Source organism: Leguminivora glycinivorella, chromosome Z (assembly GCF_023078275.1).
Source record: "Leguminivora glycinivorella isolate SPB_JAAS2020 chromosome Z, LegGlyc_1.1, whole genome shotgun sequence".
Lineage (NCBI taxonomy): Eukaryota > Metazoa > Arthropoda > Insecta > Lepidoptera > Tortricidae > Leguminivora > Leguminivora glycinivorella.
The window spans coordinates 12,206,083-12,327,431 of NC_062998.1; the positions used below are offsets into that span (position 1 = coordinate 12,206,083).

The 121,349-nt window shown below is 36.4% G+C and overlaps 3 protein-coding genes and 1 long non-coding RNA gene across 4 annotated transcripts; 2 read left to right on the forward strand and 2 right to left on the reverse strand.

Annotated features, from left to right (window-relative positions):
* Nucleotides 1-11,360: 11,360 nt before the first annotated feature.
* LOC125241936 lies at nucleotides 11,361-13,632 on the reverse strand. The gene is made up of 5 exons (XR_007178798.1): nucleotides 13,501-13,632; nucleotides 13,313-13,393; nucleotides 12,819-13,083; nucleotides 11,931-12,133; nucleotides 11,361-11,626 (listed from the first exon to the last, which is right to left on the reverse strand). It is a non-coding gene; the product is annotated as an uncharacterized LOC125241936 (long non-coding RNA).
* Nucleotides 13,633-36,323: 22,691 nt separating this feature from the next.
* LOC125240530 (cytochrome P450 6k1-like) lies at nucleotides 36,324-69,206 on the forward strand. The gene is made up of 8 exons (XM_048148422.1): nucleotides 36,324-36,785; nucleotides 37,534-37,689; nucleotides 38,147-38,331; nucleotides 39,555-39,715; nucleotides 40,437-40,555; nucleotides 61,457-61,562; nucleotides 62,725-62,973; nucleotides 68,154-69,206. Exons 1-8 carry the CDS (start codon nucleotides 36,423-36,425, stop codon nucleotides 68,312-68,314), a joined length of 1,500 nt encoding a protein of 499 aa, XP_048004379.1. The 5' UTR covers nucleotides 36,324-36,422; the 3' UTR covers nucleotides 68,315-69,206.
* LOC125240531 lies at nucleotides 50,527-57,265 on the reverse strand. The gene is made up of 5 exons (XM_048148423.1): nucleotides 56,863-57,265; nucleotides 56,674-56,775; nucleotides 56,269-56,394; nucleotides 56,005-56,159; nucleotides 50,527-50,991 (listed from the first exon to the last, which is right to left on the reverse strand). Coding segments are annotated over exons 1-5 (810 nt in total). The 5' UTR covers nucleotides 56,865-57,265; the 3' UTR covers nucleotides 50,527-50,566.
* Nucleotides 69,207-76,185: 6,979 nt separating the features above from the next.
* On the forward strand, nucleotides 76,186-118,523 carry LOC125241516. The gene is made up of 5 exons (XM_048150038.1): nucleotides 76,186-76,364; nucleotides 84,856-85,017; nucleotides 98,933-99,038; nucleotides 114,957-115,140; nucleotides 117,330-118,523. Exons 2-5 carry the CDS (start codon nucleotides 84,870-84,872, stop codon nucleotides 117,426-117,428), a joined length of 537 nt encoding a protein of 178 aa, XP_048005995.1. The 5' UTR covers nucleotides 76,186-76,364; nucleotides 84,856-84,869; the 3' UTR covers nucleotides 117,429-118,523.
* The last annotated feature ends 2,826 nt before the right edge of the window (nucleotides 118,524-121,349 follow it).

The window sequence follows — 121,349 nt, forward strand, 5'->3', positions numbered from 1 at the left end:
TGCTTTCAGATGACTTCTTTCGGTGCTACTTCGACTAGCACTGATAGAAATGAATTTGAATATGTATTTTCAATTCAAGGTCAAATTTATCATAAAATAGGATCGTTACTACCAATGCCTAGCGATGACTATAAATTTCTGCAAGTTTATTTTATCGGAAATGAAGAACAAGAAATTGATCAACGATGCACAAATTTTAATGGATTGAGACGTGAAATAATCCAAGATGTACAGAGGATCTTACACAAATACAATCAACTGATTTACATATTCAAAACAACATTAGACCGCATGGTTTCTGATGACTATAAAATTGTTATTCGAGCCGATAAAAGACCACGTGGAGAACACGAACGGAGATTTAATGCACCTCAGATAGATGAAGTCGCCATCGTAATTGTGGACAATGAAAATACAAGCCGCGACATAATTGTACAACGAAGAAGAAAAGGACTACAACGCATTGCAGAGACACACCGTTCATATGATGCTCTTCAATATCCCTTAATATTTCTGCATGGAGAAGACGGATATCATTTCAATATAAAACAAATTCATCCTGAAACAGGCTTGGAAACAAACAAAAAAGTCACTTCCAAGGAGTTCTATGCTTATCGCTTAATGATCAGAGACAATGAAAAATACAATCACATACTCAACACTCGCCGTTTATTTCAACAATTTCTGGTAGATATGTACGCAAAAATAGAATCAGAACGGATGCTTTACATAAGACTGAATCAAAAGAAACTACGCACAGAAGAATACATCCACCTTCGAGACGCGATCATAAATGACGGTAATATTGATGATATTGGAACAATGGTAATCTTACCCTCATCATACATAGGAAGTCCAAGACATATGCATGAATATACTCAAGATGCCATGACCTACGTAAGAAAATATGGACGACCTGATCTCTTCATAACATTTACATGCAACTCATCATGGCCAGACATAAAAGAACAACTTAAATACGGACAAACATCCATGGATCGACACGACATAATAGCCCGAGTTTTTCGACAAAAACAAATAAGATTTATTGAAGTCATCACAAAATACCACATCTTTGGAACCGTTAGATGCTGGATGTATACTATAGAGTGGCAAAAACGAGGATTACCTCATTTACACAATCTCATATGGCTACAAGATAAAATTTATCCCACGGATATCGACAAAATCATTCAAGCTGAATTTCCCAATCCACAAAATGATCCAGAACTATACAACATAGTAGTGAAAAACATGATTCACGGACCATGTGGACCATTAAACTTGAATGCGCCATGCATGAGTGATGGAAAATGTACAAAAAAATATCCAAAACCATACTTGGATGATACAAAAACTGAAGATGACGGTTATCCCAAATATAGAAGACGATCACCGAAAAACGGTGGATTCACAGCAAAAATACGAATACAAGGCAGAGACGAACTGGAAATAGATAATCAATGGGTAGTACCATATAACCCACTCCTTTCTAAAATGTTCCAAGCACACATAAACGTTGAATACTGCAATTCAGTAAAATCTATTAAATATATATGTAAATACGTAAACAAAGGTAGTGATATGGCAGTATTTCAAATAGTCCAAAATAGTGAACAAAATGATAAAAATGATGAGATCCTCATGTACCAAATGGGAAGATACATCAACAGTAACGAAGCAGCGTGGAGGATTTTTAGTTTTCCCATACATGAACGCGAACCAGCTGTGCAACATCTAGCAGTACATTTGGAGAATGGACAGAGAGTTTATTTCACAAAAGACTCGGCTAGAAAAATTGCAAGCGAACCACCTCAGAACACAACATTAACAGCTTTTTTCCAACTGTGCCAAACGGATCCATTCGCAAAGACATTACTGTATGCCGACGTCCCTATTTATTATACGTGGGACAAAACAAAGAAAATTTTTCAACGGAGAAAACAAGGAATCTCAGAGGAGGGCCATCCAGAAATCATGAAAACTAACGCAATAGGTCGAGTATACACCGTACATCCAAACAATGCCGAATGTTTCTATCTCCGGATGTTGTTACACGAAATACGGGGACCAACAAGTTTCAAAGATCTCAGGACCATTAACGGCTACTTATGCCAGACGTACAGAGAAGCATGTCAACGCTTAGGATTATTGGAAAACGATAACCACTGGGAATTAACACTACAAGAAGCCACACTCACAGCTTCAGCTGAACAAATTCGAGAGTTATTCGCCATAATTCTAACAACAAACCCAAACAAACCCATCAAACCCAAAACAGCTATGGGACTCTTTCAAAAGGAGTATGAGTGATGATATATTGTACCAAATCCGACAAGCTAATCCAGAACTGACTATAGAATTCAATGACGACATATTCAATGAAACACTCATTCGTTTAGAAGATAAATGTTTAGCAATAAATAACCAAGCCTTAGTAGAACTTGGAATGCCAACACCACAAAGAAATGCTTTCAATGTGCTAAACTACGAAATTACAAAGGAAAAAAGCTATAACGTCAATGAACTACTTGAGTACATTGCTCACAACAAACCACTTCTCAATGACAATCAAAAAAATGTTTACAACGTTATAATGAACCAAAAATCAAAAAAATAAAAAAAAAATCAAAATAATTTATTCAGCAAATAGGCCACAGGGGCACTTTTACACGTCACATGTACATAGGTATTTAAAAAAATATTTAAAATTGAGTTGAAATTACAATTGATACTATTATATACTAATTCTAAGTTCTAACTAAAGTTAACTCTATACAATTAATTAGAGATGTAGAAGGTCTCTAAATGTCGAATTACAACCAAGAACTACACTAAATTTTAATATAAAAAGTACAAATACAAAAAAAAAAAGTCTAAAATTACTTTAGAGGTGCAAATGACTCTAAATGTCACAACTAAAAATAAAATGTATATCTACTTAATCTAATTCTCCTTAGAGATGTATATGGTCTCCATGAGTCAAAATCATATATTTAAAATATTCACTAAAAGAAAGGAAACAAACGACAACCGAACAAAGTGTCCTAATTTAATAAAAATTATAATTAAAGTTACTAAGTTATAACAGCCCCAGTAAGCTTAAACAGACCGGTCTTCACAGACGGCACCCGTTCACGAGTATGACGCGTATCTCAGCCATCGCCTCCCTCAACCTTTATTCGGGAAGGTGGCGACCCGATCAACGACGCCACCGCAGCAAAGACTTTTAAGTGTGCATGACATGTTCAAGCTGCCAGGCTAAATTAAATATTCAAATAATAAAACATAGCTGTAAGACACTATATTCTGTGCTCGTATGTTACAAAGGAAGGAAATATAGATTTATACAATAAAATTAAAGTAAGATAAACATTAAACATTAAACACATAATCTTGGAGATGTATAAGGTCTCCAAGTGTCCACAACTAAACTTAAATAAAAATAATATAATCAGACGAGAATATGTTCTCATACGTCAATTGAACACTAGTATGCTTAATTACACAATGCAGAGAAAATGAAAAAATATATACGACTTCATTCATCTATTGACAAGCAACCACCTTAAAGGCATCCCTATCATCTATAAAATCCTTCACAGTGTAGTACGCCTTACATAACAACAAACGCTTAATGCGTGCCTTAAATTTGTCAAATGGCAAATCCACTATATCGGTTGGTACTTTGTTATAAAAACGTGTACAGTTCCCGACGAAAGACGTACCAACCTTACGGAGACGGTGGGCGGTCACAGCAAGTTTATGTTTGTTCCTTGTGTTATAGTTATGGATGTCACTGTTAAGCTTGAATTCGTGGATATTTTTCCGAACCGAATAAATAATAACAGTGGTGGAATTATTTACTTGGACGCACCAGGAGGCACCGGTAAAACGTTTCTATTAAATCTACTATTGGCGGAAATACGTGCTACAAAACACATCGCACTGGCACTAGCATCATCCGGCATTGCATCCACTCTTATGGAAGGAGGACGAACTGCCCATTCTGCCTTACAACTACCGTTGAATATAGCCGAACAACAATTCCCGGTATGTAAAATCTCAGGAAAATCTGGACGAGGTCAACTTCTAAAACAAGCTAAAATTATCATCTGGGATGAATGCACCATGGCCCATAAAAAATCACTTACACTGCCTTCGTCTGAAAGTTGGATCTCCAATCATACTACTCAGAAATCTAAACTCCCCAAAACTATGTAATGGAACGAGGATGATCGTAAAACAGTTATCGAATAATATCATTGAAGCTGAACTTATTTCTGGAAAGTGCAAAGGACACACAGTATTTATACCTAGAATACCACTGATCTCTTCTGAATTGCCATTTCAATTTAAAAGATTGCAGTTTCCAATTAAATTAGCCTTCAGTTTCACGATTAACAAAGCGCAAGGGCAAACTTTAAAATATTGTGGCATCAACCTCAAAGAATCCTGCTTTTCACACGGTCAGCTATATGTAGCTTGCTCAAGAGTAGGAAATTCGAATTTTTTTTATATATATACCCCGGATAATAAAATAAAAAATGTTGTTTATAAACAAGTAGTGTAAATGATGAGAAAACGTTTTCAATAAATTTTTTTACCGTTTACGTCATAGTTTATTTTTTTATTTAAACTACCACGTAATCTCATATCAACTCCCGAGCGAAGCCGGGTATCATAGCTAGTTTTATGAATAAAATGCATTCTGACATGTTACCTGTCACAATAATCAACACCTTGATAACTGATAAGACACCTACAACTGACGTCATGTCATGAGTTCACAATTAGTAACCACAGTTTAAGAATTGGATTTATTTATTTTGTTAGAAAATTTGCAGAATTTAATTACGTAAGTAGAATTTTAAAACCTGGATACGTGCATTATATTCTTCGTCGTTAATAGAGCCGGAATCACTTATTTTGTATTACGTTATCTTATACTTTTAAACGAGCAATTCTTGTATATTTATTTATTTATTTATTTATTTATTTATTTATTTATATATACTGACGATCTCGGAAACCGCTCTAACGATTTCGCAGAAATTTGTTATGTGGGGGTTTTTGGGGGTGAAAAATCGGTCTAACTTATCCTTAGGTCCCGGAAAAAACGAATTTTCGAGTTTTCATGAGTTTTTCTTCGCGCGCCATCTCGTGTGCAGTAGTTGTACTGTTAAGACATAATTCTTTCGGTTGATGTAAGTACTATTTATTGCAAACACTAGATGGCGACACAGGTCAAGGCTAAAACGAATAGAAAAATACACTATTTAAATTTTTGTGGCGAAATGCGCGCCATCTCGTGTGGAGTAGTTGTGTTGTTAAGGCTGAGAATTCTTTCGCTCGATGTAGGTACTATTCATTTTTGAACTAGATGGCGACACATGTCAAGGATACGAAACAGAACCGAGCGAAGCTCGGTTGCCCAGATATTTTTGTATTAAACACTCTGTATAATGAAACTCCTCATTCAAGTTCAAAATAATTATTCTTTAAAATTAAAAGCTCGTACTTATTAGGCGGCCAGTTTATTAATTACGCTTCGACCCAATTGTAAACACAATCCCACTGATTGTGGGCACGTGGATGCTTTTGTGGCTTTGATGCGGGTTCATATCATTTGGATTAAGTATGAGCAGTAACAGACATGTATGTTAATTTTTATAAGCTATGAAAATAAGCAGGTACGTTTTTTGCTAATACATATAGTATAGTTTCAATTCAGTGTTTTAGATAAATTTAAGTATTTATTTCCGCACACAAGAAAAAAACAGTCACAAAAACAATACACTCTGCCTGCAGAATGGTGTTGGTGCCCGATACGCTGGCGCCGTTATTTCGGTGTACCGCCAAGGCGATACATTGTGAGAAATACGCGCCAGCCCTTTGGTCTCCCGTGATATCGACAACCGAGCCAACAGAGCCCGCATGAAGGCCTCCATATCACTAGTTTCTGGTTTTTACGAGTAGTCTCTCGACATTGTGAGAGCCACCAGCACTAAGTAGATCGAATTGGTCACGACAGAGTCAGCGCTGAAAAACCGCGTCTGAAAATACAAATTTAATACATCTATAATCGAGTACGCATAACGAAAATTATTTATTGTAACCTTGACCCCTAAAATTACGTTTGTCCATTTTTTGTCAGCATGCAAAGCAAAAAATAAAAATGGAATATACAAATTGTATTCCATTTGGGGTTATAATAAAGTAAACACGGTTTTGCTCTGAGAGCTCGGTGGGTTCTATTTCTGCGGCCGAAATTTTAGTGTAATTAGCAAGATTAATGGCACCCTTAAAGTTGAGGGCTCTTGAGTTTAAGCGAATATTTTTCTCATTTTCTCTCGACAGTCATAAAAGCTAAACGAGGTTCAGGTAATAGAATGAATAATACGTCAATTTAACTCCTTGTATCGGATTAAGATTAATGATATACTAATTTTTTTTTATTAGACGGTTCTAGAATCTAGTTGTAGGTACTGACTTTTGTATGTGGTAGGTATAGAATATTCCAGCCCAGATAACTTTTACACTATTGTAATTAAGTACGCTATATACCTATGATTTACCTATGTTTTAGTAACGATATTCAAAGCTGGTCAAAACATGGTCAAAACCTCATCATTGTGAACTATGGTTATGATTCTTGTCTACTTACTTACAGAGCAATATTAGAAGCAAAGATGTGGTTTCATTTGACTAAGTAGGCACAACCAAACAACAAGTTTGGGTAGCTAATTTCGCCGAGAAGAGCTAATTTCGCAATGTGTAGTGTACCCTCTCCAACTTCAAAGGACTCATGAGTAACTTAGTAAGGGACATGGCGTATATAAGGTTTATTAAGTACTAGCTAGAACGGAGCCTACATTGATTGCAGATAGATAGAGATATTCAGACATTTTAGACATGCATTATGATTTTTATGATGAATCAGAAATCTAATGAAATCTGTTTATAAATAAATATATATAATTAGGACATTCATAAACAGATTACCTGTCCCACGGCACGGTAAGTTCAAAAAGACTTGTATTGTGGGTACTCAGACAAATACATATATACCTATACAATAGGTAATAGACAAATATTGTAACGAACCACACAGTCCTCGGTTCAAATCATAAGATATATCTATAATAATTATGCTTAGAAACAAATGCATACAGAGATAAAAACTTAAAAATTGCAAATAAATAAAACGAAAACAACTTACATACGAAATGGAATTCCAACAAATTAAAAATAGAAATTCTCGGAATTAAAACCGGCACAATAGGCGTTTTAGGCACAATAGGCGAAATCGGCACAATAGGCGTTTTAGGCACAATAGGCAAGTCCGGCACAATAGGCGTTTTAGGCACATCTGGCGAAATCAGACATTGTTAGCCATAAAACAACACAGCGCATGCGTTAAAATCGGGACAATAAAACTCAGAGCGCAGCGCCAGAGAGGGCATTCGGCGAGGGAACGTTGAGGTGTTCACATCTGAGGGTTAGGTAGGCATTCGACTAGGAATCGTTGAAGGAACACATCAGGAGTTTAAGTAGGAAGCGGATTTGAGATACAAGATTGAGAGGTTGGAGACTGGCGAGAAGGTATCTTGGTAAAGTAGACTTGAAGACTACAAGTAAGTGTCCAAATTGTTTATTTTGAATGTGTTTATATTTGTAATTTTAGATTAGTGCTATTTTCTGAAGGTGATAATTTTAAATAGTGGTACTTATTCATTTCATATGAACAAGATATTCATGAATGTTATATTTATGTGGTAATTATTTAAAGTCGTTCAAATTTCAATTTATTTATTACATACAATTAACACTAACAGTTAATTTGGAATATTATTAATTAAAATTCGGATCTGAGTATCTCTAATATGACTACTATATGTAACAAAATAGATACATAAAATATTACACATATTTACTTTATGTACATACACATTCTATTAGCTAGAATCTCTTTGGGTGATTAGAAGGATTTTCATACTATTGTCTCATCCTTAAGTAAGATAATTTTGCTATATCAATGAAGTAGGATTAATAACTTTATTTATTGTTCATAACATGTAAACTTTATTAGAGTTAAAGGATAACTTGTGGGAATTAATACTAATACTAAATACTAGGGAGGCATAGGACATCTATGGATGTTAGGATCCTGTCGCTATCAAGGAGAATCATTGATATAAAAATAAGATTGTTCACAAAAGTTGAATCATTGACACTGGCCTCGAGATTGGCAGACTTTGGAATCATCATTCCATTTTCATAATATGGTTAACGATAACGTTGTCTGGGAGACCAAACAATTCTAGCATTGACTAGTGAAACACGATGTCAAGCAATGGACCACTATACTCGGAACGTGGGAAATTGCACGCATATAGAATTTATATTTTGTGATCTTGGACAACCTTCGATGGCTATGGCCGAACCAAAATATATATATGGGATGGCGTGTGAGTCTGGGGTTTTGTCGTTCGAAAGGCTAGATCAATGAAGTATTTGTCTTAGTATCAAAAGAAGGTCAATGAATAGGCCCAATAAAGGGTATCAAAATAGATATTCTGTTTCCTTGATAGACCAGGGGTAGGCAGAGCAGTTTCTATCCTGACGTTAGAGGACTTGGTTGCAGAAACATCCCAAAACATATAAAATTATACCGGGATTAAAGGATCCTTGATTAAATATTTGATATCTACTATTATGGTAGTACATTTTTAAGTAGAGCAAAGACACTTTACATCAGTTTACTTTTGTTCTAAGGATCCCATTTGTTCAATGTTTGATAAAGCATAAATTGAACCAGCAACCTAGTTTGTACATATGCTCGAGCGAGGTCCTTATAATAGGCTATATTATATTATACACCTATTATTCCTACGTATAAGGGACTCGTGGGTCGGAAACAATTAACCCCATTTTAAATAATGTCTTGTATTTATTTTTAATATATTTCCTGTATTTATATTCCTTACACAATTTTACCATTCTCACACACTTTTATCTCAACGCACTAAATTCTTTCACAAATGACGTTCTCTCAGCTTATTATACCTCAAGTGAATATATTACTGCCTTAGTTTTATCAACTTAAATTTACCCCTAATAGCAAGTTCCTAAAGGTAAAAAGAATCTGGATTGCTACGCACAACTACGGGGTCCTACCACTTACTAGACGATCACAGTATTTGTTTTAATGGCCAATTTTTAATAGTGTATTGTTTTAATTAGGGCTAACAATTTGGACTTAAGTTAGGTAATTTAGGGTGTAATTAATTAAGGGGTACCGGGGTGTTATAAAGTGGTGCCGTGACCAGGATGTAATAGACCCTAAATATGTCCAATTGTTAGCATATTCAAGTGACATGTTGTCACAAAGTGTTGCTGTGAATGAGATATCCTTTTTGGGAACTTGCTATCCTTCATGCTGAAACTTTATGTTAATTTTGTATCATTCGTCTATTCTTATTAACCACTGCGTAATAGTCTAAGGGGCAATCAAGCTATTGATAGTTTTCTAAGATACGTTTCATCTTGAAGTAAGTTTTGTAAGTTTAAGGTCACTAACCTGGATTTTTAAACAAAGTTATAATCCGATATTGAAACAGAAACATTGCACTTTGCACAACACATTTCACTCACTTTAGACATAGCTGTGTAATTTTAAAACCATTGTAGGCTTATCACTTATCTAATTAGATTTTATTTCACTTTAATTCACTATTCAAAGAACTAATGACAGTTTGCGCTTCTAGCATAAACTAAACTTATAAACGTTACCCGTTACGAACTTAGGACGCGGCTTTATACGATAATTGGAATCGCGTGTGCACATGGTTTAGTATATAAACAATAACACAAATCGATCAACAACGTGCGTACAGACTGATAAGAGATAACACGTGCAGAAAACTGTCATCGACTAGGGACACCGGGGATAGAAGAAAGTATTTGAGGCTATTGTAAAAATGTCAAACCAGCTGTCAATGAAACAATTCAATTGGAATGGCAAATTTAGAAAAGTTATTCGTTCTCTAGCTAATAATTATTCTGTTGCGATAATGAAGAGATTATAGCAAAAATAAAACCTCAATGGTATCGGTTATATTTATCTACTGGGAAAGTTTTGTACTAAAACAAATTAGTCGTTACTGAAAGCAATTACGCACAGATCGACTGTCTTGTGGTAATTTTGTGTCGAGGGTTCTTTAAAACGATATCATGGAAGATTATAAATACTTAGATACATCAAAATAATTTAATATTAAAACGTTGTACATGTTTTATGTTAAGGAAACTTTTACTGTTTAGTGAATCAAGATTTTCCGTTCTGTTGGTTATAATATATCTGCCAGTCTCACTAAATAAGGTAGAAATAAGCAAGGAAATACTGCTAGTATTTTAGGTACTTTGCTCTGTGGGCCTCTGTAGGAATTGATTTCTAACTAGATTTGGCATGTAGTATGTATGTATGTCATGTACAAGTTGCTAGTATTGGCATGTTCTTTTAAGAAACAGAATAAGCTAAATTAATGACAGTATGCGATACACAGACTTGATTAAGTACATTTTGTCAAAATCTATTCTTCATGTGTCAACAGTGTCGCATATCATGGTAGATGTCACTTTGACAGCAAGACAATATCATGTTCACTCTTACCTCACTATCTTCTCGCCCCTTTTCCGTGTTATCAACTGATTAGTGATAAGCTGTTATCAGCTAGAGAAGAACTAGGAAATAAAATGATGATTGATCTAGACAAGCGTTAAGCTGTGAAATATTTATTTTAGCTGTGATTATACTGACAATAATCTTATGTTGTCAACAGGGCGACTCATTGATTTGATTTTGATTTATTTTTAAATAAAATTAACAATAGAATAAGTAATGGTATTCATAATCATAGGGAAACGAGTAGCAATTAGCACGTCTCATACTTACTAACAACTAAGGATTAGTTGTCTTCCACTGAAGTGTGAACAAATTATAATTACTTGAAAGAGACAAACATTCAAGTAGCTTATTGACAAGAATGTCAAGAACATACAATCTAGAATTTAAGCATAGTTCTTAAGTACTCAATTAAGGAGTTAGGCACACCATTCATTAATCTCAGGCAAGCTTATAGCTAGGAATATTTTTATTGACAGTCAGTCTGAGTCATTATATAAGATAGTATTCAGAGCTGTGTTAACATGAAATGATTCCCATCAGTGAACAGATTGCAGTAGCTATTGCATTTAATAATTAGGGATATGGTGAATCACACACTAGCAAAATTATGAAGGAAGGTGGTAAATGAAACACCCACAAAATGCTTTATTAGTAATATTGGAAAGCACAAAAAAAAAAAAACCCAGAGCATATATGTTCATTTCGTTTCCATTAGACGGAAAAGCGCCACTCCATGCAGGAAAAATAGAATAGAGAAATAACTTTTAGTTAGGATTATTCAGGCAATAATGAAAAAAAATATTGTTCCACTTCTTGATGACTTTTGAAAAGTATCTTGATGTGAGACACGTTGAGTGATGATCATATTTGGTGTAGTCAGTGTAGGCGTTGAAAGTGATTGTACATGGAGAAGAATTTTCACTCTTTCATTGAAACCTGGAACAAAAATGAAGGGTAAATACATTTCAGTTAAAACATTTAGAATGCAATTCCACTATTGGATGTGCATTCCTTTTTTATACATACAGGTCAACAAGTCATATAATGAATTGCATTGTTTGTCAGACATCTTCATGAAGTCGGCTTTTAATGTATTGTCATCCCACTTAATGAGCTTATAAAATTTCAGTTCAATAGGTGTAATAGACTTGCTATTATTAGAATCAGGAATAAGGGCAAACAATATTATTTACCCTAGAGTAACCCAAAGAATAATAAATAAATAAATAAAACATTTTACCATTGTGGATGTAGATCAGACATACAGGAACTGAGCCAGGTCAGCCTGGGAGTCATTCTGTTACAAGTGAATGTGTTTCGAGCACACACACATACACAAGTTGCTCAGTCAAAGGGGCATGCCAATGGAGTTCCAATTTGTGCGCAGCCGGGGAAGGGGCAGGACGTTGTTCCTAGTATAATGGCAGCATTGTTCAGCATACTCTGGAAAATTTAAGAAAATATTTATTAATTAAGTAGGAAATAAGCCTAGTTATAAGCATAAGTTATAAGGATAAGATTGGTAGAGGTTTTATAACTAAATAGGTATATGATCATTTTATTAATTAGGGTCTATTTTAATTACGGCATAAATTTCAAATTTTATCATACTAAACTATTATCGAAATAAAGTTTAGTCAAACCAAAGAGAAATAATTGACTTAACAACATAAAAGGTAAATAAATAAATAAAAATTGAAGGGGCATTTTTGTACCGGCCTACTTGATTACAAACTAAGCATGATTCTTATTATTGACATTCGGTAATGCTTACATTCTTCATTTATACACTTTTACTTAAAACCAACACTGCTTGGTCATACTTTATTATTCCAGCATTTGCCACGGCTCATGGAAGCATGGAGTCTGTCTGACAGCTAATTCCAGGATTTGGTGTAGGCACTAATTTTCAATAGATCTTATTGAAATTAGTCTGGTTTCCTCACGATGATTTCCTTTACTCAAAAGCAACTGGCAAATATCAGATGACAGTTCTCAAGTATTTATCGGTATGATTCGCGGTTCGAACCCGTACCTTATAATTCAAGGCATACAAATAATTTTATTAACACTAGGTGAGATTAATTAACAGATTACAGGATCATTAGACATTAAAAGTGTAACTTACATATTACATAGCAGTACAGGTGATGCAAGCCGTGATCGTTGGTGCCTTGTCTACTCATGGAAGCGGTCCGTCGAAAATGAGATGCGAGTTCCCAGGTTTGAGCTGGTGGAGCGAGATCACGAGGGTTGTTGAAGATAGGAAGGCGTGGCGTGAGCTTGTGAAGGCCCTATGCATCTCTGGGGTGCCTTAGGACACCCACACATAACTGGTAAGGTAGTATAGTGGCACTGGGGCTTGACTCCAAGGGGCATCTAGCACCCAATACCTGAAACATGTCAATAGGCGGACATAAGAAATAGAAAGTTGTAGGCTTACTGACATTTCCCATCTCTAAGACCAGAATTAGAATGTTATTGTAGTATGCTATAGGAATTAGACAATCTCTCTATTGAAGGCCATTTCATTAATGTAATATGTCAAGGTTTTAACCAAACTATATACTGCTTTGTGATGGACAAGTTAAATTTCGAATAGTTAAATAGGTTATTAATTACGGCGAAAACTTGGCTCAATTCCATTGAGGTATCATCAAATCATCATGAAAGAAAACCACGTAGTTCCATTGGCGTCACAGGCTAAAAGCAAACAATCATTTATTTATTACATTCGTTATACACATTTTGTGTTGTAGTTATCACGTTACTAACAACATATATCATTACTTAGTTAATGTATTACTCACTTTTTTATGATTTATAACAAATACAAGCCAGCAGGTCGATAAATTACGTAATTTTCAGTTCCAAATGATGCGTACATGTACGTCCGAACGGCATCCATTTTTCTTTTATTTCTGTCTGACTGACAGTAATGTCAGTAATGACGTGGCAATGACGTCAGCATAGCAAATGTTGCCATAGGAAAAGCAAAAGGGCTCTATAGATCATAACACATTTGACGGACCGGATGCGACTAAAATTTATCCAGTATGAATGGGGCTCTGCAGACTATGTGGAACGAATTGTAGAATAATAAAATAGAGACAGTGATTTGACGTTTACATTCAATCTTAATGTTTTTTTTATATAAATATGAAATAAATAAATAAATATTGGGGACATCTTACACGGTTCAACTTAGCCCCAAACCTATCAAGTTTTGTGCTATGGGTGCTAAGCGACGATATGCCTATTTGAATGGATAAAAACATGCTTGTATACAAGGGAAATATCCATGACTCATATAAATATATTCTGTAGAGTTTCATTGAGGAGAAAAATATTATTATAGTAAAATTTTGTTTAGACTGCTAGTATACTATGACAAATTAAAAGGTCAGTTGAAGAACACCAAATTTCAAACTTTCTATGTTTTGCTGAATAACGGACTGTCGAACCATATGATAGATATAAAACAAGATAAATAGGTAATGCGTAGTAGTACAGGATTTACTAGCTTTTGCCCGCGGTTTCGCTCGCATACTGTTCGAAACGTAATTCTTGTTCAATCGTTTACAAAACAAAGTAAGATTTCAGTTGGATCTGTAGATTTCGATGTACGGTACGGTAGCCATACTACCATCGTTGTGTAACAATGCAACAATCGTTGCAATCATTTATTTAGAAAAATAGTCCGTACAATATTATGTGCAACCAAGTCTCATATTTCGTCATGTTTGGAAACTTTCACACATGTGACTTTCCATCTTTTTTTATATACTACGTCGGTGGCAAACAAGCATATGGCCCGCCTGATGTAAAGCGGTTACCGTAACCTATGGACGCCTGCAACTCAAACAGTGTCACATGCGCGTTCGATAGGTTTATTAAACTAATGATAGTTCAGTATGTTGGTATGTGTGTATGTTTGTAACGATAATTCTAGAAGATAGTTATGTCATAGAGTTAGAAGATGTTATCAGAGCAGCTAGGCGTAACAAGTTACTTGTATTATTTTTCCTACTTACAAAAGGAGAATTCATACCGGTATTTCGTAAAATCTTCCATAATTCAACTTTGTGTCTTGAACTATAGGTTGAAAGGATGTAATTAAAACTTAACGGTAATTGGTGTCACATACAATATTTTGGAGTTTTGCGTACAATTTTGCGTACGTTTGTATAAGGGTTAATGCGAAAGTTAAATGTAAGACGTGATAAAGTAAAGAATAACATAGTACCTATACTTATGATATAAGTATGTATATTATTTTAAATTTCTGATCAATTTGAAAAAAAATCGAAATAACAGCAGGGAAAAGAGAGAGCTTATTATTTATGATATTATACATTATTTTTACTGTCATTATCTAAGTGGACTTGCAGGTATGACAGAAACAGTAAAATTGAGTGTATGAGGAAGGATGAAATCTGAACGAGTATATTAAATGAGAGTGGCATAATAGAAAGAAGAGAGGTTTTAGCTAGATGAATGAATGAAGTAGGTAGTATTGTCTGAGAATGGGAAGGGTTCCTCGTGTTTGCAAGTCTGAGAATAGTGACGGCAGTTATTGGAATTTCGAAATGGGGAAAGGGTTACACAAACTTGATACCAAAAGAGTTAGGTGTTAGGATAAATAATTTATACCTTTTACAGGTACATTCTTTTGGTAACAACATACTCTACATGCCGCTAACAAACGAACTAAACACACACCCTGTGTCTTTATGGGATAAATCAGATAATTTTGTTTGACATATATAAAAAAAAAATGTGACTTAACATGGAATCATAATTATAAAATTGTTGATTTGATTAAAACATTGATTGTCTGATTACTCTTATAATTATACATAGGACATTATGCCGAGAAAGGAGGAAAATTATTGATTAGTATTGAGTTGTGGACTGGTTCCTTGAACTATGGGGAGAACAGTTGTCAGTGGCTACCTGAGAATAGAAAGGCTTTTTCTTTCTAGTGAAGAGATCTTTGTAAGTTCATAATATCTGGACAATGGAGATAGCGGGTTACCTGTCGGACAATGTGACTAACTACCCATATGAGGATGCAAGGATTTTACCATTAGGGTACATTTGATTCACAACCAAATGCTTTTACTGGAATGAAAATTCTGGCTGGTGACAATTTGACTCATGTGTCTGGGTAACTATTAAGTTCATAATTCGTGCTGGATCAGTGAGGTTCTTTTGAGTATTGGTCACTTTTATTCACCACAACTATGAAAATGGGAAATTGAAAATTTCAATAACTGAATTATTTTATTGGTTATTTTCGTTTAACACAAAATGTTATTTTGAATCAAACGAAAATAAAAGGGGCAGATGTAACGGACCACACAGTCCTCGGTTCAAATCATAAGATATATCTATAATAATTATGCTTAGAAACAAATGCATACAGAGATAAAAACTTAAAAATTGCAAATAAATAAAACGAAAACAACTTACATACGAAATGGAATTCCAACAAATTAAAAATAGAAATTCTCGGAATTAAAACCGGCACAATAGGCGTTTTAGGCACAATAGGCGAAATCGGCACAATAGGCGTTTTAGGCACAATAGGCAAGTCCGGCACAATAGGCGTTTTAGGCACATCTGGCGAAATCAGACATTGTTAGCCATAAAACAACACAGCGCATGCGTTAAAATCGGGACAATAAAACTCAGAGCGCAGCGCCAGAGAGGGCATTCGGCGAGGGAACGTTGAGGTGTTCACATCTGAGGGTTAGGTAGGCATTCGACTAGGAATCGTTGAAGGAACACATCAGGAGTTTAAGTAGGAAGCGGATTTGAGATACAAGATTGAGAGGTTGGAGACTGGCGAGAAGGTATCTTGGTAAAGTAGACTTGAAGACTACAAGTAAGTGTCCAAATTGTTTATTTTGAATGTGTTTATATTTGTAATTTTAGATTAGTGCTATTTTCTGAAGGTGATAATTTTAAATAGTGGTACTTATTCATTTCATATGAACAAGATATTCATGAATGTTATATTTATGTGGTAATTATTTAAAGTCGTTCAAATTTCAATTTATTTATTACATACAATTAACACTAACAGATAATTTGGAATATTATTAATTAAAATTCGGATCTGAGTATCTCTAATATGACTACTATATGTAACAAAATAGATACATAAAATATTACACATATTTACTTTATGTACATACACATTCTATTAGCTAGAATCTCTTTGGGTGATTAGAAGGATTTTCATACTATTGTCTCATCCTTAAGTAAGATAATTTTGCTATATCAATGAAGTAGGATTAATAACTTTATTTATTGTTCATAACATGTAAACTTTATTAGAGTTAAAGGATAACTTGTGGGAATTAATACTAATACTAAATACTAGGGAGGCATAGGACATCTATGGATGTTAGGATCCTGTCGCTATCAAGGAGAATCATTGATATAAAAATAAGATTGTTCACAAAAGTTGAATCATTGACACTGGCCTCGAGATTGGCAGACTTTGGAATCATCATTCCATTTTCATAATATGGTTAACGATAACGTTGTCTGGGAGACCAAACAATTCTAGCATTGACTAGTGAAACACGATGTCAAGCAATGGACCACTATACTCGGAACGTGGGAAATTGCACGCATATAGAATTTATATTTTGTGATCTTGGACAACCTTCGATGGCTATGGCCGAACCAAAATATATATATGGGATGGCGTGTGAGTCTGGGGTTTTGTCGTTCGAAAGGCTAGATCAATGAAGTATTTGTCTTAGTATCAAAAGAAGGTCAATGAATAGGCCCAATAAAGGGTATCAAAATAGATATTCTGTTTCCTTGATAGACCAGGGGTAGGCAGAGCAGTTTCTATCCTGACGTTAGAGGACTTGGTTGCAGAAACATCCCAAAACATATAAAATTATACCGGGATTAAAAGATCCTTGATTAAATATTTGATATCTACTATTATGGTAGTACATTTTTAAGTAGAGCAAAGACACTTTACATCAGTTTACTTTTGTTCTAAGGATCCCATTTGTTCAATGTTTGATAAAGCATAAATTGAACCAGCAACCTAGTTTGTACATATGCTCGAGCGAGGTCCTTATAATAGGCTATATTATATTATACACCTATTTGTTTTAATGGCCAATTTTTAATAGTGTATTGTTTTAATTAGGGCTAACAATTTGGACTTAAGTTAGGTAATTTAGGGTGTAATTAATTAAGGGGTACCGGGGTGTTATAATATTTAAATATGTATCAGAAATATTCCATGATAATTGTATAACATATTGGAAAACTATTAAGAATTCGTAAAACGACATCATTTTATCTGAGTAAATATAGCTGTATCCATGTTTTATTTGTTACAAGCTTTATATTCAATAGCTGAAATGTGGCCTGCCCAACAATCGTCAAATAGATTAGGTAGAGTTACATATACTTATTACAGCTTTGCGTGTTAATAGCAAATGTTGAATGACGCCAAATAAATATCCATTGCAGTCAGCAGCAACAGGGAAAGGCATACTTGAAACACATTTTTAGAAAGAAGTCTCTTCTGTGGGGAAAACAACAAAAGTTACGACCCGGGTTATAATAAAAGAAAGTATATTACGTGTTTTCTTATTTAAACCTCAAGTATCACCAGCATAAATATAAAATATAATAATAATATAATCCAGTTCTTCCCTGCTAGCGATGTGCCGTTCCCGTTTTCCCGAGAATAGAAAAATCTGTCCGAAACGTTATCGCAACGAAAACTTTCTCGGGGAGTTAAAACATTTTTCCGCGAACTCGAAGAATACTTATGTGTACCAGTGTACCTACGTAGTATGTGTAATCGCATAGTAAAACAAATAAGACAAATACTCGTACCATAGAAACTTGAACTCAATAATTTGTAATTTTCATGGTGACACTGACAGTAAATAGATAACTAGTTTGATTTAAGACCTGTACTTACCTACCTAAATTCAACAAACACTAAACTAAAGGAAAAAAAATCACTTAAAAGATAAGACAATATAATGCATTAATTTTTGCTAGTCAGAGAGAACGTTCTCGAGAAAGTCGGAAATTTTCTGGAAATTTCTTCGGAAAGGAATCGTCAGAAACGAGAACTTCTCATAGGCACGTCACTCCACACGCTCGTTATGCTGTTGTTGCTCAATCCCTTTTTTATTATTTACGCCGTTCTTTTTATGTAAACGTGTTTATGTGCGATATAAGCAAATGTTATAAATGTAAGAGCACCATTCTAATAACTTCGATGTTTACAGGAAAACTCGTGCTATAACACTGAATTCAAATAATATAATAACGTCTGAAACCCCTGGGTCTTTAGGTCAGATACAATTAATTTATCTAAGAAATTAGTGTCGTAATGTTACTGTTAATGAGTTATTAAAAAAATATCACGACCTTTATTACTTCTTAATATCATTTAAGTATTTTAACCGCCTTCCAAATCTCAAAGGAAGGGGTTATCAAGTCGTCTGTATGTTTTTTTTTTTAATGTTTGTTCCTCGATATCTCCGTCGTTACTAGACCGATTTTGAAATTTTTTTTTGATTGAATGTATATGCATACAGATTGGTCCCATTTTTCTCAGAACCCAGTTCTGATGATGGGATCCTGGAGAAATCGAGGGAACTCCTCAAATCTGAAAGGCATACATATGGTGATTTTTGTGTTTTTAAAGGAACAGCATGCATTTACGTACGAAACAGTGACATTTGGTGCAGTGGAACTCCTGATGATGGTCAGAATGGAACTCCTCAAATCTGAACGGCACACTTATAGTGACTTTGGTATTTTTATAAGAACAGCATGCACTTACGTCCAGAACAGTGATATTTGGTGCAGTGGAATTGCTGATGATGGTCAGAACGGAACTCCTCAAATCTGAACGGCACACTTATAGTGACTTTGGTATTTTTATAAGAACAGCATGCACTTACGTCCAGAAGAGTGACATTTGGTGCAGTGGAACTGCTGATGAAGAGTGAGCCGACCCTGGTTAGAGTTCCGTTCTGATAATCATTCTCATCTGTAAGTACTTCAGAATCATCCAGATTTCAAAATTGGTTCAGAAATGACGGAGATATCGAATAACAAACATTAAAAAATATACAGACGAATTGATAACATAATCCAACATTTGAAAGTATTTATCACCAGAACCCCAAAGGAAGGCGGTTTTTTTTTCTTAAAAATTATGATACGTGCCGTCATATACCTTATTTATTCTTACACTTATCTATGAATTGATTGTTTACCGTTTTTTTTATATTAACAAAACGCGTGTGACCAGCACTGTCTGTCGGTGATATGTCAGTCGGTGGAAATTAATTACTGATTCGGAATATTTTATGTGGTTTATTTTAATTCATAAACACTGTTAGTTCAATTATCGCGAGTGGAGTTAGTCATTTGTTATTTCATTACTTACCAATTGATTATTGTTTTCCTACGATTACTACTGTGAGGAGGAAAATAAAAATTATGAGTTACATGAAGAATTTTATTGCTGTTTGCCTGAATACTATCCTAAGTTTGCGACTTCTACAAGCGATATAACAGCTAGGTAGATTCTGTTAATGAGCCTAACATTGTGTCGAAGTTAACGGAATCAATAGTGACTGTACAAGTCGACCTTCATATTTTTCCTAGTCATCGATATTGATTTGTGAAGGTTGAAGACATTTAGCACATCTCTAGGTCTTATACGTACCTAATTGTCCATTAAGGATTTTGATAACAAGATCCTTGAATTGAGTGTGATTTATTTAGATATAGGTACAGTCGCGGGTTTTAATTGTTGAGCCACTTTTAGCTCATTTTATACTGGAACGTCATAGCTTAACTACGCTAACTATGAGAGAAGTGGATCAACAATGAATATCCGTGAAGGTACCTGAATATATGCATATATCGTACGGTTTGTAGTAGTGTTCTTTTAACTCTATAATAACATTATATCCTTCCTATTTGTAAGTACAATCTTAAGTAGGTACCTCCTACTTTTGTTTATTTATTTTTGTGGAATCTATCCATTAAAACAGGTAATAGGTAGTTAGGTAGGTACATCACGTAAAAGCCCGTGTAAGAAAATTTCTAACCAATTTCAGTGAAATGTTTTGCAAATATTATTAATACACCCTTAAAGGCATAACAACGACCATAAAACCTTACAAAGGTCAAGGTTCGTTTCATATGAATGTCGAAATTATTCAAATGCATATTATACGTGTAAAGGCCCAAAATGGACGGCGAAACTTAATTAAACTCACTTGATATACGTATATTAAGCTCCAAAACGACTATCAGCGATTACTTAAATATGCTAATCGGTTCACTGTCAAAAGAGTTTCAAAGCATCTCTAATCTTCTTGAGAAAACTAACTTAATCCTACTACTTTGATCTTGTAAACTGTCCTAATATATATTTGAAAGCCACATTACTAACGTACTACGTGAGCGGAGTTCGATACTGTTCGATATATGTACATCTGAGTAAAGGTGTTATTTATTCAGCGGGGTAGGTACATGTACAGATTGTATAGCATGTAAGTAAATTGAGGTAACTTGAGCTAAGTACCGTTATCTGTAGTTAAGATACTCTAGGTGAGAACGGTTCACGGGTACATTACGACGGTAAATAACAATTTAGCCTACGGCAATAGCGTCCTTAGTACCGCTTTTTTATGTTACTTATAATATTAGATTAGGTGAACACAAGACTGTTTGTCGTTGTAACTAAAGTTTATTATAAGTGCTATATCAGTGCCTGGATAAAAATAGTACCCAGCTGAAGATGAACTTATTTCTTATAATGTTTTTAAGCATTTCAAATATAAAGTCTGACATAATTATTATTATATACAGGATGAAATAAAAAGGACCGTTCAAACTTTACAAAGTGCCTTTTTTGAAGTCATAATGAACAACTTTTATTATGGGACCAATGCTGATATCGTGAAAAAAAATTGAAATTGAAATGAACAATCGAAATTTATGAAACAGCCAAATATTTTTTCACCACACCAACTGATAAAGGCTTTCTTTGCTATTCGAAAACAGATAGCAAAATTGCATTTTATCCACAAGAGTGCAAAGTAATTTCATACAAATTTTAACTTGATGTCTAAATAGTGTGGGAATTCATAAATGATGATTTTGAATCATAAACGTTAAATAAATTGAAGTTTTTTATTTATTTTGAATTTTGATGTTTTATACAGTTCATATTTTCACAGTGTTGGTGTGGTGCAAAATTTTGTGTTTCACTCAGTGGCAAAGTTTGTTTAACCTTCGGGCCTTGATACCCTCGCAACGCTCAAGATTCCACATTCTGAACCTCTCGCTACGCTCGCGGTTCAATATTGGAATCTTTCGCTTGCTCGGGTATCAATATTGGCACGTGCGGTTAAACAACAACTTTGCCCCCTTGTAAAACAAATAAACTATTGTGCGATTTCAGCATTGGTCTCATAATAAATCTTGTTCATTATGACTTCAAAAGTCACTATGCGAAGTTTGAAAGGGCCTTTTTATTTTACCGTGTATTTTAAATACACTCAATATACTCAACGTAACGCGCCTTTATAAACCGACACGGATACAAGCTTGCGTATAAAAGAAAACGTCCAATCAAGAAACAATTTACGCTTTTATGAAAATTTCTGAGAGGGATATTGTTTCGCGAGGAAATAATTTTAGACGAGCGCATTATCGAGAGAAAAGCTTTCGTTAGTAGATGCCGGTGGTAGCTGGCGGTAACTATGGATTTAGTTAGTTTTGCATTCATACTCTGCGAGCGATATAGGGAATTTTCAAAAAATTGGGTTAATTTTTGTTAACGACTTACGCTAATTTTGGGTCCCAAATTCTGAAAATGCCCTATACAACGTGTTTCCGGTAACACTCAAAACCTCAGACACCCCAACTGATTTTTATTTTTTTAAACTCATCTAGAGTAGGTATTCATCCTTTAATCTGATGGTTACTTTTTTTAAATTGAATTTTTAATTTTCTGTACAGCTCTACTTGACTTTTAGCTCTACACTCAATAAAATAATTGCTAACTTCCACCATAAACCATAAAACTATTTATTTGTGTACGTTACTGCAACGACATAAGGTTTACCAATAGACAGCTAAGATGTCACTGTAAAACACTTTCAATCTTTATCACAGTAAACTTCAAATTGGACAGGTAATCGCAGTAAGCAAATTTAAACCCAATATTCAAAATGACAAGGTTGTAATTAGATACGAGTTCAATTTGTTATGACTTATGATAAACATTAAGATAAAACTGACAAACAACGTCAAACTCGTAGCGGAAAAAATAATCGTCCAAGTAACCAGCCAGTATTAATACCCCTAAATACTGAAAAAGGTAATCAACCTCTAGCAATGCGATATACACAATGTTGTCTTACGAGTACAATAGAATAGGCACGTTAAAAATAACTAATAATACAAATTTAAATAAAAATATTACCCCCATCAAGATATAGCTCAATCGATTCTACTCTCGATTCTGAATAAACTGTTTTCAGGTTTTTAGTGTTAAGTGAAACACGGTGTATAAATAATTAAGTAGTATTTTTTTCCGCATAGACTTATACTTTCTGAACCCGATTATCATATTATCAGCCATGGTATTTTACAAAGGTGTTTAGAGGCAAGTGAATGTTTAATTAGGACGTAATCAGTTAACAATATTTACTAAATGAATATGGGCTTTGGTACTTACATGTTCAGGGTGGCTATTATTTAATAAGTACATTTCCCTCGCCAGAGATCTTTTTGGGCTCAGAATAGGCCCCCTGGGTGTTTTTTTTTTCAATCGCTTCAAGTATTGGAAGGGTCGAAAAAAATTCGTAATTAGGTAAGGTCACTGACCGCGCGTAAAATTTAATTCATGATTTTAGTTTAGAGTGAATTTCGTTTCCGAATCTCTGATCCTTCACTTACAAATAGGTAAAGTCAACCAATTGGAACCCTAGACCACTGTAGAACTATGTCATAGTGACGTTATAAATCAGATTGTAAAAAATCTCTTACTGCTTGTCATTTTGACATGGTTGTAGAGTGGCCTAGGGTTCCAAATGGTTGACTGTACATAAGGAAATAACAAGAATAACAGTTTTAAACAAACATGTTCGACGCGAAACAGAAACTTCTTACTTTCGTTGAACGGTATCAAGCTTTTGTCCCATTTTGGCGAGATTATGGTCCAATGGGAGTGTTCGTAACTTTTCCCTTTCAATACTTCTTGCAGCTCGCTGAGTAGAACGTCGGACGAACGTGAACTTTGAGAAAATGCCAAACAGCAACGAAAAATGTAATATTGAAAACCATTCAAGAAATGTGTCCATGCAGGTACATAGGGTTAGTAGCTAATATTACTTGTTAAAGTAGCGTATTTGTTAAACCTATTCTTTAACTGGATTAAGCATTCTCTTCATACAGTTTTATGATAAAGAAGGCACCTATACACGGTGTTTCCGGTATCACTCAAAACCTCAGACACCCCAACTGATTTTTATTTTTTTAAACTCATCTAGAGTATTCATCTTTTAATCTGATCGTTACTTTTTTTTAAATTGAAATTTTAATTTTCTGTACAGCTCTACTTGACTTTTAGCTCTACACTCAATAAAATAATTGCTAACTACCATCATAAACCATAAGACTATTTATTTGTGTACGTTACTGCAACGACATAAGGTTTACCAATAGACAGCTAAGATGTCACTGTAAAACACTTTAAAGCTTTGTCACAGTAAACTTCAAGTTGGACAGGTAATCGCAGTAAGCAAATAAACTCAATATTCAAAATGACAAGGTTGTAATTAGGTACGAGTTCAATTTGTTATGACTTATGATAAACATTAAGATTAAACTGACAAACAACGTCAAACTAGTAGCGGAAAAAATAATCGTCCATGTAACCAGCCAGTATTAATACCCCTAAATACTGAAAAAAGGTAAACAACCTCTAGCAATGCGATATACACAATGTTGTATTACGAGTACAATAGAATGGGCACGTAAAAAATAACTAATAATACTAATTTAAATAAAAATATTACCCCCATCAAGATATAGCTCAATCGATTCTACTCTCGATTCTGAACAAACTGTTTTCAGGTTTTTAGTGTTAAGTGAAACACGGTGTATAACTTCAGCATTCAGCATGAATATTTTTTAATTATTAATGATTCCAAGTTAAAGTTAAATTATTTATGCTTGAACTTGGCTTGACACGCTACCGCATATCTAGATGAAGATTATTAATTATTTTTCTCATCCATTGAGAATTTACAATGTACTTAGATTAAAAAAAAACGCAAGTAGATATATATTTTTCTGTCATATGCATAGACGTATAGGTATAGTATGCATAGACGGAAGCTAATTTATTTCAATGCCGGATAACTAATCACTCTAATCAGTACAAGATACTTATTTCAGATACATATTTCACGTATCACGTATTACAAATAATTATAAAACTTTCAAATCTTATTCGAACAAATTATTCGTGTAGTACTAGTAATTTACCTAGTGGAAGGTCTAGCCCTGTCCTCAATGCATGTACACTCCTAAAACCATTTTAAAAGTAATAAATTATGAATCGCCCGTGAGTAAAACTAACAGAGCAGCAATCAGCGAGAATGATCCGCGTCATTTCTAACCCCCAACGCAAAAACGACGGGTGTTCGAAACGTCGGGCCTAATATAAATGTAAGTGTTTACGCGATTAAGTCCCGTTTTGTTCTAAAATTATGGGTGTTATGAGTTTGACGTGTCTGTCTGTCTGTCTGTGGCACCGTAGCTCCAGAACGGATGAACCGATTTAGATTTAGTTTTTTTTTGTTCGAAAGCTGAAATAATCCGGAGTGTTCTTAGCCATGTTTCATGAAAATCGGTTCACTTGTCGGAGGGTTTTTGAAAATTTTAGTTTTGTAGTTAGGTTATCATGAAAGCATTTTCGTCCACGTTCAAAGTTTGGAGTAAATTTCTCTCGGTGGCCAGCATCTCCAGTCAGTCTCGGAATCGCTCAGAATGCTCAATGTGTACTCGGTTCACGCCTGAATACTACATACCTACCACAACTCTCCGCCTGTAAGCAAGTCACTGTAAATATCCCGCTTAACATACTCTCTCGGTAGATATAGGGACGTTGCTTTGATCGGCAATTTAAGAGAAGATACATAGTTTTAGAAAATTCAGATCTTCGAGCTCGGTGTGTACAATTATGTATGCTTACAAATATTTGATACCTTTATCCTTTATCTCTAAGTTGGCAAACCTTCGATTAGGAATTGATCGAAATTTTATCTCCCAGATCGAAAAACCAGTTACGGTTATTTTCATTTAAAGTCTTTGCCCACTAGACCGTGCCATACCATGACCGTGCTAGGAGCATATCCGGAGCGTTAGGGACCTCTTTATTCCTTTATTTCTAACCGTTGGATGTAGAAAATTGTATTTTTGGTCTTGGGTATCAATTTCTAATGTGCCAAATTTATTTTCCTTAATTATGAAATAATATATCTCACTTGTGTGATCTTTTTTATTGAAAAATTAAGACTTATTTGGATAAAGGACATTTATACACTTGTAAAATAAAATAAAATGTACATTGCACTTTATTTCATAAGTATACCTATATATTTTATTGTAGGCGAGAGGCTGGCAACCTGTCACTGCAATGCCACACTTTTGTTTTCTTTCAACCCCTTATTTGCCAAGAGTGGCACTGAAGCTTTAGTAGTTTCATGTGCTCTGCCTACCTGCTCTGTAATTTACTGTCGAACACAATAAAATATACATACATACATACAATAAAATATACATACATACATACATACATACAATATTGTATGTATGTATGTATATTTTATTGTGTTCGACAGTAAATTCTATATTATTGTAAATTTATATTCTTCCAAAACATGCAAACGCAGGTAATTAATCATAACCTATAAATTACTAACAAACCACACACCCCGATCTAATCTAGCTACCAACTACCTGAATGTAAACTAACGAATAACTAAAATTACGGAATTGGAACAGAATAAACCAAATTTCATCTGTAATATATCACGATCGGTGAACAAAAACTCTGTCGCGTCCATAACACAAACGCGAGTCGCGTCCCTCTCAAGAAAATTCAATTACCCGAGAATTTTTCGATAAATTGATTTCGTAGGGAAAATTTATGACTCTCGTTAGGCTCTCAAACCTAACAAACAGTAAAGTCAACAACGATGGCACAGATTTTAGCGGATCGCTTTCAAACTATTAGTTACAAAGTTACATTTACTAAGTAGTAGACTAAATAAGCTGGTTAAGTGATATCGCAACAAGTGCCTACATAATCTATTTATTGTGCCTAAATATTATTATTTACTCTTATATAATGTAATAAAAAACATATATTTGAAAGTAAATCAGTTAAAAAATTACAACACATGCCTAAGATAACTTTTACCCCACATATTGAGAACAAAATCATTTTTAAGCCCATGTTTTCAAAGGGATTCAACCACACGAAACACAGCATCTGAAACGATAGTACGTACAGATTACCCGTCGTTATTTTCCAAGTGATACAAGGTCTTTATTACTGGGTATTTTAATTACGATCTTGTCCCTAAATCACAGAAAAAAAAATCTCTTTTTATAAAATGCATAAATACATTGTATATTCCGGAGTCTTAAAACGTGGACCTTACATATTACACGCTTAAGGTTTCAGTTTAAAATAATGGTTTGTAAAAGATACGGGCTTGATAAAGTAAGCAGTATATCTCTCCCCACAAACACGTCGTTTCTCGGAGTCACGGTCGTTTTCTTTACAACTTTTGTTTTACTAAACGCGTCAAACGCGGCAATTTTATCGTCTAGAATTTGAATTTCTCAATGTAAGTACCTACCACTGTATGGAATATTAAAACTAAGTTATTTACTCTAATACAATATTAAATCACTGTTACCTTAAATGTGAGCCATTGCAACCAGGAAATTTTGGTACTCCCTCTTTATGCGGGCAAAATTTCACGAAAATCGGTTGAGAATTGCGACCTGTAAAGGAGAACCCCTGGACACAGTGAACATATAAAATGGAGATGTAGTTAAACCGTAGACCAACGCTGTCATACTTTGTCGCTCCGGCATCGATCTAAACTACCTGAAGTTTAAATCGATGCGCTCCGGTCAATAAATAGGTATGTACGCTGTAGTATCTCATAATCGAAAATAAATTATAGACTACGTTTTAGTATCTCACTAATGAAAGTCGGCGTATGGGGAGCACAGAGGGTCGGTTAAGAATTTGCCGTGTCAGTGCGCGGCAAGTGGTGTTCTTTATCGGGAGCTCGCAGCCACGTAAATACACGGATCTTAAATATCTCTCTGGTGACACGTATTGCTGGAATCAGTGGAATGAAAATAATCGCCTGTTTTCTGTGGTACGGTTTGTATCGGTAGGTGTACGATATCATACCGTTTTATTTTTTCGGTTTTAATCAGAATAAATTGCGGCTCCGCTACTCAAAGTGTATAATACCAAAGCAAGTTTCTTTGGTGTTTGCGTGCAGAGTGATGCTGACATACTTAGTTTATAAATAGTGAAATGTTATTAAAAAACAAATATTTAAATGTATATACATAATAGACAAAAGGTTGAGTCTAAATACTAGCTTGTGCTTTGATTTTTGATTTAAGCAATTTTGATATATTATTATATTAAAGCCACATGGCAATCTAATAATTTAAACATACATTATGTAAATAAGAAATTTCGTATTATTTACCAATCACAATCCCACTTGTACGTGTGAACTCAATTTAATAGTGAGATCTCAAACCGAATTTATTTGTTGTGTCAACAATCAGTTTTCCTTTCGTTTCAGTCCCGTCACGACTGTCTTTTAGAGTTAAAACACATCTCTCAAATTATCACATATTTTCGGGTTGGTGACATCCTGCGGGTTGAACGTACCCCCGACAATGCGATGACAATTCAAAAGTGGTGTTAACATAAGGCACAACAGCCTAGTCGAATGACAATCGTTGACGCTACGTGGCGATCGAAGCGCAACTGCCTCTGTCTAGCTAATACGGAAGAGCGATAGAAGAGCTAAATACGAAAACGATATTGACGTAAGGGAACTTATTTTATCTTAAATCTGCGGGGGCCCTTAGTGCGTTTTCACATTATCCGATCCGAAATCGGACGTCGGACCGATATCCCATACATTACAGGCGCCATTTTGGATTTTTTCTATTGAAATCCTTCCGACATCCGATATCGGATCGGATAATGTGAAAACGGCCTTACGGATACAGTTCGACCCATCGGGATCTTTTTTGCAATTACCCCCTACGATCCTAAAATCCTTCAGCTATTCAGGAGCTTCTCGACCATCTCCACGTATCGGATGATGAGGCTCATAGGTAGCTCTCTGAAGTCCTTTGGTACCAGGTAGCCTGCTCGGCTGCTCCAAAGTTCTCCATTCTTTGTCTGGCGAGGGCGTGTCGTTGACGTAAGGAATAGTATCATTGGCTAGGTACCCAGTTTGTTGGGCAATAACATCAGGCGGCACGTCCGTCCGTTCGTGGCAGCCGACCGTAAAATGAGCTTGCTTCTTTCAGTTTCGATATTTCATTGTCTTGCCTGAGCTGAATCCAAGTCACTTTGGCTGGTAGACTTTGTATTTTAACAAAATCTTTGACCTGCACTTTGGGAAATTCTCTTCCGAGGAGTGAATACAATATTTATTTTCACCCTTTTCTTACTAAAGGCTCAGTTAGTTAAAATTACGCTTAAATTATTCATGTACGTTCTCTCTAATGCATAATAATTAAGTTCTTAAAGGAATGAAAATTTAGAGCAAAGACAAGTAAATATAATTTAGGTAATATACCGCAAGTAACCAAATTACTTGAAACATTTCCAATAACGTTTAATTCTTAACTGACTCTCTTGATTCAAAGTTATAAATGTGTAATTATGTCTGTTTGTTACTTTTATGCAAAATGTATGTAACTCAAATTGTGTAGTTATTGAAAATAAACTAGGCGAAATCCAGAAAAGTTTATAAGTATGACATTTTAGTCTTAAAATGGGATCAGGAATATGCTGTTAAAATCTCTCGCGATGCTCGTGAGCACCGTGTATAATACACAACGCATATAAAACATGACTCAGGAACAAATATCTGTGCTCTTTATACAAATAAATGCCCCATTCGAAACACGAACCGCGGCTTAGCAGGCAGAGTCACTATGCGCTACACCAGACCGGTCGTCTTGAGGCGTAAATCCCAAGAAAGGATTTCAAATAATTCAAATAGTTGTTTCAGGAATTCAGGTGCTGTATATGTTACATTACATACATACATATAATCACGCCTGTAAACCATAAAGGGGTAGGCAGAGCACATTAACTACTCAAGTGTCACTGCCACTCTTGGCAAAAAGGGGTTGAAAGAAATCCAAATTGTGACATTGCATCAGCAATCGCCCACGCCACAATTTAACCCATATCCCACAGTCAACTTCAACGACACCCACGAGGAGAAAAGGGATGGTGAAATTCTTAACCCGTCGTCACCACGAATAGGTATATGTTGGATATGAAAATATTTATTTTACGAAGACAAAGTCGGCAGCAGAAGGTAATACGTACTATGTATAGTATAAATGTAAAGTTGTGCAACGACAAGCGTCTACCCACAACTTACGAAAGTTATGAAGCTTTTATGAATGCAAAACTTAAATCACATTTTTATGTAAAGTGCTTCGCTTAAAATACATTGTATAAATACATAGCTTGAATATTTGTGACACGTCCGAGCACGCAACTGCCAAGTAAATTGAATCGACGGCGGGAAATTAAAGTTCCGATGCCGGTGACAATTTTATTTTTACGTGAGTTTCGAGTGATGTTCTCGCTTTCGGAGATACGTTTTAACACGGTATCAAGTCGGGCTAACACAATTCTGCATTTGGAATGCAAAAGGGTGGCAATTATTGATGTCAATATCAAAAGTAGGTATATAATTATATGAAAATTTAACTGTAAACTATAAAATGTATCTGGTCGATGCAAATATTTATTAAATTTTCCACAATAAATAATTTGCATCTTTGTCAAAAGAAGTGTTGAATTAATATAAATGAACTCTACTATAATCTAAATAGCAATCTGACTATATTAGTCCTAAACTTCGTGGCCCCCCAGGATAAGTAAGGCGTCACGACTCACGACCCACACCTTGAGAAACATTTAATTGGCGTAATGTATGGTTCAAAATACAAATAGATAAACGTAAATACCCAATAGTAATAAATAATTAAATTAATTAATTAAGTGTATTTGATGTTCCACAAACTAAAAGAACTCGTGTAAACCTAATTAATATGGTAAAGAGTTAGCGGATATATCTACTTCAAACAAAATAAACTCTGCGGAAACATCAAACAAGTTCGCAAAACTTGGCGAGTGGGTTTTATGGTTAGGGACTGGCAGTTAAAAGGCAGCGAACTGCGAGATTCATTGTACCTACAAGGAGTTGAATTAGTCTGTATCGAGGCCCATTGTACGCCTACAGTCACTAGACAGAGCTAGACTGTGTTTCGATCGGCGTCTAGCGTTAACGATTGTCATTTAGTACTTATATCTTGGTTACAATGAATGGCAACGCTCATTCATAGATAGAGACGATAAAAAACTAGTTTTAAAGTTTTTTGAAGTGAAACTTCTAATGCGACTTCCAACTGACAGCGCGTAACACTCAGTCATTGTTGCGTTGCGTGAAATGCCGACTCACTCAGCGCGTAATATTCTGTCAGTGTCGTTGCACTGAACGCCACTCACTCATTTCATTCATTTATTCACAGTCAGTGACAGAAAAGAATGCCCAGAATGGTGGAATGGTAGTTAGTTGGAATGAAATGAGTTTGTTTGTTTTATTTTCTTAATAATTTCAGCAAATAGCAATGTAAATATTTAAAACAGTAAAAAGATAGACGTAAGAGGGTGCGCCCACGGGCGACTTTTCGAAGCGACTTTTTTGTCGCGACCATGGCATAGTATGAAAGTGCGTTCACGAAGCGACGCAACTTTTCATACAAATACGTAAGTCGCCGAGCAACTTTGTTGCCCGTGGGCGCGCACCTAACTAAACGCAAAAATGTGATGGTCACTTGACAAAATGTTTTTGAGGTTATGTTAGGAAGTTTCACTTCTTCCGCGGGGAGGGACTCCACGCACTGTTTTTCTTTGTTCGATTAGATATACCTTGTTGAAATACTCTATCAGATACTGTTCCTACCTAACCTAAACCTACCTCAATAATAGCAGGAAAACCAATTGCATAGTTTTTTATATTCAATACGAAGTCTGTCCTAGTCACGCATGACACGTTTACAAAGAGCGTGTGGTCACTAGACTATAAAATCACTGATAACTAAAATACCACGATTTGGGCAGCGCAATTGAATAGCATCTTACACCATTACACAGTACAGTATTAACAGCACAGGTGCCGTAGCCGAAGGGCATTTCTGCGACGCGAAACGGAAACGAAACGCCGCGAAAGGTAGTCGGGCTCTGTCACGCCAATACGCAAGACCGATAGAGGTAAGCGTTTGTGCCATTCGGCTACGTACCCAGGTTCTTCTATCTACCCTACAACTACTTTTTTATAAATATTCCAAAATTGCACGCGTGCTGTTTGTAAACGTCGACACAACAGTAATTCCAGCGGTTGCGTTCCCATACTAAATTACTACGGGAGATGATAAGTATCATAACATAAGCACACATAAGTGTGACCGGTCTGTCCACTAGACTAGTAGTTGAGGTGCTCTGTGGTCCTAGACAGGCAAGTGCATTCCACAGTAGCGGGCAGTATGTCCTCAAACATTCTCGTCCGGTGAAGCATGGAATGCACAACACATCACCAAGTACTAGCCAATTATGGGATTTGCGTTCATATTTCCCTATTTTATCTTTAATGTGGGTTATTTTAGTGTTTAATTATTATTTAAACGTACCTTTATAATTGTTATAAGTAAAGGGAATGTTACATTTGGATTGCAAATCGGATTACTATAACATTATTGCAACGAAAATGGTTAGTAAAACGTTAAATTGTAGGCACATTGTAGGTCTCTTACATATCTAAATAACATACCTGTTTGCATAGATAAATACATACTTATACAGATATATACTTAAGAACGGTGCAGCTTTGTAAAAAATGAGCGCTGTCTCGCCAACAAACTGCATGAGCAGCTTGGCGAGGAACTTACAATATATGTAAAATGTTTAAAAAAAAAAAAGATAAATACATACTTATACAGATAGAAAATATCCATGACTCAGGAACAAATATCCGTGTTCATTACACAAATAAATGACCTTATCGGGATTCGAACCCAGGACCATCGGTCCAGTTTTAATCTGTGTCGAGAGATAAGAGTAAATGCACTCTGACTATAACATTTATTTTTCTTTATATGACACTAGCTTTTGCCCGCGGCTTCGCTCGCGTTAGAAAGAGACAAAAAGTAGCCTATGTCACTCTCCATCCCTTCAGCTATCTCCACATAAAAAATCACTCGTCAATTTGTCCCTCCGTTTTGCCGTGAAAGACGGACAAACAAACAGACACACAGACTTTCCCATTTATAATATTAATATCCTGGAAGTATGGATTTACCTATTAAGCTATGTTCATCAGTTGCCTGATTTCACTTTCCAATGTGCACGGCACAGACATATAGTTTCCTAAGACGTTACCCAAAGAATCCAAAGCTAACCAACTATGCAAGTTGCTCGTGTACTCAGCCACCACTCCAGATTGCTTAGACATAGACCCTCTACTCTAGCCAATGTACAATCGTTGATACCGTCACGAACGAAACACGACTGGCTTTGTCGCACCAATACCGAAGACTGATAGAGAAAGATCTACGATACGGTACCTACGCTACGGAGCGTCAACGAGTAGGTACGGTCAGCTTCATAAATATATACACACCTTTTTAATAATAAAACTACCGTGAGACAATGACACATTAAACATGTAAAATCGGGTAACTCACGTAAAATTGTCGAAGGTATAGTCTGCGTCGGGATACCATCGGCATCGCGCGTGCTCATTGAACATGCTCCTCGTTACGAAGCGAAACATGTTGAGCGACCTTCGGCAATTTTACGTGAGTTACCCGATTTTACATGTTTAATATGTACACACCTGTTTTCAATGTTGAACATTCTACCCCAGTAATAAGTTTCGATAAGATATTTTCCCCTCACTAGCTCGGAAACACGTGTTTTGTCCTTTAATACCAGCGGGTAAAAACGCATTTTATCCACTAGTGAGTAAAGTAATTTGACCTTGAATAAAATCAAATTAACTGCTTCAAAATTAATAAAAGTAGGTGAATCTAGTAATAAAGATGATTTACCACCTGTGGAACTACTGGAAGCAGTGATAAACGCATTTTTTGCGTTGTAGTTTCCTCGCCATAGTGAGGGGAAAAGTTTTGTGTTACACTCGGGTGCAAATGTATTTTACTTCTCGTGTGTTAAAAAACTCGCAAGTTCAGGATTCTATTCTCGAACCACTCGCTTCGATCGTGGTTCAACTATAGAATCCTTTCACTTGCTCGTTTTTCAATTCCACACTCAGCGTTAAAATACAACTTTGCCCCCTTGTATAACAAATAACTATTATAGACGTGAACTGTACCAGCAAAGTGACAATCGTTGACACTACGTGCAAGCGCGGATCCAGCTTCGTGCCCAGGGGGAGGGTCACGTGGTCTATTTGTATGGCCAGCTTAGGGTCATGACCCCCATGACCCCCCCCCCCCCTGGATCCGCGCATGACTACGTGGCGATAGAAATTCAGTCTGTCTCTGTCGCGCCACTATAGAGCGATATGGTACCTAGCTACGATACGCTTAAGAATCGTAAACGATTGTGACGATAGCTAGGTATCCTGTGCTATTCTCTTGGCTAGAGGGCTCAGGTGAACCCCCCGCTATCAAACCGCTTACCCCCCACCACTGTCCTCAGAATATAACATTCTAGTACCTTGCACGACCCGACTGGACATAGACACATAGATGTAACATAGGACTTTAAACTTCTTACAAATGTTTAAAAATAAGTATAAACTATAAGTAACTGGATATTTTATGCACAAAGTAAAATAATGAGCACCCATTATCTACATGTTTTCCTGTCCCGCAAACTTGTTGTTTTGTACAGAACGAAAGGGAACGACCGCCGAGAACCGGTCTTCGTACAAATGGTAGGCCTCGTTATCTTCTCTGGGCCCGTTGCCGAACGGCATTTCTGCGACGCGAAACGCCACCGAAACGCCGCAGAAATGTAGTCTGGCTCTGTCGTGCCAATACGCAAGAGCGATAGAGATAGATAGCTACCAAAGAGATATTATCGTGAGCGTTTGTGCATTCGGCTACGCACACTGGATCTTGACAGCATCGGAGATAATCTTACACAATTTATTACATCCTAATCATAAACCTGCTTATAATTTCCATTCCATGTCTTGATTATTTAAAAAAAAATTAGCAAAAAACTAATTACAAACAAATCTTCGAATGATTCTTAATCTCATAACTCTTAATAATTGACACGAAACGTATAGTTATAATTATGATTAAAATGCATCAAACTGTGTATAAATGCCCCCTAAATGTCAGTATCGAGAGAGGAAAATGAGGACAAAGTTTGTATGGTGCACCGACAGTCCCCTGTCCTCTTAATTAACGGCACAGCACGCCAACGCCAACTACGAGGAAGATGCAAGTTATTAATTTTCCTCGTTATGCTTGTCCGAGCTATGGAAATACCCGTACATTATTCTCAGTTTTAAGGAAATCTGTTTTTATACCGTTGAGGCTTTACCATCATTATCATAATATCAGCCCTTTATCGCCTACGCCTCTATTCCAGTACGCCTGGTCCTAGTCATGCCGGCGTATCATGCTTCCAATTTTATCACTTATCCACGTGGATAAAGCATCCGTCACGCTTTAGCAAGTATGTCAGTGTGAGAGTGACAGATGTCTTATCCACGTGGATAAGTGATAAAATTGGCAGCATGATACGCCGGCTGAGTCTCATCCCAGGCGTGACCCGCAATCTTCCGAATGTCATCCACCCCAATTGCCAATGGATGCTACATCCGAATGCAACACATGGGCACAGCCGGTATATCTTTACTTCGGCTCTAAAAAGAGGACGCCCATAGCGTTGTAAATGTCATCTCGCTTTGTGTGCAAAGGCTATGGAGACTGCTTACCAACTGGCAGGCTCGTATGTTTGTTTGCCACGGATGCAGTATAAATTGACATTTATACATTCCAATGAGATTTTGCGTCCAATGTGCAAACCGTTTAATTTATCTTCTCTAACCAACTATCTCACATTCTGAATTGTACAAACTTATCTAATCGTATTATGTAAAAAATAGTTTATACCTATAAATACAATACATGGTCGTCATTGATAAATATCCGACCTGATATGGACGCTTAATGTCAAGACCGACAAGACTTTATTAGTTGCAAAGTCTTTCCTTAAGTCGTCAAGTACTCGTAAGAACCGGCATTATACCTCGATCTGCGGACCAACATACACGTTTTCAAAATGAGTGCAACGCAATATCTATTAGCGGCAGCTGTCACCGCGTTCATCGCCCTGTGCTGGGTTCTGAGGGACCGATATGATTACTGGAAGAAACGTGGTATACCCTACGTGAAGCCCATCTATTTGATAGGGAATCTCAGTTTTGTTATGAGGAAATCAGTGTTTGATTTCTTTCTCGAGTTGAGTAAGAAGTATCCTACAGATTGTGTGGGGATGTTTCTGGGACTGACGCCGACACTCGTGGTGCAAACCCCGGAGCTTGCACGCAAAGTTCTCGTCAAGGATTACGGCAATTTCGAGGACAGGTTCCTGTATTCCGGTCACGCCGACCCGCTTGGATCGCTGAATCTCTTCACAGTAAAGGTAAGCCAATTAATATAAGTACCTACTATAAACTATTCATTATTTGCTTCACGAATGTTGAGTTTAAAAATAACAAACAAATACCTAATACATGTTATAACTGTAATTAAGTAGGCCAATTACGTCGGTAGTAGAAAATAATAAGTATTTAGGTACCTACGTTCGGTTCTCTGAACATTACGAGTAAATTATTTCTTGGAGTTATTTTTCATTACAAAGAAGATCATAATATCTAATATTACATTTACATTTTATACATTAGGAATTTCTTGGAACTGGATCAGTTTAATTTTTTTTGGCTCTACGGTTAAGGAGAATAATTATGAGGAAATACGACTTCATAATTTGTCTCCATCTTATGGGTTCGACTTTGGTGGGCTTTATGCTGATTAAGGTCACCTGAATAAAGACTAGACTAGCCTATTCAGATACCTAAAACACACCTTTAACTTGCTTGACGCGGGTGAGGTACCTACTCATAGATGCTTGACCATTTTATTGTCTGTTTTCCTGAGTATCTATACACAGCGCAGAATACTAGTACTTATCAAAGTTATAAGCTTAATCGTTTACTCGTAATTTATAGTTGAGAGTAGGTTTTTAGGAACGAGTCATAAGTCATAACACTGCCGTGTTTGCCTAGTTATCACTTTCCATCCTGTCTGTGCAGTAAAGGAAGACCGACAGACACACGATTAATTGTGTCGTAATTAAATATTTCTCAGTTTGATTAATTATATTTATTTAGAATCCAATATGGGCCTCGATGAGACAAGAATTGACGCCCATGTTCACGTCAGCGCGTCTTCGAAAAGTCACAGAACTTATGAACATGAACGCCGCAGAGCTCGTGAAAAGAGTTCAGCGCAACTTTATCGAGAGGAAGGAAGATGTCAATCTTAAGGTAACTCACAGTACTTAAACAGGATTCTTAACTTTTTAACCAGTGTAGACTGATTTGAGAAGATGATATCCATGTCACTTGGTGCAACTTTGTATCTAGTCTATCTCAACTATGTAGAGGTGTTTAAAAAGTTAATTCGTTGATTTAATTTTCTTATTTTATTTTCTGTAGTTTGTGTTGTTTCCTATCCTAAATAGTGACATGATAAAATACAGCCATGCATACTCTATTTCCTAAAGTTTTTTTACACCGATTGCTCATTAATTAAGGAGTTAACTAATAGGCATTTTATTTCAACGCACTGCGAATAGCTGCCAAGGCCGGACGAAAGACCGGAGGCCCTAGCGACTTTCATATCGATAGGCAATGTGTCTGAAATTTAATTTTATGACTGTTTTAACCAGGGTAACCGATGTTAAGTATCTTTCCCCAGCTTACCCTTAGCTTTATCTTTCAGGAAGTTTTCTCAATGTACGCCTCAGACACGGTTGCATTCACTGTGTTTGGTATACGAATCAGCCGCCTCAGCGATCAAGACTCGCCTCTGTGGTTCATCACAAGCCACATGGTGAAGTGGACCTTCTGGCGAGGACTCGAATTCAGCACTATCTTCTTTTTGCCGTTCCTCGCGAAACTGCTGAGGTAAGTTTACAGTTTAGGTACTTTTGTTTAATGGGCTTGCATGGTATGATATTTGTGTTACCGATGGGTGTCGTCAAACATCGAATGGGGATGAAAGTTTTTAAATGAGATTTCTGCAAAATTTTATGTTGGAGGCATAGAGTATGGTTGGAGTATCATGTCATAAAGGCCCGCACTAAGTTTTTTTTTTGTAACTCATGTCTATTATACCCAAGCGCTTCAGACCCTAGCTGGAGTAAAAAGATCACATATTAACTGAAACTGGCATTTATTTAAATAACAAGTATTTAGGTAAGGTGAAATACCCCATAATGGACGGTGATGCCATTATGGACAAAAAAACACAAATCCTTAAAAATATATATCTAAAATTAGTTTCTAAAAACTGACGGCTATGTACCGTAAACTAGAGTTGTAGAGCTGTTTCATTTTGAAGTTTCAATTAATTCGGTTATTTCTGAAGGATTTGGAGACAAGATAAAATTCATCAGTTTACTGAAAAAAATATCAAGACGAATTCTTAGTAATGTTGCTAAGAGAGTTGAGTTCATATAAAAAATAATAAAAAAATAATACTCAGTGTAAACTTGAATGCGTTTTACTTACTTACTTACTGTACTGATAAGGTCTAAAACATACTAGTTTGTTGCTCCAAAGATATAAAGAAATGGCGTTATTTTGCGACTGTCCATTACTGGAACCGAAAAACTGCCTACCTCCTATGATGGACAAGGAACAATTTACAAAACCAAAATTTACAAGAAACAATCCTATGTTAAAATAACTCAAACTAATTGCATTTATGGTATATAATATTGACTCATTGAGTATCAGTTGGCTTTAAAAGTAAAATTTTAAACTTATTTCACTGTCCATAATGGGGGATCCATTACTGGAGAACTGCCGTCCATAATTGGAGAAAAAACACCTATTTTTGATTTGTTAACTATGAAGAAACCAATAGGAGTATCCATACTGCAATACGCTTGAAATGTAAAAGAAGGATTGGACATTCAAGATTTAACACGCTTAGCGGTAGAATTTTTACATTTATGAGTGAAATATCAAAAAGAGGCGAAAATTTTTCTTAAACTGTCCATGATTGGGTCCGTTACCTTACTTACAACATGTTATTCAAACAAAAGTTCCACCTTAAAGGACCTTTTAAACGATCTTTTTAATGAATTCAATTCAGTGAATGACATCTTTTATTTTATTTACAGATTACAATTCTTCTCTGGAGGCGCAACCGAATACATAAGAAAACTGTTTTGGGGCGTTGTCGCCGAGCGAAATAAAACCGGCGTATCGAGCGATAAAGACCTCGTTAATCACTTACTCAAATTAAAGGAAAATGTAAAACTCCCCGCCGAGTCTGGATCCAGTGAGTTAAATGATTACGCCCAACAGTATTATTAGAGCAGCTCGCAGTGACAAAGTATTTTTTTTTTGTTAGAGCACGGCTAAATTAACTTTGCACTATTGCACAGAAAAAAGTCATATTTAAAATCTGTCGTCCACATGCTGTTGCTTGCCAAGTCGGCAATAAAAATACTTAATGTAAGATGTTAAGGGTTAAGCTTGGAGCTTCATTGAACTGACCCTCGATATTTTACAGTATTTATGAGTACAGTACCTACCGTACCTACGCCGTACCCCATGGAGCGACGGGCTAAGATTTTTACCACCCGTAAGTACCGTACTAGTCGGCTCAGGTACTTGGGTTAAATAACCATGAGGGCGATGGTCTAGCAACCTGTACCCGCGATACCACATTTCGGTTTTCTTTCAAGCCATACTATCCATACTAATATTATAAATGAGAAAGTGCGTGTGTCTATTTGTTTATCCGTCTTTCACGGCAAAACGGAGCGACGAATTGACGTGATTTTTTAAGTGGAGATAGTTGAGGGAATGGAAAGTGACATAGGCTACTTTTTGTCTCTTTCTAACGCGAGCGAAGCCGCGGGCAAAAGCTACGAGTCAGTTACATTTGCCCCCCAGTCGGGATTTGCCCCGCTGCAAGCTGTACCTTACCTAAATACAGTTCTCCCTTAGCTATTTACCGCTTAGAAACATAATAAACGCTGTATATATTATTTCAGAGTTGGCTGACGACTTGATGCTTGCACAAGCGGCGGTATTTATCCTGGGATCTATCGAAACTTCATCGACCACCCTCAGCTACACGTTACATGAGCTAGCCCACCATCCTGAAGAACAGGTAGGTACCTCAAGTTTATATGGACTAAATATCTAAAAGTATAAAATATGAAGTTGATAATAGGCTAGTTTCCTATACTTAAAATAAAATATTTTATGCAGGGCACGAAATAAATCACCACATAATTGTAAGAAAAATATGGACAGTAGTTATGTTTAACCATAATTTCTATTTAATAAGTCAAAGAGAAAGATATAAAGTAAATGAATTGACCGTGACGTCACTCCTCAGTATTTCATAGTAATTCCATAATATTAAATAAATAAATAAAAATAAATAAATAAATATTATAGGACATTTACACAGATTGACTGAGGCCCACGGTAAGCTCAAGAAGGCTTGTGTTGTGGGTACTCAGACAACGATATATATAATATATAAATACTTATATATATAGAAAACATCCATGACTCAGGAACAAATATCTGTGCTCATCACACAAATAAATGCCCTTACCGGGATTCGAACCCGGGACCGCGATATTAGCAAATCGTCTTGACAGTTCTTAAAAAGAAACTGATTTGACTAGTAGGAAACTAGCCTATTGTACTATTTTATGAAGCCGTTGTTTTAGAGAAGTCAAAAAAGTCGAGTGACGTTGGGCATTTTTTGCTGCTGGGGAACAATTTTAGGCGGTACCGAATCTAGATTCCACAAGCATTTTTGAGTTAGTTAAACATTGTCGATTGTTACAATATTTTTTCTACAATGATTCATTTACTTTTAAAATAGTTTTCGGCAACAGTTTCGGCTTCGTCTCAAATTGTGACCAACGTCAGCACGCCACACGCATTTTTCTCTCTGAAAAATCGGTTGCATGAAATATGTGCTGTGCCCAACCGACCGACTCAAAATTATCTCCAAATCAAAATTACACTTTCTGTAATGTCTACGACTTACATACGTATAGTACTTACCCGTAAATATCCGTCTCAAGCATTAAAAGTGAGCAAAACACTGACAGGGTCGAGTGGAGAAAACGACGGGATGCCTGTGAGATACTGTAGAGGTAATTAATACCATAAACTGAAATAGATACCATGCACTAGAGTATACTTAGTATTGCTGTTGCACTGACAAATTCTAAAGCAAGATGTCTAGCTTGTAACACAACATTCGCATTGTATTCAACATCACGTACTGCCTAGTGAAAACGAGCCTGTGCGTAACAACTAGTAGTTCCCAGCAAAGTGAAATACATATATGTAGTTCTAAGAAATGAATTCTAAATAAATCCCAGTCAAACTTATTTCATAATACCGTATTGGCTCCTAGTTTACTTCTAAGTACCAGCTGCAACTGCAAAAAGCAGCCGGCTTTCGAACAAAACTAATTTAACTTACAATCCCTAGTCATTATGGAATACGATTGCTCAAACTTATACATAACCTAGCAATGGCTTTTATTGGGTTGGTAAGAAAGTAATGAGCGATCGATTGAATTCCACATAAAATTTTTGAGAGAGTTCTAGAATCTTCTATGATCGAAAGTATATAAAGGGCGAGTCGCACAGTTTCTCGTCAGTCATTCACTAGCTGTCGCCGAGCTAATATAAGGAAGAAAATGGACGAATTAAAAGTGCATGTAAGGCATTGCTTACTATATGAATTTCAGTCTGGCCATTCAGCCGCCGAAGCAGTGCGTAATATATGTCAGCGTGTTGCTCCTGAAGTTGTGTCTGAGGCCACGGCGAAACGATGCTTCCAGCGGTTTCGTAGTGGCGACTTTTCATTATCAGATCAACCTAAGTCTGGTCGACCGGTGAAGATTGATGTAGCCAAATTAAAAACCTTAATTGAAGGAGATCCGAGGCAAACGAGTAGGTAGTACTCTTGCTACCGAGTTAGGCTGCTCTCATGTCACCATAGAAACACATTCACACGAGTTGGGAAAAAACTACAAATACAGTGTAAACCGCACGAACTTGATAGAGATCAACTAAACCGCCGTGCCGATATCTGCATACAACTTCTGTCTTTTCGCCGCACATTCAACTGGTTGGACCATCTTATCACGGGAGATGAAAAATGGGTCTTATATATAAATCACACACGCAAACGTCAGTGGCTAGCTCCAAACGAAAAAGGAATAGAGGCACCAAAAACAGAGCCTCACCCGAAAAAAGTTATGCTGTCCGTTTGGTGGGATATTCATGGTATTATTCACTGGGAACTCCTACCAAGTGGAATGACTGTTACCGCATCAGTATACTGTAATCAGCTTGAAAATTTAAACCAAAAAATCTGTCAGAATCGTCCACAGCATGCTAAAGTTTTTTTCTTACACGACAATGCTCGCCCACACATTGCAAAAGTGACTCGGCTAAAGCTATTGGAGCTAGGTTGGAAAGTGATACCTCATCCACCGTACTCTCCAGACTTGGCACCTACGGATTACGCATTGTTCAGATCGCTAAGCAATGCCTTGAATGAAAAAAAGTTCGATGATCAAGCCCATCTACGACAGTACATTTTTTGAATCTAAACCTAAGAACTTCTTCGCCGATGCTATTCATTCTTTACCAGAACGATGGAGACAAGTAGTAGATAACGAAGGCCGTTATATTTTTGATAAATGATTAAAATAATAAATTAAATAAAAATTACAATATTGGTTATGATTCGCTCATTACTTTCTTACCAACCCAATATATGCACAAGGTGTGCCATAAAGTGCAGAATCTAATTTTTACAATACTCAGTAACTCCAACAAAATTTTCTAGTTTAGTAATAATGCATTGGTCTAAAAAATGGCGCGAGTAGCTATATATTGGGAGTTCTGGCCCACTCCTAATGCTCCAGCTTCGCTTCGCTCGCTGTCGCAGTCGTGGTCCAGACACTCCCAATATATAGCTACGTGCGTGGTTCAGAAACTCTCAGTATATAACCATCATTTGCAACGTTGGGATAAAATATATACTCTAAAGCTTATTAAAATATACTACTGGCATATTGTCTTTCAAGTTAGTTGCACGTGTCTATTGATAATATGAAGTTTGTAAAACAGTCTCAGAAATTGCAGTTGGATGCTGTTTGTTCTTTGTCCAAGAAACGCTATTTTCGACATGGCTCACTTTTACCTGACACCATACGCTGTATAATATGCGGCCCATCCAACTGTGGAAAAACAAATTTAATTGTTGGTTTGCTGCTACATGAACAAGGTCTACGCTTTGAAAATGTTTATGTATACTCTAAAACCTTATTTCAACCAATGTACCAATTTCTTGAGCAAGTTTTAAAACTAGTTCCATCAGTTTCATTTAAAAAATATAGTGTAAATGATGAAATCTTAAGTCCTCATATAGCAAACATGAATTCCATTATAATATTTGATGATGATGTTGCGTGTGAAAATCAAAATAATATACGAGATTACTTCGCAATGGGAAGACATAAAAATATAGATAGCTTTTATCTGAATCAAACGTATAGTAAAATACCTAAACAATTAATAAGAGATAATGCTAACTTAATCATTCTTTTTAAACAGGATGATATTAATTTAAAGCATGTTTATGATGAACATGTAGGAAGTGATATGTCATGGTCTCAATTTCGTGAAATGTGTGCACAAGTATGGAAGATACCGTTTGATTACTTAGTCATAAATAAAGATTGTAATAGAAATTCAGGATGTTATAGAAAAGGATTTGATACATTTATAATTCTAGATTAACTTGATATATAAAGGATAGTATTACATTAAAAACTTATTGTTGAAAATGAAACCATCCAGTTCAGACATGGAACATAAAATTAACGAAGAAAAAATATTTAAACATAAAGTACTCAAATCTGCTGAAGCAGTAAGAAAAAAGTTAAACGCATTCGTGATGTTAAAACAAACGATAATATGATGTTGGAAGCAATGTTAAAACCAATCACAGACCCACTTGGTGAAATGGTAAAAAAACATAGTAGTAATGATAACAATCTTAATATTAGTGCCTCAGATTTCGATAACGATAGGTTTAAATGGAATAAGTCGGTAAAAACTTTGAAATATAGTCCTTCAGAAGATGGGATGAAAGAAAGTTTGGATAATAAAACAATGCTGAGAAAGTCAGTTGAATCTGAACCAAATTATAGTGAAAATGAATTAAATGATAGTGAATATAGTGATTCTTCATCTCAAAGAAGTGGGAACCAAAGTGATTCTGATACAACAAATAATGTATCATTTAGAACGTCAGACTCGTTTTATTCTCCTCGCGATGATCCTGCTTGGCAAAAACAATATTTTATCATGAATATTCCATTCGGTGTACGAAATGAGCGCGGAAAGCTAATGCTTGGATCTTACCCAATTTCTGTTAATGATGACAAACTCGTAATAGGTGGAGAAAGCTATTTTTTAACACGAGGCTTAAATGATTTGTTGTTTAAGAAAGTACCTGACTTAAAACTAGTAACTGAAGATGATAAACGATTGTATAAAACATTGTTATTGAAAACGAATGCACATAGACGTGACTTTGATCCAAATAAACCCATAAAAAGCAACAAGGGTATGAAATATTTAAACCTTATAAAACCCCTTTTCAAATTATCCAAACAACGCACAGTAAGTGAAGAATTATGTGTATCCGGTGAAGGTTTACCATCAATGAAAAAAGTAAAAAGAGATATTTCATATGTATATTGGGATGATCCAAACGAATTAGTAGACAGATTAAAACTGCTTATGGCATCGCGAGACGCTGGTAATACTGGGTTAGATAACGAAATCATATCCATAATTGAAGAATTACGTGAAGCAGGCTTGATAAATAATATATAAGTGAATACTCTTACCTTTCTAATCAGTCGAAGTTTGACTTTCAAGTAAAAAATGAATATAGACAAATTCGGACACCATGTTCATAAACGTTTGCGTACTGATGAAATCTCTGAGCTCAAGTACAAAGCTTTGCTTCGAACAGAAGCAGGAAATTTTGATCTAAAAACTGTTAGATTAAAAGGAGTTGTTAAACCATTATCTTCCGATGATGCAGTTAACAAACAGTACGTTGATGAATACATTCAAAACATGTACGAAAAGAAGTATATAGACTCTTTGTTTAACACAATAAATAATCAAATTCACCAACTCGTAACTCAGTTAAAACTGAACTTTTACACGAAGAAGGAGGTAGATGATATTTTAAAAAAAATAAATAATGGCAAAACAACAAATAGTGAACGAGATCCACCGGTCAGCGCGAAGAAATTTTAAGCGACGATCGGTTGTACTAAAAGAAATTGATGATTTATGGCAAGCTGATTTGATAGATTTACAAAAGCTTCATACTGTTAACAGAGGATATAAATATATTTTAGTCGTTATTGACACATTTTCAAAGTATGCATGGTGTACACCTATTAAGTCTAAAACTAAAACAGAAGTCAAAGATGCATTCGAACTAATAATCAAAACATCTAAACGGAGACCTAATAACTTACAAACTGATCTAGGAAAAGAATTCTACAATCATGAATTTGATTTCTATTTAAAATCATTAAACGTAAATCATTACTCAACTTATTCAATTAAAAAGGCATCTATCGTTGAAAGGCTGATAAAGACCATTAAGTTTAAACTCTACAAACATTTCAGTTTAGTTGGTAACTATAAATGGGTTGGTAAGCCATTAGACGATGTAGTAAAATCGTATAATCAGACCGTACATCGCACAACAAAAATGAAACCTATTGATGTAAATGTTGATAATGAAATGCAAGTATTAAAAAATATTAAAAGATCACAAGCCACTTTGTCTTATAAATTGAACAAATTTAATAAAGGAGATTGTGTACGCATTAGTAAGTATAAAAATGCCTTTCACAAAGGTTACACACCTAATTGGTCAACAGAACTTTTCACTATTACTCATGTGAATCGCACTCAACCTGTTACGTATCACGTTCAAGACCAGCATAAAAACACTATACTCGGTACATTTTACGAAGAAGAACTTCTGAAAACCAACCATCCAAACGTTTACCTTGTAGAAAAGGTTATTAAAAAAAGGGTAGAAAGTTGTATGTTAAATGGTTAGGCCTTGATGATAGCGAAAACAGTTGGATTGATAAAAGTGCCATTGTTTAATGTTATTTATATAATATCCTTTTAATGATAGTGTTATTATCTTACGGGATATGAAAGGGAGAGGACTCTTAAACAGCGCTATTAATAATTTGCCCTTCGAATTACACTTACCTGGTTATAACTATTGTGGTCCGGGAACGAAATTGCGCAAAAGGTTACAAAGAGGTGATAAAGGAATTAATGCGCTAGATAATGCGTGTATGAAACACGACATAGCATATGATAATTATTCTGATTTAGCTGGTAGACATCGTGCTGATTTAGAACTATACGAAATGGCGAAACAAAGAAGAAAGTCGAAAGATGCAGGGAGAGGAGAAAAAATTGCTTCATGGTTAGTTAGCAAAGTGATGAAATCGAAAATAAAGGCCGGTGCGGGTATAAAACCTTTTAAACGTTTTGTGTCCAAGATACGCACTGAATTAAAAAAGAAACCAAAAACAAAACGTAATATAATTGATCGAGCTCTTATTGCTGCGACAAAAATTTTCAATACCAATTCCAAGGTACAGGTACCTCGTATTATACCAATTCCAAAAACTGGAGGCTTCTTACCGCTGATACCTATTTTTGCCGGTCTGTCTGCGCTGGGATCATTAGCAGGAGGAGCTGCCGGAATTGCTAAAGCTGTAGGTGATTACAAAGCCGCCAGAAAAAATTTAGCGGAATCAGAGCGACATAACAAGATGATGGAATCTATTGCATTAGGAAAAGGCTTACACATTAAACCATATAAAAATGGCAAAGGATTATGTTTGAAAATTTCAAAAAACTAAATGAGAGGTTACCCAGGCGCGCTCTTTCAAATATTGATATTTTAAAACACTCATCTGATATTCCATATTTTCGAGGAGTTTATATGAGAGACAGTTTACCAAAGAGTCCTAAAAAGTAGAATGTGGAATTGTTAATTTGGACAGTTCTAAAAACAATGGTACACACTGGGTAGCCTATGTAAAAGATAATAATTATTGTGAATATTTTAATAGTTATGGAGACCTTCCACCTCCGCTAGAATTAAAGAGGTATTTAAAAAAATATGATATTTACTATAATTATGACACGTACCAAAAGTTTAACACTGTCAATTGTGGTCATTTATGTCTAAAATACTTAAAACAATATTGGTATAACCGTTTAAATATCATCGCACAATAAACAGTTTATCATTCTCACAATGTCTTTCACTTTGTCTATAACTGGAACATCTTCCACTCTGTTAACAAACTATTCACCAGCTCTTCAACTGGATGGTGAATATGAGTGTGGGCTATTGTATATGTCAACTTTTAATTCTATACCCAACATAGACAACAGAAATAATAAGTTATATTATGGTAAAAACAAAGTAATTAAAATTCCTGAAGGATCATATGAACTTCAAGATATTGACGATTACCTTAAAGAACATATTGAAGGATGCTCTTTTGCATTAACATGCAATAATAATACCTTAAAAACATCTATTTTATGCTCTGAAAATATTCATTTCAACAAAGAAGGCTCTATCGGTAATTTACTTGGCTTCGGTTCAGAATCCATTCAAGCTAATATATTAACTGAATCCCCTTATCCTGTTTCCATTCTGTCGACAACTATAGTACGCATTGAATGTGACATAGTGAGCGGTTCATTTGTTAACGGAAAACCTAGTCATATAATTCACGAGTTTGTACCAAATGTGGCACCTGGTTATCGGATTATAGAAACACCAAAAAACGTTATTTATTTCCCTGTAACCCAAAACAGCTTAAATACAATTACGATAAGAATTTTAGACGTTAAAAATAATCTAGTTAATTTACGAGGTGAAGAAATTCAGATATACTTACATCTAAGGAAAAAATGATAGACTTCAATAAAACTTCAATCTCTCTTAAAAAAACTATCAGTACTCATCCTGCAATCATAAAAAGAAGACCTAAAGTGAAACTTACGAAACAAAATAAGCAATTCCTCCAAAGCTTACGGCTATTAAAATGAGTATATTAAACTTAACAGAACCTTTTGTCTTTGATAATTCTATCGAGAGCTTTGAATATCATTCATATAAGCCGTACGTAACAAGTTTTAATTTCAACGATGAAATACGTATACCTATAAACCAACAAGATCTTTATGTACTACCATCAGCAAGTTCTTTATACATAGAAGGTACTATAACCGCATTCAATAGAGAAACAAAAGCCGAGGTAAAAAGTGTTCTTTTTACAAACAACCCCATACTTCATCTATTTCAAGATATTCGATATGAATTAAATGGAATCGAAATTGACAAAATTAAAAACGCAGGAGTTACAACAACTATGAAATCTCTTGTATCTATGAATGAACTGGAAGCATCTATGTCTAAGTTATGGGGATTTGATGTCAAAGGCATAAAAAACACGCAAGGTTCATTTTCCGTGTCTGTACCCTTAAACAAGATTCTCGGGTTTGCTGAGGATTACAACAAAATCATAATTAATTGCAAGCATGAACTCATTATTTTAAGATCCAATACTAATTTGAATAGCGTTAAACTAAATGCGAATGAATATATAGACAATATTACTATATCTAAAATAGTATGGCGCATGCCTCATGTTAAAGTGTCTGATCGAGAAAGATTAAACTTACTCAAATGTTTGGAAAGTGATCGTGCCATTCAGATAGCATTTAGGACTTGGGATTTATATGAATATCCGCTCTTGCCTGAGACGTCAAAACATTCTTGGTCTATCAAAACTTCATCTCAAATTGAAAAGCCGCGTTATATTATAATTGGTTTGAAAACGGGACGAAAAAATGACGCTAATAAAGACATAACACATTTTGATCACTGTAATTTGAGATATGTTAAAGTTTTTTTGAATTCAGTCTACTTTCCGTACGAAAGTTTTGATGTTAGTTTTTCGGGTGGAAAGTTTGCTATATTATACGAGCAGTATGCGAAATTTCAGCAGTCTTATTATAACCGTCTACAAGCGCCGTTGTTAAGTCCTCAAGACTTTAAAGATATAGCTCCTTTATTTGTTATCAACTGTTCTCGTCAAAACGAAACCTTAAAAACCGGATCGGTAGATGTGAGAGTTGAATTGGATTGTGAATCTGATATACCAAAGAACACTGCAGCTTACTGTCTGATTTTAAATGATAGTATATTTGAATATAAGCCCTTAAGTAATATTACGAAAAAAGTATCGTAATGCAGCATATATTTGTAGACCTTCAAGGATTTAAAACAAAAGAAAATGAATTTATTGTCAAAGAATTTGCATACAGCACGCTAGAATACACTCAAGTTTTCTTAATAAAACCCCCTTTTCGTTTTTCTAAATTGGCGGAAAGTGAAAAGAGGCAGACAAGATGGATTGAAAAACATTTAGGTATTTTATGGCACGAAGGTTATGTTGATTATAGAGAATTTAGAAGACTTATTGATAACCATATAAAAGATAAGACAATCTACGTTAAAGGTTTGGAAAAAGTTCAATGGATTAAAGATTTATATCCAAAATGCACTATTTTAGATTTGGGTGAAAAAGATGTGCCTAATTTAAAAGAACTGTATAAAAAATATTGTACTAATGAATGTATTTTTAACTGTGTGTATCATAAAAAATCTTGTGCATTAAAAAATGTTTTATGTATAAAAAAATGGTATTTAGACAATCGACAAATCTAATTTTAATTTGTATTCAAAATGTGTTTCTTAAAATAAATGTTTGTTATTAATTATATTAGTTTTTTTTATACCATTCTATATAACTACTGATAACTACCTAATAAGTTTTTTATAGTAAATGTTATATTTTTAATTTTTAGCTTAGATTTTACATAATTTGCATAAGAAAAACTTATTAGTTAGTATGGATATAAATAAAACGACAACTTACTCATATAATATTTATTACTTATATAATATTTAAAATACAACTTTAATAACTAGTACTGTATCCACAAATTTTTTTTGAAATTTTATTTATTAAAGCCTCTGTGCTGTCAATAATTTCATCAAAATTATCGCCTGCAACATACTGCGCGCTCAGTAATACATTTTCGTTCTGTTCATCGTTTTGATCCCTTACATCCTCTGTTATGTTGATTATTTGAATTTTGATCAGTTTATTGCCTTTGATCTCATGATTATTTATCACAAAAGATGGTGGGTGTCCTTGAGTCCTTTTCACTACTTTATTATGAATGTTAACTTTATTACGTTTCTTGGCTTTAGGGTTTTCGATGTTCTTTTTAATTTTTTTATATAAGTCGCTATCGTCAAATTCTTGTGGTAGCTCAAACTCTTGTGCATATTGCGAAAATGGAATTGGGATGTCTTCGCTGTCTGCCATTTTTTGAAAACCTAAGACAAAACGAAAAATTATATAATATTGATAAATCAGATTACACAACGAACAAAAATGTATATAACCACAAATAAATTAATTTTAATGTTTATTTGATTTGTAAAATATAATATATAATTTTAATATATATATAATATATATATATATAATTTTAATAAGTAGTTAGTTAAAAAGCAACTTACCAGGTCTATGTCTGCGAGTGGATAATAAAGACGCGTTGATGCTATTCGAATGTAACCAATTAAAAATTACTTTGCGCTTATAAAGGTTAGCTATTGTTTGTTCAGCAAAATATAAATGCGCAATCCTGTTATATGATAGCTTTAACTTTACACGTGTGTATGTCTTTACCTAAACAAGTCACAACTTGTTTTATGAACACGTTTATGAATAAACTATCTATAGAAATGTTTAAGGTAAATTAAAATGAAAACAAGAAAATAATAAGATAATATATTTATTTATCATAAGACATCACTGAATAATATTGTTAAAATAAAAACACAATAAGTATAATAAGTAGAAGAAAGATTTATTTTTAGGACATATAATTGAATTAGTTATTATCTTCAACTTATATTTATAGTTTTTAATAGATTTATAAAATTAATATCAAAATGTTGTTTCAATTATATGTGCTATTCAATTTACTAATGACCTCTGACTGCATATAGTACAATTTATTTTATACAAAACATGACAATTGATTACAAATTAAACATTAAGTATTGAGGTATGCCCCCAAGCTTTCGTCACTATTTGGTTGTCAGATATCATACGCTTATCATCATTAGCTGAAAGGGCGACTTTATTTACACTTTGGGTAAATATATTGTGCTTAATCGACTTAAATAATATGTTTCTTCTTTTTATTTCATCTCCTTGAAATAATGATTTCACGTAATGAGAAAACTCAAATTTGCATACTACAGGTTCTCTCACACCCTTAGCTTTTTTAATAATTTTATCAACTGTTTTGATAGAATACACTTTAGAACGAAGTCCAACATACTCTTTAATCATTTTTCCTTTCATTTCATCCTTAAAAAGTCCTGGCACTTTTTTATTTTGAACAGGTAATAAAAATTTATTATCAATATCGTAACAACTAGTATCGAAATATGTTAAAAAATGCATTCTTAAATCTTTAAAAAGTCTTTTGTTTGTATATAATAAACAAAACTATCTGTATCCGTGTAACACATTTGTAGACGAGTATCATAAAAACGTTTAAATACTGAATAATGAAAATCATACATATGACTTTTAGATAACTCTAGTACAGCGAAACCAATGTAGATCGGTTTATCTAAAATTATTAGATCTGGTTTCAATTGAACTGCCACCAAATTTTCAGTAAAAACTGATACACTGTGAAAATTTGGCCTTGCAATTAATCTGTCAGCGGTGATTTTCTTTTTTGTTGTGTTATCATTGTCTGTCCACTGATTAACTAAGCGCACATCAACCCTTTTCTCAGTATTTTCTAAAGTTTTACCAAATATACTGTTATTCATCAATTTACAAAAATCTTGTTCAAAGACAGACGTTGCCTCTTGACGTAGCCTTGTATTCATATCAATATATTGTTTTAAGTAAGGGGACTGTTTGAACGTAATTACTCTATGTACTTTTTTTAATTTTAAACCATGTTTAAGACACGTTTTCAAATGTACATAATGAATCACATACAAATATTTGTCATATAGATTAGGTACCAGTTTATAATGCGTCCCACCTGGTGGAACACATTTTTCGGGACAAAATGGTAAATCATTATGTTTATCATGTAAATCATTGGGGTAAATAATATCAACTTCTAGAATGAAACCATAATCCGAGTCATCAGGGATTTGAGTGATATTTAAAGCACTTATTTCATTGGTTTCTAGAAACCTAAAGTCTGATAGGGGCATATACTGACACATGCTGTAACCATATAAATTATTACAGTCGATATAAATTAGGTATGAGTCTATCTGGGATGAGTCATAGTGAGGTAAGTATATGTTATTAGCCTTTGCATATCGTAGAGAGGTCATACAGACTCCCCTCTTATTCCAGATTGGATCATCTTAAGCATGTTAAAGTCATCTATAAGCTCTAATTCAATACCAGTTTTCAGAAGCATGGCATCAAATGATAAGCTAGGTGTAGTTAAATAAAAAGCAGGATCCAAGTCATAGTGTTGTTTGCAAGTAGCGCGAAACTTTTCAAAAATATCGGTTAGCAGAAGAACATCCGTTTGCAAATATAGGTCTGTATATTCACCTAAATTTTGAATTTTAAACTGTTGCCATACTTTTTGCGCATGATTATAATCTTTTACAGAAATGTTCTCATCAGTGAGCGAATTATGAAAACAGTCAATACTTGGCAGGTATTTTTCTTCAAAACATTGCCATTTATTCATATACTCATAGGGAAACACACCTTTTCGTGTAAGTAATTCAAACTCCTCATCATTACAAAAATATTTATGTAAATGAACAAAGTCAGATTTCTGCATAGTTGTAGTTAGTTTTTCTAAACTTGTATCTAAAAATTTGAAAGAATCTACAAAACGAAGCTGAAAATACTCATTCTCGATAGGGATAAATTTAGTAAAAGAAATATAGTTTTCTTTGGTTTTAGGTATAACTTTGACGTTTCCAGGTGCCTCCCCCAATTTTTTGATAAATAGATGGCAATCATAACCAGACAGATTGTGAAAAAAAATAGGTACGAAACAAGGACGTTTATATTGTAAGTTACATATATTATGTGCCGCTCCCCGATATCTTCCTGTAATGTGACAGTGATCTCGAACCCGATCAGAAAATAGAAAATGGTTACAAATATGACAACGTTTAGCGTTCAAAAAGTTTTGCTCGTCATTCTCATTACATATTATTGGGGTATTTTTGTTCACAATTTTATAAATTTTAGCAACATCTTTGTAGATTGCCTCAATAAATTTATCGACGCAATCAGTACCGCGATAAGAGAAATAACGATTATGACTCGGATCTGCGTTACAAACAATATGATACCCAAAGGCAGCTGGTATATGATGATGCAAAGTTGTAGTGTTAGGGGTAAGACTATCACTAGTATCAGTATCAGAGTCACTAGTTTCAGTTGGTTGTAGTAACGATTCAAAATCTGCATATATAACGAATGGAACATTCTGTTTACGATCGAAATGTTTAAATTTAATTACTGTCCCCTTTTCTGGTAAAACGGTAACTATTCCAGTACACAAGTGATTTGCGAGTTCTTCCTGCGTGAGAAAAAATAACAGACAGGTTTCGCAAAAGTATATCTTACTATTATGCTTTGTTACTTGTCTGCGCACAAGACGACTCAAGTCTTTAATTAGAACATAATGTGGTGGGTGACTACCATCGTCTATTAAAAGTAGGTTTATATTTTTTCTACATTTCTGATTACTAGATACTTTAGACTTGTAAAGGGGCCCACAACAATTTTATTATTTTTCAAACCAAAAATCGTCAATGAAATCATAGGGTTATTTTTTTCGAATATTCTTATGTCATCAAATGTGACTGGAAAAGAAATTTGAGAAATATTCAAAACGTCTCGAAAATTAGGATAAGATGATACTCTTTCAGGGTGTTTTGTAGAAGGATGCAAAGCCGCTGTTACACACCATAAAAAACAGCATTGATCGTTGTTTTGTATATTTATACATGCTTTTTTGTTTTTTATGAACTTTGGCAGGTCAACATAGCTTGAACCTCGTAATGGTTGATACTTGTTAATGTTGATCTCTAAATGAGAGTTACTAACAAAAGCCCATCCACTATCACGGTCTTGAAATTCCTCAAATTTTTTCTTTAGACAGTTAACAACTTCGCAAAACAGTGACTCAAAATCATAACTTAAGTATAAAATTTTATTTTTAGTTCCAAATGATTTTATTGATTGACTATTATCTTTGAACATTAAAAACAATCCAAAGAGCTCGAAATTTACTTTTACGCACGTATGTTTCGTAAGTGAATTATCTAAAAGCCGTTTTATTTTGTTTCGAATAGAGTTCATAAACGCATCGACAGACGCCAGACTTTGGTCGTTGGTTGCTGATATACGATAAGTGGCAATGCGCATCCGAAATGCAGACTCTACTACTTCAACACCATCATTAAGTAATTTGTTAGAACATACAGTTGTTTTATGTGCAGTGCTTCGAAGATGACCTGTCCATTTATTTTTGTCTACAGATGAACTACACGGTACACAGAAAGGCATAATGAATTATGTTAATGCAAAAGATGTAGCTAAACTCACTAGGCTATTTTGAAACCGTAATTTATCAAACACTAATTTAATACATCTATTTACTATTAGCATACGTTGTATTAATCAAAACAGTTGACTCGACTGACTTCTCATTAAGAATGCAATGAATTGTTAACACTATGCAAAGTATGGTAGTATAAGTCTATAAATATAAATCAAATAAAGTCGCAGTATTAAATTATCGCATTCGAAAATATTCTTTAAATTTAACAGAAAGTAACCTTTTATCTTACAAAAATTAATTTCTGTATTTATTCATTAAAACTTTTTCGCACATAAAATATTGAAAGTATCTATTTTTGTACACAAACTATTTATATAAGCGTACGATATATTCTTAATGCAAAAACCATATTCGAGATTTAGTTATAGACGTAGGTATCTACCTTTGCTGTTAACTATAACTTGATTTTGTCAACAACTTTGAATAAAAAATAACAAAATTTTGTTTAAATAGAATTCTCTTACTGTGGGAGATTTGAAAATATTCAACTAATTTTTTTTATAATTATTATAATAAACAGGTTCACATTCTCCAAAAATATTAAAGGCTTGACCTAAGAACGTTTGTATTTGATTCCACTCGGAGGAATTCTCTTGACATTGCAATTTAACCGACGCTAATGCTTTTTTATAACCTTCTTCAGGCTCAGATTTTTGGTAATCATTAATGTTATACACTTTTAAATCAATGAAAAAATTACCGTCTGTTATCGTAGTGCGTCGACTAGAACCTGTCGATACGCGGCTGGTAAACGATGATGTTGTCTTGACGGTTTTCGAACTGCCCTCGCTGGTGATCTTCTCTTCTTCTCTTATGATTTTGAAGATATCGGTTTCAGGCGATTTTTTGGAAGAACTGAAAAAATAAAACAGAATTACAATAATTCAAGCAAATACATTATGTTATAGTTGCACAATCACAATAAAGTAATTTAATTTTAAAAACAACTAAAAATAAGTAGTACCTAGAGCCAACATTCTTATTTTCACTGGTTGACGTTCGTGCTTTTTTGGTTGTTTTTTTCTTTTGCGCGCAAGGTGTTGGTGAGGATGAATGTAGTACCCGTCGATTTTCTGTTTCAACTTCGGACCTTAAATAAGAAAAACAATATTAAATATATGTCAATTAATAATAATTATGTTGACACAAAACTAAACCAAGTTCATAGTTATGACTGACAACGTTATAAATAGATGAGAATAAGATAACTGAGAAATAAATTAACGTGATAAACACACAGATATGCCTTACCAGGATTAAATCCTGTAACCTCAAGCTTAGAAAACAGAGTCACTAACGACTAGACTAGCAGGAACTGTTAAATATAACTCTAAGGATTATTTTAATTAATATAAAATAAATGAATTACCTTGCGGCTGAGGATGATTTCCTTTTCTTGATATTCTTTGTAGCAATCTTCTTCGGTTCAGGTGAGGGCGTGCGCGTGTATACTGAACATTCGGAGTCAGACCTTCAAAAAAGAATAAAAATATACCAACAATACTTAAATCAAAGTTTTAAAGAGATTCGATATATAGGGTTATAAATACTTACTAACATTTTAAATGAAGTTGAAAGTTGCAGATTCCTCACTTAACAAAAATAACGAGCAGCTTCACGTCGCAATACAGAATAGTAAAGAAATTGTTGCATAAAAACGCATTATTTTATAGTGAAATATTTGATGAGTTGATATTAAATCGAAACATAAATATATGACTAAAGAACCAAGTTCTGACATTCAACTTTAGATCTAAATATTATAAATTTAAATAAATATTATCGTTTTTATAAATTGAAGCACATAATTTATATTCAAAGTATATTACCACTTGTATTTCACAAAGCGCCGACAAAGTATCGAATTAACAAATAATACCGCAAGTCTTGCAACACGTGTAAATATGACCGCTACCACGAGTACTTACCGATTAAGTTCAAAATGTTTTTTTATTTTTTATTTCAGTATATATATATATATATGACAAATACCATCAACACTATCGTTTTTCGATAGTTCGGGTGCTACCTACGTAAGTATTAAACATTTTTGAAAGAAGAAAGAAAGTAAGAAAATAAAGACATTAATTGCAGCCAAATAAAATATACAATATGAGGCTTACATACTAAACAGTACAAAATCAGTTACATTGGGTTTGGTTTGTGGTTGCAAAAGGACACCACTCGACATATGCTCTGACACTGATGGTGGCACAGCGCTGGTCTTCCGTGGAGCCTTGGGTCGGGCGATAGTGCAATACAATAATTATTATACAATTAAAGGCACAGAGTAATTAAAAAAGTCAGTGACACACTATACAAGGACAAGACTACTTATAATATTTTTGAACATTTATGGAAAACAACTTAAAAACAAACCTTCTTCAATGCATATAATATGTATTAACATATTATATGCATTAATTATTTACACTAAATTATTATAAAATCATTAAAGAACAACAATGTTTCATACAATAAAACACAACTCACCTTTATAGAATGTTGGTTAAATAATATCATGGTATAGGACAATAAACACAGCGTCATCATTTTCAGTAAGTAACATGCAATTCTCATATCAGCGACATTGTTGATTGAAATAAAATACCTCGACACATTGTGATTAACACAACAGAAGCGTCATTTCGAATAATAGTTGTTGATATGCAGAAAAAATTAGTACTATTATATATATATATATATATAAATGTAATTAACTTAAATTCAATACACTATTCTTTTCAATAGACTTATTTGTCAAAATAATTTGAATTTGCGATAGTGAAAAGCAAAAAGGTTCGCGTCTTTCCTGTAGATCATTTCAAAAATAAGGGTTTAAATCCTATCTTTTATTTAATCAGTCTGTATTACCATTACTTTTCATTCATTAAGCTTATCAGTATTATGTTCATAAACTTAGATGCGTATATGACTTAGGTAGAAACAGTAACCAATCTCTTATTTTATTCTTTAATCGGATTATTACATATCAACATATCGGACTCGACTACCTGTTATCGCATGTTCCGTCACTTGTTTATTTATATATTATATCCAAAGTATGACAAAGACAAAGCATAGCAGGTTCGACTATTTACGTTTCATAAACAGTTTAGAGTATTAATACATACGTACTTTGTTAGTCTTACGATCATATGTATGTATGTAACTATAGACTTAAATAAAAATTATGCTTTATTTTCAGTGGATAACATTGTTTTTTGATTTAACCTTACTTTAAGTTTTGTTGGTTTTACATTATGAACTAAGTTTACATGAAGATAAAATTACATAAATGTATTTTGAACTTGAATACGATCGGACTATGGTTGAAATCGGTACTAGTAAAGGCAAATTACGTTAAATCTCGTAACACCAACGTCACATTTAACAACCAATCACATTGTCAGGTCTACATCGCGCTATTGAAGTTTTTTGTATTCGTTTGTATATATACAATTTACAATGAAAGGCATGTCGGAGTGACTGTGGCTATACCGACCGATAGTCTCAGGTACTCTTACCTCTTCGATGTTGCGAGGCATGGCCAACCTTGTGACATTGACTTGGTAACGCGGTGGCGTGTGCAACATACTTGGTTCTAATAACCCTACCTTGGGCAGGGTATGTATGCATGACACACTACAACGTGATGACGGTTAAACACATACGTGATGACGTATACAGCGATAAATTCCTGTCTCATGGTAGGTGCTGTATTACACGGGTGATCCATGTTGCTATCTGTGTTGTGAGAGTGTGAAAAACACCGTAATAAACCTAGCCCGGCAAACCTCTACCCGATGCAAATCTGGGCTATGATGGTGCGTTACGAGATCTGGTTCTCAAATAGAACAAGATCTGGTGGGTGCAATGCTAGCAGTACCCGTTGTGTTAAGCCTTTTGCATTTTTTTATCGTAACATAAAATCAACCCTCACTTAACATAATATTTTGGATTTAGCTGAATACAACGTTAACGGCTACGTATCGAGAAAATCCAAATGCATCTCGGTGTTCTACCCCAATGATACGACTACGTATAGGGAAACGGGTTCTACCCCACTGATACGAGCTATATATTGGGGGTTTCTGGACCACGACTGCGACAGCGAGCGAAGCGAAGCTGGAGCATTAGGAGTGGGCGCGTGTCGTGAACAAGAGTTTTACTTTGGTAGGATTAGGCTTATGGATTTTGAAGAGGAGCCACAGATTGTTGATGTGGGTACATTATGAGAAAGGGGGCTCCCAACATTCTCTGGATATCAATATAATTTTAGCTACCTAGGCCAAATATGGTATCGTTTTCGTATAAATTGAGCATACTGAATTCATTTCTGGTAATTATGAATTTTTCATCACATTTGCTGTTTAAAGGTATCATTGCGTCTACGTGTACTGAAGCATAATGGACTATTTTATTCCTAAGGGAATAATGGATTTAGTTTTAAAAATTAATACAATCCGTACAATACTTCAGGCAAAGGATGTTTCAATCTGCCAAGGATTTTTATTGCACAACCAAAATTTTACTATATTAAGCTATAAAATATACTATACGGTATGAAAAATGCATTTTATTTATGTTTTACAATTATTTCAGTGTGTTTTGCATTTATTTCGTAAAATTTAACTCAGATAAATTGTTATAATTTACAATCTGACAATATGCTCTCTACTCGCGCTTGACCGCGGGCGTACGCGAGGCACCCACCGTTGCCTAGCAACGGAGAGTACAACAGACCAAAATATTTAAAGGAATGGAAAATGACCTACAATTTTAGTTTAATTTTATGATTTATATGCTTTTTTGAACGTTGCATTTAATTTATTTCAGTATTTTCGTGTTTGTTTTCGTTCAAAAAGTGTTTGTTATCAAAAACAATGGATTTAATATGAATAATCTGATTTAGATCAAGATACACTACTGGTCGCAACGCCGCCGGTTGAAGGTTTTGCCTTATGACTGTTTCCTCTGATTTGTCTCAAATGTGATGAAAAACATTGTGTGTAACTCGGGGAGTATGAATATTACTAACTCGAGTCTTTAAATCGCTCCGGCAAGCCGTCGCGATTTAACTTACTCTCGTTAGTAATATTCAACTTCCTCCCCTTGTTGCACAATGTACTATTATTGACACTGGTCTGAATTTTATATATATTTTTTTAATTCTCTTTTCTCTTACATTTAAACGGTTAGTGATTAAAATATATAGGAAGAACATAGGATGGTTCTTATAAAAGAAACGAGGTGAAAATGTGTATGGAACACCAATAACGGCTGAACCGATTTAGATGAAATTTATTTTTAACAAGCAGAAACGTCTGCTAACGATTCTAAACATTTTTATATTAAAGGAAAAAATGGAAAAATTTACGCTTCCGGCGGGACTTGAACCCGCATCATTTGCAATCCGTGCAAGGCTCTTAACCAATTAAGCTACGGAAGCCACGCCGGACATCGCAAATCTTTCCATGCCTTTCCTTATGTACACGTCAGCGCCATCTACCGACAGACTATTACATCTTGTAACGGCACTGGAGTCTCAAGTTATATTGAGAATTCACCAGTAACAATGTGCTAACCCATACTAAATTTATTTTTAACAAGCAGAAACGTCCAAGACGTGTGGAAACTGGACGTGTGGAGTGGGAAACTTATTGGCACTAAACCTTCATCATCATCCTTCATGTATCTAGTCATCATTATTGCATAGGGCTTTGTCTATATTTTCATATTATCATTATGCGAACGAAATTATGATTATTATGAACCACCTTATTGCTATTTATACTAAACGGATATCATATTAAGACTTGCCAGTCTTATCGTGATATTAAGTAGATTTTAAAAATAATGAAAGTATTTCAGGCTTCATTAACTTTCGTGTTTAGTTAATCATGATATTTAATGAAGCATGCAATGAAATAATCCAGCTTAAAGAAATTATCACACAGCTTAACTACACAGATAAAAACAGTAAATATATTAGCCATAATATGAAATTGTAAATGCGAATAAAGTGCTAAAATTACACATATAGGTGTGTTCAAATATCCGAAGACAAATTTTAGTAAAACTCCCCTCTCAACATCTCACCAAAACTTTCTAAATATACACATTATAAGTTATTTTTACTCATTCCGCAGGAAAAGCTTTTCAATGAAATTGACACAACACTAAAGGAAAAGGGAAAAGAGATTTTGGACTACGATAATTTATTGGAGCTGAAGTATCTCTCGTCGTGCATTAGCGGTAAGGACCTTTATGTTTCCTGTCGTTTATCTGAACGGCCCCCGAGGGCGGTTTGCTTTCTGTGTATACAACCAATAGTAGTACCAATACCAACGTGTATTAAATTATGCTCGCAACACATTAACACGTAATTACTGTAACAATATTATGATATTTTTTCGAAAGATTTAGATAGTGCATATTTGAGAATGTATTTTTAAAGGACTTATATTCGTATAAAAATCATAGCGGTTTTAAAATGACACACCTCACTTGTGCAATAAGTACTACCATTAACTAGATAATATTAGTAGTCTTCAGATGCCACACTTTTCTGACTGTCCTAAACGCACATGTGAGTTCAATCACCCAACTGACCCAACACACTATCGCCCAACTAATTATCGTCACAAAACTGACAGTGAGTTAATTTTTGTTAACAACTCACGTTAATTGAGGGGTCCCAAATTCTGAAAATGCCCTTAATATAGGACGTATAGAGGCGTTTAAGGCACTGTGTGAAGGTAACAAAAAATATATGTACCTATAGGCAGTAAATGTTTTAAGCTGAATGCCTAGCGTACTAGGTTTTATAGTCTGCAGACAGAGAGACTCAGGCGTTCGATTACCTCACATCAGTCCCCGAGAATGAATCGAATTGTAATAAAATTTTGTAGATTTGATACCCAACTTTGTTTGGTTTCGAAAATAACCCAACCCTGATCGATTCGAAGTAGAGATTTTTATCAAACGAGTGTCTCTGCAATCAGCAATAAAGTTATTCTTATAGACGGTCCGCTCGGCGGCATACGGGCTGAAACAATATGAAATTGACGTTCTTTTATCAAATAAAACATTCAAGATGTAGGTAAGTATATTAGCTTGTCACAAGGCGTGCAATCTTGAATCTGAGTAATGTATTATTTCTGAGGATAATCTTACTAATGCTAATCGCACTAATTAATCGGGTTTACCCTATTTCAAGGTTATCATGGATCAAGATAATATTAGCTGAGACATATCTGGTTCTTGTCTCATAAAATACATAGATACTTAAAATTTGTGTGATATTCACTAAAGGCCCTTGTAGGTACTAGTATGTAAGCTTACATAATGGGATATACTTACCTAAATGTAATGTGGCGCGTCGCGTAAATGGCCCTAAGTCAGTATCCGTTTACAGAAACAATGAGGAAGAACACACCAGTGCCGTACTTGGAGAGGAAATGCAAGAGCCGGTACCAGCTGACGGACGACATCGTGGTCGAGGCGGGCACACCTGTGTTTGTCAACGTCATGGCGCTGCACTTCAATGAAAAGTACCACGAAGAGCCGGAGAAATGGCGGCCGGAGAGGTTCGCCAACCCGTCGGACAACGATAACAAGAATTTCACCTTCTTGCCCTTCGGCGAGGGCCCGCACTTCTGCATAGGTATGTTTTGTTTAGGGCTCGTTTAGACACGCTGTCTTCATGAGCCCAAAATAAGATAACACTGCCGCTTTTCCAAACTAATGTAAATACATTTATGTACATTTATTTGAAGTGAAACTTCTAATGCGACTTCCAACTGACAGCGCGTAACACTCAGTCATTGTTATTTTGCGTGGAATGCCGCTCACTCAGCGCGTGACATTCTGTCAGCGCGTAACATTCTGTCTCAACGCGACTCACTCATTCCATTCATTCACTTATTCACTCAGTCAGTGACAGAACAGAATGTCCAGAATGGCTTTGAATGGTGGAATGGTTGGTTGGAATGTGTATGTTTTATATTTAGATCGAGTGCAAAATGAGTTTATGTTTGTTTTTTCAATAATTTGAGCAAATAGCAATGTAAAATATTTATAACAGTAAATATATGGACGTGAGTGACGTAACTAATCGTAAAAATGTTTTTGAGGTTATGTAGGAAGTTTCACTTCTTCCGCGCGGAGGGACTCCACGCACAGCCACGCACTGTTTTTTTAATAGTCCTAATTTTTTAAATTCTAATCTCGGAAAATGTTTTCACTAATATCAACATCCAGAGAGGAAAAAGAGAATTACGGTTGTGTGAAAAAGCGACTTCGCGTGGATCTATTTACCACTGTCGCCTTAATTTAACTTTACCAGGAAAACAAAACAACATTGTTTATGGTAACGGTCTTTGCTGAAGAATAGTTTCGGCACACGTTTTATTTTATAAGTAGACAAGTGACTTAGATGACCCGACAGCGGGCTAAGCGACACTCAAGATAAATTATGAACCGACTAATAGGTATAGGTATGTTGAGTAGTATAACAGTATTCTGGTTTTCTTTTTTCCTATTCGGAGCAAAAACGACAGTATTATCATGGCATAGCATTAATTAACTTATTTCTGTCCATTTTTGAATCTCACGGCGTTCGAATTCAGAAAATTGTCACTGAAAATAGTAGGCAATTTCGGTGACAATTCGAACGCCGTGAGATTCAAAAATCGGCCCCCTGATAGATTAGCTGATATTGGATTGCCGAATAAATAGACATTAATCATTTTCATTTACATATTTTTAATTAAATGGCCCAAGTCTCCCATAGGTACTCTCTCCTGACCATTTAACAAATACTTACATCGATACAAATAAGAAGTAACCATATATGAGGAGTGTCTTTTCAAAAGGACTTGATTTCATTTTTTCTTTTTTTTTAAACTATGAATGCAGTTTTTCTTAGTACAGAAAATTACGTGTTGTTTTGAGATTAAGGCTCAAAAAGTCTCGCCTTGATCTTTAAAAAAAAGAGTAACATCAAAGTTTAGAACAAATTTTGAAGAATGTGTAGTGATTATTTATGTGGATAAACCAATGTATGTAATACAACAACATTGATATCAACTAACTTAATACAAAATCCAAAAATAAAATAAAACTATTTTAAAATAATAACATTTACAACAACAAAAGGGCTTAATTCCCAAAAGTTCGCATCAAAAGTAAGCACTTTTCAATTCTCAAAAACATATGGTAATTAAATATTTATTTAGGTACACATGTTACGTTTGATATAATCATATAAGGTTAAAGCATTAACGTCAACTTACCATATTACAATTTTGCAAATTAAATATTAATTTCAAAATAAATACCGTGGAATTATGTTTTTCTCGATTTCCCAAAAAAAGTTCAAAGTGGAAATAAGCCCTTTTGAAAAGACACTCCTCATATAAACCATAATGCAAGTTATGGCATAATAGCTGTCGCATATCTGGGTGTCGCCAACTAAAGCGTATCTTAATTAGATCGCCACCAAGCCTATTCTAAAATTAGATCCCTGTGACCTCAATTGTTCGCCATCAAGATGTATTGAACGTCTCATACTTGATATCCATACTATTAAAAATGGGAAAGTGTGTGTGTGTCTATTTGTTTGTCCGTCTCTCACGGCAAAACGGTGCGACGAATTGACGTGTTTTTTAAGTGGAGATAGTTGAAGGGATGGAGAGTGACATAGGCTACTTTTTGTCTCTTTCTAACGCGAGCGAAGCCGCGGGCAAAAGCTAGTACATGATATGTGTTACATAATCGTAGGCGCTTAGTTACTGACGTTTTTGTCGAGCTGATGACATCATACAAGTGTTTCTAATCTATATCTAATGAATGCACAGAGAGTTTTAAGTACATTGCTTTCACTCATGAAGAGGTATGTTCGGGAATTTCAGGATCTTCCTTCGTGTTACTACCGTGGCTACGGTATTTGATATTATACACTAATATAACGTGAACTTGGCTCATACTCGTAGTTAGCTACTAGAAATGATGTGAAATCAGGGGCGTCTCACTCCGCGATTCTATCGCCGCGCTACAAGTACATTGCCGGCGGCCGCGAGTTCCCGGCCCGTTCACTGGTGACGACCTTCTCGCGGCGCAATAGAATTCAATGTCGGCTGTTCGCGTGCGGTCCGTTTGTTAATGTAGGTAAGAATTTACAATGGCGGCATTTTCGTGAACATCAAAGGAGTTCTTCTGTACTTGTACTATTATATATTCTGTGGTGAAATCAAATTTTTACAGTTTCTAATATTGTATGTTATTAACATTAAATTGACACCGACCCGACATATGTATACGTTAAGTTATTAAATAACAATTATAAGTTAAAATCTATAGCTACCTCAATGAATAACAAATAGTCTTAAGTATGTTATTATAATTAAAACGTACCTACTTCATACTAAGAATCGTACCTCGATTTTTTTGGCGCCACCTATTAAATATTATCATAATCAATCATGATGACTACACTGATGATGCCTACAATTTTTTTTTTCAAAATGTGTCATGACGTGACATCATGATTTTAAAATAAAGAAATACATCATTTGTTCTTATAAAACATAAAAACGCAAAAAAGTTTTGGGGAAAATATGATTTTGGCCACTTCCTGGCTGCGAACAGCGCCATCTAGTTTTAAGCCTAAAGGGTTCATACATTTCAGGTGTACGCTTTTTTGTATGCTGGGCTCCTCTGTCAGTCTAGTATTAAATCGTTCTTACTACTACATAATGAATAACATTTTCACGGATTATAAATTACTATAACAATATCTGCTAGCCGTAATTTGCGACTCATGCTCATGATTGGTGTGTAGGTATGTGTAGAGTTAATGATAGTTCATTCAGGCAGTATTTAATTATTTTACTTGATAATGACTTCAAATAACGTACAAACGCAGTACATATCTGACTTTTACAATCCAAACATATCGTTAATCAAAATGAAACAAAAACGTAGATTTGGTGAATGATAAATTGATAAACGTATCTTTCGCCACAGTTGCCGCGTCCCCATGTCCCCGTGTCATCAAAGGTTAATTTTGATAAATTTGCTCGTCATCGTGATAACACGATCAGGGGGCCGATTTTTGAATGCCGACCATTCGATAATATCTCCACTACTAGCGATTTAAATTCTACTAACAGAAACGAAAACGAGTGGTCATAGCAACTAGTTTTATAAAATGACTGGCCGCATTTTTTAAAAAATTACTTTTCTCAAACATGCAATGAAATATTGTCTTTACGTTCCTTAAAATGGGCTGGAAAGTATCGCTTTTTGGGCGCTCGAGAGGACTGCAAAGGGATTTCATATTATTTTTTAGGCCTAGGCCTGCAAAGTAACTTTTTTTTTATAAAATATTGTCCTTTAGAGCATTTTTTTTTATTTCATTGTATGTTTGAGAAAAGCACTATACATGCCTCGGCGTGAAAACGGATTCCCGGCCTCGTATCCCTATCCGGCCTCGCTCGCACGCTCGCTCGGCCGTATATACCCACTTGGCCGGAAATCCTCATTTTCCCGGCCTCTGATGTAATGTACTATTACACCTTTATCCACAGACTTCCGAACAGCGAATTCGTGCGTTCGAAATTAAAAAATCGGTCCCCAGGGGGCCGATTATTGAACCTCGAGCGCACGATATCGGCAAAAGTCTACAGAAAGCGGTGAAATGTTTTTTTTTAAGCTAGAATTTTGGAGTCTAGTGCTATTGACCGACTGGTTTTCAATCGGACTCGCTTTCTATTACCTAATAAAATTTAAAGGGCTATCTCCACTGCGGATATATTATTGAACGAAATCCACGGCATCGAGTGGTCGCAGTTCAAAAATCGCCCCCCTGTACCCCACCATGAGTAGGTAAACTCCATATGTAGAATGACTTGCACCATGACTTTATTGACGTTTTGGAATACTTTACTCGATAACGTACAAACTCTACGTAAAATTACGAGGAAAAAATGAGCTTAGTCAAAACTCAAAATTTATACATTTTCTGTGACTTGACTTGCTATCGAGTAAGGTGCATTAGGTAATTCCGAATGACAAAAATGCTCTGGTAACTAATAATGGTGAAAAACCACCATGTGACTTTCGTAATTAGACGACTTTCGGAATTACCCTAATGCACCTTACATAATTTTTAAACCCCGACGCAAAAATGACAAGATGTTATAAGTTTCACGTGGCTGTCTATTTGTGTGTAGCTCTGTGGCATCGTAACTTCCGAACGGATAAACCTATTTACCTAGATTTAGTTTTTATTTGTTTTATGGCCACTCATATCATTATATGGAATTTGACAGTTGGCATCCCACTAACCCAGAGTTAAGTGGTTGGTGCAAGTGGGCCTTAATGAATTAGTTGGGAGTGTTCTTAACCTTGTTTCATGTTTTTTTTTTACAAGCTTTTATTCAACTTGCCTTGTTAGTATATTAGTGTGCGTGTGGTGTGCGTCAAAACGTAGAAGCTAAATTTGACCCACTTCCCGGTTTCCGATTGAGCTGAAATTTTGCACACATATGTAAATCACGTGACAATTCAATGTTATGGTATCGTGGAGCTGATCTGATGATGGAGCAGAACGGTGGTTATATATTAGGAACTCTGTCATGAAACGTCGTATCCCCATGGAGTAAGGGGTTTTTAGAAACGTCTCGGAGAGCAGTAGATGACTGTTGAAAGAAAAGTATAGTCGGCGATAAAAGCTTGTGCCAATAATGACATTTTTGCAAAAAAGCTTATTAGTTTTAATTTTTAGTAACAATACTGTTTGACATGTATGTAAGCGCCTAAGCGGTTATAACTTGTTTTCAGGCAAGCGCTACGGTCTGATGCAGGTTCGGGCGGCGCTCGCGCAACTGCTGCACAAGTACCGCGTAGAGCCGGTCACCGCTTACGAGCTCAAGGCCGACCCCTACGCGGTGTTCCTGGCGCCCGCCAACGGGGGCTCCGTCCGCTTTGTCCCGAGGACCTGACTCGGAAAACGTCCCTTAGTGTAAGGCTACGCGCGCACTACGGTCTTTTGTCGTGCGTTTTTTCCCGCAAAATCTGTGAAGTATGGAACCTCCTTGAAGTGCGCGCACTGCAGAAAATAATCCGTATGCAGATAAAATTCTATTGTTTGCTGCAGATTGGTTGGCTGCACAATTTTCTGCATCCTATGGTCTTGAGTAAATCAGCTCACTGCGAGAAAAAATCCGTGAGGACGTCGTTCAGCAGCCATCAAGTCACGCATTTGTGATTGCGACACGGTGCTGCAGGGTCATATCGTCGCCTAGTAAACGAGGCGCAAGCAGGGCAAAATGTGCGGATAATAACACCGCTGTGCACGAACTGGACACGCACGGTTTTTTTTTCGTTGCGATTTAAAAACGCACCGCAACTCGCCGCACCGTAGTGCGCGCGTAGCCTAAGACCTGAGTGGAGCGTTCAGCGGGGCGAGCGTGCACCTTATGCAGCAGCAAGACACTTGTATGAGCTTCAATTGTTTGACATACACGCCGCACGCTCTGCCCCGCGGCACGCCCAGTTATGAGCGTGTACTTGGGCCTTACAGACTGGCAAAAAGAGTAGAAAATCATGGGGGCGCCACCGTCTATGTAAACATTGTAAACCGTTTTGCATGTGGCTATTGAGTCACTATGTTATTCTATTTTCTCTGGTCACTATTGTATGAAGAAGTAAATTGTTGCTAAGTATGATAAAAATAATAGTTCTCTTTCTACTCTTTTTTGCGAAGCTGTACACTTACCTAAGGTGTCCACAGATTACCAAGCCAGGGTGGCTAGCCGAATGGCACAATCGCTCACGAAACGCTCACGAAACGAAGCGCTAGTAGATATCTATCTCTATCGCGCTCGCTTTCGTTTGGCGTCGGAGAAATGCCATTCGGCTACGGGGCCTGGAAGTTAATCGCAATAGTTAACTGACATGCTGATTTAGTGCTATGAACATGTGGGCCAGTGTCTTTTCGTAACTCGAAGTAATACCGATTCTAGAGCTATAGGTACAGCCGAATTTGCTTTATAATAATTATAAGTTCACAAATGCTAAGATTTATAAATATTAGGTAGGTAGGATATTTAGGTAAACATATTTAGGTACCTTTACAATTGAAGCAACCGAAAAGGCATTAGTCAGAAAATGAGAATAGCATGTAATGGGAATAAAAAAACTTCCTGCTATTTAGTTTTAAAGAATACTTTAATGCTTTGAATATTTAAACGTTTATTTCATAATGCTTAGGCGGTAGTCGGGCCTGCGGCCAAATCCAAGATCAAAGTCGTTGAGAAGTCGTAACATATTAAAACTTAACGAACTTTTTGTCTTTTCTGTGTTCTTTTTATTTTACTTCTTAGGCTTAGATTATACCGCAATTTCACAAAAAAAAGTACCTGCCCAAAGTATCAACTGAGATGATCCAACTTAGGGTTATCACCATAGCATCTTCTGAGCGACGGTGTTTAGTCAACTATATACCATCTGAACAACGCAACGTGTTGGTCAACACGTCTAGAGTGAATTTTATTCAAAAACGTAAAAAACCTATTTAAAAATGAGGCTAACCGAAATGTTTAGGTACCGTCAGCCTCATTTTATATGGGTTTTCGATAGTTTGCCAAGCGCGGCGTTTGGGAAATACAGAAGCTTGGCGGGGTCAGTGCAGTGCCGTCAGATACTACACAAAATATTCAACAACAAACAACAACAACATTAATTCCTAAACGAAACTAATGTTTCCAAATGAAATTTACACTACTGAGTAGAGATCCGAGCTCGGCTAGAGATTCAAGAGTACAATCGATGACGCTTCGTGGCGAAAGATAAACAGCTCAGGCCTCGTAGCCGAATGGCATTTCTGCGACGCGAAACGAAATCGAAACGCCGCAGAAAGGTAGTCTAGCTCTGTCGCGGCAATACGCAAGAGCGATAGAGATAGATAGCTACGAAAGAGATATTATCGTGAGCGTTTCGTGAGCGTTTGTACATTCGGCTACGCACACTGGCCCCGTAGCCGAATAGCATTTCTGCGACGCGAAACGAAATCAAAACGCTGCAGAAAGGTAGTCTGGCTCTGTCGCGCTAATCCGCAAGACCGATAGAGATAGATATCTACGAGCGTTTCGTTTCGTGAGCGTTTGTGTCATTCGGCTGTGTAGCCCAGGTTATGGATTAGATCAGACATTCTCAAAGTGTGCTCCGCGGACCCCTAGGGCTCCGCAAAGCCTCTCTGGGGGCTCCGTGTGAATTTTGGGTACCTGATATGCAACTTCAACTCTCTTCCATGAAACTAAATATTCACCAATTGTTAAAAAATAAAAAACTGCTTCATGTAATACCTCACATTAGAATCTAGTGATTAGATTTTACTAAAAAATTTAAGGGTTCCGTCAGATGTTTTACTTTCTAAAAGGGTTCCATGGGAAAATAAGTTTGAGAACCGCTGGATTAGATCATGTTTTTTATTATTATTATTATAGATTGGCTCTTGGCTCCCGAACGGATGAACCGATTTATATTTAGTTTTTTTTTTTGTTTGAAAGCTGAGTTATTCGAGAGTGTTCTTAGCCAAGTGATGATTCATGAAAATAGGTCCACTATGTCGCGGTCGGGGGTTTTTTCAAAATTTTAATTTTTGGTGTAATTTTATTATTATAAAATGGGCTTACTCTTGGCCACAGACAACCAAAGGCAAAGACGTGGCCTACGATGAAGTGAGCTCGCCCAGAAGATGCCTGTTCGTTCACTCTTGATTTGAAGGTTGCGGGGTTATATGAACTCGGAAATATAGCCGCCGGCAAGGAATTCCACTCCTTGACAGTGCGCATAAGAAAATAAGAAGCAAAGCGTTTCGCTATTTTCTCTAGTGTTGGTTAACTAGACGCTGATTCTGAAACAAGGTGCGGGGTAGCATTTATTGGGACCCCTGTTTATGTCTATTATACCTACAATAAAAGTTTACGTCACATCTTACAGTTTTATTTAATTTCAACAACCTAGACTAGTCAGTAGTCAAATAGATACGAGGACTCGAGGTAATAACCTACGAAAGGACGTTCAGGACATGCAGGATGTTCAAGTAATAGTAATGTAACATTATTTTCAGGGACTTAAGATAACTATTTAGGTTATTATATTTTCTGTGTGTATTTAAATTCAGATTCCAGCAGAAAGAAGTTTTGCCCGTCTTATATGAATAGGAGTTCAAGTATTTCAATAGCTTTGTTATTCATGCAAAAAATAAGTGTGTAATTTTTGGACGATCCGTTATTAAAATTATTTTTAATACGGTTTTTTGGTTATACTTATAATGAATTAACTGTATAACATGTTACAGCAGGTACCTTTAATGTATCGTTGTCGGACATTCCAAAACACCTTTACAGTATAAGATAAAATTAATAAAAATATCCGCTACACGCAAAGCTTACGAACAAACGAATAAAATAACATAACAATCTGTTACATATGGAATTTTTCTGGAAGTCTCCGAAACTAGCCAATAAAGCAAGGATTCCGGCGGCTCAAGCCGCGGGCCGTATGAAAATAAGAAAAACCCTAATATTTACGTCACCACCTACTTATTCACAAAAATCCCTTATATTATATCACAATATAAGGCTTATCAAAAGGTGACATGACATACATGCTGATGAGACTTGGAGGATCATTTTGATTATAATAATAGGTTATGCATTAGGTCATGTTTTTTTTAAATGATTATTATTATAAATGGGCTTACTTTTGGCCACAGACTAGCCAAAGGCAAAGAAGTGGCCTACGATGGAGAGAGCTCGCCCAGAAGATGCCTGGTCACCCTTGATTTGTATCTTTTTTACACATATGAAAAGTCACCTACGTGAGCGTACCGTAAGTAACTTTAAATAGGATAGGATCTGTAAGTATTAACAGTGAAATTTATTTAACTATAAACTGCTTTTTAGACACGATAAATATGAATTATTGAACTAGCGAAAGAGATATGCCAGAATCGTAGCAAGAGGAAATCCGTGGTCTCTGTCTCTGTATGTGTAAATATTTATAAAAATACTAAATTATTTTATAATCGGAATAAACTTCCTTCACCCGGTAGTATAGTCATATTAATAATTAAACATCAATAACAATCTAGAAGGCACTTGTAAGATAATTAATAAGGAACGGAAATTGAACATGATTAAAACTAGTCGCTAGGTGAGCTGTAAAATCTACGCGATATTATTTAAAAACGCAAAAGTGAAAAACTAAGTAGTAGGTACTTCAAGTTATTATCACAGATAAGTCACGGTAGTCTTAAGCGCCATACAGCGTGTGTATTTTATACGGGCGAATATCTTAATTACGATTAGTATCGGACCTAAGGAGCCTAACTACATGGCTTTTTTTAATAGATGAGATATTTTTTTAGGGTTCCGTACCTCAAAAAGGAAAAACGGAACTCTTATAGGATCACTCGTGTGTCTGTCTGTCCGTCTGTCACAGCCAATTTTTCCGAAACTATCGAACCGATTGACTTGAAATTTGGCACACATATGTAAACCTGTGACCCAATGTCATTTCAAATTAAGTTGGACGGCGTACATTGCTGCTTGGTTAGATTTTAAAAAAAATCTCTTAATTAATAAGTTTAATAACAGTTTTTAACAAAATGATTATCCTATACGATTTGTATGATCAGATACTATAACTGGATATATTATTCGCCCGTATGGAATCCAAACGCAGTATACGTCATGGAGCATCTTTAACATTCTGCAAAATTTCCAAAAACTGGATGGACCAATAATTTTTATTGGATTTCGCGAGAACTGGTTGAGAATTGCGACTTGTAGAGGAGAAAATCCGAACATACAAAAAGCAAATCAAGTTAAACCGTTGACCTTGGCTGCCGCTCCGGTCAATAAAATAATATACGACTGATCGCACAAATCCTTTTCAAATACCTTCTATATTATTACTACTTAAAGATCTCACAAATATGAATGTGCCCTTTTATCTGGCCCCGGCGAGCCGAGTGCCGACCATTCGTACATAAACAAGCGGCCAAGGGGAATAATTTGATTGTAGTCTCCAAATTTTGCGTGAAAATGAGCCTGTTCAACCGCCCTAATATTATACCGAATACATTAATACACGAAAACATTGCACGTTTAGTGAGAGAGGTAAATGAGTGAAATTTTATTGTAGTCTCCAAATTCTGCGTAAAAATTAGCCTGTGTAACCGTTTATTTGCGCGGTTTATATGTAGCTTAACACCTACTACGAAAGCAAGAAAATTACGCCAGATATTAAGTGAACGCGAATTCGAGTCGAGTGCCGATCATTCATACATAAACAAGCGGTCATGGGCAATCATTTTATTGTAGTCTCCGAATGTTGTGTGAAAATGAGCCTGTTCAACCGCCCAAATATTCCTGTAGATGTAGTTAAGTCTTCCCATACATTTCACGACTTTTCTCTTTCTGAACAGACTAGTTTTTATACCTACTACATTAATAAACGAAACAATTTCAAGTTGAGTCCGAATTGCAAACAGGAATTACTTCAGCCAATTAACAACAACAATAATTATTCAAAGTTATTTTGGTTATGTATAAGTATCAAAGGGACGACTACAATTTAATATTCCGAACAAAAGTATATCACGAATATATTAAAGGATTTTTAATTTTTTAAGAGTTGCTGAAGTTGGACGTTCGGTTAATTACGGTATGTTTTTTCCCGCGGCGGAATGCCCAGACGGGATTGAGCGTAGGTAACTAGGTACCAACAGTAACAGCTACAGTATACAAAATGATCTTGTAACACTGTACTCCTTAAACTGACTAAGATGTGTTCAGCGACTACTGTAAATATATTTTACTTTGGTTATTTTTAATTACACTTAAGGTCAGTGCGGGCAAGACCGGCATACTTTTTTTGCAATAAAGTTTGAGTGGATAAAACTAGACTATTAAAGTAGTCTGGAGTGATCCGCATGGTTCTATGGGCTAGCAAATTCTATATTCTACACAGCTTTTATAATACTTTGGTGAATTAAAGTAGTCTTATGTGATAAAAATCACTTTTTTTAAGGCTCGGCGGGTTAACCGTCCCCACGCGCTGAGTACGGAAAGACCATCTAGTACTCGTTTACGCGTAATTTCATATGAAAATAAGTATCAAAATTGTTCATTGTCATATTCTGTAATAACAGAGAGTAATGTGATAGATATTAAAACAAATAACGTTGATATTTTCAACATATCTGCATTTTTCTATTTATAAGGCAAGACCGTCATATGTCACGTAAATGAGGTTGATAACCTTTTTTTTTTCAGGTCCAGACAAAATCAAAAACCGAAACTTATAATTAAAATTAACCTATAACACCCGTTTAAACTTGACTTATTTCCCATAAAGCCTAAAAAAGGTGCCTTACTCTTATATGCCGGTCTTTCCGACTATGCACAATTTCGAAGTTGCATATTTCAGGACATAAAACAATAAATTGAACGCGTTTTAAAAGCATTAATTGTACTAGACAGGAAGAACGATTAATTAAACTAACACGTTACATACATAATGCACAAATATTCGAACTGCTTCTATTTTATTTTATTTTTTTGCGTAACCATGTTGAACTTGATGGTCGAGTTCGAAACACGAATCAAGTTTTGTGCTAACTAGTGTTCGTCCTAGAGATATCTATTGAAGACCAATGGATTAAGGATGAAAACCTGGTATACCTTCGGAGGTGTAAGATGTGTATTCGGAGGTGTAAAATACAAAAGTTATATTCAGTAGACGGTCTTTCTGGGTAGACGGTCTTCCCAACACTGACCTTAAGTGTATTCTTCAAAAGAGCTATTGTCACTCAGCGTAACTTAAATATCTTATCAATAAGTGTATTTTATAGAAAGTAACTAATAGACTTTACTACCAAACGAAGTAGGTAGGTATTCTTCATCGCACGCATTTGCACGCAATTCGCACGGAATTTAGCTTGATAAAATCTGCACGACTTTTACGACATAGCGTTCGAGTTCGAGACCTTGGTATCGACGTCTTCCCAGGTTGCCGGCTGATGTCAAAAGAGAGTTGGGTAAGCAGGCAGCTCCCGCACTCACCTTGACCATACGGTGCGGGTCAGGCCAACAAGCCGGTTACAAAGTATCTCACGGCTATGGACAAAATGAAAACCCACTCGACACCTTCACATTAAGTGGAAACATGACTTATGCCTTAAATATGCTTTTAAATTAAGGCAGTGGCGCTTTCCTGCAATCACAATTACATACTTTTGTAAGTACATACATACATGCATACATACAATCACGCCTGTATCCTGTATCCCATAAAGGGGTAGGCAAAGCACATGAACTACTGAAGTTTTAGTGCCACTCTTTGCAAAATTGTGACATTGTAGTGACAGGTTGCCAGTCTCTCAGTATAAGTGGAAAATTACCTGCACATTTATATTATTTACAAAATGGCAAGTTTGGCAAAAAACAAAAACATAAAATAAAAATAACAATGGGCCACCTTAAGCGCCAGGTTTATTAACTTTTATTTAACATAAGTCGACGAAAAAAAGTAAAAAAAACCGAAACATGAAAACTCGTGAACTAAATAGTCGCGAGATACGACAATGTAGTTGATTGCCTCGCAACTGAATTATTGTCGTTGGTAGTTAGTAAGTTTGTTGTGGGCCGAGAAGAGTTGAGCCGTCAAAATGTATCTAAGTTAGCGAGCCGCGCGGGTATCCGGGCCGCCGCCGTAGTGCACCGGACGTAGGCAATGTTTCAGTGCTTCAGTTCCGCCGCTCCAGTCCGCCGGCGGGAGCGCACGGGACGGCCGCGCCATCGCCACCCTTCCCGACGCCCGCCGCGAACGCCCGAGCGCGAAGCCGTATCAAATATTTACTCACCCCTAATACTGCTAATAAAATTTCATCGCGCCACTTTCTGCTCCTCGCGCCCATTCAAAATCATGATTTTACAATAAAGTTGCAGCTAGTAGCGAGTGCAAAAACTCCGTGTTTTGGTAAGTTCCAAATAACCGTGATGATGACATAGAAGTGTTTTTAAATATTGGTCGGTCCTGCTTTTTACATTTTTTTTGTTATTTCTTAGGTCATAAAAAAATATTAAGGTAGGTCGGCAATTTTACACTGATTAACCGTGTTTACTGAAAAACTGCTTACTGATGTTTTTTAGGGACCTGTAGAAAACTAAGAACCCTTATAGTTTTGTCATATCCTCTCTGTATGTATGTCTATTCAATTGCCACGAAAGCTGCATGCCTCGGATACATATGCAAATAAATTTTCACCACACCAACTGGTAAAGGCTTTCTTTGCTATTCGAAAACAGATAGCAAAATTGCATTTTATCCACAAGGGGGCAAAGTAATTTCATACAAATTTGAACTCGATGTCTTAACGTGGCTGCTAGATTTTACCTATAAATGATGATTTTGAATCATAAATATTGAATAAATTGATGGATTTCATTTATTTTCATGTTTTATAGTCAGTATTTTGTTCGTGTTGGTGTGGTGAAAAATTTTGTGTTTCACTCGGTGGCAAAGTTTGTTTAAACTTCGTGCCTTGATACCTTCGCAACGCTTAAGATTCCACTTTTTGAACCACTCGCTACGCTCGCGGGTATCAACATTGGCACGTTAAACAACTACTTTGCCCCCTTGTAAAACAAATAACTATTATTATTACAATGACAAGTACGGACCTTTGGGATGAGAAAGGAACTTTTAGAACACATATTTGCAGAAACTTAATTTTGAAAGGTAGCTAATCCAAATGTAACTCTGAAAGAGACTGATCATGCTAATGGCCGTCTTTTTTGCTCTATTTGCAATGCGAAATATCAATACCTTCTCTCTAATATTTATATTATGTTCTATCAGCATAATTCCCTTAGCTGTCTAAAACAGTAGGTATAATTAACACGAAAGCATGGATTTTCGACTGCTTGCCACTAGGACTGACATATTTCCGATCTCGCATAACTTGTATAAAAATACTATACCTACTTACCAATAAGTACTTACACTGCACTATAGTGCTTAGCCGACAGTAGAGTATAACTTAAAACAAAATCTACATAAAATTGTAATGGCACGGAACCCTCGTTTCGCGAATCTCATTCAAACTTAAGCGAGTTATTTTGAAATAATTACGCACCAAAACAGCCCATGATTAAGTGTGAGGAAAAACCGACGGCGTAACTTTATCTCAAGTTACGCTTGAAAAGATTTTTTTTTTCTAATTCCATTTAGCGAAGTGTTCAGGAAGGAAGTATTACGAAAAAAAGAAGACAATACTTTTAAGCTCGGCAGGCAAATAAGCCTCTCGATCATTTTCATTGTGGATCTTTTGCAAGTAACTTATTGGTAATTGAGTATAATCTTCAAAATTAGAGGCAGCAAATTTTCAAATTTTATATTGACAGGATTCATGATTCATAGACCCTATCAGGGCATACGCCTTCCTTGCTCAAGCTTGTAGTAATAGAAACGGAAATTTATGTAGGTACACTATTCACTATTTGAATGTTTTGATAGAATACTAAGTATGGTAGGTAAGTAATTATATGTATAAAATGCAAAAGCAGTGTTATATAGATATATGAAGAAAATTATAAAATTATATCTATCCTGCAAAACGCCTCTCCACACCACTGTCAAAATAAAAGGTGTAACACACAACTGAAATGAACATTCCTCATAATATCATCTTAATAAAGTTTTAAGAAAACAATGAAAACATTTCATAAATAATCCTACAATCGCGTTAAACGATTCAGTCTGCGTTTTTGCCCTAAATCTAAAGCTAAAATGAGGTCTTATCTTTTAAGGAAGACTGCCAGATGTTTCACAACAAAATGGTCGGACATTTTTTACTCAATGTGTTAAAATTCAGCACATTTTACCGTGTTCAAAAGTCTGGAAAATATTTATTTCAATAAAACTTATATAGAACATTTTAATTTATGCTTTGACATATTGGCAAAATTGAAGTGTAGTGTTAATAAAGAACCATAGGGGAGACCGGGGCTAGTTGACTATAGGGGTAGGTTGACTAACTATTAAAAAACTGAGCCATAAATCAAACTTGAGCCAACCAGTGACGTACGAAAGTTCGTTACCTCCCCCCGCTCAGTCATCGGTGAGCCTCTCGTACCTCATATCGTATCACTGGTTGGCTCAAATTTGATTTTTGGCTCAATTTTTTAATAGTTATTTAACCTACCCCCATAATCAACTAGCCTCGGTCTCCCCTACTAATATAAATGAACCACCAAACTAATATACGAGTAAATGATAAAGGTAATAAATATACGATATTTGAACCATAGTGATGGGTGTGTTTCAGTTATTTGAATGTGTAGAGTTATAAAATATACCTACCTGCTTCGACGTTACGAACAAATATCACGTTATGGAAGGCTGTTAATTAGGTAATCCAGTAATATAATATTTATTACGTTATTCAAAATAACGAAATATCAATTTAAAATATGTGAAAGATAATTAAAAGGAAGAGCACCCGCTTTCGGTATATTTAAATCGAAATTACATTTTTAAGAGTCCAAGCTCAGTTCTCAATACAAAACGTAATTACGCTCACATTTTAAATCGACTATTTAAATTGCTCTGAAACGTTGTAGGTACTTACAATAGGCTTAATCATATTTAACCTGTTTTGCACAACTTCGTCTGTTTTATATAAATTAATTATTAAGTTTTATGCTGAGTCATAGTTTCTAAATGTAAATTGTGCAAACATAAACAATTGATATACATGCATGAATGGATTGAGATTAAAGCCCTAGATCTATCTCATGGCAATGTGTGTGCAAAGTTTCAATATAATCCAAAACGTACTTATAATTAATAATAAATAATTATTTTAATACATCCGTGCCCTCTGCCAAAAACGTCTGCAGTTACAATATACTTGTTTAATAATTACCATTAAAAGACAATTTTTCAATATTTCAGGTTTTCTTCAAATCTTAGACTATGTATTTAATACGAACCAAATTATTTACAACTGCCTAAATTGTCCTCCCATACCGAATTAAGATATATAACCATCGAAGTCTTAGATGTAATCTCTTAAGTGACGTTTATACAAACTGAATGGCTTAATAAAATGAAAATCAGTTATCTGGCAAGCCCGGTTGATATAGAAGTGGCGCCTTGTCTTAAATGATAATTAAACGAAGGGCCTCAAAGGCTAAACGGTCAGCCTTTCAATCAATCAGCCTCATCGAGCGGCCGGGGGCGCAAAACTTTTTTAATAAACGTCGTGTCAAATACAAATGCAGAATGTGCTGGTACCCTCACGGACGCTCTCGTTACTAAAACAAAGGATGAGCTAACCCTTTCCGTACTAAAGCGGGAAAATCCTGTATCAAGATGCATATTAATTCCGCGGGGTTAGGCCTGGCCTGAGCGAACATTGATTAAATGCCGTTTACGAACTCAAACCTAGTTTACTTTACCCGTCCGGCAAAGTTACTCACAAAAACAAAACCCAACTGGGTGTAAGAGATTTGATTAGTCTCGGGCCTTCTTTAATATTAACTTCAGGGCCATGCTACCCTCGCGTACAGTACAATGCACAACTCAGACATTAATTACTACATTTTAAAGTCAGGTTCTGTTGTTCAAATTACCTTTGTCTTGATCTTATTTAAAAATATGGTAGGTATAGACCGTGAGATTTCAAAAGGGTTCTCGGGTAAACTCGTACGTAATCGTAAAATGAACATTGAATTGTCTTACAGATTTAGTTCACGCGTTGTACTCCAGTCTTTATACTTGCTATTTATACTCGTAACTTACACGGGTACAAGAATCCTGCGATTACAGCGTATGAAACTCATGACGATCACGCGAAGGCCTAAAGCTACAAAGTTCAGCACAAGAAACAATCTCTTGGCCGAAGAGACAGGGATTTAATCACTGGGGCAACTTAACGGGAAAGTGGAAGAGGTGTGCGTGACAAAAACTAATAAATCCCATCCACAATAGGCCCAGAGAGAGTTTCGAAAAAACTAAATCCCTTCGTGGGATACTCTACGATATAGATATCTATTTACTCGTATATCGTATTTAGACACGACACGACTTTTAGTTGCTACTCGAGATATAATTTTAGTAAAAACCTGAATGTATACATGTATAATGACGTATCGGGTTCGTAATAAATATTTATTAATAATATAGTACGTACTACGTACCACGCCAACCAATAGACAATTTGGGTATCGGGGGTAAAACAAGAAATGCTTTAAATTCAGCTGAAAATAAGTAAAAACAATAAACGCTCGTTGTCTGGCAAACCAATCATTGTTGGGAGTTGAAAGCAACCTTTGTTGACAAAACACTGTTTTATGATGAAAAGCAAACCAAAACAAAATATGAATTCTGCTCGGTGTGGTATTATATGGCGCGCTTCACTTGCCATCCCGCAACGTTCTTTTAAATTTTAAAAGGAGGCATTCGTATGGTTCACTACTCTTACACTAAAAAAAGTAAGGGTTTGGAGTCCTAAAATACCACAGTACCTACACCTTTCCACATCTACCGTAAGGTATAGTCGTAGCCAGCTAAGTAAATATGTATAAGAATTGATTAAGTAGTTTCGCAATCACTGACAGTACGCGGAATAGTTCAGTAGTTTTTACTTTGACCGAGAGTAAATGCAGGTATCCGTTTCAGCTTAGCCGAAAATGCTTTTGCATTGTATGCAGGATGTTCTCCTCTATAGATCGCAGTCAGGAACCGAATTCGTGAAATAGTATACTGGTATGTACAGTTTCAAGCTGTTCTGCTCGATATTTCAGCTCACAAGACCACTGGTATTGGTAAGATATTATTTAAAAAAACGCGGGTATAAATAGATAATATAAAACGATTGCTCCAAATTGGCACTGCACGTGTATCACACACTACCACTACCACTCCTAAGCTCGCAGAGTCGTAAGCTCATTTATCAGGCAACAACCGGGCGTAGCCGCTCTACCCTGAAACGTGTTCGCCGTTTCTCCTGCACCGGCGGCGTGTGTAAGACACACCCTTTTACCATTCAAAGGAAAAGTCTAATAATCACGGTATTGGAGAAAATAAGCCCGAGATATTTTGTTTTTATCACCAAATCGCGGTCTTTTATCTGCAATTTATAAAAAAGTATACATTTTAACGTATGGTATCCTAGTTGTTTTAACATGAAAAGTCTAGATTATGTCTTATACTCATGGTTAATTCAGTAAGTAATACTCATTCAAGTTTACACCGAGTACCTATTATTTTTTTATTATTTTATACATGAACTCAACTCTCTTAGCAACATGACTAAGAATTCGTCCTGATATTTTTTTCAGTAAACTGATGACTTTTATCTAGCCGCCAAATCCTTCAGAAATAACCGAATTAAATGAAACTTCAAAATTAAGCAGCTCTACGACTCTTGTTCATGGTACAATGCCGTCAGTTTTTAGAAACAAATTTTAGATACTTATTTTTAAGGATTTGTGTTTTTTTTTTGTCCATAATGGCATCACTGTCCATTATATTGTATTTTACATTAGGTTTAATCCCATTAAATTATATGACTTCCTGGGAATGAGGTTGTAAATGTATATTACTTTAATTTTATTTATAATGATTATTAAATGTCGGTATGATATTTGATTAACAATACATACATATAATACATCCGTAATTTTTCTATTCATTCTAGGGTTAAAAATACTAGTAGGAACATAAGTACATACCAATAAACGTGTTAAGTTAGTATAACCTAACCAGAAAATTAAAATTATGAAAAAACCCCCGACCGTGACATAGTGGATCGATTTTCATGAAACATGGCTAAGAACACTCCCGACTAACTCAGCTTTCAGACAAAAAGAAACTAAATCTAAATCGGTTCATCTGTTCGGGAGCTACGATGCCACAGACAGACACACACACAGACAGACAGACACTTCAAACTTATATTACCCCAATATTGTCTTCGGTTACCGCGATAGTTACTCATGAAATAAAACTATGGAAACGGATTAAATCGCGTGTAATGAATTTAAAATACATCCCGACGTTTCGAACTCTTTACAGCGTTCGTGGTCAACGGGTGACTGAGGAAAAATTAAAATGTGCAAAAGCTACCCACTTACAAGAAATATTAACGAACCATGACCACAAATAATTACCCCGTCGTTTTTTCGTCGTCGATTAATTATATTACCCCGTCGTTTCTGCGTCAGGGGTTAAAAACCGATTTGTATTTCCGCGTTGATGCCTATGAAACGTGTAGTCTTGAGTTGAAATGACACAAAAGGTGGCCCAAGACAAAAGAGATTCACTACCGGAGTAGGTATGTAGCCAAATGCACAAACGCTTTAGATTATCGTTATCGTAGCTCTCTCTAAAGCATCAGTACGGAAGAGCGATATAGGACAGCTAGCTATAAGTCCCATTACGAATTGAACGGAATAAACGTAAACAAACTGCTGTCACTGTCAAAGTAACACGTGCAGCTCAAGTCAAGGGTTCTCAAAGTAAGGGCGAGAGAAAATCATCATACTTAAAAATCGTGAAGCGATCGAACACAATGACTGTTATATTATGTTATGATCCCATGCAAGTCAATATAGAAATCGGTCCAAAATAGGCGATGTCCTGTCATATCAGATACTCACAAAACCAATAATTTAATTTATAACCACCTTATTACCACCATCGCATTTGAAGAAGACGGTTTTAATTAGTAATTAAAAATCACTGCCACCTAGTCTCAAAAGTTGCTAAAAAATTATGTTTAGCTGCCCGCTACTTGGTCGCCAAGGTACATTTCCACAGTAATACCAGTGCAATATACAAACTACCCGACAAAAACGGCTTTTTAATTTCAATAAATATACTAAAACGTTTAGTGTTTCAATTTATTTTCGTTTAAAAAGAGTCATCATTTGTGTAGTGGAATATGTAAAGATTTTTTCCCCTCACTAGCTCGGAAACACGTGTTTTGTCCTTTAATACCAGCGGGTAAAAACGCATTTTATCCACTAGTGGGTAAAGTAATTTGACCTTGAATAAAGACAAATTAACTGCTTTAAAATTGATAAAAGTAGGTGAATCTAGTAATAAAGATGATTTACCACCTGTGGAACTACTGGAAGCAGTGATAAACGAATTTTTATGCGTTGTAGTTTCAAAGTGGGGGGTAAATGTAACTGGTCCATTTTTTCCATGTTTGCATTATTAAATAGAGCGTCCACCGGTTATATATGGTATTTGCCTCGTCTTCAGTGGATACATGTAGAACTCAACATCATAGTGTAATAATGGAAAAAAATGGATTAGTTATAATACCTTATACAAATTTTGAGGTACATACCCCGACCCTTCATAATGATCCTTGTCGAGATTTGTCCCGCTGTACCTTATACAAATTTTGACGTACATACCTGTGCTTTACGACAATGACCTTCATAATGATCTTATATATGTATTTGAAATGTATTTATTTAAAAGGACATTAAAATGAATGCACAAAGTTATTTATATATCAATTCAAAATGTCTAAATGTCAATTCATGAATAATTAATTAACTGGTTAATTTAGTTTTATTGTAGAAAAATATTATATAATAACTTTTGTGTTCCTATAAAGCAATGTAACATCATCTTTGAATTTGATGATGCCTAATTTTTAGAATCGACCGAAGAGAACAAGAACCTAACACCACACTAATAAAGAATACTATCGTACAGTATGGCCACTCCCGGTCCCCGCTGAAATAAAAGTCCCGCCCACCTGCTCTCAGGTACCTCACAGTTACCGCCTGTCAAAAGTGACCGCGACCAGTTGACCTGTCATATCTCTCTCATACAAGCATGGTACGCGTACATATACACGAGATTAGTGTGCGTAAGAACGCGCCTCATTCATATAATTGATCGCCATTGTCCGAGGTGTGCTAACACTCACTTAGGGCTACTTGCACCAGTGAAAGTGGAGGGTTACCCCACCATTTTATTATGGAATTTGACAGATGATAGCCAACTAACCCTGAGTTAAGTGATTGGTGCAAGCGGGCCTCAACTAAGTACCACCGCGCGTGAGCTCGTATGCGATTTTAGTTACAGATGTAGTGCGAAAAGGGTTTCCTTCGGAAACGTTCGTATTTGTCATGCTAGTTCAGTCAATGTCTGTACATCTTGTACTGAGACTGACTGAAATAGCATGACGCGTTCGTACGTTTCCGTAACAATTCGAAGGCAAATCATTTCGCATTACATCTGTAGGTATGTATGTATATCCTCTTTATTGTAAAAAACACAATACATAATATGGCATAGGATATGCAGTAGCCAGGCAAAGGGCTCTTAGGTACTGTTGAGGTTAGATCAAAATCAAACGGCCGATGCCGCACGCGAGGTGATTAAATTTGGACTGTACTCGTGTCCCTAATACATACATATTTTCTTTTGTTAGCAGCATCCGTGACAGTAATGGCACGAACGACAAGGAGCCCCCTGGGGCTGCTGACGTCGCTCGGCAGCCCGACCGCGACGACGGCGCCCACCGCCGCCACCGTCACCGTCGCCAAGCAGAGTGCCAACAACAAGCGGCCTACGCCCATCATCATTTATCCCACCGGTAAGTTGGTTACGGGCAGGAAAAGGGATGACGACTACATAAAAAAAATGGCATTCTGTTTAGTCCGTCAGGTAGATCGTCCAAAAATACTGAACACATATTTTTCGCTTTTTCTAATATATGTAAAAAATACAAAGATACAGAGTGGTTAAAAAAATGGTGGTGATCCGTTTCGGGCGTATTTCAGTATCGTATTCTTATCAGGAAAAAGTAGAAGAAAATTATTTTTTCGCTATCCAAAATATTTTCACGTTTTGTATGATATCGGGCTCGCGCGAATCGGTCGAATCTCCATACAGAAGATGGCGAAAAAAAGGGTTCCTTTTACGAACCCTAAAAAATTTTTTATCCTAGTTTTTCTGATGAGAATACGATACTGAATACGCCCTTAAACGGATCTAATTACCATTAATGACAAAATACAAAGATATAGAGCATCAAAGTTCCGAAGTGGAGGCTTGTGACGTCACTTCTAAGTAAAAATTATACCTAGGCGTGAAGTCACGCGAAACTTCAACGCACTGTACCGTCGTCATTTATCATTTACGAGAAAAAAGAAAAAATACGTGTCTAAAATTCTTTGATAATCTAACTGACGGACTAATTAGTTTTTTTTTAGTCGTCTCGCCTAATGCCGACAGGTCATTATTTTATTCTATCAGCAGTAGGAATCCATATTAATGACACGAACGACTGGGGGCTCCAACAACAAAACACCTATCATCATTTAACCCACCGGCAAGTTGATCATAATGCTAGGTTTACACGGGCTTAGTATTTGTCATTAGTATTAGCGATTAGGGGCTTGTCAGCAAAGCGACACATGGGTGTTAAGGCTAGGTTCGTATGGTAACGGCCTGCAGGTTTTTTCTTACATATTCAGTGTTTAACTTAAGTTCAGAACAATGCCGTTATAGACGAACAAGTGTCTTAATGTCAGCCGTCAATCTTAGCCCAGGGCATATACCCAAGAGTACCTAAGCGTTGACGCTCTGTGGCGACGATTCAACTGGCCCTGTCACACGAATTCAGAAGGGCGATAGAGGGAGATAACTACGATATGATACGCTACGGAGCGTTAACGATAGTACTCCTGGCTACAGTCCCTGGGCTAGGATTGGCGGCTGGCATTAAAAAAATAAATGAATACTGTTCTATATTTAAAATTTGTGACATTACTGATACTTGTCATAGCTCAGCCATAGTTGAATTTTAGGTAGAGCAGCCATCATTACTAGCAGGACGCAATACCTATTGTATGATCAAAATGGAAGGCTATAGGATTTCATGGCAGGGTATATAATGGCCTTATAATACTCTCCCCTACCGACGGCTCTGCTTCATTGTCCGTTGACATGTACAGTGAGTGAGCCTTCAAAAGAGCCTTCGGATTTTGGAGCGATAATACCTCTACAGGAGTAAGACAAGTCACTTTCGATCCATCCACACACAGTTACGTCCAAAAGCCCGAGGCCCTTTTGAAATCTCACTGGCTATACAGTGTGTTACCAGCGAGTAAGCTTTTTTTGAGCGTAATCTAACAGTAATTTATAGTATTTTATGCAACAGGCGTTTAAAGGAGGTCAAAAAAGACGAGTGGCGTGGGTAACAATTTGAGGCCAAGCCGAAAATTGTTATTAAGACGCCACGAGTATTTTTTGACTCAGTTAAACACCGTTGCAATACAATTCTTTTTCTACGACCATGCACTTAGTTTTAATAGTTTTCTTGAATAATTTTCGTGAAATTTACACTGTTTCCTATATTTTGACGCAAAGGTTGGCACTGTCAGCTCAGCTGCCCAAGGCCTTCCCGCGCAGGGACCGGAACCGCTTACCATAACCGGGGTTTTTCATAGGCTTATTTTAGAAGTTGTTTTAAAAACCCCAACCATAATGGTAACCTTTTGTAAGGGTGACTGTTTGATAGGGTAAGCCTATCTGATACAGTTAACTTAAATAACCTCTAACGAAAACCAAAATCAGTCTTAAAGGTTACCCTATCATTTTAGTTATTAAACCGTTTAAGCAACTTTAATCTCTGCGCACATTGAAATTCAACTTATTATTGAATAACCATAGCGAGTACAAGCTCATACGTATCGTCTCTAAACAAGTTTATGTCGATTCAAATAACGTAGTTTTATGTCGATTCAAACAATATTGGACTTTAAAACCTTACACTAAAATTTAAAACATAACTGACCTGAATTATCATAGTGTGTTTTGGCATTGAATGCATTCGTAGCGCGCGCCGGGTCGTTCTATTGTTTATCTATCTTACCTGTGCGTTTCCGAACAATTCTAGTTTTAGCTTTTTAAAGATCAACCTTTTGTTTGGCGTCGTCGGTCCGTCGGTCGGACCATCTCAGCAAATACGCTCATATTCGAGAGCAAATTTTAGTAAAGAACTAACTAAAAAAAATATTGTGAAAGAACAAAGCAAATAATTATATCGATATCTTACGATTAGATAATTGAAAACATCTTCTCAATTGGGCTTTGTTAAAAATGTCAAAATAGCTATTTATGCAACAAGTGCGGAAAGTAGGTGATTTCTGATGAGTGTCATATAAGCCGATACGAGTCGGAATTTCGGAAATCATCTTTGCGCACATGTTTCAAAGTTTTCAAACAATGCTTTACTTTGCATTGTGCGAGTAAATAAAAAAACATAATAAGACAAAATACTTTAGTAATTATTAAAATTAAAAGTTATGTTAGTACAATTTTCGAATTTGAAAGACATTGGTTTTATGGGACTTATAATAGTAAAGTTCAAAATAAAATAAAAAAATTGAAAATTAAAAAGCACTAGTGCGGAAAAGTATTACTTTCCACACGATTTTTATGGGACTGATAGTGAAGTTAAAGTTAAGTTTAACTTCACTATCAGTCCCAGTCATCAGTTAAGTTAAAGTTCAAAGCAAAATAAAAAAAAAATGTTAAAAGCACCAGTGAATATTGTGGAAAAGTACCTACTTCTTTCCGCACAATTTTGCTTCATAGAAAACTCACTTTTCGAGCACATACATTCTAATAGCTATTTTTATGGGACTAATAGTGAAGTTCAAAATTTAAAGAAAAATGAAAAGTAAAAAGCACTAGTGCGGAAAAGTACTTTCCGCACGATTTTGCTTCATAGAAAACGCACTTTTCGAGCACATACAGTGCTATTTTTATGGGACTGATAGAGAAGTAAAAAATTAAAAAAAAAGTAAAAAGCACTAGTACGGAAAAGTACTACTTTCCGCACGATTTTTCTGGGATAGACAGTGAAGTTCAAAATTTAAAAAAAAATTAAAAGTAAAAAGCACTAGTGACTAGTGCGGAAAAGTAGGTACTACTATCCGCACAATTTTGCTTCATAGAATACGCACTTTTCGAGCACATACATTGTAATAGCTATTTTTATGGGACTGATAGTGAAGTCCTAAATAAAATAAAAAATTAAAAGTAAAAAGTACCAGTGCCGAAAAGTACTCTACTTTCCGCACGATCTTACTTTATAGAAAACGCACTTTTGTAATAGCTATTTTTATGGGACTGATAGTGAAGTTCAAAATTAAAAGTAAAAAACACTAGTGCGGAAAAGTACTACTTTCCGCACGATTTTCCGGGGACGGATAGTGAAGTTCAAAATGTAAAAAAAAATAAAAGTAAAAAGCACTAGTGTGGAAAAGTATTACTTTCCGCATGATTTTGTTTCATAGGAAACGCACTTCTCGAGCACACATACATTATAATAGCTATTTTTAATACAGTTGCTCAAAAAGTGCCCGTTTTTTGGCTGTTTAGCGTGCGAGAAGTTGTATTTTACGAACTAGTGCGTAAAAAGTTTATACGTTCCATTTTACGACTACTTACCGAGCTGTTTTCATATTAGTCTAGTTTACTAAGACAGAATAAAACTATAAACATATTATTAAGTGATTAATATTTAAAACGTTAATATTTCATATGTAATGGTTTACTTTTAGTCATACTAAACATAATTTATAAAATGGTTTATACTTTGAAAAATCGGTCATAATGAGTCGTGTAAACAGAACATGGTTGGAACGAAACGCGTCTTCTACTGTCAAAGTAGAGGCGTCTACCATGTTTTAACTTAATGCACGTTCAAAAAACCTCAATATGTTACGCGATTTGTCATAATTATTTTACGTTATTTGCAATACGTCGGGGCATAAATGGATCGATTAAATTAAAATGTAGTTGTACATTAAACAATCGTCCCAAATCGTAAATGTTTATGTTTTTATGGCACCCAATGAAATAAATTATGTTATAGGTAGATGAATAGCAAACTCGAAAATATGCACGCAAGTTTAAAAGCTTCAAAAATACGCCTTTGAATTGTCAAATAATCCGTCAATGTCCATGGGAAAATTGATAGTTCGGATTGTTTTATTTCGTTGTAAGTAAGTAGTAGTGTTTTTTCGCAACTGTATTAAAAAACGTCGTTCGTCACACGTGCGAGAATGTCATTCTTCACTCGTCCCGAGTATGCCACTCGCGTGCCGCTCGTGGCAAAATGTCTCGGGACTCGTGAAGTAATGACATACTTCTCGCACTTATAACGAAATGTACTATTTTATGAGACTCATAGCGAAGTTCATAATTAAAAAAAAAATTTAAGTAAAAAGCACTAGTTTGAAAAAGTACTACTTTCCACACGATTTTTCTGGGACGTATAGTGAAGTTCAAAATTTAAAAACATTTGAAAAGTAAAAAGCGCTAGTGCGGAAAAGTACTACTTTCCGCACAATGTTGCTACATAGAAATCGCATTTTCCGAGCACATACATTATAATAGCTATTTTTACGGGACTGATAGCTAAGTTCATAATTAAAAAAAAAAGTAAAAAACCCTAGTGCGAAAATGTACAACTTTCCGAACGATTTTTCTGGGACGGATGGTGGCCTTCAAAATTTAAATAAAATTGGAATATAAAAAACACTAGTGCGGAAAAGTACTACTTTCCGCATGATTTTGTTTTATAGAAAACGCACTTTTCGAGCACATACATTGTTATAGCTATTTTTATGGGAGTGATAGTGAAGTTCAAAATTTAAAGTAAAAAGAACTAGTGTGGAAAAGTACTACTTTAAAAGTACCTACTACTTGCTGCACGATTTTGCTTCGTAAAAAACGTACTTTTCGAGCACATGCATTGTAAACGCACTTTTTGAGCACATGCATTGTTATAGTTATTTTTATGAGACTGATAGTGAAGTTCAAAATAAATAAAAATTAAAAGTAAAAAACCGGCCAAGAGCGTGTCGGGCCACGCTCAGTGTAGGGTTCCGTAGTTTTCCGTATTTTTCTCAAAAACTACTGAACCTATCAAGTTCAAAACAATTTTCCTAGAAAGTCTTTATAAAGTTCTACATTTGTGATTTTTTTCATATTTTTTAAACATATGGTTCAAAAGTTAGAGGGGGGGACGCATTTTTTTTTCCTTTAGGAGCGATTATTTCCAAAAATATTAATATTATCAAAAAACGATCTTAGTAAACCCTTGTTCATTTTTAAATACCTATCCAAAAATATATCATACGTTGGGGTTGGAATAAAAAAAAATTCAGCCCCCACTTTACATGTAGGGGGGGTACCCCAATAAAACATTTTTTTCCATTTTTTATTTTTGCACTTTGTTGGCGTGATTAATATACATATTGGTACCAAATTTCAGCTGTCTAGTGCTAACGGTTACTGAGATTATCCGTGGACGGACGGACGGACGGACGGACAGACAGACAGACATGGCGAAACAATAAGGGTTCCTAGTTGACTACGGAACCCTAAAAGTAGGTACAAAACCTTGCTTGCTGTAAAAACCTACTTCATTTTATTCCCTTATAATATACTGATGAGTACGAGTAGGTCAATAATTGTACTATCAAATACAGAAACTAAATGACGTACATGTCAAATGGTAATAACGACGCAAATTCGAGTGCATGCGTCTGAGACAAGCTCTATCTATAGCAAACCAGTTTAAATGTAGAAAGACAACAAGGAACGGATAAAGCTTACCATAACTCAATGAAAACAGGTTTTAAAAACCCTATCGCGATAGGGTTTCGGAGTTAACTTAGTTAGTAGTTATGGTAACCTCATAGTAACAGATTCAATAAGCTTACCGTTTTAAAAGGTTACCTTTCCCATGAAAAAGCTTACCGTTTTATTTAGTGAAAAGAAAATTGATTGGGTAAGCAAATTGATGAAGTTAAGCCCACGGGAAAAAGGGGTTTTCTTAACACGGTCCCTGATCGTTTTTTAAATAATGTTAAGAGCAAAGTTAAAAGTTTTGGTTGTATATAAAAATCTGGTTACATTAAAGGTAAAGAAAGTAAGAATTGGATCGATATATTAGTTCGTTTATTTTCCTCATCACTACTAAATCATCGACATTTTTACCTGTGCCCGTTCTGGCTGTGCGGCACAAGTCAATTTTGACCTGTTAATTAATTCGTCTATAAAATCTAAACGAACAGTCATCAACTTCGGCGAAGACAGTATTGTGTAGATTAGTTATTAGACTAAACATTGTTTCAATAAAATTTTATAAATGTGTATCTGGTAAAGTTATTTTAGGTAAAATATGAAATCCTCCTTACAAGCTGTAATTGACTTGTACCGCACAGAGAGAAAGCTCAATACAGGACTCTCATGGGTTGTAACGCACTGAGAGCGAGTTCACAAAATCCGGCTCCGCAGTGAACGTGTTAACCCGTCACCACACGGGCAATGTAGGGTTTTAAAGATCTATGCACGACCCTGTAAATGACGAATAACAGTTCGGGAGTAGAAAAAATTCTTAATTTAAATAAATAAATGATTTTACAAACTTTCTAACAAAAATTTCCTTATGAGCGATGTGAGTTACGACCATTTACATTCAATATGCGGATTTCAAAAAAATATTTTTGCAGTTAATTCAAACAACTATGATTATTTAGCTAATACACGCAAACGATTTCTAATGATTAATGATTGATGATGGATCATTTTATTATAGGTTAATAAATGCCCAGCAGGGTTATTATGCTTCCAATTTTATCACTTATCCACGTGGATAAGACATGATACAACCGCGAAAAAAATAACATACCTATGTTAAAATGTAAACATTTAAAAACCCTAATTATCCTGTAATTATTAGTCTTATCCGCTACCGGACAATAATGTAAAGTATGGAAACGTTACTTTGTGTGTTTCACCGACGTCATAACGTCAAGAGGGCCTAAACTATTGGACTGGTTAATGTGAAACTTTTAAAAAATAAACGAATTTTAATCGCGAGTAAAATAGGCTACGTCTTTAAAAGGAGAGATCCTTAATGGAAAAGGTCGTCGAATTAAAGTTATCAAGAGTTTTGCTTTGTTCCATTTGATAACGACATTTAAGTAGGTACGTAATTATAGATACTACCACAGAATATATAATAGTACAAGTACAGAAGGCTCACTCTTTTAATGTTTACTAAATGCCGCCATTCTAAATTCTTACCTACATTAACAAACGGACCGCACGTAAGCAGCCGACATTGAGGTGAGCGTCAGAATGGCGGGTGTACATCAAGCAATCCTGGTGTGGTATACGTCAGGAGTTAGTGCTAGCAATGTGCCAAATGTGCACCAAAATTCGAGCCATGTGCTCTTTGAACTCCAGAGATATTTAAGAAATTAATGACACCCGCCATTCTGACGTCAGGTTGGCGGGTGTACTTCCAGTTCTAGCTAATGGCTGCTTACTCGAGGGTGAAAGTATTGCCTAAGGTTAGTGCTCGCAATGTGCTTCCACATGTATGAAACACATACTAATTCAGAGAGCCGTTGAAGAGTAATATGGGATTGAATAAATATATCTATAAGTATCACTTTTTTGTGAAAAGCGCCTGAATGTTAATGCTGCATTGCAGGCAATGAACATTGCTATTTTATTTCAGCAGGCGTTATAGATATATTTATTCAATCCCATATTACTCTTCAACGGCTCTCTGAATTAATGTGTGTTTCATACATGTTGAAGCACATTGCGAGCACTAACTTTAGGCAGTACTTTCACCCTCGAGTAAGCAGCCATTAGCTAGAACTGGAAGTACACCCGCCAACCTGACGTCAGAATGGCGGGTGTCATTAATTTCTTAAATATCTCTGGAGTTCAAAGAGCACATTGCTCGAATTTTGGCGCACATTTGGCACATTGCTAGCACTAACTCCTGACGTATACCACACCAGGATTGCTTGATGTACACCCGCCATTCTGACGCTCACGACATTGAGTTCTAATGTGGCGCGCTAAGGTCCTACGTACTGAATGGGCCTTGCACTCGCGGCCGCCGGCATTGTACTTGTAGCTCGAAGGTGAGTCGCCCCTGATCCTACCTTAAAAGTCAAACTTACAACAAAACTGGGACTTCACCTAAATATGGACGGTTTAATCTAAATGTTGTGTTTGCGAGACCGTCTCTCTCTCGTCTCGTGACATGGACGCATTGACCAGTCCAAATGGGCTGCTTTGTAATTCATTTGCTGCTTACCTAACTAGGGCGACGCGAACACGGCACCCCCGTCCCGCCTTGCTGACTAATCGCTCCCACAGACGATACCAAACCCATTTAGTTCTTGTATACGAATAGGTACAGTCGACTACAAAGAGATGTATCCACTTTTTCACCTTATTACAATGAAATAAGGTGAAAAAGTGGATACATCTCTTTGTAGTCGACTGTACGTACCGCCTACCGGCCAATGCACGGTGAAATAAAAAGGACCGTTCAAACTTTGCATGGTGATTTTTGAGGTCACAATGAACAATTTTGATTATGGGACTAATGCTATAAGTGCGTTTTCACATTATCCGATCCGATATCGAATGTAGGACCGATATCCTATACATTTAAGTCGCCATCTTTGATTTTTGCCTTTGAAATCCTTCCGACATCCGATATCGGATCGAATAATGTTAAAACGCACTAAAATCGCAAAAAATACATTTCATACATTTACTGTTTCAAACATTTCGACTGTCATGATACCGCTCATTTCTATGGAATAGCCAATTTTTTTTTTTTCGCGATTTCAGCATTGGTCCCATAATAAAAGTTGTTCATTGTGACCTCAAAAGTCGCTATGCAAAGTTGGAACGGTCCTTTTTAGTTCACCCTATATAAAAGAGTTCTATGGGGAAAAAACATAAATATGATATTTTTTACTGAATTGAAACCGCGCGCTCCAAACTAGACATTAATTATTCCATAGACTCTTATTTGTGAACTCTAAAACTAGAAATTATTCAATAGAGTAAACAGGCGAGCCTATGTTTACCTTTATTACCTACTACTTAGTGCGTTTTCACATTATCCGATCCGATATCGGACGTAGGACCGATATTCCATACATTACAGGCGCCATCTTGGATTTTTTCAATTGAAATCCTTCCGACATCCGATATCGGATCGCATAAGAAATTTAATAGTTCTTATTTTAATCACGGCTGTATTTTAGCTACCGACCGCAGTGTAGGCTATATTCAGTGTTTGTTAAGTGAAAAATCACAAATGCAGAAACTCACTACTACTAAAACTTTGTTAAACTCTTACAACCATTTAAGTCGTCTACATTGTAAACTTTGGAACGATAAATTTCACCAACATTGGCGCAACTTCACTTTAAACACTTACTTAAAACTTATATGTCACTCGTTCTAAGACAATGGTTTGCTTGTTGAAAAGTGCTATCTTTAGCTGACGCTGCAAAGCTGGTGACGTAGTAAATATTGATTGACGTATTCGGAACAGTAGTCTGGAGAGATGCAGCAGATGAAATACAAATCCTGCTGTACGGTGCTAACGAACTCTGAATACTATCCTTAACCCCGTTTCAGAGCAGTAAAAAACTACGAGGACCATTGCACTAAACATTCTTCAAGTAGAACGTACGAATCCCAATAGGCTACTAGACTCATATCGATTTGGCACAATAAATAATAATTGTCTTCTGTAGTATTTGACATTAAAAAAAAAAACAATATTTATAGATTTTGGGGATTAAAAGTGTATGACTACGTATTTTCTATTAAAAAGTGTGTAATATTTTATTTATTTTGGCCAACGAAAACGCTGTCAGCAATGTAGTGACGTCATCGAATTCGAACCTATTGCATGTCAAAACAGTGTGTGTGTGGATTGAGTGAGCACCATCCGAAAATAAAAAAAAATATGCTGATCATTTAGTAAAAGTTCTAAAACAATTGTAAAACGAATCTCTGAATTTGTAAAAAAATAAATCAAAAGATACAGCCATTAACATGTGCTCACTCAGTTCTCACAAACCACCCATGAAAACAGTGAATATATTCATTTAACATATAATATTTATATACTAACATTTAGTAAAAAATAGGCCAACCTACCTCTATAAATATTAGATCACCTAGTGACGTATTAAATTTTTTACAAATAGTTTCTTATGCTCACTCAATCCACACACTTTTGAAAAGCCGAATTTTGATGAAAAACATAAGATTTAGACCGCTATTATATGTGTATAGTTTAGTAAAAGTGAAATGGGAATTTGTAAAATACAAAACGAACCACTAACGTGTCAGGTTTTTTTATAATAAATTTTTGTAAGTGCTCACTCAGTCCACACGTTTTGAGAAAGTTAAAAATGTAAATATCTTACGATTTGTAGCACCTAAGACACTCGAAAGTACTTCAACATTTAGTAAAAATTTTTACTAAATATCCACCATCTAATATTTTATATTCGTTGTCTGGTTTTAAAGATATTCAGACATAACTTTTCTCATACAAATGTATCAAGTAGGGTGACCACACTATGTCGGCTCCTGATTTTCCCCACCTTCCCATTGTCATATTGAGATTGGGGAGTTTCCTTCGTTCAATTTTGATAATATTAAACTAATACCATATTAATTCTCCATCTGCAAACTGTTTTTAGGTTATGTTCTTGGCCTAATGATGATGTGTATTGTTTAATTTTTATCGACGTCAAGATAATAACCATATCGACATGCATGCATTAAAAAGGACATGAATGATAATTGGTAAGAAACAAAGAATATAATACTTCACTAGTAAGAAACCAGAACCTGGTAATCTAATCGCGCTAACAGATGAGCGTACCGGATTTGTAAGTGGGAGCGAGAAATAGTTATTCTTTTCTCGCTCCCACTTACAAATCCGGTAAACTATTATCAAAATTGAACGAAACTCCCCAATCTCAATATGACAATGGGAAGGTGGGGAAAATCAGGAGCCGACATAGTGTGGTCACCCTACTTGATACATTTGTATAAGAAAAGTTATGTCTGAATATCTTTAAAACCAGACAACGAATATAAAATATTAGATGGTGGATATTTAGTAAAAATTTTTACTAAATGTTGAAGTACTTTCGAGTGTCTTAGGTGCTACAAATCGTAAGATATTTACATTTTTAACTTTCTCAAAACGTGTGGACTGAGTGAGCACTTACAAAAATTTATTATAAAAAAACCTGACACGTTAGTGGTTCGTTTTGTATTTTACAAATTCCCATTTCACTTTTACTAAACTATACACATATAATAGCGGTCTAAATCTTATGTTTTTCATCAAAATTCGGCTTTTCAAAAGTGTGTGGATTGAGTGAGCATAAGAAACTATTTGTAAAAAATTTAATACGTCACTAGGTGATCTAATATTTATAGAGGTAGGTTGGCCTATTTTTTACTAAATGTTAGTATATAATAGTATATTATATAACGGTAACGTTATGAAGGCTATAAAAGTTGAGTACCGCGGTTAGGCCACGAAGGCTTGCCGAGTGGCCTAAGTAAGGTACGAGACTTTTATAGCCTTCATAATGTTACGATTGTATACTATACTTTTTCTACGACAGCCACATACATACCTATTCGAGAATAATTAAATGGGTTAGTTAATTACTTCATGTAATGAATGGGAATATTTGTGTGGATCGTCGTAGCATTGATTATTCTGTCCACAATGTTGATGGCGAGAACTTGTTGCACAATTCTTCAAAATATGCCAACAACGCCGTTTCAGAGAAAGTTGAAACCTTTTTTTTGCAATTTCCATGTCAAAACAATCATAACATTTTTGGTACGCTTTATCTGACTTTTCATGTAACAAATTGTCAGTCACTTTGAGCGCCCATAGCCTTGATTTCTTCGGAAGTGAATTTTTCACCAGAATCACTCATAATTACTTATGTTTTTGCACAATAACGTCGAATTAAAACAAACTACACACCACCGAAATAGTTCAAATAGTTTCGTGATAAGTTTACAAATGTCAAACATACCATAGACAAGAGAAATAGAAAATAAGCCGGTTTTCAATTACGAAAAATGTGGTTGCGTTCAAGAATATTTAAATGTCGAATGTAAAATTATTGGATAAACTTATGATTTTTACCTTTGTTTTGCAATATCTAACATGTAAAACGCATTTAAGTTTATTTTTTCATCTTGATTTAAATTATGAACCTAAATATTATATTATTTATTAAAAGTTACTTATTACTGTAAATGAAAACATACCTGATAAATGGAAGTTGTGCTTTTAAAAAAAAATTGACAGAACTCCTATATTCATATGATTACTGCTAGCAGTAATCCTATGAACCTATAGACAAATAGACTTTCTCATCGTTACTCAAATGAACTTAATTTGGATACCGCTGACAATAATCTAATTGACAGATTTAAGTGCTGGAGTAGAAAAATATTATATGTTAAATGAATATATTCACTGTTTTCGTTGGTAGTTTGTGAGAACTGAGTGAGCACATGTTAATGGCTGTATCTTTTGATTTATCTTTTTACAAATTCAGAGATTCGTTTTACAATTGTTTTAGAACTTTTACTAAATGATCAGAGTATTTTTTTTTATTTTCGGAAGGTGCTCACTCAATCCACACACACACGTCAAAACAATCAGATAAAAAGTCAGAAAATGTTGTTTTCGAGTAGAATGACCTGATGCACAGATAATCTATAGATTAACATGGCTGTTTGTTATCGCCTGATTATGTAAAAGTATACTTTAAAAATACTTTTTGCTTTTTTTTAAGTAATAATAAAATATGGCAATATTTTATTTCGGTTAATTGGACAGTACTGAATCATATAAGACAGACTTTTTATAATTTCCTACCTAGGGAGCGTTTGGGCTAATCTACATGGAAAATGCATAAATGTAGAAACTTGAATAAGTCCTACCCGTGCATATTATGAGACCCTTTGTTGAAAAAGAGGAATCTTAAATAAGAGACGATTTTCTTGACATGACGATATTTGGTTTAGATACCATACAATATTTTGATGGGTTTTGTAATTGCTGAGATATTAATCGAGATTTCTACCGACAAAATTTATAGTTAAACTTTTCAGATTTATCAATCGTTTTAAGACTCCCCAGGATCTAGAATATGAATATAGAAAGGAGCCCCTCTTTCGATTTGGGAATTTTAGTTAAAAAGAAAAATGATATACTTAATGAAAACAGCTTTCGAGGAAAATCGAGTTTCCTCACTAGACTTATTCCTCACCTCAATCTTAACCAATCGTAACAACATTTCAAAATCTTGCTTATTATGAAATAGTCATATTCATCTAGTAAGCTATAATTGCATTTAGGTATCATATTTGACAATTAAACATAACATACAAGATTAAACATACCATTAAAACTAAAGTTAAATCTAAAAATAAGTAAAACTACATAACAAACTATACCTGAAATAATCTGTGTTGGATTTATCTTTCATTCTAGCTTCAAAAACCATGGAGCCGAAGTAACGTCTCGTAATTAAACCCCTCCTGTGGTGACTTAACCAACTAATTGTGTACTAAATTTTATTGTTTGCTTTCAGTGACTCCGGAATCCATCGTGGTGCCTATCGTGTCGTGCATATTCGGTTTCCCATTGCTGGCACTGACCGTCATATGTTGCCTTCGGAGAAGAGCAAAACTTGCCAGGTAAGAAAAAAAATAATCTTGAACTGTAAATTCATTTTTCGCTACCGCCTCTTGATTTAAGAATTGATGTAATCCGAGACTTGCTTGCCGCATTCACACATACAGTAGCAGAAAAAAAAATATCATACTAGTTATAAGTACCTACACACTATAAAAAGAGTACTATCGTACAGTATGGCCACTCCCGCTCCCCGCTGAAAGTGCTGCCCACCCCCTCTCGGTTACCTAACAGTAACCGCCTGTCAAAAACGCGAACAGTAGACCTGTCATATTTCACTCATACAAGCATAGTACGCGTTCACCTACACGAGCTTAGAATGTGTGTTAGGAACGCGCCTCTTTCATATATTTGATCGCCAGTGTCCGGGGTGTGCCTACATAGAGAACAATAAGTCTAAAATTCTTAAAATTAAACTTTTATATCAAGTAAACAAATATGTATGTATTTGAATACTTAGGACCCGTGAGTACGTGGTCCGTGGGCAGCTACGAGAGCCTGATGCGGATTATAGACTTTACACACACCAAAGAAATATGATAGATTATTTTCCGCTACTGTAATAGTAATTCATCTAATATTCGTAATACATAATAGGTATGCGCCGCTAATATCCGTCTTTTAGTTCCTTTAGACAGCAACAGATTCCATTACGATCATTTGTCTGATACCTATGGTGTGGACGCACCCTTATATTGTGTTTTGTAAATATAGATTAAAATCATAAATCCAATGCAACGGAGACTGAGATCAATTGAAATGATTTTGGAATATTTGACTAAGTACTGAGAACAGATTTTTTGGTTAGAGTCAGCAGTTGACAAACTTTTTATGAACTGTTTATTTGTTTAACTAATATGTTAACTATGTTTGTTTAATGCCGAACATTTTTAGGGTTCCGTAGTCATCTACCATGTCTGTCTGTCCGTCTGTCATCTCAGTGACCGTTGGCACTAGAAAGCTGAAATTTGGCACCAATATGTAGATCAATCACGCCGACAAAGTGGTGAAATAAAAAGTGGAAAATTGCATTTTATCCACGAGAGTGCAAAGTAATTTCATACCAATTTTAACTTGATGGCTTAAGCTGGCTGGTAGATAAATTATGATTTTGAATTATAAATATTGAAAAGATTGATGGATTTGATTAATTTGATGTTCTATATTTATTTATTTATTTAAGCTTTATTGCACAATTCAAAAAAAAAGTACAAATGGCGGACTTAATGCCTTAAGGCATTCTCTACCAGTCAACCATAGGGCCAAACAGAAATTCTATAGTTAGTATTATGTACGTGTTGGTGTAGTGAAAAATTTTGTGTTTCACTCGGTGGCAAACTTTGTTTAACCTTCGTGCCTTGAAACCCTCGCAACGCTCGCGGTTCAATATTGGAATCTTTCGCTTGCACGGGTGTCAATATTAGCACGTGCGGTTAAACAACAACTTTGCCCCCTTGTAAAACAAATAACTATTGTTAAAATACAGAAAACTACGGAGCCTACACTGTGCGTGGCCCGACACGCTCTTGCCCGGTTTTTTATCATTTACGTGGGGACTTGTTTCAAATGTCCCACTTTTCACTTAACCCTAGATTCCCCTAAAATGTCTCAAATTAATTTAGTTAATTAATCATAATTGAATAAGATATCATCAGTTAATTAAAATTATAATATCAAGTTCCATAGTTTAATTAAATTTATTCTACAAGTTAACGAAATAGATCACATTCCTAATTAATTACTAATCTGCGTATTACTTGAATCACGTTTCATAAATCATGAATTTATAATATGTATAAAACGCCTACTCGATAGTTTTCTCAAATTCCCGAGAGATGTCGCTTTTCTTTCTGGAAACTAGCGAACGGTAGTGCATTGTAGTTTTGTTATGATATTTGAATTATTGTGTTCGGTAAGATTTGTGTGGTAATAAGCCGATTGAACATACTTCTGATTATTATTAAACTAGGTGTTTAAATTAAAACTTTTCCTTTTCGAGGCCATTGTCCATAAACATAATCTTGATTTTCATATTGACAATTTTCAAACACCTTCTGAAATGGAATATAGATTGTGATTTTTACTCCTTTATTCGTTTTGTAAAAGATTAGGAACAGCGATTCCGTAATAAGAAGTTTTATTATCAATTCCGTTAACAAAAGAGATTCACGCTCACGATCTTAAAAGGCCGGCGTTTCAATATAGATTATAAACTGTTGCGACATGGTTGTACTCCCACGCAATGAAATGTACACACCATAGTACTCGCTATACTCTTCTAATTATAGGTTGTGATGAAGACGCGCAACTTCAAATTCAAGTTCAATTTAAGCTTTAGCCCTTTTTAGTCCGTTGCTTCTGGAAAGTTATGTATGAAAATGTTGGCATAATTAATGGAAGATTTTTTTTGATAGGGATATGTACATTACAGGCCGAAGTTATTTTTCATCAACCCTCCCCATCCCTCCCCCCTCTGCGTCACCCCTCTTCCCCTCTTAAATAGCCGAAAATGCGGTTTTTCGCGATTTCTGACAAAACCGTTGTAGATACAGAAAAAGCGTGTAGGAAAAAAATAAAACCGCCTTCAAAAAAAAGCGCGTTACAAAACACGTAGAAACTAAAAAGCAAAAAATAATAAACCTTTGAATTCAGATTTCTTATCGTATTGCAATAATCTAAACATCCAAATTATAAACAAATCAAATATTTTTGTAGTCGGTGCCAGACCTGTTCGTCGCCTTGCTATATTGCCTGTTTGGCCCCACCCAACCATACTCAGGCTGGCCCCGACTCCAAAAATAATTGATTTGTTTATAATTTGGATGTTTAGATTATTGCAATACGATAAGAAATCTGAATTCAAAGGTTTATTATTTTTTGCTTTTTAGTTTCTACGTGTTTTGTAACGCGCTTTTTTTTGAAGGCGGTTTTATTTTTTGTTAAAAAATTTACTTATTTGTTGATTTTTAGTGGTTCCTATTGATATTATATGTATCAATCCGAATATATGTACAGTAGTGAAAGAATTATCCTTTAACTCCTAACCATTGAGGAGTTGACCTTCCATCATCAGCTCAGCCACATAAAATTATTACCATCAGGCGTAAATACTCGTGTACCTTTGAAAAATACATTAAAAACATTACATGTGCCTATAACATTTGAAGAGTTCCCTCGATTTCTCCAAGATCCCATCATCAGACCCCGACTTGGTGCCAATGGGACCATCTCGGGGTTATACCCGTTCGATCAAAAAAAAAATTTTGAAAATCGGTCCACGATTCTCGGAGATATCGAGTAACATACATACAAAAAAAAAATAAAAAAAAAAACATTCAGTCGAATTGAGAACCTCCTCCTTTTTTGAAGTCGGTTAAAAAAGTAATCCTTGATAAATTTACTACAAATCGTTCTTTGACACTTTAGTTCTAGCACTTATAGGTTTCGCGTGATCCATCACGAAAGTTGGTCCTTTACTGCAATTTTCTTTAGTGAATGTTAAGTTTTCTCCCAAATTGATATTACTAAAATATTATAAACTGAAAATGAATTTCAGGGGGAAAAATCACTACCATGGGTGGGACTTGAACTCACGGCTACTGGATTGATACTCCAGGGCTCTACCAACAGCTACCAAAAGCTCATCCCCAGTCATAGATACACTATATAGATCAATGGTACTCCTAGCGACTACTACCGTGAAAATATTACGTCTTAAATAGTTACTGGAATTCCAAGACATATTGAAAATTCCACCCATGGTAGTGATTTTTCTCCCTTAATTTTATTTTAGCCATGAGTTACAATATTTTAGTTATATCAAACAAATTTCTACGATTTCGTATGCATTTTGGGCGAAAACTTAACATTCACTAAAGAAGATTGCAGCAAAGGACCAACTTTCGTGACGGATCACGCGTAAACTATAAGTGCTAGAACCAAAGTGTTAATGAATGATTTGTAGTAAATTTATTAAAGATTACTTCGTTCCTACGCGCTTTTTCTGTATCTTCAACAGTTTTGTCAGAAATCGATCTGCTATTTTATTGCCGTTAGCCCGATATACTGACATGCAAAATCCAGCACATTTCGCCGAAGTCTGGTATACACATAAGACAAATCTTTGTATAGTTATAAGTTCGTGACGGCGTTGCGAGCAATTTCTAAGCGTTTTAAAGGTTAATTACAAGACAATAGGAGCTTAAACTAAGCGGCCATTAAGATTCATTTACACTGCGCGCAAACCTATATGGAATTTTAGTTACACTGCGGGCTGTAAAGGTTAAGTAGAATCCTGCACACAAATCAAACACCGTAATAATAATAAAACGCGCATGCGACTTCGCGCACCGTGACACCATGTAAATAGACCCTTAGTGCGTTTTCACATTATCCGATATCGCATGTCGGAAAGATTTCAATATTTATGGGATATCAGTCCTACATCCGATATCGGATCGGATAATGTGAAAACGCACAGGTTGCAGAAGCTGAATCGCATATCGCGTAACATAAAATATACCTATACCTACCTTATTATATTTATAGGTATTCATTGACAATGTTTATTTTATTGGTCGGCATCGCTTATAAATATGTAATTATGCAAGGAAAATCAATCGGTAATTTTATTATACACATATTATGTTCGATAAACACGCTCAACACATGCCTAACACATACATACTCGTAACATACCTAACCATTACAGTTGAAGTCGGGTACAAGTTTCTTGTTTTTTTTCAAAGATACAGTTCAAAACCGGGCCGTGTTTTCCCTTAGGCCCTCAAGGCCCGGGCCTAGGTGCCTAGGCGATCTGCCGGCCTTGCCGAAATGACAATCGTTGCCTCTAGACGCCGATCGAAACGCAGTCCTGGCTCTATTGCGCCAATACGGAAGAGCGATAGAGATAGCTATGCTACGATAACGATCTTATCGTAAGCGTTTGCACGTTTGGCTACGTGGTTTGGCAATGGTTTTCAAATGGAGCAGAGGCCACGATAAATTTAAGAGGGCCCTTGTAACTTCGGACATGCCAGGAGTCTAGAACCTAGATCTCTAAATCCGGACCGGACATAAAACCAACTGCCTCGAAGTAATCGTACAGCAAATATAGGTATAACGTAACCAAATCGAAACTGCCTACAATGATATCATACTCAAAATTATGTCATCATAATTGAATGATTTGTACATTTCTTTCGAAAGTTCGTGCATGCATTTCCGTTGGCATGAACGAGGAACACGATATATATATATATATATATATATATAGTCCTCCATGTCGTATCCGACAACGGCGACCTTTACAACTTTCTCTGATGAGCACGTATATGGCTCGCAAAACCGAACTTCGTTTTAAATATTCGGTCGCACTGTGCACAATAAAGCTGCCCTTGGTCGTTAAGTCGTTACATCTATACGCGTAGGACGGTTTTGGGCGAGACTTCCGTTGAAGGCGCTTTTGGTCCAGGTTCTCCAGAATACAATATGTACGATATCGAACGAGCATCCAGTCAGTGATCATTCTGATATTAGAAGTACGTTCGAATCGACCACACGCGTCTTGGCTAAAATATCTAAAATAAATCTACTGCGCCTTTTTAGGGTTCCGTAGTCAACTAGGAACCCTTATAGTTTCGCCATGTCTGTCTGTCCGTCCGTCCGTCCGTCCGTCCGTCCGTCCGTCCGTCCGTCCGTCCGTCCGTCCGTCCGTCCGTCCGTCCGTCCGTCCGTCCGTCCGTCCGTCCGTCCGTCCGTCCGTCCGTCCGTCCGTCCGTGCGTCCGTCCGTCCGCGGATAATCTCAGTAACCGTAAGCACTAGAAAGCTGAAATTTGGTACCAATATGTATATCAATCACGCCAACAAAGTGCAAAAATAAAAAATGGAAAAAAATGTTTTATTAGGGTACCCCCCCTACATGTAAAGTGGGGGCTGATATTTTTTTTTTCCAACCCCAACGTGTGATATATTGTTGGATAGGTATTTAAAAATGAATAAGGGTTTACTAAGATCGTTTTTTGATAATATTAATATTTTCGGAAATAATCGCTCCTAGAGGAAAAAAAATTGCGTCCCCCCCCCCTCTAACTTTTGAACCATATGTTTAAAAAATATGAAAAAAATCATAAAAGTAGAACTTTATAAAGACTTTCTAGGAAAATTGTTTTGAACTTGATAGATTCAGTAGTTTTTGAGAAAAATACGAAAAACTACGGAACCCTACACTGAGCGTGACCCGACACGCTCTTGGCCGGTTTTATTTTAAAATTATTTGGTTTTCGCGGATGGAATTCGCTGTCATGTTCCTGAATTTTGCATAGGCTTTATTTATAGGAAAACACTATCACAGCGCCATCTTTTTATTTTTCCCGCTTGATTTCGTCTGTTTCATTCAATAATTAATCTCTACTACTACGCATTTCATTTCTAGCGAACCAAACTCAGTCAGGTCCTATCGCTTGTATTTTCAAAAATATTTTTTCTCCTTTTTTCACTGATTTTGAGTGACGAAACAGAGTGCTCCAATTTAGAAAATCGGCTTCCAGATTTTATTTTATGTTATGCGCGCTATGCGAACGAAATTATTTTTCTTTGCGCTTGTTATTTACGTTCCGGCAAAAAAGAGTTCTTATTAAAAAGTGGCAACATTGTTGAGTCATTCCTTTTAAATCAGTATAACGTAGGGAAACGAGACGGCACTAAGATGTTGCCACTTTTTAATTTCCATTATTTTTTGCCAGGTTGTAAATGTAGTATATATTAAGTGAAAGCAAAGTTGATGTGAGTTGTTTACTTGTTTAGGGATATAATCGAACGAATCACAGTGTGCCTTTTTACTCTAGACATATAGTTAAAACTGTACACTACTTCATTAATAGTTAAATATTTGGTAAGAAATTATTAAACTTGTTTTTAACATGGGTTATACACCCACCTAATCTTCTGTACTGTGCCTTTGTAACCTATTTTTAGCCACCCCGCCCCTATGCAATGTGTTGTCAGCAATGCAGAAGCACGCTCGGCGAATATCCGACTACATAATATATACCAGGGACCGGACAACCCCTTCCGCGCTACAAGCCTTTCATTGGGAATCCCTAACGTAAGGACGACCCAAACGAGAGACTCTCCCTTTCCAACTGCAAGCCCATTCATTTGACTAGCCCTTACAAAAAACTCAGCAAAACAATAAAGCTAGCCCTGTGCATTGGCTTACCGCTATCCGATACGGCTTGCAAGCCTTTAATAAGGGTTACCCTTATTTTAAGCGCTATTTATAAGGCTTTCCCTTTTGTTAAAGCGTAGTCGAGCCTTGCGTGAAAGAGACAGGATTATGAATCTAAGCTAGTGTAAGAACAGGAAGGAAAATGCGCTGTTGCCACTCCGCACTATGCGCCCCATTTTTAATTTTGCAACGAAACATGTTTTCGTTGGATAAAAGTAGAACACGGCTAGAAATTATTTTTAATGAACTGGGATACAAGGGACTGATGGATCGCCTGATGATGGTAAATGATCATCGTCGCCCAGATCAGTATGTATGTTCGTACGTATGAATGTATGTAGGTATGTATGTATATAATTATGTAAATATGTATGTAAATATGTAATGTATGCATGTAAATATACAGTGTTGGCCGAAAATCAATACAATTAATCATTAACATTACACATTGAAAACGTTAATTGCCAACATAAAAACAAGCCGTTTTCGTCATCTAACTCGCCTTGATGAGTTAATTGGGTGAGCAGTTCCTAAGATGGAGCTGATGCTGAACCCTGGCTTTTCCCAGGGGAACGCGGGTTTGGTTTAACATAGGCAAGCGCTGTTTTCGTCATCGGACTTGTTTTGATGAGTACTTGAGTGAGCAGTAACCAAGGTAGAGCTGATGCTGAACCCTGGCTATTCCTAGGGGAACTCGGGTTGCGTGCAACATAGGCAAACGCTGTTTTCGTCATCGGACTTGTATTAATGAGTACTTGAGTGAGCAGTAACCAAGGTAGAGCTGATGCTGAACCCTGGCTTTTCCCAGGGGAACGCGGGTTTGGAGTAACATAGGCAAGCGCTGTTTTCGTCATCGGACTTGTCTTGATGAGTACTTGTGTGAGCAGTAACCAAGGTAGAGCTGATGCTGAACCCTGGCTATTCCTAGGGGAACTCGGGTTTTGTGCAACATAGGCAAACGCTGTTTTCGTCATCGGACTTGTATTGATGAGTACTTGAGTGAGCAGTAACCAAGGTAGAGCTGATGCTGAACCCTGGCTTTTCCCAGGGGAACGCAGGTTTGGAGTAACATAGGCAAGCGCTGTTTTCTTCATCGGACTTGTCTTGGTGAGTACTTGTGTGAGCAGTAACCAAGGTAGAGCTGATGCTGAACCCTGGCTATTCATAGGGGAACTCGGGTTTCGTGCAACATACGCAAACGCTGTTTTCGTCATCGGACTTGTCTTGATGAGTACTTGAGTGAGCAGTAACCAAAATAGAGCTGATGCTGAACCCTGGCTATTCCTAAGGGAACTCGGGTTTCGTGCAACATAGTCAAACGCTGTTTTCGTCATCGGACTTGTCTTGATGAGTACTTGAGTGAGCAGTAACCAAGGTAGATCTGATGCTGAACCCTGGCTTTTCCCAGGGGAACGCGGGTTTGGAGTAACATAGGCAAGCGCTGTTTTCGTCATCGGACTTGTCTTGATGAGTACTTGTGTGAGCAGTAACCAAGGTAGAGCTGATGCTGAACCCTGGCTATTCCTAAGGGAACTCGGGTTTCGTGCAACATAGGCAAACGCTGTTTTCGTCATCGGACTTGTATTGATGAGTACTTGAGTGAGCAGTAACCAAGGTAGAGCTGATGCTGAACCCTGGCTATTCCTAGGCGAACTCGGGTTTCGTGCAACATAGGCAAACGCTGTTTTCGTCATCGGACTTGTATTGATGAGTACTTGTGTGAGCAGTAACCCAGGTAGAGCTGATGCTGAACCCTGGCTATTCCTAGGGGAACTCGGGTTTTGTGCAACATAGGCAAACGCTGTTTTCGTCATCGGACTTGTATTGATGAGTACTTGAGTGAGCAGTAACCAAGGTAGAGCTGATGCTGAACCCTGGCTTTTCCCAGGGGAACGCGGGTTTGGGGTAACATAGGCAAGCGCTGTTTTCGTCATCGGACTTGTCTTGATGAGTATTTGTGTGAGCAGTAACCAAGATAGAGCTGATGCTGAACCCTGGCTATTCCTAGGGGAACTCGGGTTTCGTGCAACATACGCAAACGCTGTTTTCGTCATCGGACTTGTCTTGATGAGTACTTGAGTGAGCAGTAACCAATATAGAGCTGATGCTGAACCCTGGCTATTCCTAAGGGAACTCGGGTTTCGTGCAACATAGTCAAACGCTGTTTTCGTCATCGGACTTGTCTTGATGAGTACTTGAGTGAGCAGTAACCAAGGTAGAGCTGATGCTGAACCCTGGCTTTTCCCAGGGGAACGCGGGTTTGGAGTAACATAGGCAAGCGCTGTTTTCGTCATCGGACTTGTCTTGATGAGTACTTGTGTGAGCAGTAACCAAGGTAGAGCTGATGCTGAACCCTGACTATTCCTAGGGGAACTCGGGTTTCGTGCAACATACGCAAACGCTGTTTTCGTCATCGGACTTGTCTTGATGAGTACTTGAGTGAGCAGTAACCAAGGTAGAGCTGATGCCGAACCCTGGCTATTCCTAAGGGAACTCGGGTTTCGTGCAATATAGGCAAACGCTGTTTTCGTAATCGGACTTGTCTTGATGAGTACTGGTAAAGCTGATGTTGAACCCTAGGCGAACATAGGTTTGGTGCAACATAGACAAACCCGGTTTTCGTTATAGGCCCTGCCTTAATGAGGACTTGGGTGCGCAGTACCCAAGCCAGCGCTGTAGCTGAGACCTGGTGGTACCTAGGGGAACTCAGGTTCGGTGCAATATAAATAAACGCTGTTTTCTGTTCATAGTATTTTTCGTGTGATATATCTTAGACTTGTCTTTATGACTGGTACATGGTTGAGTTGAGTAGTACCATAGAATCTGTCAAACTATTTCTGTTGATTGTTATGAATTCTATAAAGATCGTTTGAAACAGAAATACTTTTCTGGTGGCAATCAAGCATACAGCCCGTCTGATAGTAAGTAGTTACCGCAGTCTATGGACGCTAGGAACTCCAGTATTCTCTTTATTCCCTGTGTTACTATTAGTGAAATCGACTGTACTTAATTTTGATATTCAAATGGATATGCATACGTATTTTTTTTATACATAAATAAAGTGTTTCATGTATAGCAAATTAATAAATTTGTTCTAACTACTTGATGTTAATATTCACTTCTGGTAGGATTTTTGTTTAGTTAATATTATGTTTTTATGCCTAACTTGACATTGCAAGAAATATTTCTATATTATAATACACTGACACCAGAGTTGCCCTAGGTACCGTCAGGGCTCAGCTACGGCGCTGTCTTGGCTACTGCGCACCCAAGTCCTCGTCAAGACAAGTCCGATGACGGAAACAGCGTTTGCCTGGGTTACACTAAACCCGAGTTCCCCTAGATGCAGCCAGGGTTCAGCATCAGCTGGACTTCGGGTACTGCTCAATCGAGTACTCATCTAGACAAGTCCGATGACGAAAACAGCGTTTGCCTGTGTTTCACTAAACCCGAGTTCCCCTAGGTGCAGCCAGGGTTCAGCATCAGCTGGACTTTGGGTACTGCTCACTCGAGTACTCATCAAAAAAAGTCCGATGACGAAAACAGCGTTTGCCTGGGTTACACTAAACCCGAGTTCCCCTAGGTGCAGCCAGGGTTCAGCATCAGCTGGACTTTGGGTACTGCTCACTCGAGTACTCATCAAGACAAGTCCGATGACGAAAACAGCGTTTGCCTGTGTTACACTAAACCAGAGTTCCCCTAGCTGCAGCCAGGGTTCAGCATCAGCTGGACTTTGGGTACTGCTCACTCGAGTACTCATCAAGAGAAGTCCGATGACGAAAACAGCGTTTGCCTGGGTTACACTAAACCCGAGTTCCCCTAGGTGCAGCCAGGGTTCAGCATCAGCTGAACTTTGGGTACTGCTCACTCGAGTACTCATCAAGACAAGTCCGATGACGAAAACAGCGTTTGCCTGTGTTACACTAAACCAGAGTTCCCCTAGGTGCAGCCAGGGTTCAGCATCAGCTGGACTTTGGGTACTGCTCACTCGAGTACTCATCAAGAGAAGTCCGATGACGAAAACAGCGTTTGCCTGGGTTACACTAAACCCGAGTTCCCCTAGGTGCAGCCAGGGTTCAGCATCAACTGGAATTCGGGTACTGCTCACTCGAGTACTCATCAAGACAAGTCCGATGACGAAAACAGCGTTTGCCTGTGTTACACTAAACCCGAGTTCCCCTAGGTGCAGCCAGGGTTCAGCATCAACTGGACTTCGGGTACGCTCACTCGAGTACTCATCAAGAGAAGTCCGATGACGAAAACAGCGTTTGCCTGGGTTACACTAAACCCGAGTTCCCCTAGGTGCAGCCAGGGTTGAGCATCAACTGGAATTCGGGTACTGCTCACTCGAGTACTCATCAAGACAAGTCCGATGACGAAAACAGCGTTTGCCTGGTTACACTAAACCCGAGTTCCCCTAGGTGCAGCCAGGGTTCAGCATTAGCTGGAATTTGGGTACTGCTCACTCGAGTACTCATCAAGACAAGTCCGATGACGAAAACAGCGTTTGCCTGTGTTACACTAAACCCGAGTTCCCCTAGGTGCAGCCAGGGTTCAGCATCAGTTGGACTTTGGGTACTGCTCACTCGAGTACTCATCAAGACAAGTCCGATGACGAAAACAGCGTTTGCCTGTGTTACACTAAACCCGAGTTCCCCTAGGTGCAGCCAGGGTTCAGCATCAGTTGGACTTTGGGTACTGCTCTCTCGAGTACTCATCAAGACAAGTCCGATGACGAAAACAGCGTTTGCCTGTGTTACACTAAACCCGAGTTCCCCTAGGTGCAGCCAGGGTTCAGCATCATCTGGACTTTGGGTACTGCTTACTCGAGTACTCATCAAGACAAGTCCGATGACGAAAACAGCGTTTGCCTGTGTTACACTAAACCCGAGTTCCCCTAGGTGCAGCCAGGGTTCAGCATCAGCTGGACTTTGGGTACTGCTCACTCGAGTACTCATCAAGACAAGTCCAATGACGAAAACAGCGTTTGCCTGGGTTACACTAAACCCGAGTTCCCTAGGTGCAGCCAGGGTTCAGCATCAGCTGGACTTCGGGTACTCATCAAGACAAGTCCGATAAAAAAAAGCAGCGTTTGCCTGTGTTACACCTGAGCAAGCAGGAGCCTATCATAACTATAAGTATTTAGTTGGTATTTATTTGGTATTGAAAATTGAACCTTATTTTATCTACAGCCGTTTCCATCAAACAGAAACGCGCAAATATCACACACAGTGCCGCCGTAGGTATCGATCGTATGTTATTTCGTTCGGAGTAATGTGTGCTTTATGAGCGAGGTACATGATTTAAACTCGCACGATATGCTCTATAAGGGAAAGCAAATAAAACCCAATATAAGGCTTACCCTTATGGCGTTAGGCTGAGCCGATGATAAGGGTTTTGAAAGGGTATTGGGCTATTTTAGGTAAGCGCTTTCGTTAGGGCTTTAAAAGCAAAATGAAAGGGTATCGCGTCAAAAGGGTAGGGTAAGTTAAGCCTAACGAAATACCCATACAAAACCCCGTATAAGGGATAGCGGGCCGGTCCCTGATATATACACTTACTAAGCCCCCAGATGTTACACACATATATACAATACTTAATATATCTGCCCCTGCACTACTGATGGAAATAATGTTCTGCGGTTGCATAAAGTTTACATTTCATAAATTTAAAATTAATCTTAAAAGACCTACATTTTGAATTGCCTTACTTCTTTGACAATCAGATCTAAATTATTTTCCTCAACTTATTGGGTTAACTGTAATTTGATTGAATCAGGAGAAAATACAATCAAAATAAAATTATACCAAACTTGGTTGTAAGAATCACAAAATTCAACATTTGGTTAGGCCTGGGGCCCGTTTCTCGAAAGGTACAAGCCTTGTATTACAAGTGTGTTTCCATGACAACCCATACGATTTGACAGTTCGCGCACTTGTAATACAAGGCTTGTACCTTTCGAGAAACGGGCCCCTGGTCATCCTAACCCGCTGCGCGTATTTTACTACCTTACCTATGTTTGAAAATCATCGACGTGGTGGACCAGCATGAATAGCCTTTTTAACGCCCTACGCAAAAACGACGGGGTGTAGATAAGTTTGACGTGTCTGTCTGTCTGTTTGTCTGTCTGTGTGTGTGTTTGTCTGTGGCATCGTAGCTCCCGAACGGATGAACCGATTTAGATTTAGTTTTTTTTTGTCCGAAAGCTGAGTTAGTCGGGAGTGTTCTTAGCCATGTTTCTTGAAAATCGATCTACTATGTCGCGCTCGGGGGTTTTTCCAACATTTTAATTTTGTGGTTAGGTTATAAATAAATAAAACCTTCCTGACCCAACAACTCTCGATCTTGGAGAAAAGCAATTAGGATAGCCGACCCTACCTAACATGGGAATGAGCAAAGATGAAGAATAAGACCTACTTATATATTTGAAAATGTTCCAGCGTCCCCTTCGCCCGTAGTGGGTTGCGAACGACCACTCTCGAACATTAGCGAACACACCATATACGAGTAGACGCCGTGGGCGACGATTCAGAACGAACAAAGCCTAAGGCCGGCAACAGACAGTCTTAAAAATTCATAATCTTAGAAAAGATTTGTATGCAAACTGACACTGACAGATCTGTCAGTGTCAGTTTACATACAATTTTTTTTTAAGATTATGAATTTTTAAGACTGTCTGTTGCCGGCCTAACGCGGAAATCGCGGCATATTACGTTCAACGTTTTCGCATAAAACATTCGCATTTCGGTATTTACCTATGTATGAAATAGTACATTTCGATACAAGTGTGAAAAAGAGGAAGTTCGAAACGAGTGGCGATAAATTAAAACACGACCGAAGGGAGTGTTTTAAATCGACACGAGTTACGAATTTCCTTTTCGCACGTGTATCGAACGACGTTTTTCAGTACAGATGGCTCTCCGAAGTTTCGACCTGTTATATAATGAACCACTTCTCGAACTAGTGCGTAAAAAAACGACCATCTGTACTGAAAAGTATATTGAAGTGTCAATTTAATTTTTTTTTGTAAGCAGAAAACTTGCAACCGATGCTAATAAGGCTTAGAATACTCGTAAGTTTAATGTTTGTATCAGGGATGTAACAGATGTGGTTTTAACGGAACCGGAAGCGGAAGCGGAAGTTTTGAATTTAGTTTAACGGAAGCAGAAGCGGAACCGGAACCAGAAGCGGAAGTTATAGATGTTAAAAACGAAATGAAAAAATACCACATAGGTATAACATAAACCAATACTAATTAAATTACCTAGAACTTTTAGGTGTTTACTGTTCAGCCTGTAATCAGCAGTTTGTAATCAGCCTTTAGGCCCACTTAGGTTTTAAAAACGAAAAGAAAAGTTACCTGATATTTTATCTTAAGTATATCATTCATTACAATCCAAAAATTTAAATAACCTTGAACTTTAAGATGTTTAGTTGTTTAGGTAATCACTAAAAACACATAAGAATCCTTTTAAACCTTTATTATGCCGTAAAAGGTTTTAGAAACGAAAAGAAAACTTACTCGTAGGTAGTATAATACAATCCAAAACTAACCAGTAAAAATTATATGTGTTAGCACACAATAGGCTACTAGACTCGTATCGAATTTAGAACATCAAGTTATTGTTTTCGGTAGTATTTGACTTAAGAAATCAATATTTATAGCTTGCGGGCATTAAAAGTGCGTGATGATTGCGTATTTTTAATTAAAGATGTGTGTATGTTGACTCCGAAAACGGTGTTGGCCAATGGAGTGACGTCACATAATTCAGATCAACTATGGAAATTAGAGGTAGTAATCTGATCTCCATAGAAGCAACCTCTATTGTATTAAAATTCATAGTCGTTGACGGGTGTGACAATGTGAAATATTTTTTTCTAAATATACTGACGTCATGTCATAGATATTCTATAGATTAATATGGCTGATGTTGTTTTTGCCTGATCACGTAAAAGTAAACTTTAAATAATTTTTTTGCGGCTTTTTAAGTCGTAACAAAATATGGTACTATTTTTTTTCGTTTAATTAGACAGTAATTAATAATATAAGACCACAGTATAGACATACTTTGAAAAGGGTCAAGTAGCCTAATTTTTAAATTAAATGGAGTGATTGTAAAAAAAAGTAAACTGTATTTAATAAACAAATTAACAGCTTTATCTCCCGGCAGTTTGCTTCTAAGGGGATCGTAGATAAGCCCTGCACCACTGAATAGTTGTTCACTCGCTACTAACTAGGTGGACAGGACAAATATTGGCGCGCAATGGAATGCAGCGATTGATGTTTAGTATCGCAGCACGTGGAAACGGAGAGATGAGCGAATGACAAGTATAGACCTGTTGGTCTTTGATGTACGCCGCTCATGTCCCACCGTCGCGCTAGGTTCCGACATCCGTTATAACTTCCGTTTGAAAAATAACAGAACCGGAACAGAAGCGGATGTGTAAAACAAAGCGGAAGTTCCGCAGAAACGGAAGCAGAAGCAGAGCTCCGTTACATCCCTGGTTTGTATGTATCTAACACTGTTGCGGTAGTTATCGCTAGGCTAGGCGACCCATTGGTGGAAACATGTGCGACTCGGATGAGGTACCTACCGGTCGCTTCTCTAACAGTTGGTAGAGGGCTGGAATAACGATCCTTAAAGTGATGTAATTTTGGCACCATTTAATTAATGAAACATTTTCCAATAGAGAACGAGCCCGGCGCCGAAACTGCGACTTGGACCGCGGAGAGCTGTCCGTGGTCCGTCTGTCGCCAGTGAAATCGCGGACGCGCGCGGTCAGCCTAGCACGCGCCTCGCGTCCGCTGCCGTCGTTGGAGCTGGACACCGTTCTAGAGGAGCGCTCTGACCCTGAGCAGACGACACTGTCTCAAGTAAGGGGAATATTCAACTATGTAATAATAGTACATTAGGATACAAGTGGAAACTGCGACTTGGACCGCGGCCAGCTATCGCCGGTGGAAGCAAAGGCCCCCGCGATCAGCCTAGCATGCGCCTCGCGCCTGCTACCGTCGATGGAGTTGGACAACTTGAACACCGTGCTAGAGGAGCATTCAGACCCTGAGCAGAACATCGTCGATTGCGACGATAACTATTGAGACGGTAACTATTGAATTACGTAATGTGGATAAATAAAAAAACTATCCAGAATGCTACTAACACAGTACATTCCGGATCAGTTACCTACACTTAGTGCGTTTTCACATTATCCCATCCGATATCGGATATCGGAAAGATTTCAAAGGTAAAAATCAAAGATGGCGTCTTCAATGTATGGGATGTCGGTCCTACATCCGATATCGGATCAGATAACGTGAAAACGCACTTATTACACGGACAAAAAATTTGAACACGCTTTTATGCTCAACACATTAGAGTGGGTACCTAGATGTAACTTTACGCGATTGTACCTACAACTCGATAAACTTGGCCTCATACATCACATCAATCACCAGCAGCGGTAATACTAGTAATAATGCCGACTTCAACGCGGGTGTGCTGTGTAGTAGGTATTCACGCAATTAATGGAAGCAATCAGCACGGGAAGCATGGTCGCGCGATAGACGATAAAATATCAGGCCGTCCCTACGCAATTAATGGAAGCAATCAGGTCGAATTACGTATTTAGGGGTAATTTACATCACTACTGCGTTTTCAACATGAATGAACATACATTATTTTAACTAGTCCAAAGCATCAATAAACACGATATAATTAGGTACTTAGTTTACGTACTTACTAGTAATAATCGCAGCTTTTATACCCTCAAGAATCTGTTGAAAAATGCTTTTAGAAAAAAACGAAGGTAAAAATTATGTATTTTTGAAGATACGTTGCCAAGTTAAGTTACCTCTAAACAGAGCTTATATGTGCTTCCTTTACATAGTATGTGAGTAAGTCTCAAACGACAAGCAGAAAAAGTCGCATTATCTCCAACACCCATTCGCATATTTTATTCCCCGAATAGGTCTCAAAGGGCTTTTCCCGTCAGATTAATGAGTCGATCATTCTTCAAGCACTACACCCGGCAACTAAATGTTTAGTCGAGTCAGGGGTTACTTGGCTAACCTTTAGTGAGACCCATTTGTTCAGCCAATTTAAGGTCGCACTCGATTTTGACAGAGAACATTATCCTAATTGGCATCAGAAAACTTTACGATTATGAGTGATTGCGATTGGTTCCGATAAGTGTGCAAGCACAGTTTTCTGAACTAACAGCTGAAACGGACAGATTAACTAGGACAAACTTCGGAATCTCGGGTATTTAACCGTGTAATAATTTGGTGAAATGTATGTTATAGAGGTTCTGTTTTCATGTCTGACGTTTTGGTCACCTCGAGAAACTATTTTGAAACAAGTGTTGCGTGTATGCAGTTACAGATACTATAAAATACTTTTCTCAAACATGCAATGAAATATTGTCTTTACGTTCCTTAAAATGGGCTGGGAAGTATCGCTTTTTGGGCGCAACAACTCGAGAGGACTGTAAAGGGATTTCATATTATTTTTTAGGCCTAGGCCTGCAAAGTAACTTTTTTTTTATAAAATATTGTCTTTTAGATAATTTTTTTTTATTTCATTGTATGTTTGAGAAAAGCACTATACATGCCTCGGCGTGAAAACGGATTCCCGGCCTCGTATCCCTATCCGGCCTCGCTCGCACGCTCGCTCGGCCGTATATACCCACTTGGCCGGAAATCCTCATTTTCCCGGCCTCTGATGTAATGTACTATTAATAACTATATGGTTTACAGTACAGGAAATACTCCAAAGTGGAATAAATATACTAACATACCTTCTTAGTAAAAACGCTTTAACATTTGTGTAAAATTAGGACATCGACTGAGAAAATTTATATTCAAAATTCCTTATGCGGCTTTCGAGTACAAATTAATCAGTGATTGGTAATGAACTGAAACATGCAATACCTACGTATGTATACTACACGTTATGATCATATGTAAAAATCGGGTTTTGCCAACGTAATGGGTACTTGCATTGCAAATGCAACGGTCCGTAATTGTAAATTTTACACCCATATGAACAAGTGCAATATATTTAGGTGGAGATGACTCCAGACCGCGAAGTGGGCGCGATCCTGTTCGGCGCAGTGGGCGCGATGGGCACGGCGGCGGCGGCGGCGTGCGCGCGCGACAGCTAGCGCCGGGGCTCGGCGCAGCTCGGCGCGCGCTCGCCGCTCTGGGCCGCGCTCACCAGCCAGCTGGACGCCGACGACGCCGACGCCGACGCCGACGACGCCGACCCCGAGCTCGAGACCGACGAGCCCAGCTAGCAACTCGACGAGCGCTCGGTGGCTGACATCGGCGAGCATATCAAACTTTTCCTGGACATTCCTCTTAGGTTTTAGTGAATATCAGACGCATATCCGCGCGTGTCAATGTTAGTGTGTACCAGTGTGTGAGCTTCAGGGGTATTATCAGGTCCGTAGCCAGAATTCAATTTAAGGTAGGACATCAACTGTAATTACAGGTAGAGTGTAATGCTGTACAATAACGTAGTATGGTGATGCATAAAGTAGGGCAATGGGGTTATAAGTTATGACAGAGTCCCACAATGCCCTCCTCTAGCTACGGCCCTGGGTGTTATAGGTATACACTTATATACTTGACAAAGTGGAGTGTTCAGTTAGCGATGAAAACATGAGCCCAATTGTATTTTACGTAGTTTAATAAGCTTTAAACTAGTCCAAGACTTGTGTTCTTTGCCATAATAGTTGGTCTTTTACTTTTCGTAATTGTGATCTCGAGTAACTCGGCAGAGTTCTATTTCGTAGAGGTTGTCATTGTTAGTTAATACAGATGTAATATATTAAAATTTGTTATTCGATAGCTATACCTGCATTTAACAAGTTTAATTAAGTTATGCACAAATATAATATAATGTATGTTACACATTCGTAGTTAATTTGCTAAATGTGTGTATTAAAACATTGTAAGTTGCTTCAAATCGTCAATATTTATTATACCATTTGCAGTTATAATTCTTATATACATAAATGTACAGTAGGTTCGATAATTAAAAGTAAGGAATTATTATAAAGTAGACTTCCCAAGACCAACTGTAAACTTATGAGATGAACTGTTAAAATTAACTAGTTTCCCATGTTTGTAATTAATCTTAGCATAAACTTTAATAAAACTGTTTACTTATGTGGCGCGTACCACCACACAAACTTAGAGGTACTTACTGTATTTTAGCGTGAAAATATTCGTACTTTATATTTTGAATGTAAACTAATGAATTACTACAATTAATTAAATTGATTAGATATTACACTATGTCTTGTTTACAGTCTTTGTAACAGTAGTATACAACTAAATTATACAATACCCACGCAGAGAAAATCAAAACAAGTTGTGTTATTCGGCGAGTCGAAACAGCCGCGTGTCAAGGTCACTACCACGACATCGACTAATTTTAATAAAATGTAACATGATAGCCGTTGCGCCAGCGCTTATTACCTACTCTCTACCGTGACTCAGTATGCGTAAAGTGTAGACCTTATTAGCGATCGAAACACAACGCTCAAGCGTTTGGAACATTATTTGATCCGATATCGGATGTACGAAGGCTGTCAAAGGCAAATGTCAGGGGCCTTTAATAAGGATATCGGTCCTACAGCCAATATCGGATCGGATAATGTGAAAAGGCACTTACACTAATGTAGAAGAGACAAAAGCATTTCAAAGACGTCGTTCAGGCATAGTCTAACTCCAGCGGGCCGATTTTTGAGTCTCACGCGTTCGAATTCAGAAAATTGTCACTGAAAATAATAGACAAGTCACCGTTTTCAACCGGTATTTTAGTGACAGTCAAGTGAGACTCAAAAATCGGCCCCCAGGTGCGATTATGGGTGCGATTATGACCTTGACTAGGTCGGCAGCGGGGAGGCTCGTGGTGTGGAGGCCACTCCTCCCACGGCTGCGAGATTGTAGTTAAATACCAATGACACAATAATATGCAAGATCATCGTCTAAATCGCTCTAGGTACCAAATTTATAAAGTTACCTTTCTTGTCTGTATTTTGTATGAGAGTCAATGGTTGAGATTTTATCTATAGGTCGCGTGATTGAGACGTGGTATATAAGCGTACCTACTTACAAAATCGGTTTCACCTTGGGTACCTACGACACCGATCCGTACTTATTAGCTACCTAATTAAAAAATAAATAAACTGTCACGTCATTTGCGACGGCGAACCTGTAGTAAAAATGAGAAAATATCGGAGATGAAAGTGAGGTATTTTACAATCGAGAAGTTTTCAATTACAGAATCTCATTTAAATATTGCCAAAACTACGAAACAAAATGAACAAGGGTTGATGAAATTAAATACAATAAACATTCAAAGATTTAAATAGAGTTGAAATACGAGAAAACGCCCGTATCGACGAACTCGTAACTATGTAGGTATCTACTTTGGCTTCCTGCGTATCGGACCGCAAGATAGGACACACGATTAGACGTTTGTCGGGAGCACCGACGAATGACAAGATAAGGGTATCAGCGCCTTCATTTACACTAATAGGTATTTATACGGTGCTCGTGAATGTTTACGAGGAAATTTTTAACGGTTGATCATAAAGGTGGTAGTTTTGACTAATGTCATTATATAAGTACACAGAATCTGATAAAAAAAGAAACAAAATATCTTGTTTCCCCTTAGAAATACGAGACTAAATATTTCTGATTCATTCGTGTATCACCCGCCGTTACTGATTAAGCCCGGCTTTCAGGACTGAGTAGGCAGACTTTAAAAATAAGTAGGTAGGTCCGTGATCGCCGATTATTTTAATGGTGTGTTAATTAATAGACCACTCTCTGCAATTAGGACCAGCGTTTCGCCTCTTATTGAGGGCACAGATTACACCTATTAACATTGGTATTATATTTATCGATTCTTTAGAATAATTCCTTTTGTATTCATACCAAAAGATCTAAAAACAAATATATTTTTAGCGAACTCGACCTAAGCACAATTTCCCTTCATTTTCCCTAGAAATGCGGGACAAAATCTTTCTGGTTCCTCCGTGTATACCCGCCGTTACTGATTAAGCCCGACTTTCAGGGCTGAGTAGGTAGGTCCGCGATCGCCGATTATTTTGTTGGTGTGTTAATAGACCGCTCTCTGCAATTAATGAAGCGGCGGAACGCTGGTCCTGAGCACAGATTACACGCTGCTTATGTATACGTATGAACATTGGTGTTCTTTATCGGCTCGTTAGAATGAGTGCCCTTCATAGAATAGGCTACCTTCCTTCTAGTCAAATCAGCTTCTTTTTAAGAACTGTCGAAACGAATTTGGATGATTTGCTAATACTTATAAGTAGGTATACCTATGGAGTTAGTATGAAATCGTCTTGAGTGACGCCACAATCAACAGATTTACTTTATATCTTTCTATCTGACTTATTAAATATAAATTAGGTTTAAAAATGACTATTGTCCTTGTTTTTCATACAATTATCTGATGCTTTATTTCGTGCATGGTACCTATAATAGTACATTTCGATACAAGTGCGAAAAAGAGGAAGTTCGAAACGAGTGGCGATAAATTAAAACACGACCGAAGGGAGTGTTTTAAATCGACACGAGTTACGAATTCCCTTTTCGCACGTGTATCGAACGACGTTTTTCAGTACAGATGGACCTCCGAAGTTTCGACCTGCCATATAATGAACCACTTCTCGCACTAGTGCGTAAAAAAAACACCATCTGTACTGAAAAATTCGTAACTCGTGTCGATTTAAAACACTCCCTTCGGTCGTGTTTTAATTTATCGCCACTCATTTCGAACTTCCTTTTTTACGCACTTGTATCGTAATGTACATTTTACACGAGTCGATAAGTAGATAATTGAGAGTTAACGTACTCGTATGTATGAGTATACAATTTTCGGGATACAACATGTGCGCAAACATTTTAGTGCATACCTTTTTAGAAAGATAAGAATGCAGCATGACAGTTCATACTTGACTAAAATGTCAGTGACTCTCGTCAAATTTGGAATTATGACTAACTTTTTATTTTGTTTTGTAGATCCAATTTTTGATTTTGCTTTT

Coding starts and splice junctions, on each gene's coding strand:
- LOC125241516 (XM_048150038.1), top strand. CDS start 84,870: ATGGCACGAACGACAAGGAGCCCCCTGGGGCTGCTGACGTCGCTCGGC. Junction 99,039..114,956: donor AGAAGAGCAAAACTTGCCAG/GTAAGAAAAAAA, acceptor ATTTTCCAATAG/AGAACGAGCCCGGCGCCGAA. Junction 115,141..117,329: donor AGCAGACGACACTGTCTCAA/GTAAGGGGAATA, acceptor CAATATATTTAG/GTGGAGATGACTCCAGACCG.
- LOC125240531 (XM_048148423.1), bottom strand. Junction 56,395..56,673: donor AAATCATCCTCAGCCGCAAG/GTAATTCATTTA, acceptor TTCTTATTTAAG/GTCCGAAGTTGAAACAGAAA. Junction 56,160..56,268: donor AATAAGAATGTTGGCTCTAG/GTACTACTTATT, acceptor TTATTTTTTCAG/TTCTTCCAAAAAATCGCCTG.
- LOC125240530 (XM_048148422.1), top strand. CDS start 36,423: ATGAGTGCAACGCAATATCTATTAGCGGCAGCTGTCACCGCGTTCATC. Junction 36,786..37,533: donor TGAATCTCTTCACAGTAAAG/GTAAGCCAATTA, acceptor ATATTTATTTAG/AATCCAATATGGGCCTCGAT. Junction 37,690..38,146: donor AGGAAGATGTCAATCTTAAG/GTAACTCACAGT, acceptor TTTATCTTTCAG/GAAGTTTTCTCAATGTACGC.